Source organism: Ipomoea nil, unplaced genomic scaffold (genome assembly GCF_001879475.1).
Source record: "Ipomoea nil cultivar Tokyo-kokei standard unplaced genomic scaffold, Asagao_1.1 scaffold2827, whole genome shotgun sequence".
Lineage (NCBI taxonomy): Eukaryota > Viridiplantae > Streptophyta > Magnoliopsida > Solanales > Convolvulaceae > Ipomoea > Ipomoea nil.
The window spans coordinates 976,411-1,120,589 of record NW_017619255.1 but is presented as its reverse complement, the minus strand read 5'-3'; the positions used below and the strand labels follow the sequence as shown (position 1 = coordinate 1,120,589).

Genomic DNA, 144,179 nt, shown 5'->3' with positions numbered 1-144,179 from the left:
ATATCATTCATTAGTATTATATAAACATGGTTCTCCACAATAGGATGACTGATGTTTTGAGTTTTCCTATATCTTGTCTATACTTTTCATTGCTTCACTTTATACTCGTTATATTGTATTATTTATGCACTACACCGGTTAGGAGTTAAACTGCCCAACGGGTATCTCACTTTACAACAAATAATTAATTATGAACTACTATATATATATCATCAAAAGACTATTAATCTTATCATTTAATTTTAACATGTACAAATAGTATGTATATTATGGGTGTCAACAACGTAACCTATTAATTATTTTCGTTGTCGTTACGTTCTTTATTATCTTAATGATTCATCCACTCTTTGTTATAAATTAAAAAAAAAAAAAAAAAAAAAAAAAAAAAAAAAAAAAACCTGTTATTTATTATTTGGTGAAGTTACAATTATATTATAAATCAATTAAGACAATTCCTCAACATTGACAACAGCATATGTCATGGTCACATATATATATATATATATATATATATATATATATGGTCGTACAATATGAGGTGTGGTCCTAGTATGGCTTTTAATATGATAACTGATTAATGTATTTCTAAATAATAGAACATGGAAAAAAAACACATAACTTTATGTCAGTTTTCCTACTCTAAAAGTTTATAGCACTTTTTATTTTAAAAAAAATTTACATTTGAATAAGGTCATCAAAGGAAAAGTTGTATGTAGAATGACAGAGCGTGCAATACACGGATCGAGTTAGAGCATCCTTAATAGTTGAGGATTTGTGTTGATTTTTAATTAGTAGGGGTGAAAATTGCAAATTAGGGTGTGAAAACGTGTTCACCATGCGCATGGTGAACACAGGGGTAGATCCATAATTTCTATACTGTATAATCATAATTTTTTTTTTTTTTGAAAACGTAGATTCATAATTTTGTTTTTCATTTGTTGTTACAGATATTATGAATCTACAGTACATAAATTATGAATCTACAGTACATAAATTATGAATTTACAGTATAGAAATTATGAATCTACAGTATAGAAATTAAGAATTTACAGTATAGAAATTATGAATTTACAATATAGAAATTATGAATCTACAGTACAGAAATTATGAATCTACAGTATAGAAATTATGAATCTACAGTATAGATGTTATGAATCTACATTATAGAAATTATGAATCTACAACTTAGAAATTATGGATTTATCCCGTTAACAACATATGAAAAACAAAATTATGAATCTACATTTAAAAAAAAAAATTATGAATCTACAGTATAGAAATTATGGATATACCCCTGTGTTCACCATGCGCATGGTGAACGCGTTTCCACAGCATAACTATCCGGTGAAAATAGACTGAGCTGAGTCCTGCTTTAGAAAATTAGGCCTTGGTTTGTTACGAAAATCTAAAGCATAGGCTTGGGCCTGAGCCTGTATGTAAGCTTTTTGTTAGGCTCAAGCCTAAGCCTGCAATTGGCATGGTCTGGCCTGAAGCCTTTTTAAAAGCATGTTTAATATTTAGGCCATTAAAAAGATTTCAAAGGAAGTCATACTTTGAGTCTATTTAAAGCCTACATGTTAAGATTTTTTAAAAACTTTAATAATTATATCTAAATGCTTTAAAAAAAGTATATCTATATAATTTAGGCCATTAAACAGTATATATGTATATAATTAATATTTAGGCCATTAAAAAGATTTCAAAGGAAGTCATACTTCAAACCATATATATATATATATATATATGTCTAGCCTGTTTAGTTTAATAGGTTTTGAAATTAGTTCAAGTCTGACCTTTTTACTAAACAAGCTAGGCCTTAATTAGGCCAGGATATAGGCCCCTACAAGGGACCTGTCCTATTTCCATCCCTAGTTTTTAGGAAGGAGAGAGAGAGAGAGAGAGAGAGAGAGAGAGAGAGAGAGAGAGAGAGAGAGAGAGAGAGAGAGAGAGAGAGAGAGAGAGAGAGAGAGAGGGAAGAGAAAAAAAATTGATAATTTTTTTTTTTTTTAAAACAAAAGTTTTGTTTAGAGTGACGCCAACTGGCAGTCTGGTAGTCACTCTAAAGTGCCCCAATGAGCGCACAGTGCACTTCAAGCACGCTGCCTTTTTTTTTTTTTTTTTCTTGCAAAAACTAAGATTTTTGCATGAAAGAATCTAAAGAAAAACCAAACATCATATTTGTTGAAAAACCATCTCCTTCAAATTTTGGAATATAAAAACTACCTAAAATTCACTATTATACCTGCCCTTAGTGACTAATTTTCCCTTACCATACTAAAGGAAAGTTTTAAAATACTTACGCATCATTATTTCGTTGGCTAATGAATTTTTTTATGTAAGTTATTAAAATTTGAATTATTTAATATATATTTTCAAAAAAAAAAAGAATTATTTAATATATAATAATATAATAGATATCATTTTATAAACATCTCATAATAGTTTTAAAAATTTTTTGTAGAAACACATGCATCTAATTTTTAATTTAACAATTATTATTATTATATATTAGAAACCTTAAAAAATATATATATAATACATGACTTTAATTTTTTTCTTTTTTTTTTTTTTTTTACAAAGGAAATGAGATACCCACATATACAATCTATATCTACACTAACCTCCCACATAGGGGAGCAACCAGGTACCAATGAATCACAAGATCCTTGGTATACATGACTTTAATTTGAAGACATAAACAAAGAATTATGATAATTAATTTGCAATCTTTATTTTTATTGTTATAATAATTAGTATAGAATCAGGCGGGCATGAGATAACATTTCATTTGAATTGTGGCTATAGCGGTCAAAACGGACTTAGCTCGTCCCGTTTCGCCAAAATGATGAGGTGCATTTTAAATTTTATGACCCGTATTTTGACGGGCTTTTTAGCCTGCCCTGCTAATATGTGTACTATGTACATTAACAATGTTAGTGTAAATATATACAAGTACACTATTTTCAAAAAAAAAAATAAAAAAATGCAAGTACACTATTTTATATAATTATATATATAAGTATATGTTTACTTATTTATTTATATTAAAAAAATGTATTAGTAATTAGTACTTATATATTAACGCATTATGTATTTGATTGTTTATTAAGACTTATTATTTTATTAGGTATTATTAAGTTTAACAAATTAAAAATGCATTAATATATGTTTAAACTATTCAAATTATTTTAGTATACACTTATTAACTTTAATTTTTTTTTATCTTTGTTTTTATTTAAAACTAAACTTTTTGAATTTTGATGGGCCACCACGAAGGCCCGCAGGCCTAAGGCGAGCTGGCTTACCTTAGGCCCGTAAAAGCCCGCCTCGCCGGCCATTTTGACAGTTATTGTGATGTATTTAATAGTAGTGATGAGATTTTAATTTGTAATATGTATGTTACAGAGAAAAAAAAAATACAATATAAATTTTCTAAAATGCCAATTCGAAATATCAGTGTGATTAATACTTTTGATTATTGTGTGGTATTACATGTTTAAGGTCAATGATCAACTTCACTTTGTACTAATTATTTTAGACAAATTTTATTGTAAAAGTTTATGTGATAAGAAAACTAAAAAAGAAAAAAGAAAAAAAAACGCAATGCAACACACACACACACACATAAATACATAATAGAGTTAATAGCCAAAATGGTCCATTGACTATGTCGTAATTACCAATTTAGTTCTCGACTATCATTTTTACCCAATTAAGTCCTCAATTATGTAATTTTTACCCAATTTAGTCCTTTGTTAATTTGACTGTTTTTTGACTGTCAAAAGTGGGAATTAAATTGTAATTTTACAAGGTTTCTCCTTCCTCCCCATTTAGCAGTGCCAAACCATGCAGCAATACGCTCCGTTCGGCTTCCAGTGGAAATCGCTGATTTCCAGCGATTTTTTTGACAGTTGGAAGCCGATCAGAGCGTATTGCTGCATGGTTTGGCGCGGCTAAATGGGGAGGAAGGAGAAAGCTTGTAAAATTACAATTTTATCCCCACTTTTGACAGTCAACAAACAGTTAAATTAACAGAGGACTAAATTGAATAAAAATTGCATAGTTAATGACTTAATTAGGTAAGAATGATACTCGATGACTAAATTAGTAATTACGACATAGTCGATGAACCATTTTGATTATTAACTCCACATAATATATATATATATATATATATATATATATATATATATATATATTCCCGCCCATCCTTGAGAAAAAACTTTTGTTTTGAAATTTGAAATTGCTCTACCTTTTTGTGGGATTAAAAATATTAGTGAAAATTATAATTTACACCCCTCACTTACATACTAATTATAAATGTTCCCTATAATTTTAAGTGGTATCAATGTATATATTATCTTCAAACTTTTGGTATGTTTATTAATTGGCATTTAATTTACTTACTTTTTTTTTATTTGGATTATTATTACAATTATTATTTTTTGAGAAAAATATAAACTTTCATTAATCAAATCTTCTTGCAAAACATGGATGATGGAAGCTAAGGAAACGGAAAGAAAAAAAGAACCGCACGATTTGATATGGCAAATTATATTATGCACCGCGCGTCTTTTTTTTTTTTAAATGAAAATTAACCGTGTTTATTTCTGCCGTTTCGCACCCTTTTGCAAAAAGTAACTCTGTTATTCAGTGTCATTTTGTATACACTGCAGTTTCAGTTGAACACAACTACAGTTTCATTTCGATATAACTATAGTTTCATTCGATATTTATAGACTCAAATATGTGAAAATGTTATTTAATTTTATTTTATATACACTATAGTTTTATTAAAACACAACTACATGATCATTTTGATATAATTACAGCTTCATTGTACAATATACACTCAAATATGTGAAATGTTATTCAGTTTCAGTTTATATACACTGCAGTTTCATTTCATTATAACTACAGTATCATTTTGATATAACTGCAGTGTCGGTTTGGATATACTGTAGTGTCAGTTGGTGTTTAATACACCAAACAAACGGACTCCGTTAACTCTAACGGCGGGCCGTTTCTTTACTTAAAGAAACGGCGCCGTATATGGGCCGCGGTGCGTAATCGATTATGCACCGCGGTCTATAATATAACAACTGATTTGATATATATAGGGCTTCCATAGCCAATACATGGGCTACCCTCGTAGATTATTTCACAAACAAAAAGTTGAGGTTAAAAAACTCTCTAGCTAATCCCTTAAATGATTTGGAGGCAATCTGTCTCAACCTCTATGTAATGGCAATTTATATCCTGCACCACGGCGCGCGTTGCATTGTGCGCCCAGATGCAAAACGACGTCGTTTCAATTTTTATTTTTATTTTTTGAAATTTCTCGCCCCAGTGTTTGGCAGTTAATTTTTCTTTAAAAAAAATTCATGTTAAAAAATGTACATAATGTTATACTAGAATACACATAATTATATACATGAATGTACATAATTATATAACAAAATATACATACTCTTTTTTAAAAGATAATACACATAATCTAACATAATACATAATAAACATAAACTTTTAACATAATACACATCAACTCTTAACATAATACACAAATTTTTTTTAATTCGGATGTACATAATTGTATAAAAAGAATGTACATAATTGTATAAAAAATGTACATAATTGTATGAACAAATATACATAATTGTATGAACAAATATACATAATCACAGCAACTTCCTACCGCGCCTCCCAAAACGACGTCGTTTTGGGAGGCGCGCGGCGCACAGTGCTACGCGGGCCGTGGTGTAGGGTATAACGATTGCTATGTAATCTGCATTGATCTCCTTCAACCATTTTTCAATGCATCCCGACCCCAATAGCTTCGGCTTCCCCTAGAGTTTATAAACTATGCCAAGGAATTTCCTTTGCTACAATATAAACCCAATTTGCAATCGTTATACCCTACACCACAACGTCGTTTTGGGAGGCGCGGTAGGAAGTTGCTGTGATTATGTATATTTGTTCACACAATTATGTATATTTGTTCATATAATTATGTATATTTGTTCATACAGTTATGTACATTTTTTATACAATTATGTACATTCTTTTTATACAATTATGTACATCCGAATCAGAAAATTTGTGTGTATTATGTTAAGAGTTGATGTGTATTATGTTAAAAGTTTATGTTTATTATGTATTATGTTAGATTATGTGTATTATCGTTTAAAAAGAGTATGTATATTTTGTTATATAATTATGTACATTCATGTATACAATTATGTGTATTCTAGTATAACATTATGTACATTTTTGAACATGGGTTTTTTTTTTAAAGAAAAATTAACTGCCATACACTGGGGTAGGAATTTAAAAAAAAAAAAAATTAAAACGACGTCGTTTTGCATCTGGGCGCACAGTGCAACGCGCGCCTTGGTGTAGATATAAATTGCCCCCCATTTGATGAGTCCTTTAATTTATAATACACCCTAGGCCCATCTTTAATTTCTCCCATCAATATATAATATCTAAGGCCGCATCCACATTAATTTTAGTCCATCAAATCGTGGGTTTGATCCAATTCACAATAAGAACTTCATTTTGAGATCCATCTGAAAACCCTTGGTTGACGGCAGACCAGTTATGAAGAAAAGCAGTGGCTTCTTCAATTCGACAATTCTAGAATGAGAAATAACCATATATATGGTTTCATATGACTTTGTCCACGTACAGACTTCACCGCCGCAAGCCAGCAACAGGAATGCTCATAATAGAGTCCACATCCTCCATTAATACAATTATTTAATTAAAAATATTCTTCCAAAAGGTTGAACCCAACCCTAAGGCCCCATATCAATCATATACTATGAGTAATGCTATGCTATCTAAAAAAAAATGCTCATATTGTTACTGTTATTATTGTATTAGATTAGATTAGATTCTCTTTTGTATTAAATATTCATTGGTTAGACTATTAATTAAAATAAAGAGGTTTCTTTTTAGACTTAATGGAAAGATAAAATATGAAAATGACATAACAAAAATGTTTTTTTTTTTTTTAATTTTTTTTTTAATTTTTACAACAGACTATGCCCTCAAATTAAAGGGACAAAATGTTAAAAAAAAATGGCATGTGAGTGATTATTTTGAGCTAGATTCACTATTTATTTGGGTCATGTCAAAATGTATTTTCATTCTCTTATATATTAGGAGATCGATTTTGTATATTCATATATTTAAAATAGATGAATGATAAGGAATTGATTGTCAAAATATACCTATTAAATTGGAAAAAAAAAAAAAAAATTTGGAAAGGCTTTGAAGATTTTTTTTATTTCAATTTTTACATTGAAAAATACGTGGGTTTGAACTAGTATAAAAATATTTTTCACTCTAGAAAGATTTTGTGTGGGTTCCTTTCAAATTAGGAGCACAATTGTTAGACAATAACAATATGTCTCAGTTGGGCGTCGGTTGAGTTGGCCAAGTTTATCCTCTACTCGATTCGAGATGTGGCGATGTGATACTGTGGCTTACCATGGAAGGATGTGACTATATCGTTAGTGTCCTCTTACTCATCACCAATTGGATTTAAGTAGGATATGCCAACCAAATAGCCAAAAAACTATGTGGCTAAGCGTGCTTAACTTACAACATTTACAGGATGGGTGACCCACTGGAAAGTAAACATAGTGCAGCGTTGAGATTCAACAATTGGTATCAGAGTTGAGGTTACGAGATGAGTTTCTTAGTAAATAAATAGTGTTGACTGGAATATTTTTTATAGTTATCAATTCCATTGTTTTTTTTTAAAAAAAAAAAATACCTTAGTGACAATGATAGTTTGAAACATTTATGTTAACAAGTTTGAATATAATGATACTTACCGTGTGAATGCAAGATGCAAAATTTAATTAGGAGAATATATTTTGAAAGTTAGTGGGAGTGAAATGTTATACGCCATGCATGCAGTTACTTAATGAGCCTACAATAATGAATTTATAATAGTGACTTAAGTAATGACTTAATAAACATATAACTTAGTAGTAACTTAATGGACATTGATGGTGCCATGGGCTTGTGGTCCAATTTATTGGCAAGGTCTTGACCCAAGAAGAGTGAAAGAGAGGTTTTATTGGGCTTAAAGGCAAAGGAGGCCCAAAGTGAGGGGTAAAGGAAGCATTGTGCTTAATTGGAAGGTAAGGCAAGAGAGTGAGGGAAGTACGTCGGCCCAAAAAGAAGAGTTGATGGAGGCATGTCAGCCCAAAAAGGACGGTTGGTGGAAGACATGGGGCCCACAAGAATGGGTCATGATTACAACTAAGGGGGTCATGGTCGGCCACCGGGAGGGCTCACCTCTCCATGCCGAGGCGTGGCCAATGGGGGCTAAGTTGGCCCCGTCGCACCATCAGCGTAGGTGTAACACTACATAGTACACATGGTTAAAGGTGAGAGAGTAAAATGTTAAAAGAGTTGCGACTAAGAAGAATCAATCTTGCATTGCAACCTTTTGAATAACTAAACAAACACAAACCAACTAAGCTACTTCGTGTCTTGTGTATAAAGGCGCATCAGCCTATACTTAGTTTGACGAAGAACGCGCGCAACAAAGTAAGGGGCCATGATCGGCCTTCGGTTGGTCATTGCCTAGCCAACGAGTGTAGTGGGTTTGTTGGGTTCCTTGATGCACAGAGTGTAAAGCGGGGGGCTAAGCTCCCCCTCGCCCCTTGTAACACCCCGTGTTACGGCCTTCAATCCCAGACTAATTATTTAAGTAAATCCGTTAATTATAATCAAATAGGATTTGATTATGTTAGGTTTCTCTTTAATTAATTAATATGGCCCACCACGGACCATGGACCCTTATCCCTAAAACAAGTCCTTAGTCCTATAAGGAATGGACTTAGCAAGCCTGTAGTAATTGGACCCTAAGTAAGACTCCTAGATATATAAATAGGGAACTTAGAAGGCACCTAGAACCCCCCACCACAATAATCTCTCACCACACCAAGAATTCCAAGAATTCCCCTAGGAGAAATCAAGAAAGAAGAAAGCTTAAAGAAAGACCCTTCATAGCCAAGGAATTAATTAAGGCTAAGAGGTAACCCATGTCTTAACAAAACCTATTTTTATAGCTATGATTCCCCTCTTAGGGCTTCCCCCATGTTATTGTGTATTGATGATTCGTGGTATTATTATTGTTAATTGATGTGGTGATTCCATGGGTGATCTTGATGATGAGAGGATCTTGATAATTATGGTGTTCTTGATGATTGTGTGGCAATCTTGATAATTATGTGATGTTCTTGATAATTGTATGATATTCTTGATGCTTATGTGTTGTTCTTACCGAATCTCGATATAAGAAGATGAGTTGTGTTCTCGTTGATTAAAAAGTGATTAGACCCTAGGTTATACCGTTAATATCATTCTTGGTATATTGGGTGGGAATTCGCATGTTTGGGTGTTAATTATGTTTAGAAAAGTATGATAGGATACGTGCCGTATGTTTCTTGATTGTGATCCGTTAATTGTCCACGTGTTGTTACCAATTGCGTTTGAAAGTGTCTAAGCATGGTTTCGGGTTCCACAAGGGTTCCCGGGGCGTTTTTGTGTTGAAAGGAGTCAGTGGGGGGTGGGTGGGGGTAGGGGACCCGCCACCTACCCGCGGCCGACTTGGGCAGCTCCGGCAGCGGGCAGCTGCCCGCCGGGCACCCGCTGCCAGGAACAGTAACACCGGCGGGCAGCCGGCGGGTGAACCCTCACCCACCGGCTACCCGCTGGAAAATATCCCAACCAGGGATTCCGGCTTCCCCGTTTGATGTTCCCCCGACCCCCGTGGCGTCCCAACGGACCCCTCCTATCGTGCCTATGTCTAGTTTGATGTTCGGATACCGTTCGTAGGTCGAATGAGTCTTGTATATTGCATACTAGTTGAATTGGTATTTCGTTGACCTAGGTATAAGAAGTATGAACCCCTTAGGAGTATTCTTAGTTGTGGATGACCACACATAGATTTCGTTATGCGTCTCCCCCTTCCCAATGTGTTAATATGGGTTGCATGTGCTTGCTATGTGTTATGTGTGCATGTTACCCCGATTTGGTTGAGATCAATCGGGCTATACGGGCAGTCGGATGGGTTGAGAACCATACTGGCTGTTAACCAGGCCGGTTAAGATCGGTAAGGTATATAAATATTATATAGGACAGAGGTCCACTATACGGGCAGTTGAATGGGTTGAGAACCATCCCAACTGTTAACCAGGCCGGTTAAGATCGGTCAGGTATATAAATATTATATAGGACAGAGGTCCACTATACGGGCAGTTGAATGGGTTGAGAACCATCCCAACTGTTAACCAGGCTGGTAGAGACCGGTCAGGTATATAAATATTATATAGGACAGAGGTCCACTATACGGGCAGTTGGATGGGTTGAGAACCATCCCAACTGTTAACCAAGCTAGTAAAGACCGGTCAGGTATATAAATATTATATAGAGCTGCGGTTCATCGGTCGGTTGCGATCGACCCCTCCGTATTGTGAGACGAGGCAGGGTGCTGCGGGGCCGTGTCAGAGCTATATGCGCTGACCCTCATGTATGGGCATGCGATTGGTCCTGTGGCGCCAACAAAGTGTGCTATGTGATGAGATAAGAAGAATTGATGATATGACTGTTATGGAAACATGACCATAGGATTCTTACTAATAATACTTAGTTGTGATTGTTGGTTGTGCTTATCTATAACTGTGCCCTATGTGAGAACTGTATATGCTTGTTATAACTGTTGCTTGTGCTTAGCTCTGTCTGTCGAGTCTATCCCTGTTTTAAAAGCTAGAGTTCGTAGGATATATCTTCATGCTCAAATGATTTTCGTATATCTATATATATGTCTCTATATGTATTGTATTCCAACGCGTTGGAGTGGGTTACCAGCATCTCTCGCTGAACAGATATATTTGGCTTTCAGGCACAGAAGAATAAGTCACTGGAGCGCGCTAGAGCTTGGAGCGTAGAAGTAGATAGTTTCCCTTTCGGCCTGCGTGCCATGTTATGCATTTGCTTTATTAAGGACATTAGTTAGTTGGCCTGTGCACCTGAGTTCTCTAGCTCAGGTGTGGCATAGCACCCCGTACTCTTTATGTTACGTTTTTGGGAATTAATAAGATTTCACCTTTATTTTATAAGTTTAAATATCTTGAAAATCTGGGGTGTTACACCCCTCCCAATACACCGATGGTGCTGCCCAGACCATTAGGGGTGGTAAAGGAAGCAAAACGTGGGGGGGGGGGGGGGGGGTGAAGTAATGGAGGCATGGACACAAGGCATGAGATACGTGAATGGTGAAGGTGATGGATAAATACCGATCACACACTTCGCAGGCAATAGGAGGGATCTCAACTAGGGCTGTGTAATACCCGCAATATCCGAACAACCCGCCCGATCTGAACAATGATTCACTGAATGGTGAGGAAATCCGAGAACTTCGGATAATATCCGAACCGGGAAGTGATTGTTTGTATTGTTAGTGTTTTGAGTCTAAAACCCTAACATGTAATTGGCAAAATTATTATGGCAAATTAGATATGTTTTCTGTTTTAGAGTTTGAAGACTGAAGTTCTGATTGATCAGATATTTCGACAGAGCGTCTCAGAATTAAAATCGTTGGAGATCATATATTGAAGACGCGTATGAGCTGGCAAACGCGGTTTTGAGTTGATATTTCAAGAAAGAATATCAGTAAATCATCTCTCCTTAGGTATGGACGAAATCTCCTTAAAGAATCAAGATTGATTAGCTATACAAGTCCGACTTTTTACAACCAGAGCTATTTTTGGAGAGAATCAAAGACAAGAAGTATTTATGCATACAAGCCTTCACAAGTTAGGGTTGAATGCCTTGAAGCCAACACTCTCAATACTAAAAGAATACACAGCTCTGGCTATTCCATTCCTTCTCAAGAAATACAGTTTATGGTGCTTAAGAAGATGAACTTGAGAAGAATCAATCATGCTTAAACCAGTGGACGCGAAGATCACTCAGTTGTGGGAACAACGTGGGACTGCGTCAGTGAAGCGGACTGCATCAGAGTTAGCTCTCCATTGAAGGGATTTCATTGGACTTCTGGATGCGCGGCTCTCCGACTTCAACAATCGACTAAACCTCTGTAGACTGGGTACTGACCTTGTGTGGGGCACTTGGGTGAGATCGTTTTTCTCTACATTTGTACATCAGATTATGAGTTAGTGGATTGGACGCATCGGTAATCGTCCCCCAGACGTAGATACACACTGTATCGAACTGGGTAAACAATATTTTGTGTCTTTTACTTCTTTTTGATTTAATTTCCGCACCAAGACTATTCACTGATCTACTGACTGATCTACGACAGTGCTAAGTCAATCACTCAAACAGAATCATACTAAATATTATCTGGACACAATATTTAACACAAATATAGAAATTACATGTATATAAAAGACGGACGGGTAGGGTTAGGATTTATCCCATCCGAACCCGTTCGAGATCCGAAGTATAGGCTTAGTATAAAACCGTGCTTAGACCTAGGTTTGCCACTTTGCCATTTCCATTCTCTGATTCTCTCCACTCCTCACCTCAGAGCTTCTTCTCGATTTCTCCTTCCCATCTGATCTTCTCATCTGATCTTCTCGATTTCTCCTTCCCATCTGATCTTCAGTCCTTCTCATCTAATCTTCTTCCATAAGTTCCGTTCTCCTGTGAATCTCTGATTCTCTGAAGTCTGAGAGTCTCAGAGTCTGTCCATCCCGAACTCCCCTTCGAGTTTTCGACAGTTCGACGGGAATCTTGTAGAAGTCTCTGTGCAAACTGGAAAGACGGTAGAAGCCGGACGCTAGTGGAAGTTTGAAGCCTTGAAGCCCTAGATCTCTGAGGGAACCTTGAGAAAACAAGTAAAATGTAACTCTGTCATTTTTTTTTCTTATTTTCCCGCTGCATGTTTGTCTGTTTTGTTCTAGTTCTATGATGTTACATGAACCCTAATTTGTAACTGAACCCTAATTTGTAAATGAACCCTAATTTTTAGGGCTTTCCACATGCGTGATGAATTTGTGCTTATTCTGATATGTGTTTGTAAGTTTATGGTGAAAGGACCCTTAAATTTGTAATTTCAAAATGTATGGTGGTGGTGGAAACCTATTGAAATTGCAATTTATATTATGAATTTATGATGTCCCAGTTGAATGCTGATGGTTGACTGTTGGAAATTGGAAAGAATGTGTTATATCACTTATATCAGTTATATGTATGTTGTTAAACACTTATGGTGCCATTGTGGAAGTACTAAGTATGGCTGTATGGTTAATTGGTTATGTTAGTTGTTGGATGTTGAATACTTGAATTGTCGATGCCTTGATGGTTGACTGTGGAAGTGTTAACCCCTAATTTGTGGGCATTTCCATAAAATGATGAGTTCATGATTCATGACTCCTGATTATGGAATGAATTTGTTAATGTGTTATATGTAATTATGTATGTCAGTACTGAGTACTTACTACTGACTTACTGAGTATGGCTGTATGGTTAAATGGTTAATTGGTTAAATTGTTGATCCCTTGATGGTTGATTGTGGTTTGTGGAAGTGTTAAGCACTAATTTGTGGGCATTTTCATAAAATGATGAGTTCATGAATCATGAATCCTGATTATGGAATATGTATCAGTGTATGTCCTTATGTGTGCTTGTGTGAAATGTGAATCACTGAATCCTAAGTTTGTAAGTTACGTGAACCCAATTTTCTCATCCTTAATTCCTTATAGATGGAGAGCAATCAAAATATAAGATGGAGAGCAATCTTCAACTGTTGAAGAAGGAGTACAAACCCCAGGCATTGAGACAAATGATCAACAGCCTATGACCACTCCTAATGTTCCTGCTGTTAAGAAGAGGAAGGAATTAGATTCTAGATCCATAGTGTGGGAGCACTTTGAAAAGATCAAAGATGTTGATAATAAAGTGATTAAAGGCAAATGCCTTTACTATGAAAAACAGTATATTTGTGAAACTAAAAAACATGGCACATCATCATTAAGAAATCATATGGTGAGTTGTCTTAAAAATCCACATTCAAAGGATACAAGGCTGTCTCTACTCACATTCAACACTCTGTCCACTTCTGAGAGTGGAACAGAGGCTCCTAAGGGTGGAACAGAGGCTCCTGAGGGTGTTTTGGTGACATGGGTATTTAATCAAGATGCCATTAGGAGGGCCATTTGTAAGATGATAATCATAAATGAGTTCCCTTTTAGGTTTGTAGAGGGTCATGGGTTCAAGAGGTTTATTCTGGTTGCTTGTCCTAGGTTTCTTATCCCTTCTAGGTGGACCATTTCTAGGGGCATCTACCAAATTTTCCTTGATGAGAGGCTAAACCTTAAGAAGTTGTTTAGAGTGGGCACTCAAAGGGTTAGTCTAACCACTGATACATGGACTTCTGTCCAGAGAATCAATTATATGTGCATTACTGCACATTTTTTAGATGACCAGTGGAAGCTTCATAAAAAAATTATATCCTTTGTCCCAGTTTCTTCTCATAAGGGGGGAGTACATTGCAAAAGCCCTAGAGAGTTGTTTATTAGAGTGGGGAATTAAGAATGTGTTTACTGTAACAGTGGACAATGCTTCCTCTAATGACACAGCTACGGTGTTTTTTAAGAGTAAACTGTTATCTTGGGGTTCTTCTTCTGTTAAGGTTCAGTACATGCACATGAGGTGCATAGCCCATATCCTGAATTTAGTGGTCCAAGATGGGTTGAAGTTTGCAGATGAGTCAGTCAAGAGGGTGAGGAATGTAGTAAGATGGGTTAGGAACTCACCAGCGAGGCTGACAAAGTTTAGAGAGTTTGCTGAACTATTTGGTGTGGAAGCTAAATCAGCTTTGCATCTTGATGTCCCTACAATGTGGAACAACACCTACATTATGCTCAACACTGCAGTTCAATATCAAGTAGTGTTTGATGCATATGAAAGAAATGACCCCTCTTATTCCGCTGACTTGGGAAGTGCTCCTTCCTTCTTGGATTGGTGTTTTGTGGAAAGCTTAGTGAAGCTGTTGAAAGCATTTTATGATATGACAGTGGAGATCTCTGGTTCACTTTATGTCACATCCAACACATTCTTCTCTGAGATCTCTAATCTCAGTTGCATGCTTGAAGCTATGGTGAACTCTGTTCATGAGACTGAAAAGGTATTATATATCATTTATCTTTAAATTTGTTTGCTTTATTAATTTTTGTAAGTTGTAAACTTGTAACTTGTTTTTTTTTTTTTTTGTTTTTTTTGTTTTTTTTGTTTTTTTGTTTTTTGTTTTAGGTAATGGGGACACAAATGAGAAACAAGTTTGACAAATATTGGAGGGGTCCAGAAAAAATGAACTCTATCATTTTTTTTGCCAATATTCTGGACCCCAGAGATAAGGAGGAGTGCATGTCTCATCAGTTTGGCACATTTCATCTCAGTTCCTCAACTTGCTCCTGTATGAAGCCTATGATGAACTTTATTTGTTGAGAATTTTGGAAAAAAAAAATAGGAAATAAAAGTAAAGGATAATACTGAATTTTCCTGTTGCAGGTTGGGGAATCGGCCCTGAATGTAAAAGTGTACTGCAAGAAATTACTGAACTCGTTGACAAGAAGGTTGCATCTAATAGTAAAGAAACTAAGCCATTTTTGGTTAGCATCGACTACGAGCAAGAAAGTGATGGCGAGCAATGGTGATGGCATCAAATACAATTTGCTTTAGAACTCTCAGAGTATGCCCACCATCTCCCTCTTTATTTAATTTTCTTGTGTGAATATTTAATCTCAATCAATTCTAAATTATTTTTCTGCAACATTGATACCTGCATTTGCATTAAATATAGGACTTGCACTTTAGTTGGTCCTTGTTATGAAATTTTATTTATCTTTATCGGATTTTAAATATGGAATGCAATTATAACCTGTTCAAACATTATTGTATCGTGAAAAAGGGGAGTGTAAATCTATTGATTAATTGTGACTTACAATGGAGTTTATAACTTCTTTTTATATCTCTTGCAATAGTGATCATTGCAGTTTCAAACAAGTTAGCTAGCTTTATTGGTTGCAAGCTGGGTCTCTTGCCTTGATCTACTTTATAGATTGTGCTTTCATTTCTTCCAACTCAATGTTTGATTGTTTGAAGTGAAAATCTGTTTGTATGTGCATAAGTGCATTATGTTAACAGTGATTATCTAAAATAAGCATTCCGAGTATAGTCATGAAATGAATGTTAAGAATCAGTTATGAAAATGTGCTTATGCATAACTTTTACTTAATTCTACTGCATCATATTATTCATATATCAAGACCACTTGCAAATTCAAATTTATATATAATACTCCGTAATAATGTGTTTGAAAAAGCAATTAATTTGCTGTTGTTCTGTTGTTCATGGAAATATGGAACAACTTCTTTAATCTGAGAATCTCTTTCCAGCAAATTAGCAAATATTTGACTTTCTTCTGCGCTATAACCCTACTTTCATGCTTTCTTAATTACTCCTAACTTATTTCACATTTCATTGCAAATTTATTATATCTATACAAATTTATTTACTCACTTTTTACATGTAGTTCCAACAAGTTGATTATGACAAAACGGTTATTGATCTGGTGCGTTCTGAATGGGCCGATATTCTATCAACTTATATAGAGTAGGTATGATTTGATCATTAGAACATTGTGATCATTTAGACTTGGTTCGTTGAATTGTTTTTTGTAGTATTATGACTTGGATGATATATGATTCGATTAGAATTGGTCATGGAAGTATTTAGACTTGTTATTTTGAACCTTAGCTTGTGCAAAATTATGTAACTACACTTGACCATGGTGAATGGATAAATTGATTTTTTATATGATTAAAATTTAAGCAGGTTAAAAACCGTTGTCTATTTTACAATAGACAATAGATTGAAACTGTTGTCTTTTCTACAAAAGACAACAGTTTATGGACGTGACTTTTAACAACAGCGATTTCAACAACACACAATAGACAACAGTTTATAAATGTTGTCTTTTAAAGAAAAGACAACAGTTAAAAAACATTGTCTATGTACATCACTTTTAACAACACCGGTTTCAACAACATTGAATAGACAACGGGTCAAAAACTGTTGTCTTTGAACGAAACGACAACGGTTTAAAATCGTTGTCTATGTACATGACTTTTAACAACACCAATTTCAACAACACTAAACCATTGTCTTTTCTAAAACCGTTGTCTATGTTCGTGACTTTTAACAACACCGGTTTCAACAACACTTAATAGACAACAGTTAAAAAACCGTTGTCGTTTATAGAAAAGACAACAGTTAAAAACCGTTCTCTATGTACGTGACTTTTAACAACACCGGTGCTTAATTTATTGCAATATTTTGTGATACATATATGCATTGCATAATTTCAATTGGTATCAGAGCAATATCAGAACATTTTTTTTAATGGAGTAATGGAGGCATGGACACAAGGCATGTGATACGTGAATGGTGGAGGTGATGGATAAATACCGATCACACACTTGGCAGGCAATAGGAGGGATCTCAACACTATAAAAAACCATCTTGCCTCCCCTTATGGATATCATTGTCTAGTTTACTAAATCCTACCTAGCATGGGGGAGTCTAGAGGTAGCCATGGATCGGTTCAAGGTTGAACGAGTCCTGAATCACCCAAGAAAAAAAAAAAAAGAACACATCAGGGTTGGACTTAGCTTAGACCTGAACCTGTTTATAGAGGGCCGGTTTAGGTCTTATAGTCCTATAAAAAAAATTGCCTAGAGCCCAGCTCAAAATCGACCCAGACACGAGTCTAGGCCCGGAAAAAATCTAGCATAGACTTTATAAATTATTATATACTTTATAATGGTTACCACATTATACACTTTATAATATTTATAAGTTATTCAATAATATTACTTGTCTTATAAAAATTTTAATAGTACAAATTCAAATGTTATTAAAGTCTTATAAATTTTTAATTTTGTAAAAAATTATATAAATTTAACCAAATATTAACTTTGAAAAAGTACGAGTGAATATATATATATATATATATATATATATATATATATATATATATATAGGCCCAGGCTCAAGATTTAATTTATTAAAATTTCAATTTCAAATTAAAAAAGTAATACATTTTTGAAACATTCGTTTTGGCAAATTATGCCGTCCAACTGTGTGCACCATTCATGGTGCACAAGGAGTTGGATTCATAATTTCTATACTATAGATTCATAATTATTGAACTATATATTCATAATTACAGAACTCTATATTCATAATTCTCGATATTCATATTCGCAATTGTTGAACATTGTATTCACAAATCACAGAACTATATGTTCATAATTTGATAACTATACAGTTTAGAAATTATGAATCTATAGTACAGCAATTATGACTCTACACTACATATATTATGAATTTACTGTATAGAAATTATGAATCTACTGTATAGAAATTATGAATCTACGGTTTAGAAATTATGAATCTACAATATAGATTTTATGAATATACAATATAGATTTTATGAATCTATAGTATAGAAATTATGAATCCAATTCATATGCAGCTTGCATGGTGCACACGATTGCACAACATAATGCTCCATTCATTTTTCATCCAATCAGAATGAGTTTACAATATAATTGACGTGCCAAAATAAGATCATCACTTTTGGTTTATCATTTGTAAATGGGAAAAAAATCCCTTTTTTTTTTCTTTGAATGCTATTAACACTATTACAATTTAGTATCTGTTTATACATATTTTCTCAACCTACTAAAGCACAAAAAGTCAATGCTCTCACACTGGGGTAGTCAATCTTTTTTAATCAATTACATATGTGTCTTTAGTTATTTTTAAACTCGTCAACAATATAGTGTGTTTTGGTGTAATGAAGCCCAAAAACCAATTAGTAATCTGCTATCTCTATCTGAAAATCTTTTGTTCATAGATTAGTAGGTGTTTTTCAACTTCGATATCAAATTCAGTTGGGTACTTATTTAGGTGCTTCATTTATTGTTATATTTTGTGTTACATATCTTCATTACATGATTTCAATTGATATCAGAGAAATATCAGAACATTTTTTTATATGGTTTATTTTTATTTAATGTAAATATTTAAACTATGAATATTATTACTTTACAAGATCAACTATGGCTAGAGATCTACCCTGCTTCTGCTTTCGCTACTATGAAGTTAGGTTTCCCGTAAATCATACTCTGTATGGTTAGACTATATTTAGATCAAACAAAAAAATAATTCTTTCAACAATGGCAAATCCCTTTTGCTGCAAAGTACGATTGTATGTGCAAATCACTTTAGATTTTTTTACATGCTTTTGTTCGAGATGTATAAATGTTAAAAGAGAAATACATGTAATCTCAATTTTGAAATCTTTTTTTTCAAAGATTATGAGGTGTTTTCCAACTTCGTTATCAAATTCAGCTGTATACTTATTTAGGTGCTTAACTTATTGCAATATTTTGTGTTACATATATGCATTACATAATTTCAATTGGTATCAGAGCAATATTATAACTTTTTTTAATGGAGTAATGGAGGCATGGACACAAGGTATGGGATACGTGAATGGTGGAGGTGATGGATAAATACCGATCACACACTTGGCAGGCAATAGTTGGGATTTCAACACTATAAAAGACCATCTTGCCTCTCCTTATGGACATCATTGTCTAGTTTACTAAATCCTACCTAGCATGGTGGAGTCTTGAGGTAGCCATGGATCGGTTCAAGGTCGAACGAACCCTGAATCGCCGAAGAAAAAAAAAACACGTTTGGGTTGGGCTTAGATTAGACTTGAACCGGTTTATAGATGACCGATTTAGGTCCTATAGTCCTATAAAAAAAATAGCCTAGAACCCAGTTCAAAACCGGACTAGGCACGAGTCTAGGCCCGAAAAAAATCTAGTATAGACTTTATAAATTATTATACACTTTATAATGGCTACCACATTATACCTTTATAATATTTATAAGTTATCCAATAATATTACTAGTCTTATAAAATTTTTAATACTACAAATTAAAATTTTATTAAAATTTTATAAATTTTTAATTTTGTAAAAAATCATATTATTTTAACCAAAAATATATATATATATATATATATATATATATATATATATATATATATATATATATATATATATATATATATGGGCCTAGCCCGGGCCGGCCCAGGCTCAAGATTTAATTTATTAAAATTTCAATTTCAAATTAAAAAAGTAATAAATTTTTGAAACATTCATTTTGGTAAATTATGCTGTGCAACCGTGTGCACCATGCATGGTGCACACAGAGTTGAATTCATAATTTCTATACTATAGATTCATAATTATTGAACTCTATATTTACAATTACAGAATTCTATGTTCATAATTCTCGATGTTCATATTCCAATTGTTGAACTCTTTATTCACAAATCACAGAACTATATGTTCATAATTTGATAACTACACAGTTTAGAAATTATGAATCTATAGTACAGAAATTATGAATCTATAGTACAGAAATTATGACTCTACAGTGCATATATTATGAATCTACTGTATAGAAATTATGAATCTACTGTATAGAAATTATGAATCTACGGTTTAGAAATTATGAATCTACAATATAGATTTTATGAATCTACAGTATTGAAATTATGAATCTATGGTATAGAAATTATGAATTCAATTCATGTGCACCTTTGCATGGGGCACACGGTTGCACATCACAACGCTTCATTCATTTTTCATCCAATCAGAATGAGTTTACAATATAATTGATGTGCCAAAATAAGATCATTAATTGCGGTTTATTATTTGTATTTGTAAAAGAGAAAAAAATCTTTTTTTTTTCTTTGAATGCTATTGTCACTATTACAATTTAGTATCTGTTTATACATATTTTCTCAACCTACTAATTAAAGCACAAAAAGTCAATGCTGTCACACTGGGGTAGTCAATTACTTTTAATCATTTACATATGTGTCTTTAGTTATTTTTAAACTCGTCAACATTATAGTGTGTTTTGGTGAAATAAAGCCCAAAAACCAGTTAGTAACCTGCTATCTCTATTTGGAAATCTGTTGTTCATAGATTAGTACGTGTTTTCAAACTTCGTTATCAAATTCAGTTATGTACTTATTTAGGTGCTTCATTTATTGTTATATTTTGTGTTACATATCTGTATTACATGATTTGAATTGATATCAGAGCAATATCAGAACATTTTTTTTATATGGGGTATTTTTATTTAATGTAAATATTTAAACTATGAATATTATTACTTTACAAGATCAACTATGGCTAGAGATCTACACTGCTTCCACTTCCGCTACTACGAGGTTAGGTTTTCCGTAGATCCTACTCTGTATGGTTAGACTATATTTAGATCTAACAAAAAATGATTCATTCAAAAATGGCAAATTCCTTTCGCTACAAAGTACGATTGTATGTGCAAATCACTTTAGATTTTTCTTTTTCATGCTTTTGTTCGAGATGTATAAATGTTAAAAGAGAACTTCATGTAATTTCTATCTGAAAATCTTTTGTTCATAGGTTAGGAGGTGTTTTTCAACTTCGTTATCAAATTCAGCTGTGTACTTATTTAGGTGCTTAATTTATTGCAATATTTTGTGTTACACATATGAATTACATAATTTCAATTTGTATCAGAGCAATATCAGAACATTTTTTTATATGGGGTATGTTTATTTAATATAAATATTTAAACTATGAGGCCCAAAATGAGGAGTAAAGGAAGCATTGTGCTTGGAAGGTAAAAGGCAAGGGAGTGAGGGAAGCATGCATGTCGGCCCAAAAATAAGGGGCGATGGAGATATGTCAGCCCAAAAAGGAGGGGTGGTGGAAGACATGAGGCCCACAAGAAGGGGTCATGATCACCACTAAGGGGGTCATGGCCGGCCACCGGGAGGGCTCACCTCCCCATGCCGTGGTGTGGCCAACGGGGCTAAGTCAGCCTCGTCGCACCACATATTACATATGATTAAAGGTGAGAGAGTAAAATGTTAAAAGAGTTGTAACTAAGAAGAATCAATCTTGTAACCTTTTGAATAGCTAAACAAACACAAACCAACTAAGCTACTTCATGTCTTGTGTAGTTGTGTGTAAAGACGCATCAACCTATACTTATTCTAACAAAGAACGCTCGCAGTAAAGTAAGGGGCCATGATCGGTCATCGGTTGGTCATTTCTTGGCTAGCGGGTGTAGTGGGCCTATTGGGTTCCATGATGCACGGTGTGGCTAGCGGGGGGCTATGCACCCACCCCCTCCCAATACACTGACAGTGTTGCCCGAACCATCAGGGGTGGTGAAGGAAGTAAAACGTGAGGGAAGTGAAGTAATGGAGGCATGGACACAAGTCATGAGATATGTGGATGGTGGAGGTGATGGATAAATACCAATCACACACTTGGCAAGCAATAGGAGGGATCTCATTATCTCAACACTACCATCTTGAAAAATTACGCGAGTGTTATATATATATATATATATATATATATATATATATATATATATATATATATATACCTGACCTAGACCGACCCAGGTTCGATATTTAATTTATTAAAAATTTAAATTCAAATTAAAAAGTTAATACATTTTTGAAAGATTCATTTTTCATCTAATCAGAATGAGTTGACGTGCCAAAATAAGAACATCAATTTTGGTTTCTCATTTGTAAAAGGGGAAAAAAAATCCATTTTAATCACTTACATATGTATCTTTAGTTATTTTAGTACCTCTTCTAGTTTCAAAATACACCCCTAACTTTAAAGGAAAATAGTTAAATAAGTCTTGAAACTTTACCTAAAAAGTAAATTAGCTCCTAAACATTTTAAAATTGCAATTAAACTCATCAACATTGTATTTTGGTGTATTTTATTTATGTATTTTTTTTGAAGGGTTATTTATGTATTTATTTTTATTATAATAAATTATAAGTTAAAATTTATATACATCTTTTTATTATAATTATTATTATTTATCTTTATCAAGGTTGCAAAATACGTTAGGCGCCCCTTAGGCGTCGATTTTTTTAAAATAAAAAATTATAAAAATTCATTAATAAAACATTAGGTCCCATAGTTATTTTTTACAAACTATTTACGTAAGTGGTTGTAAAATTGTTAAAAATATTGTTAAAACAATATAAATACATAAAAAAAATTAAAATTAAGAGCAAAAGAAGTATTTTTTTTTAGAACGGACAATCGAGTCAAAAGTTATGTCTTCCCGAACTTTTCACACCTTACAACTGAAAAAAAAAAATCGCCATTTCAGCCGGCTAGACCGCCTAGCCACCCGGCCGTGGAGGAGCCCGATTCCGGGCTTCCTCGCCGCGGCCGGGCGGCGCCTAGGCGTGATTTTTGCAACATTGATCTTTATAACTACTAGTAATTGACCCGTGTGATGCATGGGAGAAAAAGAAGAAAATAAATTAACAACCAAATAAAGGATTAAATAGTTATATATATATATATATATATATATATATGTATATGTACATATATATATATATATATATATATATATATATATATATATATATATATATATATATATGTATATATATATACATATATATATATATATATATATATATATATATATATGTATATATATATACATATATATATATATATATATATATATATATATATATATATATATGTATATATGTGTATATATGTATATATATATATATGTGTGTATATATATGTATATATGTGTATATATGTGTGTATATATATATATATATATATATATATATATATACACATATATACACATATATACATATATATACACACACATATATATATATATACATATATACACATATATACATATATATATATATATATATATATATATATATATATATATATATATATATATATATATATATATATATATATATATATCTATATTGCAACTAATATTAACAATTTGATACGGTAAAATATAAAATGTAAAAGACTTTGTACGTAAACTCAATAGGGTAGTTCAAGTGGCAAATGAGTTCTCTTTGTAGAGAAGAATTTTGAGATAACCCGGATTCGATTCCCACAAGTGATGATTCCCTTTAGGCCAGTTTCTGTGTCTCTCGGAACGGACATACACCGCAAATTATGCCCTAACCCGTGTCCACAATGCATTGTGGACACGAGTCCAGGGACGTTGTTTTCAGGAAAAACGCGTCATTCCAGTTAAAGAAAAAAATTTGATTTTGTCTCGCCATTAACGGCGTTATTCGTTTGTGCCATTATGAATGTACAGTTATGGGATTATGAATGTACAGTTATGGAATTATGAATGTACAATTATGTAATTATGAATGTAAGTTATAAAATTATGAACACAGAGCTCTGACATTATGAACTTACAATTATGAACATATAGTGATAAAATTATGAACATAAAGCTCTAAAATTGTGAGAATGGAGCTTCAAAAATTATGAATTTATAGTTATTGAATTATGAATGTACAGTTACGGAATTATGAATGTACAGTTATGCAATTATGAATGTACAATTATGGAATTATGAATGTACAGTTATGGAATTATGAACACAGAGCTATGGCATTATGAACTTACAATATGAACATATAGTGATAAAATTATGAACATAGAGCTCTAAAATTATGAATATAGAGTTTCGAAAATTATGAATTTACAGTTATTGAATTATGAATGGACAGTTACGGAATTATGAATGTACAGTTATGCAATTATGAATGTACAGTTATGCAATTATGAACACAGAGCTCTGACATTATAAACTTACAATTATGAACATATAATGATAAAATTATGAACATATACTCATATAACAAAGTGATATGAAATTTTTTTAAAAAAAATGTGGAAGAGAACGGTGCCTCTATGTTAGAATTGCATGTAGAATTGTAGATACACATATGTTAGAGATCAATATTTTCTTTTGATTTTGTTTGATGAATATAAAATTTCAGCTGCATGTTGATAGATCTTATATCTAAGTGGTTTTAGACCGTAATCGCAACAAAAAAGAGGTTCAATAGCAAGAGTTGAAGAAAAACAATGAATTACATGATGTTGAAATGAAGAAAATTTTCAGATCTGGATTAAGAGATCCGGCTAAAGCGTACACCGTAAGTATCTATATTTCAATTTATTCTAATAATTATTTTTTTTAAATACATGAATCTGATATATTATATTTTGAATTTAGAGTTCTAAAAAAAGTATTTTTGGATTTTCTAACTCATATATTATATCTCGAATTGACATACTACGAATTTAGTGTTCTAAAAATGTAAAACTGAAGAGAAAGCAGATTTCGATGATATATATTATTCCTCTCTTCCTCTATTTTTTTTTTTTTTTTTTTTTTTTTTGAGAATGTTGAATTTTTTTATTGATCCTTTTTTTTTTTTTTGTTATTATCTATGAATATGTTTATAATCTATACTAATTTCTGGAATATATATTTCCCTAAAAAAAATTGTAAAAAATATATATCTATATATCTATATAAATATCTTTAAAATTAAAAACATGTTCTGGAATTATGATTGAAAAAGAATTTTCAGGCATACCTCAAGATCATGAAATACGCACTCCTTGCATTTGATTACATCACTCACTCGTCGATCTCTTATCTCATATACACAAAGCAGCTTTTATAGCACTGGTGGTTTTCAAAGGGGTCACTTCACTGGCCATAATGTATATTGGTGGCATGATCTTTTACCTATGTATATCTCAGAAATGTATTTGTATTCTAATCAATCTCTAAAATCTGTAATTGTTATCCGAAATTTATGCTTCAATGGTAGAAGGAAAGAAGTGTTTATAGCTGTTATTTAATGATATCGTTTCAAATAACAAAGAGACTCCCAACGATTGAATTTCAAAACCTAAACTGATTGAATGATTCTCAAAGGCCGGCCACATTTATTAATACAATGTGGCTGTGCGAATTTCCAAATCAGTAATAATAATCTACTTTGACGGAAACTTTTGGCTCTACTTTATTATAGTAGAAGATTATAGATTCTATTTTAATATAAATAATAGTTATTATTATCATTATAATAATTAATATTTTATAAGAAGTAACTGTGTAATATATTTATGTCCGTGTTTTTTTCACTTTGTAAACACCTACTTACGTTTGAGTATAAATATATTTTTCACTTTGTAAACAATAGTGAAGAAATGTAAAATATTTTTAAATATAAAGTTTGATATTTAGAAATAAGGTAAGCATAGTACAAAAATTAGATTATAAAATTTCATTTTCTAAAAGAAATTTATAAGTGTTTTCAGGAATTATTATATTTTGTAATGGGTTCAAGTCGGCCGAATTTGCCATATCGAAATCCAAAATTTGAAACACTGGTATATATACTGCCATGCATTCTGGTCTGTCTGATAAGTACATGTTCTTATCAATATCTTCACACAAACTTGTGATATAAGTCAAGTAACTTATTCATACTACACTTTACTCTTCTAAAATAACAACAGAGAGGTACTGTACTTCACTTGCATTTTGGCTACACATAGATAGGTAGGCAGAGAGAGGCTCTTTTTCAGTTCTTGAAATCTATTTAGGCTTTAATTTGTGGTCACTCTACTCTCTCTTTATTAAATTTAATTTAATGTCAACATGGCAGCTCACTTGGTCACATGGATCAATTTAAGAACAATGATTTGGGATCAAGTCTCATCCGTGGCAATGGAGAGGTTTTGTGCACAGTAAGCAAAGGTCTAGCCTTTGTATTCAGCTGAATTACCCTGATTTAAATTCTCTCAAATGCACTGTCTTTGTATTCAGCTGAATTACCCTGATTTAAATTCTCTCAAATGCACTGTCGTACCGGGGCGTGGGGCGTTTGGGCTGGGATTCAACCTCAATTTTGGGAACAATCAAATTTAATAATAAACTCTATTCTTAAGTAAGCTTTTTCCAAAGTTCCCCTTTCTGCCAGTTGTTTCTCTTCACTAAAAAGGGTCAATATCTCAAGTATTGATCAAGACTCTTTGTTTTTTCAGTTGGGTTTCATGTCGATTACGAGTGGCGTTGAGATTCGAACCCATGACCTTTGGTCTGGCTCTGATACCAAATTAAAGCATGTGCTCCATCTCAACTAAAAGTCTAAGCTGATAGTTGAATTGCACGTTAATGGCTATATGCTCACATACATATTAGCATATATTGACAGCTGACATGGAGGAATCTTGAATGTTCCTTTACTTTTTTTTCCCCTTTTAAGCTGTCTGATCATCATTTTTTGTTGCTTTTCTTTTTAAATTTTTAATTTTTCATATTTCCTATACTATGCCCTTGCTTTGAATGTGTTGTTCTTTTTCATTTAAAACAATAATTAATATCGAAATGGAAATATTCCATTAGGATAAAAGTAACCAAACTATCTTGGTTTAGAAAGTGAGGAAAGGAAAGGAGAAAATCAAATTATCTAGGTTGGTTAAAAGGAAATGGGTAGTAACATGTACCTTCTGTGCTTCACTACTCCTTTCTTTCCTTTCATTTTTCTTTTAATTTCCACAAGCCTGTGAAACTTTTATAAGAACCTTGGGATCATAAACAAAGTGAAATACTAAGTTTAGTCTGTGAGAGCATTAATCAATTTGTGAAATTTCCACTATTTTATATCTGAACTTTTTTATTTTTGTAGTTTGGGGGAGTTGCTGGCCACTTCTTTAAGCTTTATTATCAGTCTCTTTTCTATTTTCGTTGTGTGTAAAAAGCTTACTGTTAACATTACAAACATATGATGTTATTCAAGGGGAATATTGATTAATGAGAGCTTGTTTGAACTTTTATTTAGGGGGCACATAATGAACATTTTTAATCAACTTATTGGTGTTATAGGTTTCTGTTTTTACTATCAACCGTTTGTTATAACCCGGTGTAAACATGATTACTCTGAGTATGATATAAGCTTAAATGTGTTTCATATAGTTAGGATTCATTTAGGACACCTCGTGGTTTAACAAAAAAAAAAAAATACTATTTCTTATAACTGAATTTGAACTATCCATTCATTTTTCAAATTGACCAAAGCTATGACCTAAAAAGGAAAAAAGAAGAAATATTTTGTGGTCATTATTAATCAATAGTTTGAACTCCTCGTATGGAAAACCCAATCTGACCAGCATTTTGTTCCTTAATTGGGTCGGCCCGGTGTGAATGGGGATTAGTCATATGCTATGGACTTAAAAATGCCTCTTACAATTATGGCTTCCTCATGACATCTCATGGCTTGACCAAAAAAAATAAAATAAGAGAAGAGGTTTGGAAAATTTAAGAATCTGTACAATCCCAGGGTACACTTGAAACATATCCTTGTCATCTAAGCTAGAACTATGAAATTGTGACTTTGACCATAATCTTCCCATGGAGGCATGTAGCTGCTTCAAGAGGTAAATTTGCCCCTTAGACTGATGATAGAGGTGGCAAATAGATTGTGTTGAGCTAACTTGGTCCATTTTATGAGCTAAGTAGGTTTGACTTGATGAGGTTATTATATAACCTATGAAGAATGGAACTAAATCACACTTCATGTATATATAACTCAAAAATGGGTATAGGTCAATCGATAACTCCGTAATTGGTTGTCTCATCTCTTTTAAAAGGGTCACTATAAGACAAAATAGACAATTATCATTAAAGACAAAGATGAAAGAAACCATTTTCAAGGGTTCGATCATTGGCTTTGAATATGAAGCCTCCTTAAATCTTCAGACCAATTGTTCCTACAATTCAACAAAGAGATTAGTCACTGCGTCTGGCGGTGGAAACTCTAAGTATACCAAAAAAAAAAAAAAAAAAAACATGCGTGAAGAATTTAGTTAGTGAGCATCAAGTGATCTAATCAAATTGTATAAAAAACATCTCCATCTCTGAGAAGATAGCTAAGAATTTAACTTCCAACCTGCTCATGCCACTATATTTCCTTTATTAAGTTAATCCAATTACCTTATCTCCTAGTTAAATTGCCTATATATCCCTATATAACAATTTAAATCTTGTATTTAAATGATAGTGTTAGAAGGATTAACCATGACCATCTTTTAATGGTGTTAATTGCAAGCTTAGACTAATTAAGCTTAACCACAAAACAACACACCATTGGACTTCTCTTATTTTTCAATCTCAAGTAGGTCTACTTTGATAATCAATTTCTCATTCACCAAAAAACAACTTGCATAATTTTGTTTGCATTGTAACATAAATTCTTCTATCATGTGATGTCTCATCTTGGACATTTTTGTAACAATTTCTGCACTGAGAGTGTCATCTTCTTCCAAATGCTCTAGTAATGTAAAATCTAATTTTTGATACCATTGCAAAGGCTTGACAATCATGTTTAATACTCCATCCTCACTTTGTTGTTCAAAACTGTTGTTAGAAACTGTCAAAATCTTCACAACTTCTACTAGCTCATCAATAGCTAGTGGAATATCAGTATTTGTCAGTTCTTCAATAATTGATGGAGTATCAAGATTTACCGGTTCATTAACAAAGGTGAAATATCAAGATTTATTAACTGCTCAATAATTGGTAGTTCCATATAGGTTCTAAATTGTTTGCTTCTATTTGCATATCACTTGTATTAGTTGATATTTGCCATCCACCTTGATAGCTCTAATTTTTATATCATCCATATGCCTTTTCATCCATGTTAAAATATATGAGTTAACTTGTAGTCATTGTGCATCCGGGATATCATGGAAATCAAAATATCTTTGAGCTAGGGGAGCCCATCTATAAGGATCTTTACCATCCAATCATGGAAGTTCTAGCTACTTTTTAAGACACCTTGGGTGTGTATTTGTTGGGGTCACCTATTAATAAGTTAAATTCTAAGTGTCTATAAATCTATAGGTGTAGAATAATACCGTAATATGATCAACGATTTCAATTTATCCAATGAATTGACAAGCCGTTGAAATGTATGACTCATATGTTTACTAGCATTTTGTACGCGATGCGCGAAAACCTATGCCCAATATTAAAAAATTATGATATTCCTTAAAGTGGCAACAAAATTGTTGAATAAATTTTAAAAATTAGTTAATTAAAATTATGTATTCCAAGTGATGATATTTTTGAATTATCATATATTTGAATAATATAGTGATCAAAACAAAAAAAAAAAATTTATATAATAATAATTTACAAATAATACTAAGCTAACACGCACATATATACACATATATAATTTAACATTCATATAAATATTTAATTAAAATATAATTTATAATTAATTTAATTGTTATATGATAATTTTAATAAAATGATAATTAAAAATAGGAAAAAGATATGATAGATGTAGGTGTATGGTAAGATTGGTGGACATATTAAATATTAACGGTGTCATAACAGTGTAAGGGTGATTTTGTCCTATACAAATGAAATGTACAACAATTAAAGCAAAATGTATATATTTATTAGCATATAAAAAAGGGACAAAAATCAAGGACATAACTTGTATTGACACATATTATGTTTTTAGATTGGGCGGTTTATCCATAATAACAAAAAATCCAAATAATCCAAGAATTTGATTTGTGAAACCTATAAAGACAGTCCTCCAATTTCTTGTTTTGGGAGCAATTAGTTTTACAACACAATTAATTTAATATGTTGCAATTCAATGAAAGCAGTTATTGATATATACCTTTAAAACTCAATGAAAGTACCAATTGATACAATTTGGTATCAAATAGACGCTACTTAGAGCGAGTGCTAACTCTGATAAAGAATTAAGGAATAAAATATAGAGTACAATGTATGTATAAAAAGATTGTATATTATTGTTCTGGTTGTTCCTTCACAATACATGGAGCCTATTAGTTACTCTGTATAATATTGTATGCGAGAAAATTTTAATTTTGGTCCACTGACTATTGGAGTTGTGTTAATTGCAACACTCGACTTTCAAAAATGTTAATTTAGTACCTTGACTATGCAATTTCTATCAATTTTGGTCACGCCGGCCAAATTGCCGGTCAAATCTCACCGGAAAAATTTAATAGGTCAAATAATGAAGGTATTTTAGTCATTTCTCACTTTTCTTTCTTCTCCGATGAACTTCTCTCCATTTCCGGCACGATTTCTTCTCCGACGTTATATCTGCTAAAGAAATTGTGTATATATCCAGCAATCAATTATTGAGCACTAACTAATGTCGCGCGTTTGCACATTCTTGAAGTGAACAAAAAGCTACATATCCCAATTCTTTCCAAATGTATAATTGGATGCAATAAAGAAACCAAACAGTTATTGTTTGAGTAAATTGCTTGCAAGGAGCGAAATTGATGGTTACCTGAAGAGGAGTGAGATGAGCGGCGAAGAACTACTCAACAGTGAAAAACTCATTATTAAGCTTGGGGCAAATATCACCGTCAACCAAACAAGCCCTTATCTTCCCCCAACTATCCGAATTCGTGAATCGTGATGTGGTTTCTCAGCCAAGACGAGTGACGACGAAGGCAAGGATGAGGAGAGAGAGCAGGATGATGACGAGTATAGCCATACAGACGAGGTAGACGCCGAGAAGAAATTGTCGCCGGAAAATGAGAGAGCTCATCAGAGAATAAAGAAAAGGAAGTAAAATGATTAAAATACCCTCATTATTTGACCTATTAAAATTTTTCGGTGAGATTTGACCGACAATTTGGCCGGTGTGACCAAAATTGATAGAAATTGCATAGTCAAGGTACTAAATTAACGTTTTTGAAAGTCAAGTGTTGCAATTAACACAACTTCAATAGTCAGTGGACCAAAATTGAAATTTTCTCTATTGTATGCCTAAAGTCTAACTAATTCTAATGTTCTCCTAATCCTAATGATAATTCATATTCTATTATTTTTCTAATTTTAATAATTTAATAACTCCGATTATAATGTTCATCTAATTCTAATAATACAATACTTTCTAAATTTTTTTTTTTTAAAAAAACAATCCTATTCTTATGAGCGTATCAATTTTTCATTTTATTAATTGAAAAATAAGAAATAGAGAACAAAAAATAAAAATAAAAAAACCAAAAAGTATAAAAGTAATTTCTACTTTAATTTTATCTACAAGGTTCAATTTTTTACGTTTCATTATATTACTTCACCTTTCCTTCTATGTTGGACCAAACATTACATTATAATCCTTCTAATAGTTTTTTTTTTTTTTTTTTCATTTAGATCGAAAATGATATTTGTTTATGTTAATGCTCAGATAGTATTGTCAAAGTGGGTTGTTACGACCGCAAATTATGCCGGAAAAACGTGTCCACTATGCGCATGGTGAACACAGGGGTAGATCCATAATTTCTATATTGTAAATTCATAATTTTTTTTTTTTTAAAACGTGGATTCATAATTTTGTTTTTCATTTGTTGTTACAGATATTATGAATCTACAGTACATAAATTATGAATGTACAGTATAGAAATTATGAATCTACCGTACAGAAATTAGGAATTTACAGTACAGAAATTATGAATGTACAGTATAGAAATTATGAATCTACAGGAGTTAATTACCAAAATTGTCCCTTGACTATAGCGAAATTACCAATTTGGTCCTCGACTATTTTTTTTGACCAATTAAGTCCCTCAACTTTAAAAATTTTAACCAATTTGGTCCTCCGTTAATTTTGCCGACTTTCGTTAACTTGGGACCAAATTGGTAATTTTACTATAGTCATGGGACCATTTCAGTAATTAACTTTAAGGGTGGCAATTCGGTTCGATTTTCCCGAACCGAACCATACCGAACATTGAAGTAATTAACCGTACCGAACAATTCGGTTAAAAACCGAAAGAAAATACCGTTTGATTTTAATAATAATAATAATAATAATAATAATAATAATAATAATAATAATAATAATAATAATAATAATAATAATAATAATAAAATAAAATTAAAAAAAAAAAAAGTAAATCCAAGTCCCTTGATGTCTTCTTTACCGTTCAACTGAACCGTATTTCCTTTATTAACTATTATTATTATTATTAAATAAAATCAAACGGTATTTCCAATCAGTTTTTAACCGAATAATTATTTTAATGTTCGGTACAGTTTAGTTTGGGAAAACCGAACCGAATTGCCCACACCTAAAGTTAATTACTGAAATAGTCCTTTGACTATAGAAAAATTACCAATTTGGTTCCAAGTTAACAGAAGTCTAACGGCAAAACTAACGGATGGCCAAATTAGTTAAGATTTTTAAAGTTTAGAACTTAATTGGTAAAAAAAATAGTTGACGACCAAATTGGTAATTTCACTATAGTCAAGGGACCATTTTGGTAATTGGCTCAATCTACAGTATAGATGTTATGAATCTTCAGTATAGAAATTATGAATCTACAGTTTAGAAATTATGGATCTATCTCGTTAACAACAAATGAAAAACAAAATTATGAATCTACGTTTTCAAAAAAAAAATTGTGAATCTACAATATAGAAATTATGAATCTACCAATGTGTTCACTATACGCATGGTGCACTATACGCATGGTGAACAGGTTTCCACAGCATAACTATAGCCCACTAAAGCTTGCCATTGTGGTGAGGCCGGCATAGAAATTGCTGGCAAATTATTGCATGGACCATGGTCCACACAATTGTGTGGACCATGAATATCGGTACATTTTTAATATACTAAGGGTACATTATTTTTGTACTGAAGGTACATTATATAAAACTAGTATTTGTCCCGTGCGATGCACGGACAAAAATTTATAAGTATTGTTGTAATGTTATGATACAAAGCAAAATTAGTTTTATTAAAAATGTAAGTATAATTATACAATATAATATTTAAATGTTAAAGACAATAAATGCATTCATATTGCTAATCTCATTTGTAATAATGATCTTACAAAGTTAAACAGACAGAGAAAGACCCGGACCACCTCGTGGTTTACACACAAGAAAAAAAATAATGATCTTACAAATCTATTAATATGTATTCACACTTAGATGGAAATTTTTTCCCTACTTGATTTTATTTTACCTAACTTTCTTTGTAAATTATTACAAAACTAATCAAAATTACAAACTATGAAAAAGTTAGTGTATATATATATATATATATATATATATATATATATATATATATACTAGTTTTTTACGCGCATTGCGCGATTGAGATAATGGTCAATGTTTCTTTTTTAAATAAGTATTTTAAAATATATCAAGGCAAGATTATATTGAAATTGTTCATACGTGTATAGATAATTGAATGCTGAATTTGCGTATTTAAATAAGTAATTCTAAGTTTACAAATGCAAGATAATATAGTCAATATTGATTATATTTGTCAATAAAATAATTGTATAGGTATGGTTGAAACCAAATAGGGACATAAGGGAGAGCAAATAAAAATTAGGGCATAAAATATTAAATATATACTAATATTGAAGTGCTAACTGCTGATTGCCAAACAAAGACATTGCAAGGTAGTTTCCCACTTCAATTTGTTGTGTGATTTGATACTCTTTTTGTCAATAATTTCCCCTAGTAGTTAATATGATTGGCTTAATTATATTTTTTTATTTTATTATTGTTTAAAACAATTATTATTATTATTATTATTATTATTATTATTATTATTATTATTATTATTATTATTATTATTATTATTATTATTATTATATCCTTAGGACATTTTTAAATATATATTAAGGGTGTGTTTGGTTCATGGGTTTAGCTATTAGGAATGAGAATCAAAGTCTTTGTTATTGTTTGGTTGACAGGTTTCCAGAGCACTACTATAGGATTTGATTACCCTTTAATTAGAAAACTCATTCCCTAATAAATTAAGGGTTTCATTCCATTTTTCGCTCTCCTAATTGGTAATTTGATTTTTAAGTTTGAAATAATGCTTTTAGATTTTTGTTTTTATTTATTTTTGTTCATATTGGTGCTTTTAATGTCTTTATATTAAAATAAATTGTCTTCATTTTTTGTTCTTGTATTTTTAAAACATTTATTTTCATTATAGGATCATATATAACCAAACAACAATATTGGTAATCATTCCAATTCCACCCTACTACCAAACATGCAAAATACTTTCACAAAAACTCATTACCATTACCAAATATTTGATTCCGATTCCAATTCCAATTCCTATGTACTAACCAAACGCACCCTAATATTGAAGAGCTAACTATTGATTACCAAACAAGGACATTGTGATGTAGTTTTCCACTTCAATATGTTGTGTGATTTGAATACTCTTTTTGTCAATAAATCCCCCATTAGTTAATATAATTGGCTTAATTATAGTTTTTTTTTTTAATTTTTTTAAAACAATTATTATTATTATTATTATTATTATTATTATTATTATTATTATTATTATTATTATTATTATTATTATTATTATTATTATTATTATTATTATTATTATTATTATTATTATTATTATTATTAGTAGTATTATTATTATTATTATTATTATTATTATTATTATTATTATTATTTTATTATTATTATTATTATTATTATTAGTATTAGTATTATTTTTTTATTTTTATTATTATTATTATTATTATTATTATTATTATTATTATTATTATTATTATTATTATTATTATTATTATTATTATTATTATTATTATTATTATTATTATTATTATTATTATTATTATTATTATTATTATTATTATTATTATACCCTTAGGTCATTCTACATGTTAATCTAAACTGCTAATTTTTTCAAATATCTTTTTACCAACCGTTGATATAATTCGCTAGTCAAATTTACTAATATAATCCACTAACGCTAACCGCTAGTTGCTGATTGCCAAACAAGGACATTGCGAGGTAGTTCTCACTTCAATTTGTTGTGTGATTTGAATACTCTCTTTGTCAACAAATCCCTCAGGTAGTTAATATGATTGGCTTTATTAATTATATTTTTTTTAATTTTTTCATGCTATTAATAAAATACTTGGTAAATAAATATATAGCATTATTTTGTATTATAACTTTGATATTTAATTAAAAAATAGTGCACAAAAAAGATAATAGACAATGTAGTGAATATAATCAATTGATGAATTTGAATGTAAAGAATTTTTACATTGAAGAAATATAAAGATAATATAACTAATAAAATTATTTCTCTTAATTAATTTATTGATAATGAATAAGTTTATTTAATAAAGACATTGTAGGGACAATGTAGTGAATATAATCAATTGATGAATTTGAATGTAAATAATTTTTATATTGAAAAAAATAAATACAATATAACTAATGAAATTATTTATCTTATTATTTTTTTTTTGAAAGCCAAGTAATTTGGTATATTAATGAACGAACATAGTAATAGAGTCAGGTGGGATTACATCCCAGTACATAGGATGATCCTGATCGAAAGCTAACGAAGCTAGTGTATGAGCATGCATATTAACAACTCTGGAAATGTAATGTAAAGAACAATAATTAAATAACGACATAGTTGTCCTGCACTGGTCCGCAATGACCCCAACATAAGATCGAGTTCCGGTATCTCTTGATGTTATCATGCTTCTCAACTCCATGCAATCTGTGAGTAGATCAATCCTCTGTATATCGCGCCCTTTAAGCCATGATAGTGCTTCCTTGCACGCTAGAGCTTCTGCCATAATAGGTGAAAAAGCACCAGGTAGTGTCCCCGCCGTGGCTGCCATAAAAACACCTTCGTGATTGAGTAGCACAACTCCGTACGTCGCTTCCCCCGTGTGTTGTCTGTAGCCCGCGTCGAAATAACACCTGAGCCCATGTGGTTCGGTCTCTGGCATCACAGCGGCATGCGGGTGGTATGTTACTCGTCCGAGTTTGGTGAAGGCTTCCTCGGTCAGCACCGCCCTCTTCATTGTAGATGCAGGTCGTGGCAAACTCCTTTCCCATAGCGCCGAATTCCTTGCCAACCACAAGTAATACAGAATTCCAACGGCCAGACGTACCTGCCCTTCCGTCAACAAGTCCATCACGCCTATGAACCATGATTGGAAAATATTAGTTAGAATATTCGTGACAGGTAATCCCGAAATATTCCAAACCATTTTAGAATAATCACATAAAATCAGTGCATGCATAATATTCTATTGTGCATTGCCACACATGGGACATATAGGATCCACCTCCACTCGTTTAACAATTAAATTATCAGTGGTGGGTAGTATGCCAAACACAGCTCTCCACAAAAAGATTTTCCATTTGGGTGGCACCCTTAATTTCCACAATGTAACCCATTTATCAAAAGCTCCTGGGTTATCAGAATAGTCCCCCATAATACGCCTATAGGCATTCTTAACCGTGTATATTCCTTGTGTGTCTCCCTTCCAATACCATGTGTCATCATAATCTGGGCTTATTGGTATTCTTGAAATTCGGTTGACATCCTCAGGAATAAATAAATCATTCAGAATATGTGGATCCCAGGTACCTGTATCTTGATCTATGAGGCCACTCACTAGTGCTTGTCGTAACTCCTCAGGCATATGTGTTTGAACCAAAGGACTAGGATCATCAGACAACCAAGGATGTCCCCATATCAATGTATCCCTACCGTTTCCAATCCTTCTGCGCACTCCGGCACAGACTAGATCATGGGTGGCCATAATACTTCGCCAGCAGTGACTTGGACTATTCCCTATGGTAGCATCAACAAAAGTGGTCGTAGGATAGTATCGAGCCTTATAGATCCTTGCTACCAAAGAGGTAGGTTCTGTAAGAAATCTCCATGCCTGTTTCCCTAGCATGGCCAGATTAAATGCACGAAGATCCTTAAATCCTAATCCTCCATATTTCTTAGGGATACATAATTTATCCCAAGCTTTCCAATGTATTCCACGATCTGCACCTGTCCCCCACCAATATTTGTTCATAGTACGTTGTATAGACAAACACACTGATTCAGGTAACAAAAAAACACTCATAGAGAATGTAGGCATAGACTGAGCCACACTTTTTAAGAGCACCTCCTTCCCAGCCTGTGAGAGTAACCATGATCCAATTCTCTGCCTGATTTTATCTTCTATATATGCAAATACGGCCCTTTTATTTCTTCCTATAAAGGAAGGAAGCCCTAGGTATTTCCCAAAATTGGATGCCAACTCCACTCCCAAACACCACGCCACCTGCTGTCTCTGCGCCATCTGGGTATTTCTGCTAAAACAAATACTTGATTTATTAAAGTTCACCATTTGGCCAGACAATTTCTCATACCTAATCAGGCATTGCTTAATAACAGCTGCTTCCTGAATATTAGCTTTGAAAAACAACAGACTGTCATCTGCAAAAAACAAGTGTGAGACCGGTGGTGCCCCTCTGGCCACCCTACACCCATGTATAGCCCCATCCATCTGTGCTCTCTGTAATAGCATTGAAAGTCCCTCTGCACAAATAATAAATAAATAAGGAGAAAGAGGATCTCCCTGCCTGAGTCCACGAGTTGGGGTCACACATCCACCCACCTCCCCGTTTATCATAATTGAATATCTCACTGTGGTAACACACAACATAATAAGGCGGATCCAGTGTTCATCAAAACCCATAACAGTCATCATCCTCCTCAAGAAAGGTCATTCCATTCTGTCATAAGCTTTTGACATATCCAGTTTTAGCGCACTCCACCTCGCACGGCCACACTGTTTCTTATGCAAATAGTGCCCCACTTCCACTGCTACCAAGATATTATCTGTAATCAAACGCCCCGGGATAAAAGCACTCTGGGACTCTGAGATTATTCCTTCCATCAGTGGCTTCATTCTATTCGCAATAATTTTTGCCATTATCCTGTAAACAACATTGCTTAACGCAATTGGCCTCATATCTGCGACTGTCTCAGGTAGTGTTTTCTTAGGGATTAGCACTATATTCGTATCATTCAATCCCTCCGGGAGGGCACACGAATTCAACGCATCTGTTATAAAACGAGTCACATCACATCCCAACACACTCCAAAATGCTGATAAAAGCCCGGATTCATTCCATCCGGGCCTGGTGCCTTATCCGGGAACATGGAATAAACTGCCGCCTTAACCTCATCCGCGTCATAGGGCCGTACCAACAATGCATTCTGCTCTAGAGTAACTCGGGGACCAAAATTCTCAAACAACGGATCTGAGCAACTTGAATTATTCGAGGTAAAAATATTTGTATAGTAATCCAATATTACTGCTTTCATTTTATCCCCCTCAACCCACGAATCATCATTATCTTTAATACGTACTATCAAATTCTTTTTCCTACGGGCAGAAGCATACCTGTGGTAAAACTTTGTGTTGGCATCTGCTCCCCGGAGCCAGTGTTGCTTTGCCCGTTGCCTCCAAAATATATCCTCCTGGGCCTCCAGCAGATTTAGCTGATCATCAATCTGCCGGAATTCGGCTAATGCCGCTTGGTCCCTTCGGTTGCGGATAGATTCCTGTCGTCGTTGCAGCTGGTGAATACGTTTTCCAAACTTGTGAAAACGTTCACCACCCCATCGCATGAGTCTCTCTCCACAATATCGTTAGCACCCAAGCAGTCCTTCAGTTTTCTCATCCTGCCAGGCAGTCTCCACAACCTCCTTACAGCCCTCATCTAATAGCCAGGCCATCTCGAATCGAAAACCCCTCGGGTTCCCTCTCCTCGGTATGCATGGTGCATTAATGTTGAGGAAAAGAATCGAGTGATCCGATGCTCTCGTTCGTATATTCTCTAGCCATGCATTACGATTAATATCATTCCAACTCGTTGTGGTCAAAACTTTATCAAGTCTTTCCTCAATCCAATTCTGCGTGCCTTTACCTTTCTCCCATGTGAATTGATGTCCCCTCATAGGAATTTGGGCTAACCCACATTCATCAATAGCTTCCCCAAAGCCGCGTAGGAGACTATCAGGATACGGGTTACCACCTCTCTTCTCGTGCTGGAACAAGAGATTATTAAAGTCCCCCACCACCACCCACGGCAATGTGGACCTACCCTTTAACGTGTGTAACAAATTCCATGAATCCCTCTTCTCATGCCATTTCGGAAAACCATAAAAACATGTCATCCGCCATCGCTTCCCCTCTATCTGCACATCCACATCCACATGGTTTTTAGAATAACTCAACAATTGTACCGTATTATTCTTTTTCCACAAAAGAGTCATACCACCACTCATTCTATCGTTATCAACATAAAATAAACCCTCATATCCAAGACTAACACGGATCCGCTCCGCATGTATCCGTGCCACCTTGGTTTCCATTAAGAACACAAAATCCGGCTTCTTACGGGACCCCAGGTCCACAATCTGTCGAACTGTTTGTGGATTGCCCAAGCCACAACAGTTCCAACTTAACGTACTCATGAGGACGGGCGGGGCTGTGCAACAGCTCCCGCCATGGACAAGTTTTTTGAGCCCTCTTGCATAACCACATCCTCTCCCTCAACTCCGTACCCCTTCCTCCACTCTCTCGGTCTGCCTACGCCTTTTCGCGGTGGCTTCCACCTGTTGTTCGGCATCCATCCCGCCCCATACGGGTACGGCGCAACTCGGCCGTGTAGCTACCACCCCGGTCACCCCGCTCCCCATCTCTATCGGACGTGGTCTCCCGCCAACCGGCACAACCCAGCTATCCCCAACCGCTCTAGGAGCGCTCCGGGATCCACCAGCTAGCATATCCAGACCATACGGGTACCGCTCCAATGGGATGCCAGAGTCTCGCGCCCTAATGCAAAAAGTGTATAGATGTCCCATTAATCCACAGTAAAAACAGAACCTGTGTAACCGTTCATAGCGAAACGTTACCCAAGCCGTGGTTTTATCCCTTTTCAGCAGCTTCATTCGTCGTCGTAACGGTTTATCCACCGGAATAGAAACCCTAATTCGGTGGAAAGTCAACCACGGGGCCCCTTCAAATCGATCATCATGTTTCACAAAGGTGCCAATGAAATTTCCAGCTTGCTCTAACACCGTCTGAGATGTATATCCTAACGGCATGTCGTGTAACTGTACCCACATATCAATTGTGTTCAACAGAACCTCCCCGGGGAAGCATTCGGCGGTACCTCCCTGCAAACCAAAGCGTTATTTTCAAAAGCCCAGGGTCCTCCATCCAAGACATAATCCACGTCCGTTCTATGAAAGAAAACGAACAAGAACACACCCCTTTGGATCTCCGTAACCTGAACCCCTCTGACCGGTTGCCAAACGGAAACTAAAACCTGACGCATAAACTCTAGCTTCACCACCTTCTGAGTTAGGAACCTCCCTACAACCTTCCACGTCTCTTCCACATCCTCCTAGGCCTGCCCTACTTCGTCCCCGACCGGCGCAAAGGCCGTTTCTTCCTCCTCCAACGACCATTGTGCCCACTGTTCGGTGACCACAGTGACGTCGTCATCTCCCGCCCTCGTCCGCTGATTCGGTTCTGGCTGCACTGTCACCATCGGTGTGCTCGTCCCCTGCTGTTCGAACGCCGGCTGTCGCCGGAAAGATTGTGTCGTAGCAAAAACCCTAGAGAGATTCTAGAGAGAAATTTTTTAATTAAAATTTATTTCTCTTATTTAATTTATTGATAATGAATAATTTTTTTGAATAAAGACATTGTAGATACATAATTCTAAATTAAAGAAATGCATATGTATTAATTTTTGTTGTAGCTACTAAATTATTATTTAATTTAATAAGAGTAAAATAGAGTACTAATTATGCCAACTTTGATTAGGATGAGGTTCGAACCTAAGACCTTTTTTATTGAAATTAATGAGTAAGTTAACGGTGAATTAAAAGAAATTAATGGAAAATATAATATTTAACGGAAAAGTTAACGGATAATCGTATTCATTAACGATAAATTAGGAAATCTTAAGGAAAAATTAAAATCTAATATGAGCCATTTTTTCTACCCATTATAGGCATAACTCTCTTGGGCTCTTATTAGTATAGTAGAAAAAATTTGACCCCCATTTTTGTTACCCATTATAGGCCTAACTCTCTTGGGCTCTTATTAGTATAGTAGATAGTAGATAGTGTATATATATATATATATATATATATATATATATATATATATATATATATATATATATATATATATATATATAACAAATGTATGTTGGGCCAATATATAATTACATTTTTTTTTAAATTTCTGAGTCAAACCTATCCCATTGCTGCAACCCATTTTCCCAAAGCCCCATTCACAATTTTGGAGGGAAAGCTAGGATTCTGCTTTAATAATAATAATAATAATAATAATAATAATAATAATAATAATAATAATAATAATAATAATATATATATATATATATATATATATATATATATATAATAATAATAATAATAATAATAATAATAATTATAATAATCTTACTCTATATAATAGCAAAATGTTTTTTGCCAATCAATTTCCCGCCTAAATGAAATTGCATCATTTTAAGGTATTAAATACCAATCTTATCTTACTCTATATAATAGCAAAATATTTTTTGCCAATCAATTTCCCGCCTAAATGAAATTGCATCATTTTAAGGTATTAAATACCAATCTTATCTTATCTTATCTTACTCTATATAATAGCAAAATGTTTTTTGCCAATCAATTTCCCGCCTAAATGAAATTGCATCATTTTAAGGTATTAAATACTAATTAAATGAAATTGCATCATTTTGAGGTATATAATGCATCATACTTATCTATTTTCAATACATGTTAATCTACAATTATTGTTATTTAATGATGAAGCAGGTAATACATTCCAGTATTTTTAAGTTAATATTTTATTATATAAATTAATTTATTGTTTACTGAAAAAAATTTTTAGAGTATCCGATTTTAAAAAATAAGATTAACCTGTTTTTTTATTCTTACAATTTTGTTGATCGACAACAATTTAATTGTTCATTCTAATATAGTTTTGAAAGGGAAAAATTAAAAAAAAAAAAGTTACTAAATTGAAAAAAAAGTTTTTTAAAATTTAAATCAGTTGCATGAACAATAATATTGGAGAGACGAATAAGTTTAAACAAATAATTATTGAACTGATATTAAGTAATTAGAAAATACGATGTATTTCTTAATTTCGTTTTAAACAATAAGTTTTACCTGAAGATGATATTGTATTTATTAGTTTATTTTAGATCTGCTCCGGTCACCCGATTTTTCAGATCGGCATTTGGGGAAGAAAGCATTTCCACAACGGCCAAAAGCTACGGTCAGATTATCTGAAAAGTTTTTTAGCAGTGGATTACTTGGACGTGCGATGATTTAAAATCGAGCGTGTCAAGACGCCGGAAACAGAGAAGGTTCGTCAGTGAACATTTTAGAGAGAATGATGAACGCAACAGAATAGACGGAAGCGCAATCGTCAAAAAATATGGATTAGGGTTTGGTAATCAGGTTTTATAATTGGGTTAATGGGCTCGGGTATTGGGTTGAAATGCAACGTAACTGGATTAAATGGATAGATAATTAAATGTTTATTGGGCTTAGCATTGCAGGTTTTATTTTTTTCTTTCATGTCATGAAATATTTCATATTTAGTTTAGATTTATATATGTTGTACGTATATAATTATTATTATTAAGCAATGTTTAAGAAAAGATTTTCGTAGTTAGTTTCAATGTGTGATGATGATACTGTATTTTTTATTTATATATTGTCAAGTATATGTACTATAGGCTTTAATTGCAAATCATATTAATAAATGTTTTTATATATAAGAAAATTTAATTTCATAATTTTTTATTGTATATTGTTTGATTTCTTGATTTTTAAATTTTTTTTTTATAAAAATGTGTGTGTGTCTGTGATATATATATATATATATATATATATATATATATATATATATATATATATATATATATATATATATATATATATATATATATATATATATAATTATTTTAATGTACACTTTTTAAATCTCACGTGGTATGTTATAACACAATTCTTTATAATAGATGCTAACAGTATGTGATGTTCGATATAACAACTAATTTAGTATTGTTAAAGAAAAATACATTTCAATAATAAAGTCACTTAAATTTTATGCCGTGCATGGCACGGGGCAAAAACTAGTAATAATAATAATAATAATAATAATAATAATAATAATAATAATAATAATAATAATAATAATAATAATAATAATAATAATAATAATAATAAAGATAAAGATAAAGATAAAGATAATGTACATTCAGTATATTAAAAATGTACTTTCAAAAATGTACTTTATGTACATAAATAATGTACCCTTAGTATATTAAAAATGTACTTTTTATTTATGGTTCACACAATTGTGTGGACCATGGTCCATACAATAATGATTGGAAATTGCTAGCTCACCATTCCCCATCAAGAGCTGTGGGCCATGCTGTCCCCCCAATTTCTTTTTTAAATTACATTTAATTACAAACTAATTAAAATTTTAACAATTAGAAAATAAAATAGTATAGATAATTTAAACAAACATTAATACAATCGTAAAAATTATGTAATGTATTATTGTGAAATAAAGTTACTAAATCTTACACAACATATTTTTTTGAAAAAGTTTACAAGTTTATAATTTATAAACCCATCTAAACTTTTACTCGATTGGACCATTAGCACACAACAGTAAAAAGTAAAACAAATACCAAATACGTACTTGGCTTATTACTAAACCATTATAATTAAAGAGGTTGCTTGCTAACCCACTGATCAACGTCAATGAAGCTAGTGATGTTGACAAAGTAGTCCGTCATTTCTTGGCTCAATTTTGCCTCCCATGCAACTCTCTTTGAGGTGTTAGACCCCGGACCATAACAGTTTATTTCAGCAAATGTTAATTGATCCCTAGAGGAAAAAAAGAAGTAAAATAAGATTATACATTATTGGCAAGGTCTTGGAAGACATGCCTGCCCACAAGAAGAGGTCATGACCTCCACTAGCGGGTTCAAAATCCGCTACTGGCTAGTTAACACCAGATCGGTAAGAGGGAACGTCAGACTCCCCAGGCTGGGGGCTGAGCCGGTCCCATCGGATAGGTTATGTATTACTATTCGACATGATAAGATTTTCCTAAATAATTTAAGAAAATTTATATTTTTGATTTTTCAATTATACCCATGGTATTGACTTAATTAGTCCCTAAATTATTTGCGTGACCATCTTTAACCCATACAAAGTAGTAAATTTAGTCCATTAAGGACCAAATTAACTACTTTATTAAATGACATATTTGTGACAGAAATAGTCACCGAGAGAAGAAACATGTAGTGTCTTACACTTGATTCGCATAAAACCAAGAATCCCAACCATAAGGAACAATGACGTCGGAGAGGGAGGAGTTAAAAAATATGACCCTAGCATAGGCTCTCCATGGCCTTCCCAAGATTGCCTTGCCACTTCCAGTCACATTGCAGTTCTTGAAAACAAATGCATTGCTATCATTTGCACCTGACCTTCCTTGTGCTGTTATGTATCCTGTACTGCCTTGTCGTCGCGATTTCCCAACATTCACCACTATTGTACACTCCTAAAAACACAACATCAAACAAAACATTATAGAATTATAGAAAATTAGTCGACTCAATAAGTTCTTTGTTTTTAAATCTATTTATTGAGATTAAGTTACCAAATAGATTTAAACAGTAATGGTGATCAAAACCCCAACACAAGTAGTCACTTGGGTTCGGCCAAGACCGAGCTCAGAAAGGATTGATTCAAGCCTGAGCTCGTGTGCGCAGGCACGAATGTCGAATGTTGTTCGGAAATTGGCTGGCCTTGCGGGCACTTTTGGTATCGATTTTTTCAACACAAGTAATCACTTGGGTTCACCCAAGACCGAGATGAGCTCGGTCCAGGCCGAATTGAACTACAGTTTCGGCCATTGGGAGGCCGGAAACTTGGCTAGTTTCGGCCTGGCCGAAATACAAGCAGTATGGTTTCGGCATGGGCCAAAACTAAGCCAGTCTGGGGCTGAAGGCCAACAGACGAACGTGGGATTAAATTCTTCAGTTACGAAAAATCCTGAGTAATGACTTGCTGTTTCAGATGTTACAAAGCTAAGATTAATGGCTTTGTTTAATGCTATTGAAGTCCAACATCCCTATATAAGAAGGGGTAGAGGGCAGAAGTTTTTTACGACACAGTGTACAAGCACACAACAAGAAAATATATTTTTCAGCTTCAAAATTTCTGTTTCTACTCCTTTCTTAAGCCTAACTGTGTTCAAGGCTTTGCTTTAGTTCGCCGGGTTCGTTCGTTTGGGTGCTCAAACGTCAAACCGTAGCACGTTTTATCTTGGAAAACCTAGGCCACAACGCTCCTGGCACTTTTGGGAGGTGGCAAATAATGTTTTAAGGAAAGAGTGATCTCTTGACTCGCGCTAAAAACCCTATACCCATACACGAACCATCTTTTCCTTCTTTCGGTTTGGATTATGCTTCTAAGAAAAAATCCTCCCCTCTATTTGTTTTGTCGTTAAATTGGATTTATAATCTGAGGATTATTAGTTCCAATTTTTTGTTTATATATATTGGTATATCTTTTTCGTAGATATATATGTATATATAACCTTTGGGTCCGGTTTATATATTGGTGTGTATATATATTTTGGATATATATCCAATAATATTTTATATATTTTCGTGTGTATATATAAATATTATTTTGGGATATTAAATCAATTTGGTTCATTATTTCCAACAGAAGTTTAAAAAAAAAAACTGTAGACATGAATTACAAATTTGGTTAAAAAAAAACTCATTCCGTCAACTACCATGTAGTATGATGGCATCCCAGTTACTATTCCAAATGGATAGTCGTCATAGGTATAGAACATATATTCCTTTGTAAAGAATCGGTTTCATTTTATGTGTCTGATTAAGATAACAAGAATTGACTAAAGTTATTTTTAATTCGTTTTTTCATTATATATTTAGAAATTAACTTAAAAGTACTATTAAATACAAAAAAATTAAAAATTAAATTTCTATTAATGCATGAATAGTAAATATGATATGTAAATTGGGACGGAGGAAGTAATAAAAAACACAAACAAACAAATTAAAGGGCTAGAAAATTAAGCGAAGCTAGCGTACCTCAAAAATAGACTGACCGGCACCAAAGATGAAGTCTACGGCCCCTTCAATGATGCAATGCTTGAAATAATGTCTGCCCATGGCATCCAACAACGTGTCTTGCACGCCGTAAAAACCACAATCGTAAAATGCCATTCTGTCTCCAATAACCTTAGCTGCCACTGCCGGTATTGTGGGATGACTTGACTTCAGCATTGGAGGATAATTGTAAGAATTCTGTTCAAGGGTATACATAATTGTAGTTATGAATGGATAAACAACAACTAATCAGCTAATGTTATCAACTAGTTATATCCTCTAATGAACCCAATTAGTTAACAGCTATTCGTTATCCGCTATCAGCTAACAGTCATGTATCCGCTGATAGCTAATTACATGTAAAAAGTTGATTAAAAAATCTGTTTTGTGCAGCTTTTTGAATTTTATTAGCTTTTTGAAGTAATAAGTTACAAAAAACTAATGAATTAAACACTCATATTGATTATTAACCAAGTCAAAAACTAATAGTTATCAAATAAATCAAAATTAGCTGATAAGCTAACTATGTTACCAAATAAATCCTTTGTTTTTGTTTTCTCACGTTTTGTGAATCAATTTGACCAAATTTCACTATATTAAGGAACTGATCGAATTTAGTGTCTGTACCACAAAATTGAGGTTTTCAACTTTGATATTGTCCGCAAAGCATGAAAAAGTTGGGCTTGAGCTGAAAGAACCACTGCTCCCCCAAACAATGCTGGCTTTTTCATTACCTACTCCTTTGAGATAAATATATTGCTTGTGATACGAAATTGTTACATGTTCCCTACATATATATAAAAATGACCAAAATCAATATAATAACAACGAAATGAAATAGGTGTGAAACAAAATAGCATTTTCAGTTTTCAAAAATAAAAATAAAAATAGTATTTTCAAGTATAGGTTTATTCTCATATTTGGGCCATAAAAGGGCCTAAATTGTTACATAGTTCAAGTTAAGCACTAAAACTAGAAATTCTAGCTTACAAGTGCACAACTACATCTTACTCCAACTAGTCTATCATGTTTCCTATGTAAATGAAAGTGGTCAAAATTAGCTAACAAGAAGATGTGGGCTGGCAACTTGTGTGATGAGAAGTTGATTGATCGTGGAATGACAACCACTCGTTTCATGAGTGTACATTATTGATCAATGCCTGGTAAATTGATAATCATTATTGATCAATGCCTGGTAAATTGATAATCACTTATTTCACAGCGTATAGACACTATAAATTAAGTATCTTATCCCATTCTAACATCAAACAATCACCAATAGGACACTTAGTCTAGTGGTTTAATTTTGAATCCCAAAATAACATGTCTTATGGGCTAGAGTTAAAGGCCTAGTATAACTGAGGTTTAGACCGGCAATTTATATCGTGCACCAGGACGCGCATTGCATTGTGCGCCTTGATGCAAAACGACGTCGTTTCACATAACTGTATAAAAAAATACACATAATTGTATAAACAAATACACATAATTGTATAAACAAACACAGATCGTTGTATAAAAAAATACACATAATTATATAAACAAATACACATAATTGTATAAACAAATACACATAATCATGTCAACTCCATACGCCGCCTCCCAAAACGACGTCGTTTTGGGAGGCACGGGGCGCACAGTGCTATGTGAGCCGTGGTGCAGGGTATAACGATTGGTTTAGACCCTTGTTGGACTGTCATTATTTATTTGTATTCCAGTTGTGAATATTATTAGGGCCCGATACCCGATTAATAATATTATTATTTTTAAAATCCTTATATAAAACCATCATTGGCTCTAATGCTATTTTTGTGGAGATCACTACGAAAAGTACTCATTTCTAAAATCTGCCCAATGCTTCACACTCAATTTACACAAAATTAGTCCTGAAATATATCAAATTGGACATATCCATAAGCAAACATCCCCAGGATCTACGAGAACGCCTTGACCAATGAGGAAGGAGGCAGTCGTGCTCCTGGAGATTGATTTCTCACCCAGAACAAACTAGAGGTGCCACTTGCACCTTGGCCATCGAAAAGGACACCCCAGTGTCAAGAACTAACCTGAACTCTCTAAAGGTTGGACCGGACATCCAACTGCTGGCTTGAGAGTTAGGAATGTCATCAGTGTATGTGTAGCCTAGCAATAGTGGGGGGCACACCCAACCTGACGTAATAGGCGATCGTTAGACCAGAGGCTTAGGCAAACCCGCCCCCAATCACCAAAGCACTCTTTAAGCTCGAGTAAGCAGCCCAAGGAATTAGTAACAACATTGTAGTGAGCCTACAACCCAAGGAATAAAAAAACAACATTCTAGACGGACCCACACGTAGGGAAGGCGGCTCGATAAGGCTTGCATGTTGAGAAGGCAGTGAAAACATCCTTTGTGGACTCGCAAGCAAGGATGGTAACACAAAAACACACCTCAAAGAAAAAATGTGGAATAAAAGTGAAGGCAAAACAACATGTTTGGTCCATGGAATAAATTTTAAGGGAAAAGGAAAGTTATTATTCCATAAATAAAGGAATAGGTCAGAAATAGAACATGAATTGTATTGTATTGTTTGGTATGCTGAAGGAATAGAATTTAAAAATTTTATTCACGTGTTTGGTTGTTTTAAAGAATAGAAATAGAATATGTTTTTAAAAGACGTAAAATACCCACACACACACACACACACACACACACACACACACACACACACACACACACACACACACACACACACACACACACACACACACACACACATATATATATATATATATATATATATATATATGTAAGTTCAGGTGCGGCCGCACCAATAGTTATGCAAATATGCACCATCAATGATAAGAAATTCACAACAAAGACAACACAAATTTGGTACACCATTAGGTATGAATTAAAGCACCACACAGTGTTCGGAAATGCACCATTAAGGGTAGAGAGTTATATGGTACATTTTTTGGGTGTGTTTGGCATTTTTTTAATGTTTGTATTTCATTGTTATGCATTTTCCTAACACTATTGGTACATTTTGTTAATACTATTGGTGCATTTTTCAAGCGGCCGCACGGGAAGGCGCAGACGTATTTGAACTTTTGTCCACACACACAATCTAATAAATTTAAAAAACATATAAAAATTAAACACCAACATATACAAATTAAACACCATATACATTCACTATAGAATCAAACAAATAGAAAAAATATATAAAAATTGTGATATGGAAAACAAAAAAAAAAACACTAAATCAAATTTTAGGTTGAATTAGGGGTTAAATAGGAAATAAAAAATTAGGCTATTCTTGAGAACTCAAGAATAATCTAATACCAGGGGACCATTGGAATAGTTATTCTCCTTGTACGAGGAATAGCTCATTTCTTGGTATAATATTTCCGGGAAGAAAATGCATTAACAAACAATGGAATAGACCTATTCCCAAAAATGTCATTCCATTCTAGAAATTTCGCGAACCAAATGTGTTGTATGGATGGAAAGCTAAGATGCCTCGCGTCTCAAGGAGAAGGGCCGTAAGCATACTAGCTACCCATCGCCTAAGAAAGAAGGCATAAGGAAGAAAAGCTATGATACCCAGCCTCCCAAGGAAAAAGGCTATAGAGCTACCACCTACCTAGTACCCAAGGGAAAAAGGTGAAACAAAAAAAAAAAAGAAAAAAAAAGTAAAGGCATAACGAGTGAAACTTAAGACTCCCCACATTCAAGGGAGAAGGACCAAAAGGCTACCAATTACATGTCTCCTGAATAAATGAAGTTATAAGGATGAGAAAAAAGAGGCATAAGGAGCCCAAAGTACGCTGGCTAAAAGTTAGGCGATACGAGCTAGCTAGGAAGGCATATCATAAAGGAAGCCTAGAGCACACTAGTTGAAAACCATGTACATTGGCTACAATCTTAATGGTATGGGCAGGCTACGAATGTGGATGGTGAAGATAAGGAGGCCTCGAGTACACTCGCTGAACACTAGGTGGTACGAGCAGGCTACAAAGACATAAATAAAAAAAATAAAAATAAAAAATAAAAAAATAAAAAAGAAAGAAAGAAAAGAGGAGGCCTCGAGTACACTCGCTGAACACTAAGTTGTGCTAACTAACTGCGTGTCAAGAAGGTTGTAGAAACATCCTTGGTAGGCTTGCATACAGGGAAAGCAACACAAAGAGTTCATGTACCCAAAAAAAAAAAAAAAAAAAAAAACTTCTTTCTTTTTCTTGCGGGGAAAGTGGCTGAGGCGGAGAGCTAATTAAGCATTCATAGCAGACTGCACGCAGGAAATGCGGTGGCACTAGATGCCTAAAAATGAGAATTTGTCAATCAAGAGCGGCGGTGACAGAGAGCTAAGTCATCTTGGCAGACCTCACATAAGGACGATAGTGGGTGCCTTGATGCCCAAAAAGAGTATTTGTTGGCTTGGGGGCCTAACAGGATTTAAGTGGGCCTAGAGGCTTGTCAAGAGGGAGAAGTCTAGATGCGAGATTTGTTAGATATACAATAGTCTAACTATATGAACCATATTATACGAGAAACCTAACTTCGTATGATAGCGGAAGCGTAGCCATGTTGATCTCCAGCCATAGTTGATGTTCCTGTTGTGTTGCCTATTAACGGTAGACCGTTAGCCATGTTTTGCCTCAGACCTGACTCAGAACCCTAGATAGTGTATTGGTATCTACTGAGCGGTCTGAGTACCGTAACTGAATGTGCTAACAACAACCATCCTGTATCCCATCAATACAGGAGGATATTAAGCACAGAGTTTGGTTGACTAACAACTACTAGTTATTAAGTCCAACCACACCACTTAATAAGCCTAGTCAACTTGCACCACTTAATTAAGGCCTTAATATATAATATCAATATATATTATAAGAGAAAATCTTACAAGATTCTCACAATCGTCTAAAAGAGGAACATGTGGCAAGGAAGTATTGTATAGATGAATAAAATGAAGAAGACCTGGAAGATTTTGTTTAGGAGGCATCCGATGATCCGAACAATGGTTGGAGCCTTTGGGCTCAAGGTCGAGAGCAAAGCTCGAGAACAGTTATAGGTGTTAGGAAAACTTCAATTCGACAATGTGAGTGTAGAAGCTGTGGTGCGAGATCGTGAGAGGGGACTCGTGATGGACTCATGGGGTCTGAGCCCAATGACAATTGGGCCAAAGAGGGGCCTAAAATGATGTTTAGTTTAAGTTAAGCTAGAACCACGACAATTTATATCGTGCACCAAGCCGCACATTGCATTGTGCGCCTTGGTGCAAAACGACATCGTTTTGTTTTGTTTTGTTTTTTGTTTTTTTTTTTGTTTTTTTGTTTTTTTTTTTTGTTTTTTTTGGAAATTCCTCTTTCCTGTGTCGGCTGATAATTTCTTAAAAAAAGTTTCATGTTTCGAAAATGTACACGTACAATTGTATAATAGAATGTACATAATTGTATAACAGAATGTACATAATTGTATAACAAAATACATATACTCTTTTTTGAAAAGATAATACACATAATCTAACATAATACGGAGTACATAATACACATAAACTCTTAACATAATACACATAAATTTCCTGTTTCGGATGTACATAATTTTATAAAAAAAAATATACATAATTGTCTTATGGGCTAGAGTATCTTATCCCATTCTAACATCAAACAATCACCAATAGGACACTTAGTCTAGTGGTTTAATTTTGAATCCCAAAATAACATGTCTTATGGGCTAGAGTTAAAGGCCTAGTATAAGTGGGGTTTAGACCCTTGTTGGACGTCATTATTTATTTGTAGTCCAGTTGTAAATATTATTAGGGCCCGATACCTGATTAATAATATTATTATTTTTGAAATCCTTATATAAAACCATCATTGGCTCTAATGCTCTTTTTGTGGGGATCACTACGAAAAGTACGCATTTCTAAAATCTGCTCAAAGCTTCACACTCAATTTACAAAAATTAGTCTTGAAATATATCAAATTGGACATATCCATAAGCAAACATCTCCAGGATCTACGAGAACGTCTCGACCAATGAGGAAGGAGGCAGTCGTGCTCCTGGAGATCGGTTTCTCACCCAGAACAAACTAGAGGTGCCACTTGCACCTTGGCCATCGAAAAGGACACCCCAGTATCAAGAACTAATTAACCTGAACTCTCTAAGGGTTGGACCCGACGTCCAACCGCTGGCTTGAGAGTTAGGAATGTCATCGGCGTATGTGTAGCCTAGCAATAGTGGGGAGCACACTCAACCCGACGTAGTAGGCGGTCGTTAGACCGGAGGCTTAGGCAAACCCGCCCCCAATCACCAAAGCACTCTTCAAGCTCGAGTAGGAAGCCCAAGGAATTAGTAACAACATTGTAGTGAACCTACAACCCAAGGAATAAAAAACAACATTCTAGACGAACCCACATGTAGGGAAGGCGGCTCGATAAGGCTTGCATGTTGAGAAGGTAGTGAAAACATCCTTTGTGGACTCGCAAGCAAGGATGGTAACACAAAAACACACCTCAAAGAAAAAAGTGAAGGCATAACAACATGTTTGGTCCATGAAATAAATTTTAAGGGAAAAGGAAAGCTATTATTCTATAAATAATGGAATAGATAAGAAATAGAACATGAATTGTATTTTATTGTTTGGTTCGCTGAAGGAATAGAATTTAAAAATGTTATTCCCGTGTTTGGTTGTTTTAAAGAATAGAAATAGAATATGTTTTTAAAAGACGTAAAATACCCCTATATATATATATATATATATATATATATATATATATATATATATATATATATATATATATATATATATATATATAGGTGCATTTGTGGCTTCCCGTGCGGTTGTGCGGTGGTTTAATGTGCATGCGTTTTGTACTTAATGTGCGTGAGTGTATAATGTTAATATGCGTGAGTTTTGTACTTAATGTGCCTAAGTATTGTGCTTAATGTGCGAAAGATTTGTGCTTAATATGCGTGACTTTTAACACAATCGCACAGGAAGCTATAAACAAAATACATTCAGACCACAAACTCACACACATTAAACACAAAAGTCAGACGAAGACGAAGACCTATATGATGAAGAACAGAGAGAGGGGATGGAAGAGAGGATTAAGGGAATAGGAAGAGAAGATGAAGACGTATATGATGAAGAACAGAGAGAGGGGAAGAGAGGATTAAGGGAATAGGAAGAGAAGACGAAGACGTATATATATGAAGAAGAACAGAGAGAGAGGAAGAGAGGATTAAGGGAAAAGAGAGGAAGAGAAGACGAAGACGAAGACGTATATGTACAAGAGCAACAGGAGCACATTAACATTACACACTCACGCACATTAAGTATAAATCTCAGGCACATTAAACACAAGACTCTAACACATTAAGTACAAAACTCACGCACATTAACATTACACACTCACGCACATTAAGTACAAAGTTTAGACACATTAAGCACAAGACTCACGCAAATTAAGTACAAAGCTCACGCACATTAATCAACCGCACTGGAACCTTTCACTATATATATATATATATATATATATATATATTTTAACCCATACCCTTTGTATTTATACTTGATTTATGATGAGCCTGGTCCTATAAAACTATTACAACCACACAAGAACGTAACCTTTGGAAGAGAATTGATATTCCTCTAGAATTCATTTCTTGAATCAAAACATGTTGATAGATGAGTTGTATAGAAATTCAAGATGGAAAACAAATGTATTTAATTAATTAAAAATCACATTAAGAAAAAAAGTATAATCATAAAATGTATATATGCGTACATGTAGATGCCAGGCTTGATGGAAATGCAAACCCATTGAGAATTGTTGGAGGGGACTGAATCAATGGCTGATTGGATGGTTTTGAAGTCGGACGACCCTGACTGGTCAACATGGATGGTCAGATATTGTGCTCGTCCTCCCCTCACCCATCCCAAAACCAACAAAAAGAGGAACCCAATATTCTTCACCATGTTCACTCACCACCTTACTTACCAATGAACAATGGCACACTATTTTGGTCAGTTTTCAGAGAACAATAAACCCAAAGCTGAGTTGATATAAAGGAAAGTGCGTGCTGCATGCCATGCGGATCCACATGTCGAAGATAGTGTAGTCTTTTTCTAGATTCTCCGTCGCCGTCGCCGGTTTTTATCATGAAATAAATGGAAGTGCTCCTGCTCGTCGTTTACCTTCCCTGTCATGAAACCTTCTTCGATGCGTTTTAAGGCAAATTTGAATTACAAATTGACAATGTGGAGTAATAACAAGGATAATGATAATGAGGCAGTGTGGGAGCAACCTCTCAAAGTGAGGGGTTTCTTGTGCGCAGTGAGCACCGGTCTAATCTCTGTGGTTCATGTTCAGTTGAGTTACGATGATTTACATCCTCACAAATGCTCTGTCGGGTCGGGGTGTGGGGGCCCTTAAGGTTGGGGTTCAGCCTTTTTCAAAGAAGGATAATGATAATGATATTGGATAAGGTTTTCTTCTACAATTTTTTTTTTTTTTTAATAATCTAATATGATTTTATTTATTTAATTTCTAATGTGATCAGTTTATGTATGATTAGCCGAATGAGGGAAAATGTATTTTTAGCCATTAACTGTTCCAAACTAGATGTTTTAGGGCAAATTATGGTGTGTACCGCATGGTAGACACGCTATACATTCGTAATTTCTTTAGTGGAGAAGGTTTCGATTTTCTATTTTGCAAATAAATACCAAAACTTAAAAACGTTATTTAAAAAAGTAAAGATAATAAAATTTTATGTAAATACAATTGTGCATTTCAAAATACTTTGACACTGCATTTGCGAATAACTAAAAGTGCATTTAGAAAGTCTTTTGATGACAAGGAGGAGGAAGGTGATGAGAATCAAGTAGTGCATTTTGTGTAGTGACAAACATTTCTAAATGCACAATTATATATAATATGACATACACTCACACGTACATGTGCACTGTTTTTTTTTTTTTTTTTTTTTTTTGTTAGCCGCTAAGGCGCTAGGCGCTACTCTACTGCCCGACTAGCGCTCAGAACCTATTACGACCATGATATATATATATATATATATATATATATATATATATATATATATATATATATATATATATATATATATATATATATATATACACATATATATTATATTAATAAGAGCCCAAGAGAGTTAGGCCTATAATGGATAGAAAAAATAACAGTCAAATTTTTTATCAAATGAATGACTCAGATTGATCAGATTTTAAATTTTCCATGAGATTTCCTAATTTATCCCTAATTATATGATTATCCGTAAACTTTTCCGTTAAATATTATATTCTCCGTTAATTTCTGTTAGTTCACCGTAAACTTACTCATTAATTTCAATAAGAAAGGTCTTAGGTTCGAATCCCATCCCAATTAAAGTTGGCATAATTAGTAATATATTTTACACTTATTAAATTAAACTAGTTTTTTACGTGCATTGCACGATTGAGATAATGCCCAATGTTTTTTTTTTTAAAGTACTTTAAAGTATATCAAGGCAAGATTATATTGGAATTGTTTGTGCATAGATAATTGAATGTTAAATTTGTGTATTTAAATATGCAATTCTAAGTTTACAAATGCAAGATAATATAATCAAGATTGATTATAATTGTCAATAAAATAATTATATAAGTATGATTGAAACCAAATACAGGACATAAGGAAGAGAAAATAAAAATTAGGGCATAAAATATTAAATATATACTAATATTGAAGAGCTAACTGCTGATGGCCAAACAACGATATTGCGAGATAGTTTCCAACTTCAATTTATTATGTGATTTGAATACTCTTTTTATCAATAAATCCCCCAAGTAGTTAATATGATTGGCATAATTATATATTTTTTTATTTTTTAAAACAATTATTATTATTATTATTATTATTATTGTTATTGTTATTGTTATTGTTATTGTTATTGTTATTGTTATTAGTATTAGTATTAGTATTAGTATTATTATTATTATTATTATTATTATTATTATTATTATTATTATTATTATTATTATTATTATTATTATTATTATTATTATAAGATTCATATTCATATTATTATTATTATTATTATTATTATTATTATTATTATTATTATTATTATTATTATTATTATTATTATTATTATTATTATTATTATTACTACTATTATTATTATTATTATTATTATTATTATTATTATTACTACTACTACTACCTTTAGATCATTTTACATGTTAATCTAAACAACTAATTTTTTCAAATATCTTTTTACAAATCGTTGAAATAATTCGCTAATATAATCTGCTAACGCTAACCGCTAATTGCTGATTGTCAAACAAGGACATTGCGAGGTAGTTCTCACTTCAATTTATTGTGTGATTTTTTTTTGAATGCTAATTTATTGTGTGATTTGAATACTCTCTTTGTCAACAAATTCCTCAAGTAGTTAATATGATTGGCTTTATTAATTATATATTTTTTTTTAATTTTTTATGGTATTAATAAAATACTTGGTAAATAAATATATAGCATTATTTTGTATTATAACTTTGATATTAAATTAAAAATTAGTGCAAAAAAAAAATAATAGACAATGTAGTGAATATAATCAATTGATGAATTTGGATGTAAAGAATTTTTACATTGGAGAAATATAATGACAATATAACTAATGAAATTATTTCTCTTACTTAATTTATTAATAATGAATAATTTTTTTTTTAATAAAGACATTGTAGGGACAATGTAGCGAATATAATCAATTGATGAATTTGAATGTAAAGAATTTTTATATTGGAGAAAAATAAATACAATATAACTAATGAAATTATTTCTATTATTTATTTTATTGATAATGAATAATTTTTTTTTTTTTGAATAAAGACATTGTAGACACATAATTCTAAATTAAAGAAATGCATATGTATTATTTTTTGTTGTAGCTACTAAATTATTATTTAATTTAATAAGTGTAAAATAGAGTACTAATTATGCCAACTTTGATTGGGATGAGGTTCGAACCTAAGACCTTTCTTATTGAAATCAATGAGTAAGTTAACAGTGAACTAACAGAAATTAACGGAAAAGATAATATTTAACGGAAAAGTTAACGGATAATCATATTCATTAAGGATAAATTAGGAAATCTTAAGGAAAAATTAAAATCTGATCAATCTGAGCCATTTATTTGATTAAAAAATTTGACCGCCATTTTTTCTACCCATTATAGGCCTAACTCTCTTGGGCTATTATTAGTTGACAATGTCTTTATTCAAAAAACATTATTCATTGTCAATAAATTAAATAAGAGAAATAATTTCAGGCATTAGTTATATTTATTGTCTGTATTCTTCTCCAATATAAAAATTCTTTACATTCAAATTCATCAATTGATTATATTCGCTACATTATCCCTACAATGTCTTTATTAAAAAAAATATTCATTATCAATAAATTAATTAAAAGAAATAATTTCATTAGTTATATTGTCTTTATTTTTCTCAAATGTAAAAATTCTTTACATTCAAATTCATCAATTGATTATATTCACTACATTGTATATTATCTTTTTTTTTTGTGCGCTATTTTTTAATTAAATATCAAAGTTATACTAATGTTATATATTTATTTACCAAGTATTTTATTAATACCATAAAAAAAATTATAAAAATATAATTAATAAAGCGAATCATATTAACTACTTGAGGGATTTGTTAACAAAGAGAGTATTCAAATCACACAACAAATTGAAGTGGGAAATTATCTCGCAATGTCTTTGTTTGACAATCAGCAGTTAGCGGATTATATTAGTTGATTTGACCAGCGAATTATTTCAACGGTTGGTAAAAAGATATTTGAAATAATTAGATGTTTAGATTAACATTTAAAATGATCTAAGGGTATACATATATTTCATAATAATAATAATAATAATAATAATAATAATAATAATAATAATAATAATAATAATAATAATAATAATAATAATAATAATAATATAATTGACGGTAATAATAATATTAGAATAACGCTGTGTGAAAGAGTGACAATAGTTGTATTGCCTTAGTGTTTTAGTATAGAAAGTACAATGTGTCTTTGTTCAGAGTATTGGACGTCCCCTTTGCTAGCTGAGGAGAGCCCCATTTATACTAGAGTCCTAACGGTAACAACATGGGACATAAATGGGGGAGCCTAAGCCTTTAATTTCCTCTCATCAATGGTGGCTTCAATGCTGGCTTCAATGATAGTAAAGGTGACACCTGTTGGAATTCCTAACCGTTGGAGTTTTGTCCGTTGGGGTCTTGCCCATTGGGTTCCCATGTGATGCCAGGTCAGATGCTCACTTATGATCCGGGTCGGGTGCCAGCCCTATTATTCTGTCACCAGTCCCCCCTATTCCTGAGTCAACGGATGTGTTTGAGTTGACTAGGGAGTAATACTGAATTTGCTTGATATCGTGCAGAATACCGGTTGATCTTGAGTATGTGATTTTATTTTACAAATCACATATAATTTTATTTTAATTTTTATGCTGGCCGAGACAGGCTTTGGCCTTGGTTGGCAGAGGTGCGTGCCTCTGGCCGATCGCGACCGAGGCGTCGCCTCGACCGATCGTGGCCGAGGCGTCGGCTCAACCGATCGCGGCCGAGGCTTCGCCTCGACCGACCGTGGCCGAGGCGTCGCCTTGACCGACCATGGCCGAGGCGCCTCGACCGATCGTGGCCCAGGCATCGCCTCGACCGATCGTGGCCGGGGCGTTACCTCGACCGATCGTGGCCAAGGCGTCGCTTCGACCGATCGTGGCCGAGGCGTCGCCTCGACCGATCGTGGCCGAGGCGTCGCCTCGACCGATCGTAGCCGAGGCGTGCACCTCGGTTGTCGAGGCGTCGCCTCGACCTATCGTGGCCGGGGCAGGCTCCGGCCTTTTTTTTTTTATTTTTATTTTTTGCCGGGACGGACTTCGGCGTTGGCCGAGGCAACCGTAGCCGAGGCGTCGCCTTGACCGATCGTGGCCGGGGCATTGCCTCGACCGATCGTGGCCGGGGCGTCGCCTCGACCGCTCGTGGTCGAGGCGTGCGCCTCGGCTGATCGTGGCCGAGGCGTCGCCTCGACCGATCGTGGCCGAGCCGTGCGCCTCGACCAATCGTGACCGGGGCAGGCTCCGGCCTATTGTTTTTTTTTTTGTTTTTTTTTTTTTTTTGTTTTGTTTTTGTTTTCTTTTTTTTTTTTTTTTTTGCCGAGATGGACTTCGGCGTTGGCTGAGGCGTGCCTCGGCCAACGCCTCGGTCAAACTGTGGCCGAGGCGGGTGCCTCGGCCAACCGAGTCGAGTCACGTCTCGGCCAACCTGTGGCAGAGGCGTGTGACTCGGTCCCTTTTTTTTCTACCTAGGAACCACGTCTCGGCTCACTGGTCTCCTCTGACGACCCCTATCCTATTCGGAGTAGGGAACTTCATACACAAGTGTTCCACCGACACTATGGCCTTGAGGTTCTCCAGTGCCGGCCTCCCCAATATGATGTTTTGCGCACAAGTGAGTCTTACCACGATGAATTCCACGTTAAGTTTGCGAATGTTATGGCTCGTGCCTATCTCCACTGGTAAGACCACTGACCCCTTCGTTTCCACTGAATCACCCGTAAATCTAGAGAGTGGGGTACGTATTTCTTTGAGATGGTTTCTAGGTATCTCTAACTTGGTGAAGGCGTCGTAATACATCACATTGACTGAGCTTCCCGTGTCGACTAAGATGCAGCGGACAATGACATCGTTGACGTCCATCTCAATCACCAAGGCTTCACGATGGGGTAACGGGCCCTCTGGGAGGTCATCATCAGAGAAGGTGATGGCCTCCTGTCTCTGTTTCTTTTCTCTGGGAAGACTCACCACTTCTCCCACGTATAGCTGCCGGCTCCACTTCTTTCTTTCGGCGGGCGTGTTGCCTCCTGCGGGTCCACCATAGATAAAGTGTATGGTGTGCTTCTTTTGTCATCTGGGCGCCACCTCGGTTTCTTTCTCGCTATCATTCTGCTCAGATATTTGGTCGTGGTCTCTTTTTTTGGCGTTCGAGGTGGACGGCTCGGTGCCATCCTCATTCCTCCAGACATTTTTTGGTGAATTGTGTTGCGGCTGTTGCTGCTGCTTGGATCGCTTGACGAAATGTCGGAAGTAGCCCTGTTGGATGAGTTCTTCTATTTGTCTCTTCAAAACGTGACACTCATCCGTATCGTGGCCGGCTTGCCTATGAAACCTGCAGTACTTTGTTTGGTCTGCCTTTGGGGAGACCATCATGCACTCCTCGGGGAATTCTACCATTCCCATCTCCTCAGCTTGCTTTAGAATGACACTGACGGGATGGGTAAGAGGAGTTAAATTACGCAAGGGGACCAGGCGAGGTCGTTCGTGGTCTCGGCCTTTCCCTGCAGTCTGGTGGTTCGAGAGTGATGCCTGGCTGGGCGGACCCACTTTCCCAAGCTTCCCGCATTTCCTACCATCCTCTTCATCCTTCTTCTTCCTGTCGACGTCCTCTGCTTCGGCATGGCAGCTAGCCGTCCTTATCAGATCTTCGTAAGAGCGGGGGTGGTGGGCGTTCAGCTGCTTGTGGAAATACCCTGATCTTAAGGCATGGATAAATATCGGGATCACCGCCTTGGAGTCGAAGTCGTAGACATTATTGACTTCCTTTTTCCATTTTATCAAGAAGTCTTTGAGGCTCTCGCTTCTATCTTGCTTCACTACACAGAGGTGAGAGAAGGGCTTCTTACGCTGTATGCTACCGGAGAAGTATGTCAGGAAGCTCTTGGAGAACTCCCCAAAGTTTTGGATCGACCCATCCGGGATGGTGTTGAACCAGTCTTGGGTCGCTCCATCCAGGGTGGACAAGAACGCTAGGCACATGATGGCGTCCCCTGCCCCGATCATTACCATAGCAGCCTTGTACCTCGTCATGTGGACACGTGGGTCAGTGGCCCCCGTGTACTCCTTGATAGCGGGAAACCTAAAGTCCCTCGGCAAAGGTACATCCATGATGCTTGGGGAGAATGGCGCTGCCATCCGTACCTCGGGTTCCGGCGACTGCTCCCGTGCCTCCACCCTTCTTGCTAACTCCTCGATTCTTCTCTGCAGCCTCTCGACCAGGGCCGACTCGTCACGGTGCCGGCGTGGGGCCGGCTGCCGCTCCTCCGTGTGTCGGCGTGGAGCTAGTTCATCGACGTGCCGTCTATTTGAGTGTCGACGCGGAACTGGTTCCTCGACGTTCCGTCCATCCAAGTGTCAGTGTGGAACCCGCTCCTCAGCGCGTCGCTTCTCCGCCGAGTGCCGACGCGGAGCCGGCTCATCAACACGTCGCTCCTCCAAGTGTCGACGTAGGGCCGACTCATCAACTTGTAGGCGTGGGGTCGGCTCCCGAGACTCGCCCACCTCCTCTGTGATTGATCTCTAAACTTCTCTGTTTTCGTGTTAGCGAGGGCCTCTGGTAGAGGACCCCTCGGCCCGTGATCCTAATCTTTGTCGCACGGGCGTCCTCTGTCCCAATCGTTCTGGTGCAGATTGGGAAGGGCCTGGTTGTCGTCTGGCCGGTCCACTTCTTTGGGTCTCAACCCTTATTTCCTGGAGCCGCGGCGGGGGCACTTGGCCTTGCAGTCCCACCGCCACCTGATTTAGCGCCGCCATCACTGCTTGCTGAATGGTCGCCTGGAGGTTCACAACTTGGTTCGGCCCTCCATTGTTGAGTTGGTCTTGAAGGTCCCCTCCACTGTTGAGTTGGTCTCGAAGGTCCCCTCCATTGTTGAGTTGGTCTCGAAGGTCCCCGGGTCTCCCGTTGTTGACGTTGCGGGATCCGTGGGAGCTGCGGGACACCATTCTTTCAAGCTTGCTGTTGAAAGAGGAATGAGTTGTGTGTGTAGTCGCCTGCTTGAGTATTAGACTCAGGCTCTCAATGAAAGCACCAATGACGGTAATAATGTTACTGGTAATAATAATATTAGAATAACGCTGTGTGAAAGAGTGACAATAGTTGTATTGCCTTAGTGTTTTAGTATAGAAAGTACAATGTGTCTTTGTCCAGAGTATTGAACGTCCCCTTTGCTAGCTGAGGAGAGCCCCATTTATACTAGAGTCCTAACGTAACAACATGGGACATAAATGGGGGAGCCTAAGCCTTTAATTCCCTCTCATCAATGGTGGCTTCAATGCTGGCTTCAATGATAGTAAAGGTGACACCTGTTGGAATTCCTAACCGTTGAAGTTTTGTCCGTTGGGGTCTTGCCCGTTGGGTTCCCATGTGATGCCGGGTCAGATGCTCACTTATGATCCGGGTCGGGTGCCAGCCCTATTATTCTGTCAATAATAATAATAATAATAATAATAATAATAATAATAATAATAATAATAATAATAATAATAATAATAATAATAATAATAGTTTAAAAAATAAAAATAATTTAATAAAAGGAATAGAATTAAAAAAAAAAAAAAAAAAAAAAAAAAAAAAAACATATGGGGAGATGCGTTTGGCTCCCCTTAGTTTTGTCACTTTTCTCACATCGGTGAGAAAAGTGGTACGGGAGCCTTGAGACCTGTATAAAAGGAGCCTTAAGGCTCCAATTTAAAAATTAAGTTTGCCCATCCGTTGAAACCAGCTCTTGTTATTCAAGGAGTCGAAACGACTCTATAGTAATTTTTTTTTTTTTAATATAGAGGTGTTTTTGGGAATCATATTCTAAAAAAATGCTATGTGAAAATACTGTAAATTGCAATGTTTGTATTTTCAGTGGCTTGGAACAAATTGTTGCTTCAAACTGTTGAATAACCAAACACTTTCTTTAGCATTTTGATATTTGGGTTACATCATATTTACCAATCGTCCAATATCTTTGGGTTACATTATAATTAAAATTTTAAAATTTTTACTACTTCATCTAAATTCCTTAAATTGAGAATTTTTTTTATCCATAATAATTCATTCAACAATAATGGTTAAATAAATGAACACTGATGAGCAAAACACCTAAAGGATTGGTACCGTTAATTCATTCATTGATCTTGTATACATGTGCATTCATTAAATATATTAGAATCCTTTGCAACAAAAATACTTGGTTACTATTTAAAAAAAGTTTAGTAACAATTATAACGAATCTCATATATTACATTGTATTCATATACTATGAGTTACATATTTAAATAAATAAATTAGACATTAAATTACTTATGTACTTCTCATATGCAATTTTGCATTGATATACTTTCAAATATTTATTTAATTATAAACATTGAGAATTAACATTAGGCAAACATTTCTAAATGCACTGTCATGCATTTCTAAATGCACAATTGTAATTACAGAAAATTACAAAAATGTCACCGCATGTTTTTCCCTTTTTCGTTGATTTTTAGCATTTGATCATCTTAGATGGACGGATCAAATTTGTCAACAATTTTCGTGCATTGACAAACATTCCTAAATGCACTAGTCTGTTAAGTATTTCTAAATGCACAATTGTAATTACAGAAATTTACAAAACTTATGGAGAAGATGTTGCGGAAAGTCTTTATTTTAAAAAATAAATAAATAACATATGCTTTCCGCGTCACCCACATTTGTTACACTTGTAAAATATAGCAAATTCACTTGTAAAAGTGTAGCTAATGTACAGATTTATACTTAGTGTTTTGTTGATTTTCAATCTTTGATTATTTTAAATAGAGGATGAAATTTGTCTGCAGATCTTATGTGAACCCGGTCGCCCTATGCCCCAATATGTGCGCGCGCGCGGGATTGAATAGTTTAAAAACATTCAGAGCTTTTTCGACTAATAAAAGGATAAATTAACCGCACCTGAACATGAAGAAGGATATATGTCATAATTATATGTATATGGCTCTACAATACAAGGTATGGCCGGTCCTACTCTGGCTTTTAATTTGATAGCTAACTAATGGATTTCCAAATAATAAAACATGAAGAAAAACAAATAACTTTATGTCAATTGTTCTAATAATAATAATAATAATTATAAAAAAAAAAAACATGAACCAGATTATATATATATATATATATATATATATATATATATATATATAATATGACATATACTCACACATGTGCACTAGCTGTTTTTTTCTTTTGTTAGCTGCTAAAGCGCTAGGCGCTACTCTACCGCCCACTAGCGCTCAGAACCTATTACGATCAAGATATATATATATATATATATATATATATATATATATATATATATATATATATATATATATATATATATATATATATATATATATATATATAATTTGAATACTATTGACTCTATTACAATAGCATTCGTAGATAACTAAAAGTGTATTTAGAAAGTCGTAATAGTATATGTTTATTTTTTGAAAAATGAACCAAATGAAAAAATACAATTTCTTAACTTTCAACCAAACAAAAAGAAATTATGACATTAAGTCAAACATTATATAATTAAAATTTTTTCCAGAAAATAAATTATTTTCATAAAATCGTTTTTCAGAAGACATTTTCAAGGTTTTCAAACGGAACCTTAATATGAATATATATAATATGTAATCTAACTTTAATATAATATATAACTTCTAATTTTTTTTTTTAATATGACACGATTAGTCAATTTTAAAATATTAATGTGAGTGTAGAAAATATTAATTTAAACAGTTTTAAAACATTTTGTTTCAAGAAAATATTAATATTTTATATCTCAATAAAACATTATTAAATGATATTAAAATATTTCAAACAACTTTTTTCTTTTTTTTTTTTGACAGATCAAACAACTTTTTTCTAATTCAAACAAAATTGTAAATGTGAGTATAGTAGGTGATATAATTATATAAATTTGGTTTCTCAAAAACAATTTATATAACTTTGTGTATTTCTTTTGTGATTTTCCCCCTAATTAATTTAATCATTTTTATTTGATGAAAGATTTGATAATAAATTAACACATCAAGAAATAAACCTACTATTTCTAGAATCATAACTTATTACCAAATATGTCATGGTCATATAATATGGTCCTACAATAGGAGGTGTGGTCGTAGTATAGCTTTTAATATGATAACTTATTAATGTATTCCTAAATAATAGAACTGGGGAAAATAACACATAACTTTATGTCAATTTTCCTACTCTAAAAGTTGATAGCACTTTTTTTTTAAAAAGGTATTTTATATTTGGATAAGGTGATCAAGGAAAAGTTGTATATAGAACCTGCAATATACATGGATCCACTTAGAGTATCCTTAATAGTTGAAGACTTTTGTTTGTTTTTAAGAAGTCAAGTAAGAGAGAGGGGAGAGAGAGAAAAAAGGGAAGAGAAAAAAAAATTGACAGAATTTAAAAATAAAAAAATAAAAAATAAAAAAGCAAAGGTTTTGTTTAGAGTGGCCATCAGTTGGGCAAATTATGCTGGTGGACACGATTTCAAAATTGTTCATAATTGTGAATATAGAGTTTAAAAATTATGAACATAAAGTTCTATAATTATAAACATTGAGCTCTATAATTATGAACATAGAGTTCTGTAATTGTGAATATAGAATTCAATAATTGTGAATATGAAATTCAAAAATTATGAACTTCAAAAATTATGAACACAGAGTTCAGTAATTATGAACATAGATTTCCTGAAGACAATTTGAAACCGTGTCCACCTTGCATAACAACTGCGCCAGTTGGCGGCCACTCTAAAGCGCCCCAATAGGCGCACTGTGCGCTCCAAGCATGTTGCCTTTTTTTTTTTTTTTTTTTTTTTTTTTAATCCAAAGAAAAACCAAGCATACTATTTGTTGAAAAATCATCTCCTCCAAATTTATTATAGATGCCCTTAGTGACTAATTTTCCCTTACCATACTAAAGGAAAATTTTAAAATACATACGCATCACTCGCATCACTATTTCATTGGCTAATGAACTTTTATTTTGTAAGTTATTAAAATTTGAATTATTTAATATATATAATAATATAATAGAAATGATTTTATAAACATCTCATAATAGTTATAAAAAATAATTGTAGAAACACATCTAATTTTTAATTTAACAATTATTATTATATATTAAAAACCTTTAAAAAAAGATAATACATGACTTTAATTTGAAGCACATAAACAAAGAATATAATTATGATAATTAATTTGCAATCTTTATTTTTATTTGTTATAATAATTAGTGTAGAATCCGGGCTATGCATGAGGGCAAATTATGTAGTGGATCCGGATCCAAAAATACACAATTTATATATTGAATTTTCACAATTTACATACTGAATGTTGACAATTTTTATATACTGAATGTTCAAAACTGACATACTGAATGTTCACAAATTTTATATACTTAATATTCACAATTGACCTACTAAATATTCACAATTTACATACTGAATGTTCACAATTTGAATTGTGAATATTCAGTATGTAATTTGTGATTATTCAGTATATAAATTGTGTATTTTGATCGGGTCCACCTTGCAAGGTGGCCCCAGGTCCATGGCATAACTATTGATGCATGAGATAACATTTCATTTGAATTGTGATTAAAGCCGTCAAAATGGGCTTAGCCCATCCCGCCTCACCAAAAGGGCAATAGTTATGCTGTGGAACCATGTTCACCATGCGCATGGTGAACACGTGATAGATCCATAATTTATAAGCTGTAGATCCATAATTATTATGAATCTACAACATAGAAATTATGAATCTCCATAATTTCTATACTGTAGATTCATAGTTTCAATACCGTACTGTAGATTCATAATTTCTACAACATAGAAATTATGGAGATCCATAATTTCTATGTGGTAGATCCATAATAATTATGGATCTACAGCTTAGAAATTATGGACCTATCACATGTTAATCATGCGCATAGTGAACGTGGCATAATTTGCCCCAAAAGGGTGGGACGTGTTTTGAATTTTTTGACGGGCTTTTTCCCGCCCCGATAGTATGTGCACGGTGTACATTAACAATATTAGTGTAAATATATACACTATTATATATATATATATATATATATATATATATATATATATATATTAATATATATATTATTTATTTATATTGAAAATGTATATTCGTAATTAGTAGATTGTATAACTAATTTTTCATTGATCCATATATTAACGCATTATATATTTGATTATTTATTAAGACTTATTATTTTATTATTTATTATTAAGTTTAACAAATTAAAAATGCATTAATATATGTTTAAACTATCCAAATTATTTTAGTATATACTTATTAATTTTTTTTATCTTAGTTTTTATTTAAAATTAAACTTTTTGATTTTGGCGGCCACCACCATGGCCTGCGAGCATAAGGTGGGGTAGGGTGGGCTGGCCTACCTTAGGCTCATATTTTGACAAGTTTTTTAGCCCGTTCTGTCGACCTGTTTCGATAGTTATAATTGTGATGTATTTAATAGTAGTGATGAGATTTCAATTTGTAATACGTATGTTACAGAAAAAAAAATATAATATAAATTTTCTAAAATGCCAATTCGAAATATCAGTGCGATTAATACTTTAGATTATTGTTGTGGTATTACATACGGAGTATTTACATGTTTAAGGTCAGGGACGGAGGGACATGCCACTTGCAGGGGGCCTTGGCCACCCCCCCCCCCCCCCCCCCCCCAACAATTTTTCTTTTTTTTTTTTTTTTTATATATAATTAGTATTAGCCTATTAGGCAATATGGGGCCTCGGCGGCTTGGCACCCCCCCCCCCCCTCCCCCCCCCAAAAAAAATATATTATTAGTGTAAGTCAATTGTGGTCCTTCATTCGTCAATAGTCATCGAAATATTTTTCCTCCTCAAACAAAGCTTCTTGTGTAAGCTTTCACAAGTTAACCCAATTCCAAACCAAACCTGCAACCCGCATACTGGACTGCTCGAAACTCGAAAGCAATACGCAAATCAAATTTGAAAGAAGATAAGAAATACACACAAATCACGAATCAAAGCAATACACACAAGCCATTTCTCTTCCATTTTCAAGCAGCAAATGTATAGGTAATTTTACATTTCTTTTTTATTATTTAAATCTTTGATTTTTTTTTTATGAATTATTCTTTATTGGAGATAAATTCATCATTCTTCACTACAATAAAAAGTCTAGATATTGTAGTTAAATGGTAGCTAAATGCCTAAATTCTCTCTTTCGTTTCTTCAGTTGACGATGGCAACCGCGGTGAACTCGGGCTACTGGCTACGAGTAGTGCCGGCTGGAAGCTGGATCCTGTTTGGAGTGTCGTCCTTCTCCTTTTGTTGGTGTATGTTTATACTTTTAAGAGTTCTATAAGATTTAATTTGCTAGAATTTAAATACTAGTGCATAATGAAATGGGTCATTTGATGAGTTTTGAAAATGACAGTATTAGTTGAGGAATATATGCCATTGTTGTGGATTTGAGATGATGTTCTAATTACAGAAAGGGTCAGTGTTATATATGATGATTTTAGCTAGGAGAAAGAGATCAGAAGCTAGCATATTCAATTCATGCAGACAAAAAATTAGATCATTAGAATGCCAAATCAACTTAAATTAAAAATTAGTTAAGAAGAAGTTAGAACCATTGATGTTACTACTCTATCTTTTCATAAACAACATAATATATAATTTATATAGTATATATAGTTTATGCATGAGGAGTAATTAGGTGATTTAATGAGTTTTGAAAATGGCAGTACACAGTATTAATTAGGATTTATTTGTCTTTATTAATTTGGTGATTTGATGTGTTTATTAACTACTGTATTATATAGTTAATATAATTGTGTTTAATTAGTATATTAATTGACAATACACAATATTGATTTTGATGAGTATTAATTGGCAGTACACAATATCTTTGTTTGTTTATTTTTTTTTCTTTTGGGTTTTAGTTAATTCAATTAATTGGTCAAAATATTAACCGTGTGAACATGAGAAGATTGAGTTGAAATGAAAAAGACACAAAAAATAGATCTTTTTTTAAAAGAAAGAATTCTGAAGATTCAACATCTCAAGTAAATCCATTTGCAATTATTGAACCATTGAATTCAGAAAGTCGTCCTGAAAAAGCTCAAAGAGTTGAAATCAATGAAAAGTTTGATATTCAAGCATTAGAACGCGATCCGGGATTGCGACTACCAATATGGAAGTGCCCAATTGAGAAGCGTGATGAAGTTAGGAGATCTTATATCAAGGCTGGCCCATATCAATGTTTGCTTTCAAAGTATCCAAAATCGGGAGAAAAACATCCTCGTAGTTTTCAGGCATCTTGGTTTAAGTTATTCCCTTCTTGGTTAGAATATTCTCCTAGTAAAGATGCAGCATTTTGTCTACCATGTTATTTGTTTCATACTCAAGATGGGCCTTCCGGATTGGATGCTTTTACTATCAATGGGTTTAGATCATGGAAGAAAGTTAGAGATGGAAAAAATTGCTCATTTTTAGCACATATTGGGAAAGATTTCACCTCCCCTCACCGAAATGCCGAGAAAGCTTGTGCGGATCTCATGAACCAACAATCACACATTGCGCAACATATTGAGAAATTCACATCTCAAGAAATAGCAGAGAATAGACTTCGCTTGAGAACTTCAATTGAGGCAACAAGATGGCATGCATTTCAAGGATGTTCTTTTAGAGGTCATGATGAGTCAATAACATCAACGAACCGTGGAAACTTTTTAGAGCTATTGAGTTTCATTGCCTCTTTTAATGATGAAGTAACAAAAGTTCTTGATAAAGCTCCACGAAATGCATCATATACATCACCAACAATACAAAAGCAAATTTTGCAAGTGTTGGCAACTAAAGTAAAAAGTGCAATCCGAGAAGAAATTGGTGATGCAAAATTTTGTATCATTGTTGATGAAGCTCGAGATGAATCAAAGAAGGAACAAATGTCAATTGTCTTGAGATTTGTTGATAGAGATGACTTTATACAAGAGCGTTTCTTTGGAGTTGTTCATGTTAAGGACACTAGTGCATCAACATTGAAAGAGGACATCTTTTCTATCTTATCTCGTCATAATCTTGATGTTCAAAATATTTGGGGACAAGGTTATGATGGTGCAAGTAACATGCGTGGAGAATGGAATTGATTGAAAGCTTTAATTTTGGATGAATGTCCTTATGCTTATTATGTTCATTGTTTTGCACATCGATTGCAATTGGCATTAGTAGCTTCATCAAAGGAAGTCATCCCTGTCCATCAGTTTTTCACTAAGTTAAACTCCATTATTAATGTTGTTGGGGCTTCATGTAAGCGCAATGACCAATTAAAAGCTGCTCATGCCTCAAATATTTCTCATTTGCTTAGTATTGATGAGCTAGAAAGTGGGAGGGGCCTTAACCAAATTGGTTCTTTACAAAGGCCAGGTGATACTCACTGGAGTTCTCATTTGAAATCTATATCAAGTTTGATGAGAATGTTTAGTGAAACATGTGAAGTTTTACTTAATATTATTGAAAATGGAACTACATATGCTCACCGTGGAGATGCCGATGCAGCTTATGAGGTACTCACTTCTTTTGAATTTGTATTCATTATGCATCTCATGAAAAAAGTTTTGGAGATTTCTAATATGCTTTGCCAAGCTTTGCAACTTCAATCTCAAGATATATTGAATGCAATGCATCTTGTATCATCTACTAAATTGCTTATTCAAACTTTAAGAGATAGTGGATGGGATGAATTAGTTGCAAGTGTGAAGTCTTTTTGTGAAACTGTCAATATAACTGTGCCGGATTTTGATGCTCAATATATTGCAAGAAGAGGAAGGGCTAGACATCAACAAGATGAATTAACAATTGGGCATCATTACAAAGTTGATATTTTTTATGCGGTGATTGATTATCAGTTGCAAGAGTTGAGCAATAGGTTTGATCATAAAGCAATGGAGTTAATTGTTCTCAGTTCATCGTTAGATCCAAAAGAGATGCATATATCATTCAGAATTGATGATGTTTGCAAGTTGGTAGAGAAGTTTTACCCACAAGACTTTGAAGATTATGAGACTTTGCAATTGAGAGTGCAACTTGAACATTTTGAACATGTGCAACAACTTCCTAATTTTAGAACACTAGAAAGTATTTCTGATCTATGCCGATGGTTGGTAAAAACTAGAAAATCGAACATTTATCCTCTTGTGTTCAGAGTAGTAACTCTTGTTCTCACACTTCCAGTATCTACAGCTACTACAGAATGATCTTTTTCTGCCATGAATATAGTCAAGACTACACTTCGTAACAAGATGGAAGATGAATTTCTTAGTGATTGTTTGTTAGTATACATTGAAAAGCAAATTGCAAAACAATTTAGTATAGATTCAATTATAGATGATTTTCGTGATATGCAAGAGAGACGGTCTAAATTTTAGTAGATTTGTAATATAATGATGTATTTTGGAACATGTTAAATGAATATTATAATATTTCATTATTCTGTCTTAAATCGTGGCTGGCCCCCCGCATTGGTTAATCCTGGCTCTGCCCCTGTAGGGAATGGATCAGGTGTGGGTGGTGTTTCCCGTGCAGTTGTGCGGGTGGACTCACATTAAGCATTACACTGGCGCACTTTAAGTACACAACACACGCACATTAAACACACAAACAAAATACATTCAGAACACAAACTCACGCACCTTAAGCACAAAAGTCACGCATCTTAAGCACAACCCTCACGCACTTTAAGCACAAAACTCACTCACATTAAGCACAAAAACACACGCACCTTAAATTTTAACAACAACTCACATTAAGTACACACTTACGCATATTAAGTACAAAACTCACGCACCTTAAGCACAAGACTCACGCACCTAAAGCATAAGGCTCACACACATTAAGCACAAAACTCATGCACTTTAAAGTTTCAACAACTCACACAGCAACTCACATTAAGTACACACTCACGCACATTAAGCATTACACACTCACACACATTAAGAACAAATCTCACGCACCTTAAGCACAAGACTCACGCACATTTATAAGTACAAAACTCACGCACATTAATCACCCGCACAACCGTACGGGAAACATTCACCCGCACTGGAACTTAAACATAAATATATATATACATATATATATATATATACATATATATATATATATACATACATACATACATACATACATACATATATATATATATATATATATATATATATATATATATATATGAATTTAAAAATACTTTACAGTACATTCGTAGATAACTAAAAGTGTATTTAGAAAGTCGTAATAGAATATGTTTATTTTTTGGAAAATGAACCAAATGAAAAAAATACAATTTCTTAACTTTCAACCAAACAAAAAGAAATTCTGACATTAAGTCAAACATTAGATAATTAAAAAAAATTTCAGAAAATAAATTATTTTCATAAAATCGTTTTTCATAAGACATTTTCAAGGTTTCCAAACGGAACCTTAATATGAATATATATAATATGTAATCTAACTTTAATTTAATATATAACTTCTAAAAAAATGAATATGACACGATTAGTCAATTTTAAAATATTAATGTGAGTGTAAAAAATATTAATTTAAACAGTTTTAAAACATTTTGTTTAGAGAAAATATTAATATTTTATATCTCAATAAAACATTATTAAATGGTATTAAATATTTTAAACGACTTTTTTCTTTTTTTTTTTTTTTTTTTGAAACTAAACAACTTTTTTCTAATTTAAACAAAATTGTAAATGTGAGTATAGTAGGTGATATAATTATATAAATTTGGTTTCTCAAAAAAAAAATTTATATAAATTTGGGTATTTCTTTTGTGATTTCCCCCCCTAATTAATTTTATCACTTTTATTTGATGAAGAAGATTTGATAATAAATTAACACATAAAGAAATAAACCTACTATTTCTAGAAACATAACTTATTATCAAATATGTCATGGTCATATATATGGTCCTACAATATGAGTGGTCTTAGGATAGCTTTTAATATGATAACTGATTAATGTATTCCTAAATAATAGAACATGGAAAACAATACATAACTTTATGTCAGTTTTCCTACTAAAGTTTATGCACTTTTAAAAAAAAGTATTTTATATTTGGATAAGGTGATCAAAGGAAAAGTTGTATATAGAACCTGCAATCATGGTAGAAAAAATCGCTAGGCGCTCCTCGGGCGCTCGAGAAGCGCCTAGCGCCTAGGCGGGAATTAATCGGCGCCTAGGCGCCCGTGTCTTTTTATTTTATTTTTTATTTTTTAAAAATTAATTTAAATTAATTTATATTTTTAATACTTGATACTTGGAAATTGCATCAAATGGATGTCAAGTATGATTTTTTGAATGATTTTATACCAGAAGAAATCTATGTTGTGCAACCTGCAAGGTTTGTGAAGAAAGGGGAGGAAAATAAAGTGTACATGTTGAGAAAAACCTTATATGTCTTAAAGACAGTGCCTAGGGCATGGTATGGTTGCATTGACTCTTATTTTGTTGAAAGTGGTTTTATGAGATGTCCTCATGAACATACTTTGAATTGAAGCATGTGCTCCATCTCAACTAAAAGCTTAAGTTGTGGACCGGTAAACCGTAGTCACTGAGATTCGAACCCATGACCTTTAGTCTGGCTCTGATACCAAATTGAAGCTTATGCTCTATCTCAACTAAAAGCTTAAGCTGATAGTTAGATTGCACAGTAATGGATATATGCTCACACTTTGTATGTCAAATGCACTAATTCTGGTGATATTGTTATAATTTGTCTCTATGTTGATGATTTAGTTTTTACTGGAAGCAACTTGAAAATAATCCCAGAATTTATGGAGGCACTCATTAAGAGATTTGAAATGACTGATGTGGGCCTTATGTCTTACTTTCTTGGCCTTGAGGTTGTTCAGATGGATGGTGGAATCATTATTTCACAAAAGAAGTATGCGGCTGATATTTTGAAAAAAAGTTCAAAATGGAAAATTCCAAACCAGTTTCAACTCAGTTAGCTGAAAAGTTAAAGGTGTCCAAAGATGAGTGTGGTAAGAATGTGAATGTTACATCTTATAAAAGCTTAATTTGAAGTTTGAGGTATCTGGTGGCAACAAAGCCAGATATTTCTTTTGGAGTTGGAATACTTAGTAGATTCATGGAGGAACCAAAAGAATCTCATTGGGCTACAGCAAAGCGAATTCTGAGATATGTCAAAGGTACGAGTAATGATAGAATTTTTTATTCTACTAATGAAGCTGTGAAACTTGTTGGATATACAGACAATGATTGGGTTGGAGATGTTGAGACCAGAAAAAGCATATCAAGATATGCCTTCTATCTTGGTTCAACTATATTTTCTTGGTCTTCAAAGAAGCAGCAGATTGTAGCACTTTCAACCGCAGAAGCAAAATATATTGCAGCAGCAAACTGTGTTACTCAAGTAGTTTGGCTTAGGAGAATTTTGGAGTTCTTACAACACAATCAGGAAACACCTACAACTATTTTCTGTGACAACAAGTCTGCAATTTCGTTGTCGAAGAATCCTGTCTTTCATGGTTGCATCAAACACATTGATATCAACACATGGAGCATTAGTGATTATTGTCTAATTTTTAGCTAGCTTTGTTAGTTTATCCTTTAGTATGTTGCAAAGTTTTTTTCATCATCAAGAAGCAAAATAAATTCTCTTATTCCTCTCTTTCTCCCCTCTCAAATTATATACATAGATATATTATATTTAATATATCTTACAGTTTCAATTACGGGTGTTGTAGGCCTATTGAGGCGTAATAACTCCAACATTTCAGCTCTCATGCCTGCCATGACCTTCATCATATTTTCTGAGTTTGTTCTTGCTTCTTGCCTGGAAGCTTGCACTTCCGGTCTTGTTGCCTCCAACCTTTCATCAAACTCAACTTGCTTTTCCTGTAGTGCCTTGAATTTATCTAAGTTGGTTACCATTCTTGCTCAGGAAAGAGAGTGATACCAAATGTGATGATCTAAGGGCATAAGCAAAATTATAGGTGAAGCAAGAGCTGAGATTCGTAGAAAGAAGGAAAATGAAAGAACAGAAAAGAAAGGGAAGAATAGAATTACAGAGAGCTGCAGATAAGAGTGAAGAAGAAATTTTAATTTCATTCATTCCATTCCATTCCATAATCCTTCCAATACATTCGACTCAATCTTATAGCCTACCTTAACAAACTCCTATAAATAAGGAAGATAAAGATGAAATATGACAGTTGTAACCTATACAAATAAAAGTTGTAAACAATATATACAAATTAAATAACATTAATTATCTTGAATATTATATTATTCAAGCTCTTGGTTCATAACATGCTCGTGCTCGACGCTCAACGCCTTTTGTCTATCCCTCCACGTCGTCTGGGCAGAGTTAGCGACTTTTCGGCGTTGACAATATACACTCAAATATGTGAAATTGTTATTCAGTCTCATTTTGTATACACTGCAGTTTCATTTCAACACAACTACAGTTTCATTTCAATTCAATTGCAATTTCATTTGATAATATAATAAAAATAATACGTGAGACAGTGTCAGTTTAGATACACTACCATTTTGGACCATGGTCCACAAAGCTTTATGGATCGTTGTCCACAGTATAATTGCTGCCGCCTAAACCCGTGGGCCTAAGGAGGGTAGGGGCGGCCGGGCTTTGACAACCCCGCCGATTCACTTTGATAGCTCTAGTTTTTAATCCTTTATATCATCTATCTATATGTCTTTTCATCCATGTTAAAATCTATAACCCGGGTTCGATTCCCACAATGGATGATTCCCTTTGGGCCAGCTTCTGTGCCTCTCGAAGCCAATCGGGTGAACATGGACCGTTAAACGGATAGAGAAAGATCCGAACCACATTGTGGTTTACACCCAAAAAAAAAAAAAAAAAAAAAGGTATGAGTTGTACTTGTTGTGCATCCGAGATATTAGGGAAATCAAAACATCTTTGAGCTAGGGAAGCTCATCTATGCATAAAGATCTTTACCATCCAATTGTGGAAGTTCTAGCTAATTTTTGGAGACACCTTCGGTGTGAATTTATTAGGGTCACTCATTAATAAGTTAAATTTTACAGGTCTATAAATCTGTAAATGTGGATAATACCGTAATGTGATCAACGATTTCAATTTCTCTAATAAATTGGCAAGCCGTTGAAATGTATGGTTCATATGTTTAATATAGGACGGTTTATCATAATAACAAAAATCAAAATAATCTAAGAAATTGATTAGTGAAACCTATCAAGGCTGTCCACCAATTCTTGTTTTGGGAGCAATTAGGTTTGCAACACAATTAATTTAATATGTTGCAATTCAATGAAAGCAGTAATTGATACCTTTAAAACTTAATGAAAGTACCATTTGATACAATCCCGTATTAAATAGACACTACTTTGAGCGAGTGTCAACTCCAATAAAGAATTGAGGAAGAAAATATAGAGATAAAATGTAAGTACAAAAAAACTGTATTATTGTTTTGATTGTTATTTCATAATACATGGAGCCTATTAGTTATAATATTGTATTCCTAATAAAGTCTGACTAACACTGTTTATTTTCATTTAAAAAAAAAGACGCGCGGTACATAATCAATTATGCACCACGGTGCAGAATATAATTTGCCCTTTCCTTCTAGTTGGACCAAAGATTAAATTATAATCCTTCTAATAGTTTTTCTTTTTCCTTTTCATTTAGATCGAAAATGATATTTGTTTATGTTAATGCTCAAATAGTATTTTCAAAGTGGGTTGGTACGACTAGCCCACTAAAGCCTGCCATTGTGGTGAGGCCGACCTATCCGTCCCGTTATATCGTAGATCGCGGTGCATATGCACTGCGGTAAAAAACGACACCGTTTCTTTAAGTAAAGAAACGGTTCGCCGTTATCGTTAACGGTGTTTGTATATTTGGTGTATTAAACATTAATTGACACTACAGTATATCTAAACCGATACTGCCTCAGGACAAATGAAACTATAGTTATATCAAAATGATACTGTAGTTGTGGTGAAGTGAAATTGCAGTGTATATAAAATGAAACTGAATAACATTTCACATATTTGAGTGTATATTGTACAATGAAGCTGTAATTATATCAAAATGATCATGTAGTTGTGTTTTAATAAAACTATAGTGTATATATAAAATAAAGTTAAATAACATTTTCGCATATTTGAGTCTATAAATATCGAATGAAACTGTAATTATATCAAAGTGAAACTGTAGTTGTGTTGAACTGACACTGCAGTGTATACAAAATGAAACTGAATAACAAAGTTACTTTTTGCGGAAGGGTGCGAAACGGCGGTAAACGGATGCCGTTCCTTTTCATTAAACAACACGACGTCGTTTTGATGCGCGGTGCATGATCGATCATGCACCACGGTGCACGATATAATTTGCGAAAATTGCTGGCAAATTATGATGTGCAACCGTGTGCACCATGCATGGTGCACACAGAATTTGATTCATAATTTCTATACTATAGATTCATAATTTCTATATTATAGATTCATAATTATTGAACTCTATATTCACAATTACAAAACTCTATGTTCATAATTTTCAATGTTCATATTCCCAATTGTTGAACTCCGTATTCACAAATCACAGAACTATATGTTCATAATTTGATAACTATATAGTATAGAAATTATGAATCTATAGTATAGAAATTATGAATCTACAGTTTTAAAATTATAAATCTACAGTATAGAAATTATGAATTTATAGTATAGAAATTATGAATCTATAGTATAAAAATTATGAATCTATAGTATAGAAACTATAAATCTATAATATAAAGATTATAAATCCAACTCTGTGTGCACTTTGCATGGTGCACATGGTTGCACTGCATAACGCTACGAAATTGCTAGCTCACTATTCCCCATCAAAAGCTACCGGCCATGGTGCCCCTGCAATTTCTTTTTTAAATTACATTTAATTTAAAACTAATTAAAATTTTAAGAATTAGAAAATAATATAGTATAGATAATTTAAACAAAAATTAATACAATCGTAAAACCTATGTAATGTATTATTGTGAAATAAATTTACTAAATCTTACACAACATATTTTTTGAAAAAGTTCACAAGTTTATAAACCCATCTAAACTTCTACTCAATTGGACCATTAGCACAAAAGAGTAAAAAGTAAAACAAATACCAAATACGTACTTGGCTTATTACTAAACTATTATAATTAAAGAGGTTGCTTGCTAACCCACTGATCAGCGTCAATGAATTTGGTGATGTTGACAAAGTACTCAGTCATTTCTTGGCTCAATTGTGCCTCCCATGCAACTCTCTTTGAGGTGTTAGACCCCGGGCCATAGCAGTTTATTTCAGCAAATGTTAATTGATCCCTAGAGGAAAAAAAGAAGTAAAATAAGATTATACATTATTGGCAACGTCTTGGAAGACATGCCTGCCCACAAGAAGGGGTCATGACCACCACTAGGGGGTTCAAAATCGGCTACTGGTCAATTAACACCAGACTGGTAAGAGTGCCGGCTAGATACCCCACGCCGAGGGCAGAGCTGGTCCCATCGATGTTTAGTATTACTATTCGTCGTGATAAGATTTTCGTAAATAATTTAGGAAAATTTATATTTTTAGTTTTCCAATTATATCCATGTTATAGACTTAATTAGTCCCTAAATTATATGCGTGACCATCTTTATCCGGTACAAAGTAGCAATTTGAATCCATTAAGGACCAAATTAACTACTTTATTAAATGACATGTTGGTGGCAGAAATAGTCCCAGAGAGAAGAAAGATGTGCGTCTTACACTTGATTTGCATAATTCCAAGAATCCCAACCATAAGGAACAATGACGTCGGAGAGGGAGGAGTTAAAAAAGATGACCCTAGCATAAGGTCTCCATGGCCTTCCCAAGATTGCCTTGCCACTTCCAGTCACATTGCAGTTCTTGAAAACAAATGCATTGCTATCATTTGCACCTGACCTTCCTTGTGCTGTTATGTATCCTTTACTGCCTTCTCGTCGCGATTTCCCAACATTCACCACTATTGTACACTCCTAAAAACACAACATCAAACAAAACATTATAGAAAATTAGTTGACTCATCAATAAGTTCTTTGTTTTTAAATCTATTTATTGAGATTAAGTTACCAAATAGATTTAAACAGTAATGGTGATCAAAACCCCAAGGCTCAATGGTGATCAATATGAAAGTTAAAGACTAAACTTGACGAAGCCACTGCCCACTGCACTCGAAGGACTACTATTGGTACTATCTCCTTTGTATTTTCCTTATTCAAGAAAAAAAAAAAAAAACTTTAAACATGAATTACAAATTTGGTTAAAAAAAAAAACTCATTCCGTCAACTACCATGTAGTATGATGGCATTCCAGTTACTATTCCAAATGGATGGTCGTCATAGGTATAGAACAGATATTCCTTTGTAAAGAATCCATCCCATTTTATGTGTCTGATTAAGTTAACAAGAATTGACTGAAGTGATTTTTAATTCGTTTTTTCATTATATATTTAGAAACTAACTTAAAACTACTATTAAAAAAAAAATCTATTAATGAATAGTAAATATGATATGTAAATTGGGACGGAAGAAGTAATAGAAAACACAAACAAACAAATTAAAGGGCTAGAAAACTAAGTGAAGCTACCGTACCTCAAAAATAGACTGACCGGCACCAAATATGAAATCTACGGCCCCTTCAATGATGCAACGCTTGAAATAATGTTTGCCCCTGGCATCCAACAACGTGTCTTGCACGCCGTAAAAACCACAATCGTAAAACGCCATTCTGTCTCCAACAACATTGGCTGCCACCGCCGGTGCTTTGTGATGATAATTGTAAGAATTCTGTTCAAGGGTATACATAACTGTAGTTATATATGAATTGATAAGCAGCAACTATACCTACACTTTAGGGATATTTGGTAAATAGCCGTTAGCTGATTGAGTTAGTAGGTTTGATTAGGTGATAGTATTAGCTGATTGTAGAAAAGTGTTTGATAAATTAGCTATTAGTTGATAGCTGATTACATGCAAAATAACTTTTTCAAAAAGCTTATCGAAAAAATTACTAGCTTTGAACAGCTTTTTGAATTTTAGCATTTTGAAGCAATAAGTTGTTACAAAAAACTAATTAGTCAAATACTCATATTGATTGTTTAACCAAGTCAAACAACTAATAGTTATCAAATAAGCTAAAATTAGTTGATAAGCTAAGTATGTTACCAAAGAAGACCTTTGTTTTTGTTTTCTCACGTTTTGTGAATCAATTTGACCAAATTTCACTACATTTAGGAACTGATCGAATTTAGTGTTGTACCACAAAATTAAGGTTTTCAACTTTGATATTGTCCGCAAAGCATGAAAAAGTTGGGCTTGAGCGGAAAGAACCACGGCTCTCCCAAACAATGCTGGCTTTTTCATTACCTTCTCCTTTGAGATAAATATATTGCTTGTGATACGGAATTGTTACCTGTTCCCTACATATATATATATATATATAAATGACCAAAATCAATATAATAACAACAAAATGAAATAGGTGTGAAACAAAATAGCATTTTCAGTTTTCAAAAAAAAAAAAAAAAAGTTAGCATTTTCCAAGTATAGGTTTATTCTCATATTTGGTAAGTATTTTTACTTTAAGAATACAATTCCCAACAAGCAGGGAATAGCTACTCATTTCAAACACACAAGGAATAACGGAGTATTTATGTAATTTGAATATTTTCTCTATTTATAGTTCTTAGTTCAATGTGGTGGAGCCCTAGCTGAGTTTGAGCCCAATGACAGTTGGACCAGAAAAGGGCCTAAAATGTTACATAGTTCAAGTTAAGCACTAAAACTAGAAATTTTAACCTACAAGTGCACAACTACATCTTACTCCAACTAGTCTACCATGTTTCCTATGCAAATGAAAGTAGTCAAAATTAGCTAACAAGAAGATGTGGGCTAGCAACTTGTGTGATGACAAGTTGATTGATCGTGGAATGACAACCACTCGTTTCATGGGTGTACATTATTGATGATCAATGCATGTAAATTGATAATCACTTATTTCACAGTGTATAGACACTATAAATTGAGTATCTTATCCCATTCTAACATCAAACAATCACCAATAGGACACTTAGTATAGTGGTTTAATTTTGAATCCCAAAATAACAATCATTATTGTATGGACCATGGTCCACACAAGTTGTGTGGACCATATTTTGTCTACAGTAAAATAATGTACATTTAGTACAAAAATAATGTATATTCAGTATAAAAATAATGTACATTATATTCAGGGGATGTACATTATTTTTGTTCTGAGTGTACATTATATTGTATAATGTACATTCAGTACAAAAATAATGTATATTTAGTATATTAAAAATGTACATTTTATGATGGTCCACATAACATTGTGGGGACCATGGTCCATATAATAATTTGCCCCAAAATAACATGTCTTATGGGCTAGAGTTAAAGGCCTAGTATAACTGGGGTTTAGACCCTTGTTGGACTGTCATTATTTATTTGTAGTCCAGTTGTGAATATTATTAGGGCCTGATACCCGGTTAATAATATTATTATTTTTAAGATCCTTATGTAAAACCATCATTGGCTCTAATGCACTATTTGTGGGGATCGCTACGAAAAGTACGTTTTTCTAAAATCTGCCCAACGCTTCACACTCAATTTACACAAAATTTGTCCTGGAATATATCGAATTGGTCATATCCATAAGCGAACATTCCCAGGATCTACAAGAACGCCTCGACCAATGAGGAAGGAGGGAGTCATGCTCCTGGAGATCGGTTTCTCGCCTAGAACAAACTAGAAGTGCCACTTGCACCTTGGCCATCGAAAAGGACACCCCGCGTCAAGAACTAACCTGAACTCTCTAAAGGTTGGACCTGATGCCCAACCGCTGGCTTGAGAGTTAGGAATGTCATCAGCGTATGTGTAGCCCAACAATAGTGGGGGGCACACCCAACCGGCCCAATGTAGTAGGCTGTCGTTAGACCGGAGGCCTAGGCAAATTTGCCCCCAATCACCAAAGCACTCTTCAAGCTCAAGTAGGCAGCCCAAGGAATTAGTAACAACATTGTAGTGGGCCTATAACCCAAGGAATAAAAAACAACATTCTACACGGGCCCACATGTGGGGAAGGCAGCTCGATAAGGCTTGCATGTTGAGAAGGCAGTGAAAACATCCTTTGTGGACTTGCAAGCAAGGATGGTAACACAACAACACACCTCAAAGAAAAAAAAAAGTGGAAAAAAGTGAAGGCATAACAACATGTTTGGTCCATGTAATGAATTTTAAGGGAAATGAATGCTATTATTCCATAAATAATGGAATAGGTAAGAAATAGAACATGTAAAGGAATAGAATTTAAAAATGTTATTCCCTTATTTGGTTGGTTTAAAGAATAGAAATAGAATATGTTTTTAAAAGACGTAAATACCCATACATATATATATATATATATATATATATATATATATATATATATATATATATAGTAGAGTTCAGGTGTGGTCGCGCTTTCCCGTGTGGTCAGTGCGGCCGCACCAATAGTTATGCAAATATGCACCATCAATGGTAGGAAATTCATAACAAAAAATGCACAAATTAGGTACACAACACATAAATGCACCATTATGTAGGAATAAAAGCACCACACAGTGTTTGGAAATGCACTATTAGGGATAGGGAGTTATATGATACATTTTTTGGGTGTGTTAGTGCATTTTTTGATGTACTTTTATATTTCATTGTTGTGCATTTTTCTAACACTGTTGGTACCTTTTGTTAACAACTTAACACTATTGGTGCATTTTCAAGCGGCCGCACGAGAAGGCACGGCTCTCTCTCTCTCTCTCTCTCTCTCTCTCTCTCTCTCTCTCATACACACACACACAACAAAATCCAATAAATTTAAAAAACATATAAAAATTAAACACCATATACATTCACTATAGAATCAAACAAATAAAAAAATATATAAAAATTGTGATATGGAAAAAAAAAAAAAAACAACTAAATAAATTTTAGGTTGAATTAGGTGTAAAATATGAAATAAAAAATTAGGCTATTCTTGAGAACCTCAAGAATAACCTAATACCAGGGGACCATTGGAATAGCTATTCCCCTTGCACGAGGAATATATAGCTCATTTATGGGAATAATATTTCTTGAAAGAAAATGTATTAACAAACAATGGAATAGACCTATTCCCAAAACTGCCATTTCCATTCTAGAAATTTCGCGAACCAAATGTTTTGTAAGGATGGAAAGCTAAGACACCTCGCTTCTCAATGAGAAGGGTCATAAGTGTACCAGCTTCCCATCGCCTAAGAAAGAAGGCATAAAGAAGAAAAGCTATGATGTCCCGCCTTCCAATGAAAAAGGCTATAGAGGTACCAGCTACCTAGTACCCAAGGGGAAGAAAGTGAAACAAGAAAAAAGAAAAATTAAAGACATAATGAGCAGTGAAACTTAAGACTCCCCACATTCAAAGGGAGAAGGGCCAAAAGGCTACCAATTACCTGTTTCCTGAAAAAAAAAATGAAGTTATAAGGAGGCGAAAAAAGAGGCATAAGGAGCCCAAAGTACACTGGCTAAAAGTTAGGCGGTACGAGCTAGCTAAGAAGGCAGATCGTAAAAGAAGTCTAGAGTACACTAGTTCAAAACCATTTACATTGGCTACAATCTTGATGGTATGGGCAGGCTACGAATGTGGATGGTGAAAGAGGCATAAGGAGGCCTCGAGTACACTCGTTGAACACTAGCTAAACGCCAGGTGGTACGAGCAGGCTACAAAGGCACAAAAGAAAAAAGAAAAAGAAAGAAGGAGGCCTTGAGTACACTGCCTGATAGCCAAGTAGTATGGGCAAACTACAAAGACAGATGAAGGAGGCATAAGGATGCCTTGAGTACACAGACTAAAAGCCAAATGGTATGGACAAACTACGGAGGCAAACGGTGGTAAACAATATTTTTCTTTTTCCTATAGGGAACGCTTTGGGGGTGGAGAGCTAAGTTGTGCTAACGAACCGCGTTTTGGGAAGGTTGTAGAAACATCCTTGGTAGGCTTGCACGCAGGGAAAGTGGCACAAAGAGGTAATGCACAAAAAAAAAAAAACGTCTTTCTTTTTCTTCCAGAGAAGGTGGCTGAGGCAGAGAGCTAATTAAGCCTTCATAGAAGACTGCACGCAGGAAATGCGGTGGCACTAGATGCAGTGGCGGAGCCAGAAAATAATGTGAGTGGGGGCGTACTTAAACTTGAGATCTCACTTCTAAGAAAAGATTGCATCTTTCACAATTTTGTTTGAAGAATTTGCTTAGACAAGAAGCTAAAACATATAAATGATACAAGTGAGTTTTGAACCTTGGACACTCCATCTTCATATTCAAGATTCAACCCATTGATTTATTAAACACTTTAGTGATTTTTCTATGTACTTATATATTAGTAGAGAGGGTTGAGGGGGGGGGGGGGGGGGGGGGGCAGTGGCCCCCACTGCCCCCATTGTGGCTCCGCCACTGACTAGATGCCTAAAAATGAGAATTTGTCGATCAAGAGCGGCGACGCCAGAGAGCTAAGTCATCTTGGCAGACCGCACATAAGGACGACAATGGGTGCCTTGATGCCCAAAAAGAGAATATCTTGGCTTGGTGCCCAACAGGATTTAAGTGGGCCTAAAGGCTTGTCAAGAGGGAGAAGTTCATACACGAGATTCTTACAATCGTCTAAAAGAGGAACATGTGGCAAGGAAGTATTGTATAGATGAGTAAAATGTAGAAGACGTGGAAGATTTTGTTTAGGAGCATCCGATGATCCGAACAATGGTTGTAGCCTTTAGGCTCAAGGTCGAGAGCAAAGCTCGAGAACAGTTATAGGTGTTAGGAAAACTTCAATTCGACGAGGTGAGTGTAGAAGCTGTGGTGCGAGATCGTGAGAGGGGACTCGTGATGGACTCATGGGGTCTGGGCCCAATGACAATTGGGCCAAAGAGGGGCCTAAAATGATGTTTAGTTCAAGTTATGCTAGAACCACCAAAAAGAGAAAAAAAAAAAATGTACCCACCAAAACTCAAACTCCTAACCTACAAGTACACAAGTGCATCTTACTCTAGCTAGTCTACCATGTTTCTTGTGAATTGGAAGAGATAAAATTAACTAATGAAAAAGATATGGGGTGGCAACTTGTGGTGACGACAAGTTGGTAAACCAGGTTGATTGAAGAATGACAACCACTCATTTCTTGAATCAAAGACATACAAGTTGTATATATAGAAATTGAAGTTTGAAAACAAATATATTTAAAAATCACATTAAGAAAAAGTATAATCATAACAATGTATGTATGCGTACAAGTAGATGGCAGGCTTGATGGAAATGCAAACCCATTGAGAATTGTTGGAGGGGACTGAATCAATGGCTGATTGGATGGTTTTGAAGTCGGACGACCCTGACTGGTCAACATGGATGGTCAAATATTGTGCTCGTCCTCCACTCACCCATCCCAAAACCAAGAAAAAGAAGAACACATTCTTCACCATGTTTACTCACCTAAGTTACCAATGAACAATGGCACAAGCTAAACACAACCCAAAGCTGAGTTGATATAAAGGAAAGTGCGTGCTGCATGCCATGCGGATCCACATGTCGAAGATAGTGTAGTCTTTTTCTAGATTCTCCGTCGCCGTCGCCGGTTTTTATCATGAAATAAATGGAAGTGCTCCTGCTCGTCGTTTACCTTCCCTGTCATTAAACCTTCTTGGATATATATATATAGTCGTTTTAAGGAAAATTTGAATTTGATAAGGTATGGCCGGTCCTACAATGGCTTTTAATTTGATAGCTAACTAATGGATTTCCAAATAATAAAACACCAAGAAAAACAAATAACTTTATGTCAATTGTTCTAATAACAATAAAAACAACAACAATAATAATAATAATAATAATAATAAAAATAATAATAATACTTAAAATTTCAGTTCAACGATTGTACATTCCTAATTTCAAAATAATTAAATGAGAGCTATCAAATCATCGCCATATCAATAGTCCAGAATGATTCACATTCATGTTCTCACGTACATAAGAAGAAGTATCATATGAACCAGATTATATATATATATATATATATATATATATATATATATATATATATATATATATATATATCATGATCGTAATAGGTACTGAGCGTTAGTCGGGCGGTAGAGTAGCGCCTAGCGCCTAAGCGGCTAACAAAAAGAAAAAAAAATAGTGCACGTGTGTGAATGTATGTCATATCTAAAAACACAATAAGTGTGAATGAAAGTTATACCCCTGATTTATGTTCGTTTTTTAGTTACGTTTTTTTGTACATTATGTTATAAAGTTTGTACATTAAAATATTTTGGACAAACATACCCCTACCATTATAACTTCCGTTATCTTTTCCACTATTGTTACCATGCACATGCAATAATATATACACATACATTATATATTTGAGTTATATGTTAATTATTACATAAAATATAATTATTACAATATTATTATTATTATTATTATTATTATTATTTAGAATAATTTAAATATCTAAAATCTAAATAAATTTAAAATTTTAATATAATGTATTAATATTGGGCACCTATTTTTTATACATCGCACATAAAAAATACAAGTTATATATATATATATATATATATATATATATATATATATATATATATATATATATATATATATATATATATATGGAAGGGATTAGGTGCGGGTGAGGCTTTCCGTGCGGTTGTGCGGGTGGACGCACGTTAAGCATTAATCTGACGCAATTAAAAATTAAAATACAAACACACGCACATTAAGCATACAAACAAAACACATTAAACCCCACAAACGTTACGCACAGGCCTCAGACATGTTAAGCACAAGTCTCACGCACATTAAGCACAGAACTCAGGAACTTGTAAGTTTCAACAACTACGCACATTAAGCATAAACCCACGCACGTTAAGAACAAAACTCACGCATGTTAAGTACAAGACTCACGCACCTTACGCACAAAACTCACGCACATTAAGCACAAAATTCATGCCCTTTAAAATTTCAACAACTCACGCACATTAAGTACACACTCATGCACATTAAGAACACAATTCACGCACCTTAGGCACAAGACTCACGCAGCTTAAGTACAAAATTGACGCACATTAATCACACACCTCACGCACCTTAAGCACAAGACTCACTCACATTAAGTATAAAACTCAAGCACATTAATCACTCGCACAACCACACGGAAAGCATTCACCCGCACTGGAACTTAAACATACATACATACATACATACATACATACATACATACATACATACATACATACATACATATATATATATATATATATATATATATATATATATATATCTTTACATATAATAAAACAAAATCCTAGCTTTCGTCTAAAAGTGTGAGTGGGCTTTGGGAAAATGGGCTGCTGCAATGGGATAGGTTTGACCCATAAAGTTTTAACAAAATGTAAATATATATTGGCCCAACATTTGTTATATTAATTTTTTTTTTATTTTTTTGATTTTATTTTTTGGAAGTTAAAACTTTTATTTTTTATTATATTAAATTATTTATTGTTAATTGATTTATTTTTATTTTTGAAATGCCAATATATATAAATATAAATATATATATATATATATATATATATATATATATATATATATATATATATATATATATATAGATTTAGGTTCTCGTGCGGGTGAGGACTTCAGGTGCGGTTGTGCGGTTTAATCTGAGTCATTCATCTCGCTTTAATCAACGTCCAGGATTATCAAAGTTTTAAAAAGAAAAAACGCGGTGGCAATTTTGTAATTTTTGCATCTAGGTCAGAATTAAGGTGAGCGGATCTGTGATTAATGTGCGTGAGTTTTGTGCTTAATGTGCGTGTGTTTTGTGCTTAATGTGCGTGAGGTTTGTGCTTAATGTGCGTGGGGATGTGCTTAACGTGAATAGTTGTTAAAACTTAAAGTCTGTGAGTGAATACTTAAAGTGCGTGAGTTTTGTGCTTAATGTGCGTGTGTTTTGTACTTAATGTGCGTGAGTTTTGTACTTAATGTCAGTAGTTGTTGAAACTTAAAGTCTGTGAATTAATATTTAAAGTGCGTGGGTTTTGTGCTTAATGTGCGTGAGGTTGTGCTTAATGTGTGTGGGTTTTGTACTTAAAGTGCGTGAGTTTGTGATTCAGATCTAACACTTAAGGTGCACCTTAGCTTATACTTCTTTGTTCCAGGCACGCGTTTTTTTTTTTTTTTTTTTTTTTTTTTTTAATTTTCATTGATTTTTTTTAAAAAATTTTCATTGATTTTTTTTTTAAAAATTTTCATTGATTTGAGCCGTTGATCTAAATTTGATCAACTGCTCAGATTTAACTGCACAACCGCACGGGAAGCTATACCCGCACCTGAACCCTTCCCTATATATATATATATATATATATATATATATATATATATATATATATATAATAAAGTAAAATCCTAGCTGTCCATCCAAAAGTGTGAGTGGGCTTTGGGAAAATGGGCTAATGCAATGGGATAGGTTTGACCCATAAAGTTTTATAAAAATGTAATTATGTATTGGCCCAACATATGTTCTATTAAAACTTTTTTGTTTTATTTTATTTTTTATTTTTTATTTTGGAAGTTAAAACTTTTATTTTTTATTATATTATATTATTTAGTCTCAATTGATTTATTTTTATTTTTGTAATGCCTATATATATATATATATATATATATATATATATATATATATATATATAATCTTGCATATATAATGTTGCATTATTGATATACTTTCAAATATTTATTTAATTATAAACATTGGACATTAACTCATTCGCGCAATGCGCTTGTAAAACTAGTATTATAATAATTATTATTAATCTTTATAACTATTATAATTTTTTTTAATATAAATAATAGTTATTATCATTATTATAATAATTAATATTTTATAAGAAATAACTCTGTAATATATTTATGTCCGTGTTTTTCACTTTGTAAACACCTACTTACATTTGAGTGTAAATATATTTTTCCCACTATGTAAACAATAGTGAAGAAAAGTAAAATATTTTTGAATAGAAAGTTTGATATTTAGAAATAAGGTAAGCATAGTGCAAAAATTATTAAAAATTAGATTATAAAAGTTCATTTTTTAAAAGAAATTTATAAGTGTTTTCAGGAATTATAATATTTTGTAACGGGTTCAAGTAGGCCGAATTTGCACTATCGAAATCCAAAATTTGAAACACTGGTATACTGCTACGCATTCTAGTCTGTCTGATAAGTCCATGTTCTTATCAATATCTTCACACAAACTTGTTATATAAGTCAAGTAACTTATTCATACTACACTTTACTCTTCTAAAATAACAACAGAGAGGTACTGTACTTCACTTGCATTTTGGCTACACATAGATACGTAGGCAGAGAGAGGCTCTTCACTCTACTCTTTCTTTATTAAATTTAATTTAATGTCAACATGGCAGCTCAGTTGGTCACATGGATAAATTTAAGAACAATGATTTGGAATCAAGTCCGTTGCAATGGAGAGCTTCTTGTACACAATAAGCAAAGGTCTAGCCTTTGTATTCAGCTGAGTTATCCTGATTTAAATTCTCTCAAAAGCATTGTCGGACCAGGGCGTGGGGCCCTTGAGCTGGGATTCAACCTCAATTTTGGGAACAATTAAATTTAATTTAATAATAAACTCTATTCTAAAGTGAGCTTTTTCCAAAGTTCCCCTTTCTGCCAGTTGTTTCTCTTCACTTTTTCCATCACTTTCCTGTTAGATATACAATAGTCTAACTATATGAACCATAGTATACGAGAAACCTAACCTCGTATGATAGCGGAAGCGTAGCCGTGTTGATCTCCAGCCATAGTTGATGTTCCTGTTGTTTTGCCTGTTAACGGTAGACCGTCAGCCATGTTTTGCCTCAGACCTGACTCAGAACCCTAGATGGTGTATTGGTATCTACTGAGCGGTCTGAGTACCGTAACTGAATGTGCTATCTAATCCATAATCCTGTATCCCATCAATCCAGGTTATATTAGGCACAGAGTTTGGTTGACTAACAACTACTAGTTATTAAGTCCAACCAGACCACTTAATAAGCCTAGTCAACTTGCACCACTTAATTAAGGTCCTAATATATAATATCAATATATATTATAAGGGAAAATCTTACATTCTCCCACTTGGTGCAAGTTCCAGCACAACCATCATCAAAGAACAAAACACACGAATCATAGTGATATGTCCTCTATTTAATCAGAGTAGTATCCATTATGGTCACATGCATTTTAATTCTTCAACTTAGGTCCTTAATGAACAAACCCTATGTTTATTCTCGGTACCTTAAGGGATGTTTCTCAAAATTCATTATGTGCACAACTGAAGGAGAAAACAAATCCAAATTGTACAAAAGAGTACACTGTATGATCTCTAAAACTTTATAAGCATGCCTTAAGTAGAGATCTCTTAATGTTAGCATAACGCTAACTATATTCCATGACTTCTTTATAAGTTAACTTTAAGTACTATCTCTAACAGCTAAGAGCTTGGAGTTGACACGTCTGTCACTCCCACTCATCAAAAATAGCCAAAAGATAGTCAAGTCACAGAAGCATTCCAATAACTTAGACAATAAACCAAAGGTCTAAGTCCATGAATTTGGAATCTTAAACATACACCATAACTTCCCAAATAACTTCAATGTCTACTTTAAACGAACTGAACATAATGAGTCTTACTTATACGTCCCACAAAATTGTTTTGAGCCTTACAAACCAAAATGGCCCAGGATCAATTTTGAAGAAACTAAAGACTCTATTAATCACCGAAGAATTTATTAAATTACAGTGCACCACAAGTTAAATGCTTTTGTTCTAATAAATTCCTTAATATTGTTGCAACATTTTCATAAATATGTTGTACAACCAAATGTTCAATAATTTGCCTAGAAAAAATATTTTTCCAAGATTACTAAATTGATTCAAAATCACTCTCCATAACCCAGTTGATAATATTATTATTATTAATGGCAAAATTGCAAATAACCAAAAATAACAATAAATAGTCATAATAATATTATCACATTATGTAGGAGACTAAATATGGAAAAACAATGGTTAAAACCGCTAACCTTTATGAACGTTTTCGGAAATTTTGAAAACTTAATAAAATTTGAAGTCCGAAAAATATTAATGTCCAGAAAATTATTTTCTGAACTGGAATATTGTCACATAAATTTATTTGGAAACAGTTCAAGGTACATAACTGAATACCATAACAATATTAATATCATCATCAATTAACTAATTATTAATAGCAATAAGTAACATTATAATCACTATTAACATTAGTAATGACAAACTAAAGTATGGTAATGCACTTTTAATGTTTTCATTTTTCTAAAGATAAAAATATGTGACTAGTCCAAATTAGCGGTTAACTGTAACTGTAGCACTAATTATCAATAATAACCATAAAAGATAATTAATGACTAACCTTAATGATGCAAACCGCATCTGCCCATTGCGCTAACAACGATGACGATCCACAAGAGAAGAAAAAACTCCAGAATTCTCCCAATCTTCACTATCGGTGTCAATAGCCTCGATGCAGCGTCCAATGGTACATTTAAAAAATTTATTGGTAGGACTTAATTACCAACATTAATAGTCATGTAAAAATGGAGTGGTAATCATGCCAATGTACCAAATATAGCAGATTACCATGAAATGATAATTATTATGAAAAGTAATAAAATGAGATTAGCCCTTAAACTTAATAACAGTAATTAATAATGCCAATTAATAATAACTATAATAAAGGCAAAACTGTAATTAAGGGATGCCAAATACTAACCTCAATTTACCACATGATAATTAATCATGACTATTATGATACTAAGGGAGACTGAAGTTAAGGTAATAACCAATTTACCATTATATAAATAATATACCAACTATATTGCGTTTGCCCTAAAATTAAAGACTTAATATTATTAAGACCCTGGAAAAACTATTGATAGATTAAAAATTTAATCAACTTAAACAATAGTTATAGTTCTTAATGGCCAAAATAACAATTAAATCCTTAAATCCTTAATGTCTCTAAACAGGCCGAGACAATAATTATAGCACTTAATCATTCAAATTAGGCACATAAACCTCAATGACCCAAGTGAATTATAACATGAATAAAAAATGGTCTAAGTACTGAAATAGACCCAAAACATAATATTATTACCAACGATGAATACCAAAATATGGTAGTTAGTAATAATTAAAACTTAATAAACATGTTATAAGGAGCTATAATTATCATTAAAATATCAATCAAAAAGGTGGGATCCATGCTTTAATGACTCAAGATAGGTCCCAAATAGCTTGTTCAAAATAAGTTCTAAAGTCCCAGAGACACATAAAACTAAAATGTGCTCAAAATTAAGGGGAAACCAAACAAGCTGATTTAGTAGGTCATAATGCCTAAAATTTGGCTAAGGATCTAAAATTGAGTGATAATTAATAATGAATTTATGAGTTAATAATATGCTAAATCTAACTTTAATACATGCTTTTATGAATGTATAATTATAATAATAATTTATAAATATACGTAACATGCTTGGATTTACATATTAATATATTATTAACCCATATATCTTAAATAAATTGTAATAATTCAGACAATTTAGCATGCGCCTTAATATTAAATTAAAATTCAAATAGCAAATTAAAATTTAATATTTGCATTAAATTGAATGATAATTTAATAATCAATAAGTTAGAGAAAATTCATTTGAAAATAAACCAAATATCCAAATGAAATAAGGAGATTATGGAAGGAAAATTAAGCATGCCCAAATAGTATATTAATAATTATATGAGCATTCGGGTTTGGGGCTAAGCCCTACCCATTCCCTTTTCTCCTTTCTCAAACAAGTGCAAATTTACCTGAGTTACCTCCTTCAATGCGGTGCCGAGAAAAAAACAGAACAGCAACAGCGAAACAACTGCATCGCAACGTGCAACACAAATTGGAGTCGCCTGAAACGCAAATTGGAGACTCGAAATCGGAGAATAAATCGCACTCCATTTTTCCGGCCAAAATACGGTCATGGTAAGTTCCAACAATCACGATAGATAATTTCATAATCCAAAAGAAATTAAAATCGTACTTATTAATGCTGAAATTAAATTTCAACAGTCCAAAATCATATACGAAATCTTGATGTATATGAAAAATTAATATTGTTTTTAGACAAAACAATCAACCAGGTAGAGATTGATAAAGGCTCTTGATACCAAATGTTAGATATACAATAGTCTAACTATATGAACCATAGTATACGAGAAACCTAACCTCGTATGATAGCGGAAGCGTAGCCGTGTTGATCTCCAGCCATAGTTGATGTTCCTGTTCTGTTGCCTCTTAACGGTAGACCGTCAGCCATGTTTTGCCTCAGACCTGACTCAGAACCCTAGATGGTGTATTGGTATCTACTGAGCGGTCTGAGTACCGTAACTGAATGTGCTATCTAATCCATAATTCTGTATCCCATCAATCCAGGTTATATTAGGCACAGAGTTTGGTTGACTAACAACTACTAGTTATTAAGTCCAACCAGACCACTTAATAAGCCTAGTCAACTTGCACCACTTAATTAAGGCCCTAATATATAATATCAATATATATTATAAGGGAAAATCTTACATTTCCCACTGTTTACCTTGGATTTAATCCAAGAAAATAAAAAAAGGGTCAATATCTCAAGTATTGATCAAGACTCTTTGTTTTTTCAGTTGGGTTTTCTTGATTTTTTTTTTTCCTGTGACTTTCTCATTTCCTATGATTGGTTACTGAGGATCAAAGATCCTTTTTTTGTTTTGTTTTTTGTTTGAAGTTTGGCTCTGCTGTATTGGGTTTGATGATTTAGGATGTTTGCATTTTTCATCAAATGAAAGGTTGTTATGTAAATTGTAATTACATTAAATATAATTTCCAATCATCTCATATATTCTCTGTTAATGATGTCTGTCCATATATACAGGAAATGTGTAATTGTGTAAGTATACATATTAGCATATATTGACAGCTGACATGGAGGAATCTTGAATGTTCCTTTATTTATTATTTTTTTTTCCCCTTTTAAGCTGTCTGATCATCATTTTTTGTTGCTTTTCTTTTTAAATTTTTAATTTTTCATATTTCCTATACTATGCCCTTGCTTTGAATGTGTTGTTCTTTTTCATTTAAAACAATAATTAATATCGAAATGGAAATATTCCTTTAGGATATAAGTAACCAAACTATCTTGGTTTAGAAAGTGAGGAAAGGAAAGGAGAAAATCAAATTATCTAGGTTGGTTAAAAGGAAATGGGTAGCAACATGTACCTTCTGTGCTTCACTACTCCTTTCTTTCGTTTCATTTTTCTTTTAATTTCCACAAGCCTGTGAAACTTTTATAAGAACCTTGGGATCATAAACAAAGTGAAATGCTAAGTTTAGTCTGTGAGAGCATTAATCAATTTGTGAAATTTCCACTAGAGCAAATACCAATTTTGGTCCCACAAAAATTAGCAAAATGACGATTTTGGTCCACATGTTTAATTCCTACCAATTTTCATCCACGACTATTGTTTTAGTACCAATTTTCATCCACCAACTATTATTTTAGTGCCAAAATTCATCAAACCGGTCACCCCTCCATTTAAGACATGCCGAAATTTAAAAATTTTAAGGGCATTTTTGTCCTTTTCAACTTAGGATTCTAATTTGAGCATGAATAAAGGGATTTAAGACGTAATATCAATCCTAATTCGCAGTTCTCCTCTGTAAATTAAGGTAGGATGAGGATGAGAACTGTGAATTGGGATCGATATTAGGGCGTAAATCCCTTTATTCATGTTTAAATTGAAATCATAAGTTGAAAAGGACAAAAATGCCCTTAAAATTTTTAGATTTCGGTATGTATTAAATGGAGGGGTGACCGGCTTGATGAATTTTGGCACTAAAATAATAGTTGGTGGATGAAAATTGGTATTAAAACAATAGTCGTGGATGAAAATTGGTAGGAATTAAACATGTGGACCAAAATCGTCATTTTGCTAATACTCGTGTGACCAAAATTGGTATTTGCTCATTTCCACTATTTTATATCTGAACTTTTTTTATTTTTGTAGTTTGGGGGAGTTGCCACTTCTTTAAGTTTTATTATCAGTCTCTTTTCTATTTTCGTTGTGTATGTGTAAAAAGCTTGCTGTTAACATTACAAACATATGATGTTATTCAAGGGAATATTGATTAATGAGAGCTTGTTTGAACTTTTATTTAGGGGGCACATAATGAACATTTTTAATCAACTTATTGGTGTTATAGGTTTCTGTTTTTACTATCAACAGTTTGTTATAACCCGGTGTAAACAAGGATTAGTCTGAGTATGATATGAGCTTAAATGTGTTTCATATAGATAGGATTTATTTAGGACACCTCGTGGTTTACCAAAAAAAAAAAAAATACAATTTCTTATAACTGAATTTGAACTATCCATTCATTTATCAAATTGACCAAAGCTATGACCTAAAAAGGAAAAAAGAAGAAATATTTTGTGGTCGTTATTAATCAATAGTTTGAACTCCTCGTATGGAAAACCCAATCTGACCAGCATTTTGTTCCTTAATTGGGCCGGCCGGCCCGGTGTGAATGGGGATTAGTCGTATGCTACGGGCTTAAAAATGCCTCTTACGGTTATGGCTTGCTCATGACATCTCATGGCTTGACCAAAAAAATAAAATAAGAGAAGAGGTTAGGAGAATTTAAGAATCTGTACAATCCCAGGGTACACTTGAAACATATCCTTGTCATCTAAGCTAGAACTATGAAATTGTGACTTTGACCATAATCTTCCCATGGAGGCATGTAGCTGCTTCAAGAGGTAAATTTGCCCCTTAGACTGATGATAGAGGTGGCAAATAGATTGTGTTGAGCTAACTTGGTCCATTTTATGAGCTAATTAGGGTTGACTTGATGAGGTTATTATATAACCTATGAAGAATGGAACTAAATCACACTTCATGTATCACTCAAAAATGGGTATAGGTAAATCGATAACTCCTTAATTGGTTGTCTCATCTCTTTTAAAAGGGTCATTACAAGACAAAATAGACAGTTATCATTAAAGACAAAGAAACCATTTTCAAGGTTCGATCATTGGCTTTGAATATGGAGCAGCCTTAAATCTTCAGACCAATTGTCCCTATAATTCAACGAAAAGATTAGTCACTGCATCTGACGGTGAAAACTCTGAGTATACCAAAAAAAAAAAAAAAAAAAAAAACATGCGTGAAGAATTTAGTTAGTGAGCATTAAGTGATCTAATCAAATTGTATAAAAAAACATCTCCATCTCTGAGAAGATAGCTAAGAATTTAACTTCCAACCTGCTCATGCCACTATATTTCCTTTATTAAGTTAATGCAATTACCTTATCTCCTAGTTAATTTGCCTAATATATCCCTATATAACCATTTAAATCTTGTATTTAAATGATAGTGTTAGAAGGATTAACCATGACCATCTTTTAATGGTGTTAATTGCAAGCTTAGACTAATTAAGCTTAACCACAAAACAACACACCGTTGGACTTCTCTTATTTTTCAATCTCAAGTAGATCTACTTTGATAATCAATTTCTCATTCACCAAAAAACAATTTGCATAATTTTGTTTGCATTGTAACATAAATTCTTCTATCACGTGATGTCTCATCTTGGACATTTTTGTAACAATTTCTGCACTGAGAGTGTCATCTTCTTCCAAATGCTCTAGTAATGTAAAATCTAATTTTTGATACCATTACAAAGGCTTGACAATCATGTTTAATACTTCATCCTCACTTTGTTGCTCAAAACTGTTGTTAGAAACTGTCAAAATCTTCACAACTTCTACTAGCTCATCAATAGCTAGTGAAATATCAGTATTTGTCAGTTCTTCAATAATTGATGGAGTATCAAGATTTACCGGTTCATTAACAAAGGGGAAATATCAAGATTTATTAACTGCTCAATAATTGATAATTCCATATAGGTTCTAAATTGTTTGCTTCTATTTGCATATCACTTGTATTAGTTGATATTTGCCATCCACCTTGATAGCTCTAATTTTTATATCATCCATATGCCTTTTCATCCATGTTAAAATATATGAGTTAACTTGTAGTCATTGTGCATCCGGGATATCATGGAAATCAAAATATCTTTGAGCTAGGGGAGCCCATCTTTAAGGATCTTTACCATCCAATCATGGAAGTTCTAGCTACTTTTTAAGACACCTTGGGTGTGTATTTGTTGGGGTCACCTATTAATAAGTTAAATTCTAACAGCACGTTTGGTTCACGGAATGAATTTGGAGGGAATAGGAATGGTATTCCACAGGGAATGGAATAGGTAAGGAATAGAATATGAATTGTATTCTATTGTTTGATTAGCTAAAGGAATAGACTTTAGTAATTGTATTCCAGTGTTTGGTTGGTTAAAGAAATAGAAATGGAATAGGTTTTAAAGACATAAATATCCTTATACAAAATAATAATAATAATAATAATAATAATAATGAATATGATTATGATATATTGAATGTTATATATATATATATATATATATATATATATATATATATATATACAATTTATTTATTTATTTATTTATATTTATATTTATATACATGTATATGCATGTGTGTGTGAGAGAGATAATAATAATAATAATAATAATAATAATAATAATAATAATAATAATAATAATAATAATAATAATAATAATAATAATAATAATAATAATAATTATTATTATTATTATTATTATTATTATTATTATTATTATTATTATTATTATTATTATTATTATTATTATTATTATTATTATTATTATTATTATTATTATTATTATTATACAAATAAATATTTATATTTATATTTATTTTCCCACTTATCCCACATCGGTTGGAGAAGTAAGGAATGGAGTCTTGAGGCTCCTATAAAATGAGCCTCAAGGTTTCATAATTTCAATTCCAATGCTCATCTGCTAGGCAAGCTTGCAATGCCCATCTGCTAGGCATGTAGACGGGCAGGCTACTTAATTTAGGAGTCAAGACTCCATAATTAAAGAGTCTTATACAGTTAATTTTTTTTTTTTATATACAAGGGTGTTTTGAGAAAATATTTTTTTTTTTTTCAAAATGCCAATTGCAAACGCATGTGTGTGTGTGTATATATATATAATTTATTATATATATATATATATATATATATATATATTGATAATTGATAGATAAAAATTATAATTAATTAAATATATAAATTTATATAATACATTATATTTGCATTCAAAAAAAAAAATATATAATACATTATATTTATTAAATAAATATAAATATTATATAATGTGCAAATGGTACTTTTGGTATTTGTGATATAAAAGCTATTCTCAAGGGTATGGGAATAGCTAATACCAAGGCCCCCCTCCCCCTTAGGAATGGCTATTTCCCTTGCGAATGTAATAGCTTATTCCTCATGTTATTCCCATGACAAAATGATCCAACCAAAAGATAGAATATGTCTATTTTAAGGAATGTTATTCCATTCCTGACCTATTCCATGAACCAAACATGCCATAAGTGTCTATAAATCTATAGGTGTAGAATAATACCGTAATATGATCAACGATTTCAATTTATCCAATGAATTGACAAGCCGTTGAAATGTATGACTCATATGTTTAATACTAGCATTTTGTACGCGATGCGCAAAAACATATGCCCAATATTAAAAAATTATGATATTCCTTAAAGTGGCAACAAAATTGTTGAATAAATTTTAAAAATTAGTTAATTAAAATTATGTATTTAACACGCACATATATACACATATACAATTTAACATTCATATAAATATTTAATTATAATATAATTTATAATTAATTTAATTGTTATGTGATAATTTTAATAAAATGATAATTAAAAATAGAAAAAAGATATGATAGATGTAGGTGTATGGTAAGATTAGTGGACATATTAAATATTAACGGTGTCATAACGGTGTAAGGGTGATTTTGTCCAATACAAATGTTTACAACAATTAAAGCAAAATGTATATATTTATTAACATATAAAAAAGGGACAAAAATCAAGGACATAACTTGTATTGACACATATTATGTTTTTAGATTGGGCGGTTTATCCATAATAACAAAAATCAAAATAATCCAAGAATTTGATTTGTGAAACCTATAAAGGCGGTCCTCCAATTTCTTGTTTTGGGAGCAATTAGTTTTGCAACACAAGTAATTTAATATGTTGCAATTCAATGAAAGCAGTTATTTATATATACCTTAAAAACTCAATGAAAGTACCAATTGATACAATTCGGTATCAAATAGACGCTACTTCGAGCGAGTGTTAACTCTGATAAAGAATTAAGGAATAAAATATAGAGTACAATGTATGTATAAAAAGATTGTATATTATTGTTCTGGTTGTTCCTTCACAATACATGGAGCCTATTAGTTACTCTGTATAATATTGTATGCCTAAAGTCTAACTAATTCTAATGTTCTCCTAATCATAATGATAATTCATATTCTATTATTTTTCTAATTTTAATAATATAATAACTCCGATTATAATGTTCATCTAATTCTAATAATACAATACTTTCTAATTTTTTTTTTTAAAAAAAAAATGAAAAAACAATCCTATTCTTATGAGCGTATCAATTTTTCATTTTATTAATTGAAAAATAAGAAATAGAGAACCAAAAAAAAAAAAAAAAAAAAAAAAAAAACCCAAAAAGTATAAAAGTAATTTCTACTTTAATTTTATCTACAAGGTTCAATTTTTTACGTTTCATTATATTACTTCACCTTTCCTTCTATGTTGGACCAAACATTACATTATAATCCTTCTAATAGTTTTTTTTTTTTTTTTTTCATTTAGATCGAAAATGATATTTGTTTATGTTAATGCTCAGATAGTATTGTCAAAGTTGGTTGTTACGACCGCAAATTATGCCGTGAAAACGTGTCCACTATGCGCATGGTGAACACAGGGGTAGATCCATAATTTCTATATTGTAAATTCATAATTTTTTTTTTTTGAAAACGTGGATTCATAATTTTGTTTTTCATTTGTTGTTACAGATATTATGAATCTACAGTACAGAAATTATGAATGTACAGTATAGAAATTATGAATCTACTGTACAGAAATTAGGAATTTACAGTACAGGAATTATGAATGTACAGTATAGAAATTATAAATCTACAGGAGTTAATTACCAAAATTGTCCCTTGACTATAGCGAAATTACCAATTTGGTCCTCGACTATTTTTTTTTGACCAATTAAGTCCCTCAACTTTAAAAATTTTAACCAATTTGGTCCTCTGTTAATTTTGCCGTTAGAATTCCGTTAACTTGGGACCAAATGGGTAATTTTACTATAGTCATGGGACCATTTCAGTAATTAACTTTAAGGGTGGCAATTCGGTTCGATTTTCCCGAACCGAACCATACCGAACATTGAAGTAATTAACTGTACCGAACGATTCGGTTAAAAACCGAAAGAAAATACCGTTTGATTTTAATAATAATAAAGAAGTAAATCCAAGTCCCTTGATGTCTTGTCTTCTTTACCGTTCAACTAAACCGTATTTCCTTTATTAACTATTAATTTTTTTTGGTGTCAACCACACATTGTGGTCCGAGTCTTTCTCTGGCCGTTTAACAGTCTAGGTCCACCCGGTTCGCTCCGAGAGGCACAGAAGTTGGCCCAAAGGGGATCGTCACTTGTGGGAATTGAACCCGGGTTATCCCAAAATTCTCCCCCACAAAGAGAGCTCATTTGCCACTTGAGCTACCCTGTTGGCTTTTTATTAACTATTATTATTATTATTATTATTATTATTATTATTATTATTATTATTAAATAAAATCAAACGGTATTTCCAACCAGTTTTTAACCGAATAATTATTTTAATGTTCGGTACAGTTTAGTTTGGGAAAATCGAAACGAATTGCCCACACCTAAAGTTAATTACTGAAATAGTCCTTTGACTATAGAAAAATTACCAATTTGGTCCCAAGTTAACAGAAGTCTAACGGCAAAACTAACGGATGGCCAAATTAGTTAAGATTTTTAAAGTTGAGAACTTAATTGGTAAAAAAAATAATTGAGGACCAAATTGGTAATTTCACTATAGTCAAAGGACCATTTTGGTAATTGGCTCAATCTACAGTATAGATGTTATGAATCTACTGTATAGAAATTATGAATCTACAGCTTAGAAATTATGGATCTATCTCGTTAACAACAAATGAAAAACAAAATTATGAATCTACGTTTTCAAAAAAAAAAAATTGTGAATCTACAATATAGAAATTATGAATCTACCACTGTGTTCACTATACGCATGGTGAACACGTTTCCACAGCATAACTATAGCCCACTAAAGCTTGCCATTGTGGTGAGGCCGACATAGAAATTGCTGGCAAATTATTGCATGGACCATGGTCCACACAATTGTGTGGACCATGAATATCAGGTACATTTTTAATATACTAAGGGTATATTATTTTTGTATTGAAGGTACATTATTTTTGTATTTAAGGTACATTATATAAAATTAGTATTTGCCCCGTGCGATGCACGGACAAAAATTTATAAGTATTGTTGTAATGTTATTGGTAGGGAATATCCCGACCGACATGCCACGTGTTTTATTCTCGTTTATGCAGGTTACAGGTCGGATATTCTTAGAAGAACCCGGTCGTACCCGACCGACGTCTTCAGTACCCGATTGATAGCCCTTAGGCGAGAGAGTCGAGAAGAAGCACGTGGCAGCGTTAGGCGTTGACAGGCAGGGCTTGCGGGGAGAAGACACGTCATTGCTACGTGGGTTACATGCCGGCCGGCCGGAATTATGTCTCCGGCCTAGCGGCTATAAATACCCGCGGCGGCAACAGTGTGGGGGACTTTTGGAACGATCGATAGTCTATTGTTAGAGCATCCCGACCGCAGTCAGTCGGCCCTCAGAATAGCCAGTGTAGATTGTATTTAGGTCCTTCACCCGATCAATAAAAGATTTACTTGCTTTGATTGGACTTACGTTATTTATTTACCGCTTACGTGGGAATTAACACTATCATTTTGGCGTCGTCCGTGGGGACCCGTGCACGAAAGCTAACGTTTGACGAGCACCAGTTCTATCTCCCATCATGTATCCATTCGCATACAACCTCTTCGGCGATGATCAAGCGGATGCAGCGAGCTCATCCGATCACCAGCCGACTCAATATCAAGGTCAGACTGTTGACCTCAACCTCAACCTCTCACCGTCCCATGATAAGAGTCTAAAAGTTTATAATTTCACCTTGCATTTAAGCTTATTTTCCTTGTTATTTGTTATATTTTTGCCCAAAGTATCCTCATTTGATTCATTTGTGTGTTTATGTGAAATTCTTGATGATTTAGATGAATTGAGTGATTTTTGGGGCATTTTGGATGCTTGTAGAGCCAATGGGAGTCAATGAGAAGCTATGAAGATGGAGAAACACCATTTAGAGAGCCAAATTATGGTGTGTTTATTGGTCTTGGTCATTTGGACAAACAAAAGCAAAAGTGGAGTAAAAGAGCAAGAAGTTGAAATTTCTGCACAAATTGTCCACTGCTCAATTTTTTGATCATATCTCTGCGTAGGAATGTCCAAACCAAGTGAATTTTATATCATTGGAAAGCTAACTTGAAGGGATACAACTTTGATTCAAGCACCAAAGGCTAATTCAAAGGTTTTGAGGGTGAAAACTGGCCTAGAAGACGACCTTAGTGCACACTGCCTGTGGCCACGGCCGTGGCCACACCCGTGGCCACTGGGCAGTGTGCCCTGCATTTCTGGCCACGGGTGAAGCCACGCCCGTGGCCACACCCGTGGCCAGCCCTCTGCAACTTTTTGCAGCCCGTTTTTTACCCTTTTAAGGGGATTTTTCCACCCCAAAACATATCTTTCATTACACTTTTCATTTCTCTTTCACTCCATAGCTAGGGTTAACTTTAGAATAGCTTAGATAGGTGTAGATTGGTTGTTTCTTTCCATTTCCAAGCTCAAGAACATTGCAAATCTTGGATTTCAAGGCTTCAATAGAGAAGTGTTCTTTTTATCTCTTCTGATAGGAATATTTTTGTAAGTTTTGATGAGCCAAATGTACTTTAGATTCCCTTAGTTTTTAGGTCTTTTAGTACAGGCATCATAAATCAGAATATCGAGTCAAAAGGAATCTACCATAGGAAGAACAAAATTAATTTGAGAAATTAATTTTGGTCCTACGAGTATTCATCCGAGAAAGAAGCATAAAGGAATGGCGTTGCAAAGAATGATTGGATGAGCCTAACAGTGAAATGGTAGAAGTCCTTACTCAAAACAATCACACCCGAGATCGATTCCCCCTAAGGATTTAATTTTTACAAGTCAAGTTTTCGGACAAGCACAATGTCCAAAAGAGCACAATGTATTAAAAAGAGCACGATGCGGACAAGCATAATGTGTGCTAAGGAGCACAATGTGAACAAGCACGATGTGTCCAAAAGAAGCACAATGTGACCAAATCAGAAAAGCACAATGCTCAAGTCAAGGAGCACGATGTTCAAGTCAAAGGAGCACAATGTGGCAAAGAAGCAAGATGATCAGAAATTGGATTAATTCGAAGGAATTTATTCCAAGTCTACCCACATGCCACAAGAATCCAAAATTGCCTGAAAGACATTTGATCAGAACGGAAAAAATATTTATGAAGACATGAATATAAAAACTTATCCTAGAAATAAATTCTATCAGATGAATTTATTTCAAAGATACGTTGGATATTCAATGTGACAAGAAAAATAATATTTTAAAAACAACTAGAAAATCAAGTTGTGATAAAATATTATTTGTCAGGGAAGTTGACAATCAAATCAAAATTGAAGACCTACTATTGTCAACAATATCAGGCTATGAAGATTCAAATTTCAAATATCAAATTATCCCACTCCAACGGATATATTTGATTGCCTATAAAAAGTCATGAAGACTTGAAGACAAAGTGTGTGTGGAGCAGAGGTGAACAAGATAGACACGAGATAGAAGTGCAATACACACGAAAATTTAAAAGTGCAAGTGCTCAAATATTCTTAGAGACTTAGTCTGAATAGTCTCAAATCTAGTTGGAGAGAGATACAATTACCTTTGTATTTGTAATTGTAAAAAGAGTATAGCTGTGTGCAAAATACTCTAGTGAGTGTAGCTGTGTGCAAAACACTCGTAGTTGCTAAGTGTAGCTGTGTGCAAGACACTTAGTTGGCGTTGAGTATAGCTGTGTGCGAAATACTCGGAGTTGAGTGTAGCTGTGTGCGAGACACTCGGAGTTGGGTGTAGCTGTGTGCAAGACATCCGGAAGAAGTGCTTGTGTAGCGCTTATTCACTATTGTAACTGTGTGTGAAAAAATAGTGAATTTCTCCTAGACGCGAAAGGAGAAAAGTGGACTAGGAAGATTACGCCACTTCTGAACCACTATAAATTGCCTCTCTCATTTACATACCGCACTTACATAATTTGCTCTATCTATCTATCTTATCCGACTAACCCGTTTACTATTCACAGTTAATCTTATTCATCCGGGTTTAGTGTGTTTTCACGTATGCATGTGACTCAAACTTCTCGAGCTTAAATAGTGATTTATTCTAAGCAAGTTTGACGTGTTGCATGTAACATTCATCACACGGTCGACGTGATACAATATTTATTTATAATCTTGAATATTGCTATTATATATTGAGTGGACCATCTCCTTTATATATTCAAGATATCTCTGTCACTTTAAATATCATCTGTACCTATCTTACATGCGTATTTAAATTATTGATTGGGCATAACTCTTTACATACTACTTATTCCGCTGTGCAGTTTAAACTTACTCTATTTACTTGTTACTTAGAGTTGAAGTTACCAAAGAGTTATTTATTTCGAAAAAGCTTGAAAGTCTATTCACCCCCCCCCCCCCCTCTAGACTTTCACCACCCTATCGGGACCAACATCTTCTCTTTACTTTTCATCTATGCTTTCAATTACTCTTTCAATATTGTGTATCTTTTGTTATATTATGAGTAGCTAAGTGTTTTGGGACTAGGATTTGGTTTGATTTCTTGATATTGATGCCTATTTGAGTTGTATTGCATAAAGGGGATTATTTGGGTGATCTAGGGTTGTTGTGTGAAATGGGTTTGTTGAGAAATTTGTGTATGATTGTTGGATCCCAATTATATGATTGATTTGGAGTGTGTTTATTGCTACGAGAGTAGAGCTTGTACACTAGCCACACATTCACACACTTAATGCCCAATACGAGAGTATTTCGGTTACTAAGGAGAATTTATGCCTTGTGTTCTTGCTTGGGCAACCTTGGGTTGAATTGCCACAAGAGTGGAGTTTAAGATTAGGTTGCAAGTCCAAATAGCTACGAGAGTGGTATTTGGACACTTTTGTGCATCTCACTTACCTTATGCCTTGTTTAATTCCCTAATCTTGAGTACAATATTTGGCATCTTAGCTTGAATCAACCAAGTCCCGGTCCTTTGTTTTACTTGTCTTATTTGTTATTAGCTTAATCATATCAAACCATCTCCTTATCGATAGGTCTAGCTTCTAAAAGGGTAGTTTTAGCTTGTGCTTAACTCCACTTTACATCAATTCCTAACATTACAAAAGCCATCTCCAGTGGAACGATATCTAAACTCTATACTGTAATTTGATACTTGATGGATGCGTGAAAACCGTCATCATCAAATTTGGCGCCGTTGCCGGGGATGGCTTGGTTTTGATTGTTTTGTGGTAGTTAACATTGGTGAATGACTATTCTAGGAGACTAGACCATTTTTTTTCCTTTTTTTTTTATTTGCTTTATGTGCTCAAGTGCTAATTGCTCAAATATGTATGGGTATGAGTTTCAAAGATCCTTACCACCATTCCAAATTCCTCCTTATGGATACAAAATGAATTGGAATATGAGCCAAACATATGGAGGAATGGAACAACATGAACCACATCTCAATCTTGCCTACATGAGTCAAGAAGCTTTTCAAGGAGGCACACCACCATTTACCATGCCACAACCATTATGGTGCACCATTTGTGGAGGAGCACATGATGCCGAAAATTACTATACATTGGCTCCTAACTACCAACATTTGTGCCAATTTCAAGAGCCCTCTTACCAAGAGCCTCAACAAGGATTTCAATCCCTTGATCAAGAGCCCGAGATGATGTCCAAGTTGATGAGTTTGATAATGCAAACGTCTTCACGAGTGGATGAGTTACAAACTCAATCGGAAAACATGATGGCTCAAGTACAAAGTTGGGCAACTCAAGAGCCGATTCAAGATTCATTGTCCAACGAAGAGGTTCAACAAAAGTTTCCCTTATCTAGTGAAGGGGATGAGGTTAATGGAGATGAGAATGTAAGGGAAAATCTTGAAAATGAAGTGCTTGAGGAGTATCTTGAATCCAACCATTTGAATGAGAAAGAAGACAAGATTGAGACTCAAATTGAGATTCAAGATGATGGTGGCAAGGAATTTTTGCAAAGCACCCCATTTGAAGAAGAAGTTAATGAGAGTGAAGTTGATAACATGCACGCTGAATTTGATGAATGCTCTCCAATGAATGATACTCTCATTAGTGAAGACTTTAGAAGAGTGTGGGAACCGGGAGGAGTTGATGTTCTTGAAAGTGGAGACCCGCATTGGCCTATATTTGAATCAAAGGATTCCCACTTCTTATTGGTGCATGAGAAAGATCCAAGACTCTCCTTATTTGCAAATGAAAAGGAAAGTCAGGAAGAGAAAAGAAGTGAAGACCAAGAAAATGATCAAGCTCTTGAGTATTATAAAGACCCAATCTTTAGGAAGAAGACCTCATTTGATTTATGGATAAAAAAATGGATTTGAGGAAGGGATATTCTTGGAGTTTGATTTGGATGAGCTTAGTGTCTTAAACTTTCAAGTGGTGAAGATGAGCTTAATGGAATTTATTGATGGCCACCACTTGAAGAAATACCTAGAAGCAAAGGTTGATAGAAAGATGGGAATTTTTCTCCTCCAATCCATTGATGGTTGAACACTTGAGAGGTTGAGTCGAGCTAGCGGCGTTAAACTTAGTGCTTCATGGGAGGCACCCCATGTTATCTTTCACTTTATTGCATTTTATCTTATTTTTTTTCTTTATATTTTGAATTTTGATTTATTATGCTTTCACTTGTGCTTTCATGTGTATATTCCCTTGACTCTAGGAGTGACACTAAGGAGTATGCTCAATTCCAAGAAGGCTTCATGATGATTCTTTGGCACAAGAAGATTCGTTAGGGGAGTCTCATCTACCTTCTCTACTTTCTTTAAATGTGTTTAGTGCTTTACTTAATGTAGATAGTAGAGATTGTGCTCCTTGTGCTTATTGTGCCACCATTTTCTCCCCTCGTGCTTTATTTTCTTTCACATCGAGGACGATGTAGCCTTTAAGTGTGGGGGAGGGGATAATTTGGGTGTTTTCTAAAAAAAATTGAACTTTTTGAAACCTTGCTTGGATGACTCATTGTGCTTTGCGTTGAATAAATTGCCTTTATATACTTGAATTTGTGATTACTCCCCTTTGTTGGTTTGTGATTTGCTTGGTGGAACTTGTTACAATGCAACTTGTGATTGATGAGTCAAGGTGTAACACATGATTGATCTATTCCCTTGCCAATGACTTTGTTAACCACCTAATAATTGAATAAATTCTTGATCTTGTGTGTTGTGCATTGCTAGTGAAGGCTTATGTGAGATTCTGGTAATGATTGTTTTGCTAGAACTTGCCTCATTACTCTCTAAGTGAAATCTAAGATTTGCATATTTTGAAATGATTTAGGCCATTTTTGTTTAGCCCAAGCCTTTAAGCCTACCCTTGTACACATATGTTTACCCCTAGTTGTCCCCGTTGAGCCTTTTCTATTTGTTCAATAAGTGCTAAGCACCTAATCCCCTTTGTGTTTGTTTTTCTTGTGTTAACCCTTGTCATTTAACCCTTAAACCTTAGCCAAAATATTTCCCTCCACCCTTGAGAGAATAGTGCACTTGTTCTTTTTGTTGGAAGTGATTCTTTTTCTTTTTGGAGCTTGTTTTGTTAGTAACACTCTCTATAATGTTATCTAAGTGTGATGGTCTAGATTTATTGAAAAAGTTTCTTTGTTGGTTTGAAAAAAAAAAAGAGAAAAAAATGATGAGAAAATTGAAAAAAAAAAGTCACGAAAATGTTGAAAAGAGATGAAGAATTGAAAAAGAAGAAGTTCAATAAAAGTTTGATAGTTTGCTTTGAAAATTTTTCTCAACCTCCACTACTTTAGAGTGTTGTTTTGTGTTTAGTTGTTAGTTGCTCCTTAGTTCTTTGATGTCATATCTCTTCCAACCTCAATTGTGAATAAGTGCAAAGTTCTCTCTTTTGTTTGATTTCCTTACCCCTTCTTTGTCAACCATTCACCCTTAGCCTCATTACAAGCCTAATAAAAGTCCTACTTGATCTTAGCATGCAATCTTAGAGTTGAACTAGTGGGAGTATGAAGGGCAAGCCTATGGAATCTCATTCAAAAAGCCAAGTTTTGCATAATCTCAACTTAGTATTTGTGCACACTTGATCCTCACGCTCTATAATAATTTTGGTGCTTGGTTATTGGCTTGAGAATGGAACTTGTGTGGAATGCTAAGATGATTTTTTGAAACAAGTTGTGTTGTGTCGAGTTGGATTGTGGTTTGTTAAGTTGTGCAAAGTGGGAGTATGATCAACTTCAGTGCTATATTGGTGGTTTAGTTCTTGTTTTTGCTTGAGGACAAGCAAAGGTTTAAGTGTGGGGGAGTTGATAAGAGTCTAAAAGTTTATAATTTCACCTTGCATTTAAGCTTATTTTCCTTGTTATTTGTTATATTTTTGCCCAAAGTATCCTCATTTGATTCATTTGTGTGTTTATGTGTAATTCTTGATGATTTAGATGAATTGAGTGATTTTTGGGGCATTTTGGATGCTTGTAGAGCCAATGGGAGTCAATGAGAAGCTATGAAGATGGAGAAAAACCATTTAGAGAGCCAAATTATGGTGTGTTTATTGGTCTTGGTCATTTGGACAAACAAAGGCAAAAGTGGAGTAAAAGAGCAAGAAGTTGAAATTTCTGCACAAATCTTCCACTGCTCGGTTTTTTGATCATATCTCTGCGTAGGAATGTCCAAACCAAGTAAATTTTATATCATTGGAAAGATAACTTGAAGGGATACAACTTTGATTCAAGCACCAAAGGCTAATTCAAAGGTTTTGAGGGTGAAAACTGGCCTAGAAGACGACCTTAGTGCACAGGCAGTGCACACTGCCTGTGCCCACGGGTCTGGCCACGGCCGTGGCCACACCCGTGGCCACTGGGCAGTGTGCCCTGCATTTCTGGCCACGGGTGAAGCCACGCCCATTGCCACACCCGTGGCCAGCCCTCTGCAACTTTTTGTAGCCCGTTTTTTTTACCCTTTTAAGGGGATTTTTCCACCCCAAAACATATCTTTCATTACACTTTTCATTTCTCTTTCACTCCATAGCTAGGGTTAACTTTAGAATAGCTTAGATAGGTGTAGATTGGTTGTTTCTTTCCATTTCCAAGCTCAAGAACATTGCAAATCTTGGATTTCAAGGCTTTAATAGAGAAGTGTTCTTTATATCTTTTCTCTTTACTTTTCATCTATGCTTTCAATTACTCTTTCAATATTGTGTATCTTTTGTTATATTATGAGTAGCTAAGTGTTTTGGGACTAGGATTTGGTTTGATTTCTTGCTATTGATGCCTATTTGAGTTGTATTGCATAAAGGGGATTATTTGGGTGATCTAGGGTTGTTGTGTGAAATGGGTTTGTTGAGAAATTTGTGTATGATTGTTGGATTCCAATTATATGCTTGATTTGGAGTGTGTTTGTTGCTACGAGAGTAGAGCTTGTACACTAGCCACACATTCACACACTTAATGCCCAATACGAGAGTATTTCGAGTACTAAGGAGAATTTATGCCTTGTGTTCTTGCTTGGGCAACCTTGGGTTGAATTGCCACGAGAGTGGAGTTTAAGATTAGGTTGCAAGTCCAAATAGCTACGAGAGTGGTATTTGGACACTTTTGTGCATTTCACTTACCTTATGCCTTGTTTAATTCCCTAATCTTGAGTACAATATTTGGCATCTTAGCTTGAATCAACCAAGTCTCGGTCCTTTGTTTTACTTGTCTTATTTGTTATTAGCTTAATCATATCAAACCATCTCCTTATCGGTAGGTCTAGCTTCTAAAAGGGTAGTTTTAGCTTGTGCTTAACTCCACTTTACATCAATTCCTAACATTACAAAAGCCATCTCCAGTGGAACGATAGCTAAACTCTATACTGCAATTTGATACTTGATGGATGCGTGAAAAACGTCCTCATCACCCCATCCGACAACACAACATCCGGTCGCCCAGCAACCGGTCAACTATATCCAACCGGGATATCCACCACCCGCTCAACAGATCCAGTATCCCGGGCAATATCCTTATCCGGTCCCACCTCCACAATATGGATATTGGCCCGGCCAGCTAATGTATCACACACCACCGACCGGCTAACCCCCATACACGCCTGCGTACACGGCTCCAGCCCCCGCTCCTCCGATTTACCCGACTGTTCCGACCAAGCCGGAGCTTCAGCCCACTTCCCAGGCTAGGCGCTCGGCTCGTTCGAGGTTGGGGTCGTAGGGTGCCGCGGCCATGGAGGTACCATGGCAGGCTCAGCAGGTATAGCCGGAGCTACAAGCCCAAGCAGAGGACCCTAAAGAAATCAACCGGGCAGTAGCGTTCGAGCGGCTCCGTCCAGCAATGCGTCAACGATTGGGACCACAGGACCCGAGCCGACGCTCATTAGATGTGCCGACGCAAGAGGCTAGCCAGGAGGCTTCATCCGGGCATAGTGGGTCGAGATCACATCGTCGACGACGCGCCCGGGAAACGACCCAAGCCCAGACGACCGAGCTTAACGAGACCCGAGGACTGCTCCATGACCCCCAGGCAGAATTCGCTCGGTTTCGAAACGAGCACGCAGTGAGGCCTCCGGTCGATCAATCAGCCTCGCTATTGAGGACACCCTTCACGGCGGAGATAATGGCCCAGCCATACCCGCTTGATCTACAAGTCCCAGGGAACAAGGGTTATGATGGCCGTACGGACCCTAAGGTCCATGTTAACACCTACTACGGCAACATGATGATGATGGGAGTGTCAGACGCCGTGATGTGTAGGGCTTTCTACTCCATGCTTACCGGTTGGGCTACGGAGTGGTTTCGTACGTTGCCGCCAGGTTCTATTTCTGATTTTGCAACTCTGGCAATGAAATTTATGCGGAAGTTTGTTACTTCCAAAGTTGTGAGAAAGCCCTACATGTATCTGGAGAAGGCCAAGCAACTGGAAGGGGAGAGCTTTACCGATTTCCTGGTCAAGTGGAAGGCCGCGGTCGGGGAGGTTGAACCAATGGATGATGCGACCGCCACCCATATGCTCCATATCTCCCTCCGGGCTGGCTATCTCTATCAGGATTTTATCCTCCACCCCCCGAGCACATATGAAGAGGCTCTCCGAAGGGTGACGGATTACGCTAACGCCGGTGAAGCGAATGCCGTCAAAAGATCGCAAGAGGTCGGGACTTCATCCCGTAAGCCAACCGGTCGGGCGGAACATCGATCGGGTGATGATCATTCCTGACCCCGCACCCGGCGTGGCGAGTTTACGGCCTTGAACCGATCTGCGGCGGAAGCCATGCAGTATGCCCAGTCCTGCAATCTTATCCGACTCCATCATCCCGGACAAGACGGACCGGACAAGTCTAAGCACTGTGCTTACCACCAGTGTGCCGGGCATGACACAGAAGAGTGCACGCATTTACGCCAGCTATTGGAGGACTTGCTTAGTATTGGAAAGCTGGACAAGTGTGTGGGGAAGAGAGAAGAAACAAAGAAGGCTACCGATCGGAGAGATCACAGGCGATCTCATCACCGCTCTGATCGCTCCGATCGCGCTGAACATTCAGATCGGTCGGGTCATGACCATAGAGACGACCGTCGGGACCTCGACCCTCCATCCAGCAGCCGACCAGCAGGCAAGCCGACCATCCACGTGATATTCGGTGGATTGGATGATGCTTCCCGACCGAGAGAAAATTGCCCCGTCGCGATCGTAGACTCCCGTGATACCGGGAAAAGGCAAAAGATGGAGCCCATAACCTTCACCTTGGAGGATCAACCTAACAGTGGTGACCACGGGTTGGAAGCTCTCGTGGTCACGATCGATGTGAATGGGACCGATGTCCAGAGAGTTATGGTGGACACGGGGATCATTGTGAACGTCCTTTATTTGGACGTGTTTGAAAAGCTTCATCTGGACAAAAGCGAGTTGATTCTGGTCGGTGTACCATTGTCTGGATTCACCGGGGCCCTCATTCGCCCCGAAGGAAAAATTGTACTCCCGGTCGAGATAGGCACCCCCCCCCCAAGTCTTTCAAGACCGAGTTAGAGTTTGTTATGGTCAATCTGCACTGCGTCCACAACATCATTCTAGGCCGACGAGCAATAATGAAGATTAGTGGGATAATTTCCATGCCCCACCTATGCATGAAATTTCCCACCCCCAATGGGGTTGGTGTAGTTCGCGGTGATGTTCAATCCGCGCGGAAGTGTTACACCCGGGCCGTCAACAAACGTGATGGTGGCACGTCTTCCCGGGTGAACACGATCGTGAAAGAGGCAACTAGTGACCGGAAGGAACAACCCGAGCCTTCCGAAGAGGTTGAAGAAGTTCCCCTGTCCGAGGACCGACCAGACAGGAAGATTAAAATTGGTCGGGCCCTTAACCCAAAGCTACGATCAGAAGTGTTAGCAATTCTTCGCGAATTTGCTGATATCTTTGCGTGGGGGCCCGAGGACATGCCCGGGATTGACCGTACGGTCATTTATCACAAGCTCGTCGTAGATCTCGCGGCCAAGCCGGTCATTCAGAAGACGCGGCATTTATCTTCCGATCGCCGTGAGTTTGTCAGGGAAGAGGTCAAGAAAATGGCGGCGATCGAGCACATCCGACCGGTGATTTATCCCGAGTGGGTGGCTAATATTGTTCTTGTTCCTAAGCCCCCAGCTTGGAGGATGTGCATAGACTTAACCGACCTCAACAAGGCTTGTCCGCTCGACCCATATCCTCTCCCGAGCATCCATCAAATGGTTGACGAGACGGTCGGGGCCGAGTTAATGAGCTTCATGGATGCTTTCAAGGGGTATCATCAAATAATGATGCACCATGAAGACGAGAGCAAGACAGCCTTCGTGACTCTGGACGGGCTGTATTGCTACCGAGTGATGCCGTTCGGCCTTCGCAACGCGGGATCGACCTATCAGAGAATGGTCAACATGCTCTTCGCTAATCTACTAGGCCAAACGATGGAGGCGTACATTGATGATATGCTAGTCAAGAGTCGGGACCGATCCGACCACACTCAGGACCTCCGGGAATGCTTTCAGATTATGCGGAGGTATCAACTGAGATTGAACCCAACCAAGTGTACATTTGCGGTTCAAACGGGGAAGTTCCTCGGCTATATGATGACCAAGAGGGGAATCGATCCCAACCCGGCCAAGGTCAAAGCAATTCTGGATATGCAACCACCTAACAACGTTCGGGAGGTCCAGCAATTGACCGGTCGTTTGGCTGCTTTAAGCCGTTTTCTCTCAAAGTTAGCCGAGCGCGCTCTACCATTCTTCAAGGTATTGCGCAAGGTGAACGGATTCGTCTGGGACGATGAATGCCGAGCGGCTTTTGACGAGCTGAAGGAATATTTTATGTCACCGATCGTGCTGTCGAAGCCAGAGCTCGGGGAAGAGCTAGACGTGTACCTCGCCGTATCCGATCGAGCAGTAAGCGCAGTTTTGTGCCGAACCGATCCTGAAGGGGTCCAGCGACCGGTTTATTATGTAAGCCACGCGCTACATGGTCCCGAGCTCTGGTACTCCCGGCTAGAGAAGGTCGTCTATGCCTTGTATATTGCCGCGAAGAAGTTAGCTCCCTACTTCCAAGGTAGAGCCATTCCAGTGTTGACTGATCAGCCGATCGGCCCAGTTCTCCGAACCGCTTCTTCTTCAAGACGCCTAGTCAAGTGGGCGCTCATGCTGACTCAATATGCAATTGAGTACCGACCACGACCGGCGATAAAGGGTCAAGCGTTGGCAGACTTCTTGGTCGAGTGCACCGCCCGGGATACCCGACCCCCGGAAGTAGAGGATCCCGAAGCGGCGTGGTGGTCGTTGGCCACCGACGGATCAAGTAGCAAGAAAGGAGCCGGAGGAGGGGTCGTGGTTACGAGCCCGGAGGGTTTCAAAATCTACTTTGCATTAATGTATCAGTTCCATCCAACCAATAACGAAGCCGAGTACGAAGCCTTTGTCAATGGCTTACAGTGTGCTCGAGATTTGGGGGCTGATTACATCCAGGCTCAAACAGATTCTGCGCTCGTGGTCGGACAGATCCTGGGTGATTATGAAGTGAACGGCGAGCGATTACAAGCTTACCGGGACCTCGCAATGGAGAAGCTCGCCTTGTTCCGGGGATACACCGTTCGACATGTACCCCGATTGGATAATGCCGATGCGGACATCTTGTCCAAGTTGGCTCAAGACGCCCCGGAACACATGTCGAAGATCGCTCGGATTTTAGTGATCCCGAGGCATAGCATCCACCGATTGCCGGTCGCACCTATCCAACCGGCGGAAGACAACTGGATCACTGATCTGATGGAATTCCTTGAGCATGGTCGGCTCCCGGACGACCCCCATCGTGCTCGGAAAGCCAAGCTCAGAGCTACCAGGTTTCAAGTCCAAGACGGTTGTCTTATAGGCGCTCGTATGGAGGCCCGCTCATGCGTTGCTTGACCGCATTTGAGACCGATTTAGTCATGAAGGAATTGCACTCGGGCATCTGCTCATCGCATCAAGGAGGCCGATCGTTAGCTCGTCGAATCATGCTGATCGGGTATTATTGGCCGCCGTCTCTCCAGTTAGATTGTGAGAAGCTTGCACGGGATTGTGAGACGTGTCAGTTGTTCGCTCGGATGCTTGGACGACCGGCTACCTTCTATCAGCCGGTCACGACTGTAATTCCTTTTGCAAGGTGGGGGGTTGATATTTTGGGGCCATTCCCGCAACTTGCCGGTCGAGGAAAGTTCGTCATCGTGGCCATCGATTATTTCTCCAAGTGGATAGAAGCCGAGCCGCTAACCACGATCACCTCCCAACAATGAGCTAGGTTCCTTTGGCGCAATGTCGTTTCCCGGTTTGGTGTGGCCGTTCATCTCATTAGTGACAACAGCCGTCAATTTGTGAGCCAATATTTTCAGAATTTTCTTGCCACGATCGGGACAACCCACATCCGGTCGTCGGTGGCTTACCCTCAGGGAAATGGACAGATCGAGAATGCCAATCGGACAATCCTGGAAGGTCTGAAGAAGAAGCTGCACTCGGCTGGTCGTAGTTGGGCCGATGAGTTACCTTATGTTCTCTGGACTTATCAGACGACCCCGAGGGAAGCAACTTTGGAGATACCGTTTGCCCTAGTCTATGGGGCCGAAGCCCGACTCCCAATCGAGGCATGGATCTCGACCGCCAGAGAGCGAACTTACAACGCGGAGGAAAACGAACACTCAATGGTCGTGGACCTCGATGGGGTCGAGGAAAAGAGAGAGCTAGCCGCTCGGCGTATGGCCGAATACCAGAAGCGAGTGAAGAGTTCAAAGGATGTCCGGGTCAACCCTCGGTACTTTCAGGTCGGGGATTACGTTCTACGCCGACGGGAAGCCAGTCAGCCTTTGGAAGGAGGAAATCTAGCTCAGAATTGGGAAGGTCCGTACGTCATCACCACTGTTATACGGCCGGGAACTTACTGACTAGAGACGACGACCGGTAGGCAGATCGAGGCACTTGGAATTCTGAGCACCTCGTCTTGTTTATGCATTAGCCTATTTTTTGTAATTATCGACGAAGTGGGGGCTCGACCTGCGAGTGGGCTCCGTTCGTCGTTCGGTACTTGTAAATTATTTGTTGTGAATATTTTTAACCGTCTGCGAACGGGAAGAGTTAATGTATATACGATCGGCGATTGCTCGACCGTTTGCATACGGCGGTCCGATCGATTTTTTAAATGTTTAAGCATGCAGTAGGTTGTTCTAAATCTGCTACACCAATCAGTCGCGCTCGGAATCTACCCGATCGAGACTCGGCATCAGCAATGAAGATGGGTTTTTCGCCCAACACAACACCTCTCCCTCGGTTCCGACCGATAGGGGTGTGCAACAAATTGGCTCTAATAGCCATCTACTTAAATGGCTCTAATAGTCGTCTACCTAATTGGCTCTAATAGCCACCTACTACTTAGCCGGTCGGATTCTAACGATTGTCTATTACGCTCATCTTCGGCGGACACTCGGGTCACGCCACCGATTGGGGAAGCCAGGGCTACAAAAAAATCCCCCGATCTGTCCAACTTCTTTCCATTTTGCACTCACTCGTGCCTCGTGCGCACAACAATGTGGGAGCTAGGAAGAGGGAAGTGCAAGGTCAAGACCAAGTGTTCGGGAACACCCCGAGTGAAAAGGCCAAAATATTTTTCGAATTTTCGACAATGCCAAGCGGTCGGGGAAATCCCGAATGAGCAGGCCAAAAAAGTTCGACATTTCGAAGGGCCAAAAGGCCATTGGATCGTGATACGCACGACCAGGCCATTAGGCCGAATGGTCGGGCAAAAGACGATCGGCATACAAACAAGCAGAAAATAAACAAGTAACAACAATCGAGCGAAACAAGTTTGAAGAAAAACTTAAAGTTTTATAAATCTAAAAAGCGCCCGGTACAAAGCGGGACCGGGCTCCCGATCAAGTTTATTTACATCAAAAACGAAGAAGAGAACCTAGCTACTTCTTCGCAGCAGCGGCGCTCGGCTCGGCCACCTCCTCCTCGGGACCGAACGGCGGCGGGCCGGGGTCGGCAATGTCGTCTGGGAGGGTCGTCAAGACCAGCTGGAGATCCTCGCCTTCAAGGACTTCCTCCATGAACGCCTGGGTCTTCGCCCGCATCTTCCGCTGGCCGGACTTGAACGCCCAGCGCCCGAACGCCGAGATGAGCGCCTCCCCGATCTTAGTCTTCCGGATCTCCCGGAAGAACTTTGTGCGGGACGCCTCATCCCGATAGAGGCGCTGCACTAGATCACCAAGGTTGGCCAGTCGGGCCTTGGCTTCCTTCGCCTCCCCCAGAGCCTCCCTCGCAGCCTTCTCGGCCAGCTCTTGGGCCCCTTTGACCTCTCGGGCGGCCTTTTCCGCTGCCGCCCGACCTTCCTTGGCCTTCTTTAGCTCGGCCTGGAGCTCGGTGATCTCCCCCAGTCGCCGGTCGGCAACCTTCTTCAGAGCATCGGCCTCGTTGGCCAGCAGCGCTCGACGCTGGAGGAGTTGGGTCGCTCGGGAGATCTGCAAAATAAAAGACGATCGGAATCAGCCCGAGCAAAGTCACTTGTATGAAAACAACGAAGAAGAAGAATTCTTACCTCGGCCAGGTGGTGGCCGATCTTCTCGGCCACCTGGGTCGGGGTGAGTTGGGTCAGATCCTCCTTGATCGGCCCGGAGTTGCCGATCCGGGTAAGGATCGATGCATCGCCCTTAATGGCCCCGACCGGTGAGCTCAGGCTGCGCTAGTTTCTTCGGCGTTTCAGCGCGCCGCTCTCCTCGACCTCCTTGTCGATCGTCTTCTCTTTGCCTTTCCGGGCAGCCACCCGGGAGACCAGTACGTCGGCACCCTCGACCACGAAGCCTTCGGCTTTGGTGACAGTGGTGGATGTGTCGATCGGCCGGGCGGTCGGGATCTGTTGCTCCCCGGCCGGCTTGGCCTTTCTTTTCTTCTTCCCAAGCGTGATTTTAGCTCGGGGGGCTCGGGGCGCCTCAACTTCTTCGAAGCTCGCCATGTCTGCAAACAAAAAACAAGAAGGTTATATTGAGGTCGGAAAGTGATCGGGGAGTTAGGGTCAGGGACGGTCAGTTAGTGTTAGACCTTCGTTCTCCGCCTCAACCCGAGCAGCCGCCCTCACAATAGTCACGCTCGGCACGGGCAGGTACTTCTCCTCCAGGTCGTATCGCGGCGGTGGTAGCCGGGCCTCGTCATAACATTCTCTTGAGCGAAAATTCTTGTATTCGTGGATCTCGCTCGAGATCTTGGAGACGGCATCTTGAAGGGCCTTCGTCTCGACCGGCACCACTTGCTTCCTGTAGTGCATGCTCCACGTCCTCTCGACCGGGAGGATCCATGGGTCGTACTCGACCGAGAAGATTCTGTTCTTCCACCCTTTGTTGTTCCCGGGCAGACTCTCGATCGCGCACAGGTCCGCTCGGGACTGTATCATCAGGAACCCACCCCCATACTTGGCCGGTAGGGTCTTCACCTGGTAGATGAAGTTGAATAACTCCATCGTGCACGCCACTTCGTGCCGAGCGCAGATTTGTGGGAAGCAGGCTAGAATTCTGTGCGCATTCGGGCAAATTTGAGCTGGGACCACCCGGTAGTAACCCAGGAAAGCGGTTAAGAGAGCGGAGAAAGGGATCTGGATCGGGGCTAAGAGGGAGTCGTAATGCATCCCGATCCACTTGCCTTCATGCCGATCGATGACGTTTCCCAAGCTCCGGCGGGTGTCGAAACGGACCCGGCCGGTGAGTAGCGCAGATATCTTCGCTGCTTCTCCCTTCGTCAGTAGGCTCTCTTGCTGCTCGACGCTATCCCGGTTTAAGAAAACGAACTCCCCGCTGGCCGGTGCGGGCGGGCCAGCCGGATCTTTCTCATCCAGCTCGGGGGTGGCTTCCCGATCGCCAGCTGGGGGCGCTGCTTGCGGGTAATCCCCAATTACCCGGGTCGGCGTTTCCCGGGCAGCCTCGATCGAGCCTTGCCCGCTCGTTGTCGTCTCGCCGCTCCCTCTGCTCGAGCTGCCTGACCCGCTTGAGCTCGACGTTCCCTCCGAGCTAGACGACCTTTGTCGCTCGGGGGTCTTCTGTGGTCGTTGAACGACCTCCGGTGAATAGGACATGATGTCCACCTCTTCGCTTATCTGTTCGACCGCGTCGTCATAATCCGCGACTGAGGCGTTCTAGCTATCTGTATCCGACATTATGTCTGCCTAAAGGCCGGTCGGGATTATGTTAGGGCTCAGGATACTTGGGTCGTGGTCGGTTAAGGCCTAGAGTTGGCTATGAAGAGAAAATATGAAGGAAGAAACTAAAAAGCTAAAGAGCAGAAAGCTTACCGAGTGATAGCACTTGGGGGAAAAAAGCTAAACGCTGATTGCTCCGACTGATGTTCTGAATAAGCTCGCTCGGGATGGTCTGGATGCTCCGATCCACTCAGGATGGTTGGTAAAAGTTCAAATGAACTTCACGAAGGCCTATTTATAGGAGAGCTTTTGGGCGGGAAACGACCCACTTGCTTGACGCGACCGCTCCAGATTCCGAGGTGACCGTTGCGGTCGCAGAGGCGTGCAGAGGTCAACACGTAGCACGAAGGAATGACAGTTGTCCGGTCGGTTTGGCGGCGGACGTTTGGACTTCTTCATCCCGTCCCGTTTTTTCCCAGGCGGTTAAAAAGGCTCGGGCTGGGGGCTCTTGGTAGGGAATACCCTGACCGACATGCCACGTGTTTTATTCTTGTTTATGTAGGTTACAGGTCGGATATTCTTAGAAGAACCCAGTCGTACCCGACTGGTGGAGCACCCGACCGGTGTCTTCAGTACCCGATTGATATCCCTTAGGCGAGAGAGTCGAGAAGAGGCACGTGGCAGCGTTAGGCGTTGACAGGCAGGGCTTGCGAGGAGAAGACACGTCATTGCTACGTGGGTTACATGCCGGCCGGCCAGAATTGTGTCTCCGGCTTAGCGGCTATAAATACCCGCGGCGGCAACAGTGTGGGGGACTTTTGGAATGATCAATAGGCTATTGTTAGAGCATCCCGACCGCAGTCAGTCGGCCCTCAGATTAGCCAGTGTAGATTGTATTTAGGTCCTTCACCCGATCAATAAAAGATTTATTTGCTTTGATTGGACTAGCGTTATTTATTTACCACTTACGTGGGAATTAACACTATCAGTTATGATACAAAGCAGAATTAGTTTTATTAAAAATGTAAGTATAATTATACAATATAATATTTAAATGTTAAAGACAATAAATGCATTCATATTGCTAATCTCATTTGTAATAATGATCTTACAAAGTTAAACAGACAGAGAAAGACCCGGACCACCTCGTGGTTTACACAAAAATAATAATAATAATAATGATCTTACAAATCTATTAATATGTATTCACACTTAGATGGAAATTTTTTTCCCTACTTTCTTTGTAAATTATTAAAAAACTAATCAAAATTACAAACTATTAAAAATTTAGTGTATATATATATATATATATATATATATATATATATATATATATATATATATATATATATATATATATATATATATATACTAGTTTATTACGCGCATTGCGCGATTGAGATAATGCTCAATGTTTATTTTTTAAATAAGTATTTTAAAATATATCAAGGCAAGATTGTATTGAAATTGTTCATGCGTGCATAGATAATTGAATGCTGAATTTGCGTATTTAAATAAGTAATTCTAAGTTTACAAATGCAAGATAATATAGTCAATATTGATTATAATTGTCAATAAAATAATTGTATAGGTATGGTTGAAACCAAATAGTGACCTAAGGGAGAGCAACTAAAAATTAGGGCATAAAATATTAAATATATACTAATATTGAAGAGCTAACTACTGATTGCTAAATAAAGACATTGCGAGGTAGTTTCCCACTTCAATTTGTTGTGTGATTTGAATACTCTTTTTGTCAATAATTTCCCCTAGTAGTTAATATGATTGGCTTAATTATATTTTTTTATTTTATTATTGTTTAAAACAATTATTATTATTATTATTATTATTATTATTATTATTATTATTATTATTATTATTATTATTATTATTATGATATTTTTAAATATATATTAAGGGTGTGTTTGGTTCATGGGTTTAGCTATTAGGAATGAGAATCAAAGTCTTTGTTATTGTTTGGTTGACAGGTTTCCAGAGCACTACTATGGGATTTGATTACCCCTTAATTAGAAAACTCATTCCTTAATAAATTAAGGGTTTCATTCCATTTTTCGCTCCCCTAATTGGTAATTTGATTTTTAAGTTTGAAATAATACTTTTAGATTTTTGTTTTTATTTATTTTTGTTCATATTGATGCTTTTGATGTCTTTATATTAAAATAAATTGTCTTGATTTTTTGTTCTTGTATTTTTAAAACATTTATTTTCATTATAGGATCATATATAACCAAACAATAACAATATTGGTAATCATTACAATTCCACCCTACTACCAAACATGTAAAATACTTTCACTAAAACTCATTACCATTACCAAATATTTGATTCCGATTCCAATTCCAATTCCAATTCCAATTCCTATGTACTAACCAAACGCACCCTAATATTGAAGAGCTAACTATTGATTGCCAAACAAGGACATTGTGATGTAGTTTTCCACTTCAATATGTTGTGTGATTTGAATACTCTTTTTGTCAATAAATCCCCCAATAGTTAATATAATTGGCTTAATTATAGTTTTTTATTTTTTTATTTTTTAAAACAATTATTATTATTATTATTATTATTATTATTATTATTATTATTATTATTATTATTATTATTATTATTATTATTATTATTATTATTATTATTATTATTTTTAAATATATGTATACCCTTAGGTCATTTTACATGTTAATCTAAACAGCTAATTTTTTCAAATATCTTTTTACCAACTGTTGATATAATTCGCTAGTCAAATTCACTAATATAATACGCTAACGCTAACCGCTAACTGCTGATTGTCAAACAAGGACATTGCGAGGTAGTTCTCACTTTAATTTGTTGTGTGATTTGAATACTCTCTTTGTCAACAAATCCCTCAGGTAGTTAATATGATTGGCTTTATTAATTATATATTTTTTTTAATTTTTTCATGCTATTAATAAAAAACTTGGTAAATAAATATATAGCATTATTTTATATTATAACTTTGATATTTAATTAAAAAATAGTGCACAAAAAAGATAATAGACAATGTAGTGAATATAATCAATTGATGAATTTGAATGTAAAGAATTTTTACATTGGAGAAATATAAAGATAATATAACTAATAAAATTATTTCTCTTAATTAATTTATTGATAATGAATAAGTTTTTTTAATAAAGACATTGTAGGGACAATGTAGCGAATATAATCAATTGATGAATTTGAATGTAAAGAATTTTTATATTGAAGAAAAATAAATACATTGTACAATGAATAATATAACCAATGAAATTATTTCTCTTATTTAATTTATTGATAATGAATAATATTTTTTGAATATAGACATTGTAGATACATAATTCTAAATTAAAGAAATGCATATGTATTAATTTTTGTTGTAGCTACTAAATTATTATTTTAATTTAATAAGAGTAAAATAGAGTACTAATTATGCCAACTTTGATTAAGATGAGGTTCGAACCTAAGACCTTTTTTTATTGAAATCAATGAAAAAGTTAACGGTGAATTAAAAGAAATTAACGAAAAATATAATATTTAACGGAAAAATTAACGGATAATCATATTCATTAAGGATAAATTAGGAAATCTTAAGAAAAAATTAAAATCTAATATGAGCCATTTTTTCGATCTACCCATTATAATTTTTAAGCATAACTCTCTTGGGCTCTTATTAGTATAGTAGAAAAAATTTGACCCCCATTTTTTCTACCCATTATAGGCCTAACTCTCTTGGACTCTTATTAGTATAGTAGATAGTAGATAGTGTGTGTGTGTGTATATATATATATATATATATATATATATATATATATATATATATATATATATATATATATATAAGTTTTAATATAACAAATGTATGTTGGGCCAATATATAATTACATTTTTTTTTAAATTTCTGAGTCAAACCTATTCCATTGCTGCAGTCCATTTTCCCAAAGCCCCATTCACAATTTTGGAGGGAAAGCTAGAATTCTGCTTTATTATATATATATATATATATATATATATATATATATATATATATATATATATATATATATATATATAAAGAAGATAAAGATAAAGATAAAGATAATGTACACTTAGTATATTAAAAATGTACTTTCAAAAATGTACTTTATGTACATAAATAATGTACCATTAGTATATTAAAAATGTACTTTTTATTTATGGTTCACACAATTATGTGGACCATAATGATTGGAAATTGCTAGCTCACCGATCCCCATCAAGAGCTGTGGGCCATGGTGTCCCCGCAATTTCTTTTTTAAATTACATTTAATTAAAACTAATTACAATTTTAACAATTAGAAAATAAAATAGTATAGATAATTTAAACAAACATTAATACAATCGTAAAAATTATGTAATGTATTATTGTGAAATAAAGTTACTAAATCTTACACAACATATTTTTTTGAAAAAGTTTACAAGTTTATAATTTATAAACCCATTAAACCTTTACTCGATTGGACCATTAGCACACAACAGTAAAAAGTAAAACAAATACCAAATACGTACTTGGCTTATTACTAAACCATTATAATTAAAGAGGTTGCTTGCTAACCCACTGATCAACGTCAATGAAGCTGGTGATGTTGACAAAGTAGTCCGTCGTTTCTTGGCTCAATTTTGCCTCCCATGCAACTCTCTTTGAGGTGTTAGACCCCGGGCCATAACAGTTTATTTCAGCAAATGTTAATTGATCCCTAGAGGAAAAAAAGAAGTAAAATAAGATTATACATTATTGGCAAGGTCTTGGAAGACACACTAGCGGGTTCAAAATCCGCTACTGGCTAATTAACACCAGATTGGTAAGAGGGAACGTCAGACTCTCCACGTTGGGGGCTGAGCCGGTCCCATCGGATAGGTTAAGTATTACTATTCGACATGATAAGATTTTCCTAAATAATTTAAGAAAATTTATATTTTTGATTTTTCAATTATACCCATGGTATTGACTTAATTAGTCCCTAAATTATTTGTGTGACCATCTTTAACACATACAAAGTAGTAAATTTAGTCCATTAAGGACCAAATTAACTACTTTATTAAATGACATATTTGTGACAAAAATAATTACCGAGAGAAGAAACATGTAGTGTCTTACACTTGATTCGCATAAAACCAAGAATCCCAACCATAAGGAACAATGACGTCGGAGAGGGAGGAGTTAAAAAATATGACCCTAGCATAGGCTCTCCATGGCCTTCCCAAGATTGCCTTGCCACTTCCAGTCACATTGCAGTTCTTGAAAACAAATGCATTGCTATCATTTGCACTTGACCTTCCTTGTGCTGTTATGTATCCTGTACTGCCTTCTCGTCGCGATTTCCCAACATTCACCACTATTGTACACTCCTAAAAACACAACATCAAACAAAACATTATAGAAAATTAGTCGACTCAATAAGTTCTTTGTTTTTAAATCTATTTATTGAGATTAAGTTACCAAATAGATTTAAATAGTAATGGTGATCAAAACCCCAACACAAGTAGTCATTTGGGTTCGGTCAAGACCAAGCTCGGAAAGGGTTGATTCAAGCCCGAGCTCGTGTGCGCAGGCACGAATGTCGAATGTCGTCCGGAAATTGGCTGACATTGCGGGCACTTTTGGTATCGATTTTTCCAACACAAGTAGTCACTTGGGTTCGGCCAAGACCGAAATGAGCTCGGTCCAGGCCGAACTGAACTACAGTTTCGGCCATTGGGAGGCCGGAAACTTGGCTAGTTTCGGCCTGGCCGAAACACAAGCAGTATGGTTTCGGCCTGGGCCGAAACTAAGCCAGTCTGGGGCTGAAGGCATAGACGGAGCCAAAGGGGGGCAGGGGGGTCAGCTGCCCCCACTCACCCCACCCCCGCCCCTACCCCTACCCCTACCCTTACCCCATATATAATTTTTGTATGTATATATGTGTATATAATACATTTTTGAGTATTAGTATATAAAAACTGTTAATTGTTCATAAGAAATGAGTTAAAATAGTTGGTAGAGCATGCATTTGGTTATAATAAAGGTTAGGCGTTTGAATCATATAGTTTTTTTTATTCCTTCCCTATGACTCTAACACAATCACGTTTTAATAGTTTTTTTAATATTTGATACACACATACATATATATATATATATATATATATATATATATATATATATATATATATATATATATATATATATATATATATATATATATTCAAATTATTTTATCAAATTAATTATGTTTCATATTTTGTTATGAATATTTTTATAAAGTTTCGATTTGTTTTATTTTTCGCCCATATCCAATAATATTTACACCTATATTTCTTAGGTAATTTATTTATTTAATTTTAAATATCTCTTTTATTTTAATGTTTCGCCTTTACTGAAAAAAATTTGTGAATTGGTCCCTATTTCGCCCCCCCTCAACAAAATTCCTGGCTCCGTCCCTAGCTGAAGGCCAACAGACGAACGTGGGATTAAATTCTTCAGTTACGAAAAATCCTGAGTAATGACTTGTTGTTTAAGATGTTACAAAGCTAAGATTAGTGGCTTTGTTTAATGCTATTGAAGTCCAACATCCCTATATAAGAAGGGGTAGAGGGCAGAAGTTTTTTACGACACAATGTACAAGCACACAACAAGAAAATATATTTTTCAGCTTCAAAATCCTTCTATTTCTACTCCTTTCTTAAGCCTAACTGTGTTCAAGGCTTTGCTTTAGTTCGCCGGGTTCGTTCGTTTGGGTGCTCAAACGTCGAACCGTAGCACGTTTTATTCTGGGAAACCTAGGCCACGACGCTCCTGGCACTTTTGGGAGGTGGCAAATAAGGTTTTAAGGAAAGAGTGGTCTCTTGACTCGCGCTAAAAACCCTATACCCATACACGAGCCATCTTTTCCTTCTTTCGGTTTGGATTATGCTTCTAAGCAAAAATCCTCCCCTCTATTTGTTTTGTCGTTAAATTGGATTTATAATCTGAGGATTATTAGTTCCAATTTTTGGTTTATGTATATTGGTATATCTTTTTCGTAGATATATATGTGTTGGGTAATATGGTTGAAAATCCCAAAAAATAATAATAATCCTACGGAAAGATTAATATTATATGGGAAAACTGAAAAATTGGGAAGGAAAAGGTTGAGTGTTTGGGTAAAGGATTTAGCACGAGTTCGAACACAAGTTTCTTTTCCTTAAAACCTTATTTGCTACCTCCCACAAGTGCTAGGAGCGTTGTAGCCTAGGTTTCCCAGGATAAAACGTGCTACGACTCTTTGTTTAAGCACCTAAACAAAGAGCCCGGCAAACAAAGCAAAGCTGGAACACAGATTGGCTGAAAGAAGAGAGTAGAAGCAGAAGTTTTGAGATGAAAAGTTATTGGAATTCCTTTGTTTTTCACTGTGTAAAATGCTACTGCTTCTACCTCTCTTTATATAGGGATGTTGGAGTGATAGCATTCAACATGGCCATTAAATTGGTGTTAAAACCAATTGCGTAACACCTGTAACGGTCACCACTAAGTAGGATTAAACTCAGAATTTAAAAATTAGAATTAAAACAGTATTAATTCCGTAACAGATGAGTTTAATCTTCTGCACTTTCGGGTTTCAGACCGTTGGGGTGCAGGTTCACACGAGAGCACACGGACCAGGCAACACGAGAGTACATCTCTCGTGTGCACTGTGGTGCAACCCGAGAGTGCACTACTCTCGTGGTCACAGATGCACGAGAGTTGGTGCTCTCGGTTCGGTTTTGGCCGAACCAAGTGACTATATCAGATGGAAAATGATACCTAAGTTAGGCATAACTTAGCCCGCAAGGCCAGCCCATTTCCGGACGACATTCGTGCCCGCAGGTGCCGGCGCACGCGAGCTCGGGCTTGATTGGCTTGAATCAAGCCTTTTCGATGTCCTCTAGTTGGATTTTAATTTGCACCCCCCCCCCCCCCCCCCGCGCGCGAGAGAGCCTCTATGCTATACAATTTTACAAGCCTGAAAAGAGCTCATGTATATAAGGGGGGCAAATCTTGTTTCCAAACCAATGTGGGACAAAGTCCTACATTTTCCCTTCATTTCCCAACTTAAATGGGTCTACTTTGAGAATCAATATCTCATTCACCCATTATCCATTTTGAGCGTACAATATATCAATCTCTTCGTCTTACTACGAAGAATCCGAATCCACTTTGACCTGACCCAAATCGGAAGTGGACCCAACTGATAATTATACCACAAAATAGCCACTTAATATGCCATTTTATGCCATTTTAAGCTAATTTTTTCCAACAATATGTATATATAACCTTTGGGTCCGGTTTATATATATTGGTGTGTATATATATTTCGGATATATATCCAATAATATTTTATATATTTTTGTGTGTATATATAAATATTATTTTGGGATATTAAATCGATTTGGTTCATTATTCCCAACAGAAGTTTAAAAAAACTGTAGACATGAATTACAAATTTGGTTTAAAAAAAACTCATTCCGTCAACTATCATGTAGTATGATGGCATCCCAGTTACTATTCCAAATGGATGGTCGTCATAGGTATAGAACAGATATTCCTTTGTAAAGAATCCGTTTCATTTTGTGTTTGATTAAGTTAACAAGAATTTACTGAAGTTATTTTTAATTCGTTTTTTCATTATATATTTAGAAATTAACTTAAAAGTACTATTAAACACAAAAAAAAATAAAAAATTAAATTTCTATTAATGCATGAATAGTAAATATGATATGTAAATTGGGACGGAGGAAGTAATAAAAAACACAAACAAACAAATTAAAGGGCTAGAAAATTAAGCGAAGCTAGCGTACCTCAAAAATAGACTGACCGGCACCAAAGATGAAGTCTACGGCCCCTTCAATGATGCAATGCTTGAAATAATGTCTGCCCATGGCATCCAACAACGTGTCTTGCACGCCGTAAAAACCACAATCGTAAAACGCCATTCTGTCTCCAATAACCTTAGCTGCCACCGCCGGTATTGTGGGATGACTTGACTTCAGCATTGGAGGATAATTGTAAGAATTCTGTTCAAGGGTATACATAACTGTAGTTATGAATGGATAAACAACAACTAATCAGCTAATGTTATCAACTAGTTATATCCTTTAATGAACCCAATTAGTTAACAGTTATCCGTTATCCACTATCAGCTATCAGCTAACAGCCATGTATCCGCTGATAGCTAATTACATGTAAAAAGTTGATTAAAAAATCTGCTTTGTGCAGCTTTTTGAGTTTTATTAGCTTTTTGAAGTAATAAGTTACAAAAAACTAATGAATTAAACACTCATATTGATTATTAACCAAGTCAAACAACTAATAGTTATCAAATAAATTAAAATTAGCTGATAAGCTAACTATGTTACCAAATAAATCCTTTGTTTTTGTTTTCTCACGTTTTGTGAATCAATTTGACCAAATTTCACTACATTAAGGAACTGATCGAATTTAGTGTCTGTACCACAAAATTAAGGTTTTCAACTTTGATATTGTCCGCAAAGCATGAAAAAGTTGGGCTTGAGCTGAAAGAACCACTGCTCCCCCAAACAATGCTGGCTTTTTCATTACCTTCTCCTTTGAGATAAATATATTGCTTGTGATACGAAATTGTTACCTGTTCCCTACATATATATATATATATATATATATATATATATATATATATATATATATATATATATATATATATATATAAATGACCAAAATCAATATAATAATAACGAAATGAAATAGGTGTGAAACAAAATAGCATTTTCAGTTTTCAAAAAAAAAAAATAGCATTTTCAAGTATTGGTTTATTCTCATATTTGGTAAGTATTTTTACTTTAAGAATACAATTCCCAACAAGCAGGGGAATAGCTACTCATAACTGGGTATTTATGTAATTTAAATATTTACTCTATTTATAGTTCTTAATTCAATGTGTTGGAGCCATAGAGTTTGAGCCCAATGACACTTGGGCCAGAAAAGGGCCTAAAACGTTACATAGTTCAAGTTAAGCATTAAAACTAGAAATTTTAATCTACAAGTGTACAACTACATCTTACTCCAACTAGTCTACCATGTTTCCTATGCAAATGAAAGTGGTCAAAATTAGCTAACAAGAAGATGTGGCCTGGCAACTTGTGTGATGACAAGTTGATTGATCGTGGAATGACAACCACTCGTTTCATGGGTGTACATTATTGATCAATGCATCGTAAATTGATAATCACTTATTTCACAACGTATAGACACTATAAATTGAGTATCTTATCCCATTCTAACATCAAACAATCACCAATAGGACACTTAGTCTAGTGGTTTAATTTTGAATCCCAAAATAACATGTCTTATGGGCTAGAGTTAAAGGCCTAGTATAAGTGGGGTTTAGACCCTTGTTGGACGTCATTATTTATTTGTAGTCCAGTTGTAAATATTATTAGGGCCCGATACCTGATTAATAATATTATTATTTTTAAAATCCTTATATAAAACCATCATTGGCTCTAATGCTCTTTTTGTGGGGATCACTACGAAAAGTACGCATTTCTAAAATCTGCTCAAAGCTTCACACTCAATTTACAAAAATTAGTCTTGAAATATATCAAATTGGACATATCCATAAGCAAACATCTCCAGGATCTACGAGAACATCTCGACCAATGAGGAAGGAGGCAGTCGTGCTCCTGGAGATCGGTTTCTCACCCAGAACAAACTAGAGGTGCCACTTGCACCTTGGCCATCGAAAAGGACACCCCAGTATCAAGAACTAATTAACCTGAACTCTCTAAGGGTTGGACCCGACGTCCAACCGCTGGCTTGAGAGTTAGGAATGTCATCGGCGTATGTGTAGCCTAGCAATAGTGGGGAGCACACTCAACCCGACGTAGTAGGCGGTCGTTAGACCGGAGGCTTAGGCAAACCCGCCCCCAATCACCAAAGCACTCTTCAAGCTCGAGTAGGAAGCCCAAGGAATTAGTAACAACATTGTAGTGAACCTACAACCCAAGGAATAAAAAACAACATTCTAGACGAACCCACATGTAGGGAAGGCGGCTCGATAAGGCTTGCATGTTGAGAAGGTAGTGAAAACATCCTTTGTGGACTCGCAAGCAAGGATGGTAACACAAAAACACACCTCAAAGAAAAAAGTGAAGGCATAACAACATGTTTGGTCCATGAAATAAATTTTAAGGGAAAAGGAAAGCTATTATTCTATAAATAATGGAATAGATAAGAAATAGAACATGAATTGTATTTTATTGTTTGGTTCGCTGAAGGAATAGAATTTAAAAATGTTATTCCCGTGTTTGGTTGTTTTAAAGAATAGAAATAGAATATGTTTTTAAAAGACGTAAAATACCCCTATATATATATATATATATATATATATATATATATATATATATATATATATATATATATATATATATATATATATATATATATATATATATATATATATATATAGGTGCATTTGTGGCTTCCCGTGCGGTTGTGCGGTGGTTTAATGTGCATGCGTTTTGTACTTAATGTGCGTGAGTGTATAATGTTAATATGCGTGAGTTTTGTACTTAATGTGCCTAAGTATTGTGCTTAATGTGCGAAAGATTTGTGCTTAATATGCGTGACTTTTAACACAATCGCACAGGAAGCTATAAACAAAATACATTCAGACCACAAACTCACACACATTAAACACAAAAGTCAGACGAAGACGAAGACCTATATGATGAAGAACAGAGAGAGGGGATGGAAGAGAGGATTAAGGGAATAGGAAGAGAAGATGAAGACGTATATGATGAAGAACAGAGAGAGGGGAAGAGAGGATTAAGGGAATAGGAAGAGAAGACGAAGACGTATATATATGAAGAAGAACAGAGAGAGAGGAAGAGAGGATTAAGGGAAAAGAGAGGAAGAGAAGACGAAGACGAAGACGTATATGTACAAGAGCAACAGGAGCACATTAACATTACACACTCACGCACATTAAGTATAAATCTCAGGCACATTAAACACAAGACTCTAACACATTAAGTACAAAACTCACGCACATTAACATTACACACTCACGCACATTAAGTACAAAGTTTAGACACATTAAGCACAAGACTCACGCAAATTAAGTACAAAGCACACGCACATTAATCAACCGCACTGGAACCTTTCACTATATATATATATATATATATATATATATATATATATATATATATATATTTTAACCCATACCCTTTGTATTTATACTTGATTTATGATGAGCCTGGTCCTATAAAACTATTACAACCACACAAGAACGTAACCTTTGGAAGAGAATTGATATTCCTCTAGAATTCATTTCTTGAATCAAAACATGTTGATAGATGAGTTGTATAGAAATTCAAGATGGAAAACAAATGTATTTAATTAATTAAAAATCACATTAAGAAAAAAAGTATAATCATAAAATGTATATATGCGTACATGTAGATGCCAGGCTTGATGGAAATGCAAACCCATTGAGAATTGTTGGAGGGGACTGAATCAATGGCTGATTGGATGGTTTTGAAGTCGGACGACCCTGACTGGTCAACATGGATGGTCAGATATTGTGCTCGTCCTCCCCTCACCCATCCCAAAACCAACAAAAAGAGGAACCCAATATTCTTCACCATGTTCACTCACCACCTTACTTACCAATGAACAATGGCACACTATTTTGGTCAGTTTTCAGAGAACAATAAACCCAAAGCTGAGTTGATATAAAGGAAAGTGCGTGCTGCATGCCATGCGGATCCACATGTCGAAGATAGTGTAGTCTTTTTCTAGATTCTCCGTCGCCGTCGCCGGTTTTTATCATGAAATAAATGGAAGTGCTCCTGCTCGTCGTTTACCTTCCCTGTCATGAAACCTTCTTCGATGCGTTTTAAGGCAAATTTGAATTACAAATTGACAATGTGGAGTAATAACAAGGATAATGATAATGAGGCAGTGTGGGAGCAACCTCTCAAAGTGAGGGGTTTCTTGTGCGCAGTGAGCACCGGTCTAATCTCTGTGGTTCATGTTCAGTTGAGTTACGATGATTTACATCCTCACAAATGCTCTGTCGGGTCGGGGTGTGGGGGCCCTTAAGGTTGGGGTTCAGCCTTTTTCAAAGAAGGATAATGATAATGATATTGGATAAGGTTTTCTTCTACAATTTTTTTTTTTTTAATAATCTAATATGATTTTGTTTATTTAATTTCTAATGTGATCAGTTTATGTATGATTAGCCGAATGAGGAAAAATGCATTTTTAGCACATTAACTCTTCCAAACTAGATGTTTTAGGGCAAATTATGGTGTGTACCCGTGTCCACCATGTGCATGGTGGACACACTGTACATTCGGAATTTCTTTAGTGGAGAAGGTTTCGATTTTTTATTTTGCAAATAAATACCAAAACTTAAAAAAGTTATTAAAAAATAAAGATAATAAAATTTTATGTAAATACAATTGTGCACTTCAAAATACTTGACACTGCATTTGCGAATAACTAAAAGTGCATTTAGAAAATCTTTTGATGACACAGAGGAGGAAGGTGATGAGAATCAAGTAGTGCATTTTGTGCAGTGACAAACATTTATAAATGCATTGTCATGCATTTCTAAATGCACAATTATATATAACATGACATACACTCACACATACATGTGCACTGTTTTTTTTTTTTTTTTTTTTTTTTTGTTAGCCGCTAAGGCGCTTAGGCGCTACTCTACCGCCCGACTAGCGCTCAGAACCTATTACGACCATGATATGTATGTATATATATATATATATATATATATATATATATATATATATATATTAATAAGAGCCCAAGAGAGTTAGGCCTATAATGGGTAGAAAAAATAATGGTCAAATTTTTTAATCAAATGAATGACCCAGATTGATCAAATTTTAAATTTTCCATGAGAGTTTCTAATTTATCCCTAATTATATGATTATCCGTTAACTTTTCCGTTAAATATTATCTTCTCCGTTAATTTCTGTTAGTTCACCGTTAACTTACTCATTGATTTCAATAAAAAAAAAGGTCTTAAGTTCCAACCTCATCCCAATCAAAGTTGACATAATTAGTACTTTATTTTACACTTATTAAATTAAATAATAATAATAATTTAGTAGCTACAACAAAAAATAATAAAAATGCATTTCTTTAATTTAGAACTATGTGACTACAATGTCTTTATTCAAAAAACATTATTCATTGTCAATAAATTAAATAAGAGAAATAATTTTATGCATTAGTTATATTTATTGTCTTTATTCTTCTCCAATATAAAAATTCTTTACATTCAAATTCATCAATTGATTATATTCGCTACATTATCCCTACAATGTCTTTATTAAAAAAAATATTCACTATCAATAAATTAATTAAAAGAAATAATTTCATTAGTTATATTGTCTTTATTTTTCTCCAATGTAAAAATTCTTTAATTTACATTCAAATTCATCAATTGATTATATTCACTACATTGTCTATTATCTTTTTTTGTGCGCTATTTTTTAATTAAATATCAAATTTATAATAATGTTATATATTTATTTACCAAGTATTTTATTAATACCATGAAAAAATTATAAAAATATAATTAATAAAGCCAATCATATTAACTACTTGAGGAATTTGTTGACAAAGAGAGTATTCAAACCACACAACAAATTGAAGTGGGAAACTATCTCGCAATGTCTTTGTTTGGCAATCAGCAGTTAGCAGATTATATTAGTGGATTTGACCAGCGAATTATATCAACGGTTGGTAAAAAGATATTTGAAATAATTAGATGTTTAGATTAACATGTAAAATGATCTAAGGGTATACATATATTTCATAATAATAATAATAATAATAATAATAATAACAATAATAATAATAATAATAATAATAATAATAATAATAATAATAATAGTAGTAGTAGTTTAAAAAAATAAAAATAATTTAATAAAAGGAATAATTTTTTAAAAAAAAAATAAAAATATGGGGAGCTGCGTTTGGCTCCCCTTAGTTTTGTCACTTTTCCTACATCGGTGAGAAAAGTGAAATGGGAGCCTTGAGGCCCGTATAAAAGGAGCCTTAAGGCTCCAATTTAAAAATTAAGCTTGCCCATCCATTGATGGGCAAGCAGTGAGCCAGTGAGACTAGCTCTTGTTATTCAAGGAGTCGAAATGACTCTATAGTAATTTTTATTTTTTTTTTAATATAGAGGTGTTTGGGGAATCATATTCTAAAAAAATGCTTTGTGAAAATACTGTAAATTACAATGTTTGTATTTTCAGTGGTTTGGAACAAATTGTTGCTTCAAACTGTTGAATAACCAAACACTTTCTTTAGCATTTTGATATTTGGGTTACATCATATTTACCAATCGTCCAATATCTTTGGGTTACATTATAATTAAAATTTTAAAATTTGTACTACATCTAAATTCCTTAAATTAGAAATTTCTTTATCCATAATAATTTATTCAACAATAATAGTCGAAATAAATGAACACTGAGCAAAACACCTAAAGGATTGGTATCGTTGATTCATTCATTGATCTTGTATATATGTGCATTCATTAAATATATTAGAATCCTTTGCAACAAAACTACTTGGTTACTATTTTTAAAAAAAAAAGTTTAATAACAATTATAATGAATCTCATATATTACATTGTATTCATATACTATGAGTTACATATTTAAATAAACAAATTCGACATTAAATTACTTATGTATGAACTTCTCATATACAATCTTGCATTGATATACTTTCAAATATTTATTTAATTATAAATATTGAGCTTTAACATTGGGCAAACATTTCTAAATGCACTGTCATGCATTTCTAAATGCAAAATTATAATTACAGAAAATTACAAAAATGTCATCGCAAGTTTTTTCCTTTTTCGTTGATTTTTAGCATTTGATCATTCTAGATGGACGGATCAAACTTGTCCACAACTCTCGTGCATTGACAAACATTCCTAAATGTACTAGTCTGTTAAGTATTTCTAAATGCACAATTGTAATTATAGAAATTTACAAAAATTATGGAGAAGATGTTGCGGAAAGTTTTTATTTTAAAAAAATAAATAAATAACATATGCTTTCCGCGTCACCCACATTTGTTACACTTGTACAAGTATAGCAAATTCACTTGTAAAAGTGTAGCTAATGTACAGATTTGTACTTAGTGTTCCGTTGATTTTCAATCTTTGATTACTTTAAATAGAGGATGAAATTTGTCTGCAGATCTTATGTGAACCCGGTCGCCCTATATGTGTGCGCGCGCGGGATTGAATAATTTAAAAACATTCAGAGCTTTTTCGACAAATAAAAGGATAAATTAACCGCACCTGAACATGAAGAAGGATATATGTCATAATTATATATATATGGCTCTACAATACAAGGTATGGCCGGTCCTACTCTGGCTTTTAATTTGATAGCTAACTAATGGATTTCCAAATAATAAAACATGAAGAAAAACAAATAACTTTACGTCAATTGTTCTAATAATAATAATAATAATAAACAAAAATAAAACATGAACCAGATTATATATATATATATATATATATATATATATATATATATGACATATACTCACACACGTGCACTAGTTGTTTTTTTCTTTTTATTAGCCGCTAAAGCACTAGGCGCTACTCTACCGCCCACTAGCGCTCAGAACCTATTACGACCATGATAGCGCTCAGAACCTATTACGACCATGATATATATATATATATATATATATATATATATATATATATATATATATATATATATATACATACATACATATATATTGAATGCTATTGACTCTATTACAATAGCATTCGTAGATAACTAAATATACTTGTGAATTGTGAATTTAAAAATGCTCTACGGTACATTCGTAGATAACTAAAAATGTATTTAGAAAGTCGTAATAATATGTTTGTTTTTTGAAAAATGAACCAAATGAAAAAATACAATTTCTTAACTTTCAACCAAACAAAAAGAAATTCTTACATTAAGGGTGTGTTTGGAAACCCGGAAAATGATTTCTGGAAATCATTTTCCGAGTTTTTGGTGTTTGGCTGTGCAAGGAAAATGGAAGTCAAAGAAAGGGAAAATTGTAAAAAATGCCCCTCTATAATATGCCAATTATCAATGTCACCCCTGAATTATGAGTGGTGTATATGTTGCCCCTCAATTATCAAAACGATGCACATATAGCCCCTCCCGTAACGGACATGTTGTTCCCCGTTAGTGTACGACACTGTTAAGTCGGAGTAAATATGTAATTTAGTTGTTTTTTCCCTCCCTCGATTCGAAGTACCAGCAATGGACAGCGGTGGGGAACCACAAGTCCGTTACGGGAGGGGCTATATGTGCACCATTTTGATAATTGAGGGGCAACATTTACACCACTCATAATTCAGGGGTGACATTGATAATTGGCATATTATAGAGGGACATTTTTTACAATTTTCCCTCAAAGAAAATTGCCACATAGTCAATGGAAAATGATGCCTCTTTTTCGGAAAATGACTTCCCTTTTTTTTTTTGGGAAGTCATTTTCCATTCTTTGTTCTCACATCTTCTGGCTAGAAAATTTCCACAACTTCACCAACACTTATTGCGCACTGTTCTCTCCTCTTCGAATTTGGTTCTCGAATTTGTGACCGTACATTTTTCGGCGAGCACTGGTGTCCGACCAGACACCTGAGAGCAGTGTTCTCTGGTTTCCAGCCAGAAACCAGTGCTCACTGGTTTCCAGCCGGAAACCAGAGAGAGATTTTCTCTGGTTTCCGGCCGAAACCAGAGAGCACCTGCTCTCTGGTTTTCGACTGGAAACCAGAGAACACGGTCGGAAACTAGAGAGTACTACTCTCTGGTTTCCGCCGTCTCTTTCTTTTCTTTTCTTTTCTTTTTTTAATTTTTTTTATAACTTTTTAATAGATAATAGTATTATTTGATTTCAAAAACATAAATATTTTTATATTTTAAACAAAATAATTAATTATATAAACTGTTTAATTATATAATTCTATCCCATTTTCCAGAAAATGAACCAAACACACAAAAGAAAGTTTTCCGATTTGTAGCCAAACACGAGAAAGGAAAATATTTTTCGGAAAATAACTCATTTTCCAGAAAACATTTTCCAGAAGTCATTTTCCTGCTTTCCAAACGGACCCTATGTCAAACATTAGATAATTAAAAAATTTTCCAGAAAATAAATTATTTTCATAAAATCGTTTTTCAGAAGACATTTTCAAGGTTTTCAAACGGAACCTTAATATGAATATATATAATATGTAATCTAACTTTAATATAATATATAACTTCTAAATTTTTTTTAAATATGACACAATTAGTCAATTTTAAAATATTAATGTGAGTGTAGAAAATATTAATTTCAACAGTTTTAAAACATTTTGTTTCAAGAAAATATTAATATTTTATATCTCAATAAAACATTATTAAATGATATTAAAATATTTCAAACAACTTTTTTCTAATTCAAACAAAATTGTATATGTAAGTATAGTAGGTGATATAATTATATAAATTTGGTTTCTCAAAAACAATTTATATAACTTTGTGTATTTCTTTTGTGATTTTCCCCCTTATTAATTTAATAATCATTTTTATTTGATGAAAGATTTGATAATAAATTAACACAAAGAAATAAACCTACTATTTCTAGAATCATAACTTATTACCAAATATGTCATGGTCATATATATGGTCCTACAATATGAGGTGTGGTCGTAGTATAGCTTTTAATATGATAACTTATTAATGTATTCCTAAATAATAGAACAGGGGAAAAAAACACATAACTTTATGTCAATTTTCCTACTCTAAAAGTTGATAGCACTTTTTTTAAAAAAAGTATTTTATATTTGGATAAGGTGATCAAGGAAAAGTTGTATATAGAACCTGCAATAACATGGATCCACTTAGAGCATCCTTAATAGTTGAATACTTTTGTTTGTTTTTAAGAAGTCAAGTAAGAGAGAGGGGAGAGAGAGAAAAAAGGGAAGAGAAAAAAAAAATTGACAGAATTTAAAAATAAAAAAATAAAAAATAAAAAAGCAAAGGTTTTGTTTAGAGTGGTCATCAGTTGGGCAAATTATGCTGGTGGACACGATTTCAAAATTGTTTATAATTGTGAATATAGAGTTTAAAAATTATGAACATAAAGTTCTATAATTATAAACATAGAGCTCTATAATTATGAACATAGAGTTCTGTAATTGTGAATATAGAGTTCAATAATTGTGAATATGAACTTCAAAAATTATGAACATAGAGTTCAGTAATTATGAACATAGACTTCCTGAAGACAATTTGAAACCGTGTCCACCTTGCATAACAATTGCGCCAGTTGGCGGCCACTCTAAAGCGCCCCAATGGGCGCACAGTGCGCTCCAAGCATGCTGTCTTTTTTTTTTTTTTTTTAATCCAAAGAAAAACCAAGCATACTATTTGTTGAAAAATCATCTCCTCCAAATTTATTATTATTATTTTTTTTTTTGAAAGCTACTGGCTCTATTACATTGTAGTATCTGTTCATATACTTTCTCAACCTACTGAAACACAAAGAACCAATAACGCCTCCACTGAAGCTCGAACTCATAATCTTCCAATTGGAAGTCCAACCCGGATACCATTAGACCACATAGTCCTGGTCCTCCAAATTTATTATAGATGCCCTTAGTGACTAATTTTCCCTTACCATACTAAAGGAAAGTTTTAAAATACATACGCATCACTCGCATCACTATTTCATTGGCTAATGAACTTTTATTTTGTAAGTTATTAAAATTTGAATTATTTAATATATAATAATATAATAGAAATGATTTTATAAACATCTCATAATAGTTATAAAAAATAATTATAGAAACACATCTAATTTTTAATTTAACAATTATTATTATATATTAAAAACCTTTAAAAAAAGATAATACATGACTTTAATTTGAAGCACATAAACAAAGAATATAATTATGATAATTAATTTGCAATCTTTATTTTTATTTGTTATAATAATTAGTGTAGAATCCGGGCTATGCATGAGGGCAAATTATTGTGGACCCGGATCTAAAAATACACAATTTATATATTGAATTTTCACAATTTACATACTGAATGTTCACAATTTTTATATATTGAATGTTCAAAACTGACATACTGAATGTTCACAAATTTTATATACTGAATATTCACAATTTACCTACTAAATGTTCACAATTTACATACTGAATGTTCACAATTTGAATTGTGAATATTCAGTATGTAATTTGTGATTATTCAGTATATAAATTGTATATTTTGATCGGGTCCACCTTGCAAGGTGGACCCAGGTCCATGGCATAACTATTGATGCATGAGATAACATTTCATTTGAATTGTGATTAAAGCCGTCAAAATGGGTTTAGCCCATCCCTCCTCACCAAAAGGGCAATAGTTATGCTGTGGAACCATGTTCACCATGCGCATGGTGAATACATGATAGATCCTTAATTTATAAGCTGTAGATCCATAATTATTATGGATCTACAACTACAACATAGAAATTATGAATCTCCATAATTTCTATACTGTAGATTCATAATTTCAATACCGTACTATAGATTCATAATTTCTACAAAATAGAAATTATGGAGATCCATAATTTCTATGTTGTAGATCCATAATAATTATGGATTTACAGCTTAAAAATTATGGATCTATCCTATGTTCACCATGCGCATAGTGAACACGTTTACACAGCATAATTTGCCCCAAAAGGATGGGACGTGTTTTGAATTTTTTGACGGGCTTTTTCCCGCCCCGATAGTATGTGCACGGTGTACATTAACAATATTAGTGTAAATATATACACTATTATATATATATATATATATATATATATATATATATATATATATATATATATATATAATTTATTTATTTATATTGAAAAAGTATATTCGTAATTAGTACATTGTATAACTAATTTTTCATTGATTCATATATTAACGTATTATATATTTGATTATTTATTAAGACTTATTATTTTATTATTTATTATTAAGTTTAACAAATTAAAAATGCATTAATATATGTTTAAACTATCCAAATTATTTTAGTATAAATTTATTAATTTTTTTATCTTAGTTTTTATTTAAAATTAAACTTTTTGATTTTGGCGGCCACCAGCATGGCCTGCGAGCATAAGGTGGGGTAGGGTGGGCTGGCCTACCTTAGGCTCATATTTTGACAAGTTTTTTTAGCTCGTTCTGTCGACCTGTTTCGATAGCTATAATTGTGATGTATTTAATCAATCGTTATACCCTACACCACGGCGCGCGTAGCACTATGCGCCGCGCGCCTCCCAAAACGACGTCGTTTTGGGAGGCGCGGTAGGAAGTTGCTGCGATTATGTATATTTGTTCACACAATTATGTATATTTGTTCATACAAAATTCATACAGTTATGTACATTTTTTATACAATTATGTACATTCTTTTTATACAATTATGTACATCCGAATCAGAAAATTTGTGTGTATTATGTTAAGAGTTGATGTGTATTATGTTAAAAGTTTATGTTTATTATGTATTATGTTAGATTATGTGTATTACCTTTTAAAAAGAGTATGTATATTTTGTTATATAATTATGTACATTCATGTATACAATTATGTGTATTCTAGTATAACATTATGTACATTTTTGAACAAGGATTTTTTTTAAAGAAAAATTAACTGCCATACACTGGGGCGGGAAATTTCAAAAAAAAAAAAAAAAAAAAAATTAAAACGACGTCGTTTTGCATTTGGGTGCACAGTGCAACGCGCGCCGTGGTGTAGGATATAAATTGCCGTATTTAATAGTAGTGATGAGATTTCAATTTGTAATATGTATGTTACAGACAAAAAAATATAATATAAATTTTCTAAAATGCCAATTCGAAATATCAGTGCGATTAATACTTTAGATTATTGTTGTGGTATTACATAATGAGTATTTACATGTTTAAGGTCAATTCAACTTCAGTTTGTACTAATTATTTTAGACAAATTTTATGGTAAAAATTTATGTGATAAGGAAAAAAAAAAAAAAAACTAAACGTAGTCAACAAATTTTGTTACAGTAAAAATTTAAAACTTTTTTCCCACCCACCCTAGAAAAAGACTTTTGTTTTGAAATTTGAAATTGCTCTCCCTTTTTGAGGGATTAAAAATATTAGAGAAAATTGTAATTTATACCCCTCACTTATAGACCAATTATAAATGTCCTCCATAATTCTAAATGGTATAAATCATAAATGTTGCCCATACTTAAATTGTCTTAACGTGTGTATATATATGATCTTCAAATATTTGGTATGTTTATTAATTCGCATTTAATTTACTTACTTTCTTTTATTTGGATGAGTATTACAATTTTTTTTTTTGAGAAAAACATAAAACTTTCATTAAATCAAATCATCTTGTAAAACATGAATGATAAAAGGAAATGGAAAGGAAAAACGATCCGCACAATATAATCTAGCTTAGATAGGGCTTCCTTAGCCAACATATGCCCGTCCTATTTGTAAATTGTTTCACATACAAAAAGCTGACGTTAGAAACCTCTCTAGCTAGGTCCTTAACATCCTCATCGATAATAAGATGAAAAGAAGAAAATATATATAGAATGACTCTTAATCCCCTTAATGACTTGGAGCCCGTTGGAGGCATGCAGCCCGTTGGAGTTACTCTTTAATCATTAACTCTATGTAATCTGCATTGATCTCCTTTAGCCATTTCAATGCATCCCCAATCGTTATGCCATGGAACCGTGTTCACCATTCATGGTGAACACGGTTCCAACGGTGTTAGTACACCGTTATCTTCTTTTTTTTTTCTTAATTAATTGCGTGACTTTTCTTCTTCATTTTTACATTTCGCGGTTTCACTTTAATTTGAAGTGAGCAATAATTTCGGACATTCATAAATTATGAATCCATGCCTGCACATTCACTTTGGAACCATGCCTACACATTCACTTTGGAACCATGAGATTATGAATTTTCTGTTATAAGATTATGAATTTTCTGTTATGAGATTATGAATTTTCTGTTATGAGATATGAATTTACATTACATTCATAATCTCATAACAGAAAATTCATAATTTAATAAATATTTTACTTTTATGCGATTATAAATTTTCTGTTATGAGATTATGAATTTACATTACATTCATAATCTCATAACAGAAAATTCATAATTTGATCAGACACGCGCCGTTAACTCCACATCCGCGAATTTTTTTTTTCGCATAAAAACGACGTCGTTTGAACTTGTGTTCACCATTCTCGGTGAACACGTTTCCAGGGCATAATTTGCGATGCATCCCGGACCCCAATAGCTTCGACTTGCCCCGAGTTTATAAACCATGTCAAGGAATTTAATTTCCTTTGCTACAATATAATTAAAGTACCCCATTTGAGTCCTTTATACCACACCCTAGGCCCATCTTTCTCCCATCAATATACACATTAATTTGAGTCCATCCAATTGGGGGTTTAATTTGGTCCAATTTACAACATGAACTTCATTTTGAGATCCACCTAAAAACCCTTGGT

At 34.6% G+C, this 144,179-nt stretch overlaps 5 protein-coding genes across 6 annotated transcripts; 2 read left to right on the top strand and 3 right to left on the bottom strand.

Annotated features, from left to right (window-relative positions):
- The first annotated feature begins 13,848 nt into the window (after positions 1-13,848).
- LOC109159404 (zinc finger BED domain-containing protein RICESLEEPER 3-like) lies at positions 13,849-15,707 on the top strand. Its single transcript, XM_019307517.1, has 4 exons — positions 13,849-14,397; positions 14,516-15,178; positions 15,304-15,466; positions 15,562-15,707. Exons 1-4 carry the CDS (start codon positions 13,849-13,851, stop codon positions 15,705-15,707), a joined length of 1,521 nt encoding a protein of 506 aa, XP_019163062.1.
- A 28,926-nt stretch (positions 15,708-44,633) lies between these two features.
- LOC109159403 (probable pectinesterase 55) lies at positions 44,634-55,136 on the bottom strand. The gene is made up of 5 exons (XM_019307516.1): positions 54,946-55,136; positions 47,791-47,950; positions 47,146-47,361; positions 45,328-45,578; positions 44,634-44,896 (listed from the first exon to the last, which is right to left on the bottom strand). Exons 1-5 carry the CDS (start codon positions 55,134-55,136, stop codon positions 44,734-44,736), a joined length of 981 nt encoding a protein of 326 aa, XP_019163061.1. The 3' UTR covers positions 44,634-44,733.
- Positions 55,137-69,865: 14,729 nt separating this feature from the next.
- Positions 69,866-72,383, top strand: LOC109159402 (zinc finger MYM-type protein 1-like). Its single transcript, XM_019307515.1, has 3 exons — positions 69,866-69,878; positions 70,231-71,250; positions 71,359-72,383. The coding sequence occupies exons 1-3, from the start codon at positions 69,866-69,868 to the stop codon at positions 72,381-72,383; spliced, it is 2,058 nt and encodes a 685-aa protein (XP_019163060.1).
- Positions 72,384-79,007: 6,624 nt separating this feature from the next.
- Positions 79,008-86,724, bottom strand: LOC109159376 (probable pectinesterase 55). 2 transcript variants are annotated; one of them, XM_019307494.1, is made up of 6 exons: positions 86,533-86,724; positions 81,482-81,641; positions 80,815-81,009; positions 79,949-80,199; positions 79,380-79,521; positions 79,008-79,071 (listed from the first exon to the last, which is right to left on the bottom strand). In XM_019307494.1, exons 1-6 carry the CDS (start codon positions 86,718-86,720, stop codon positions 79,054-79,056), a joined length of 954 nt encoding a protein of 317 aa, XP_019163039.1. In that variant the 5' UTR covers positions 86,721-86,724; the 3' UTR covers positions 79,008-79,053. The 2 variants fall into 2 exon arrangements, with proteins under 2 accessions (XP_019163039.1, XP_019163038.1); XM_019307493.1 differs by lacking the exon at positions 79,008-79,071 and having other exon boundaries at positions 79,289-79,521.
- A 24,968-nt stretch (positions 86,725-111,692) lies between these two features.
- On the bottom strand, positions 111,693-133,208 carry LOC109159401 (probable pectinesterase 55). The gene is made up of 7 exons (XM_019307513.1): positions 133,018-133,208; positions 130,034-130,193; positions 129,381-129,596; positions 125,686-125,936; positions 125,041-125,284; positions 123,266-123,267; positions 111,693-111,705 (listed from the first exon to the last, which is right to left on the bottom strand). The coding sequence occupies exons 1-5, from the start codon at positions 133,206-133,208 to the stop codon at positions 125,122-125,124; spliced, it is 981 nt and encodes a 326-aa protein (XP_019163058.1). The 3' UTR covers positions 111,693-111,705; positions 123,266-123,267; positions 125,041-125,121.
- Between the last annotated feature and the right edge of the window lie 10,971 nt (positions 133,209-144,179).

What these genes read in the sequence shown, in the direction of transcription:
- LOC109159404 (XM_019307517.1), top strand. Translation starts at nt 13,849, where the DNA reads ATGACCACTCCTAATGTTCCTGCTGTTAAGAAGAGGAAGGAATTAGAT. An exon ending in CTGTTCATGAGACTGAAAAG is followed by an intron (nt 15,179 to 15,303) that starts GTATTATATATC and finishes TTTTTGTTTTAG; the next exon opens with GTAATGGGGACACAAATGAG. An exon ending in CAGTTCCTCAACTTGCTCCT is followed by an intron (nt 15,467 to 15,561) that starts GTATGAAGCCTA and finishes TTCCTGTTGCAG; the next exon opens with GTTGGGGAATCGGCCCTGAA.
- LOC109159403 (XM_019307516.1), bottom strand. Translation starts at nt 55,136, where the DNA reads ATGGTGAAGAATATTGGGTTCCTCTTTTTGTTGGTTTTGGGATGGGTG. An exon ending in CCGGTCAGTCTATTTTTGAG is followed by an intron (nt 45,579 to 47,145) that starts GTACGCTAGCTT and finishes TTGTGTTTTTAG; the next exon opens with GAGTGTACAATAGTGGTGAA. An exon ending in TGGTTTTATGCGAATCAAGT is followed by an intron (nt 44,897 to 45,327) that starts GTAAGACACTAC and finishes TTTTTCCTCTAG; the next exon opens with GGATCAATTAACATTTGCTG.
- LOC109159402 (XM_019307515.1), top strand. An exon ending in ACAAGGTTATGATGGTGCAA is followed by an intron (nt 71,251 to 71,358) that starts GTAACATGCGTG and finishes TGGCATTAGTAG; the next exon opens with CTTCATCAAAGGAAGTCATC.
- LOC109159376 (XM_019307493.1), bottom strand. Translation starts at nt 86,720, where the DNA reads ATGGTGAAGAATGTGTTCTTCTTTTTCTTGGTTTTGGGATGGGTGAGT. An exon ending in ATCAAGCCTGCCATCTACTT is followed by an intron (nt 81,642 to 86,532) that starts GTACGCATACAT and finishes ATATATATGTAG; the next exon opens with GGAACAGGTAACAATTCCGT. An exon ending in TGGAATTATGCAAATCAAGT is followed by an intron (nt 79,522 to 79,948) that starts GTAAGACGCACA and finishes TTTTTCCTCTAG; the next exon opens with GGATCAATTAACATTTGCTG.
- LOC109159401 (XM_019307513.1), bottom strand. Translation starts at nt 133,208, where the DNA reads ATGGTGAAGAATATTGGGTTCCTCTTTTTGTTGGTTTTGGGATGGGTG. An exon ending in ATCAAGCCTGGCATCTACAT is followed by an intron (nt 130,194 to 133,017) that starts GTACGCATATAT and finishes ATATATATGTAG; the next exon opens with GGAACAGGTAACAATTTCGT. An exon ending in CCGGTCAGTCTATTTTTGAG is followed by an intron (nt 125,937 to 129,380) that starts GTACGCTAGCTT and finishes TTGTGTTTTTAG; the next exon opens with GAGTGTACAATAGTGGTGAA.